The sequence below is a fragment of the Mugil cephalus genome, chromosome 7, assembly GCF_022458985.1.
Source record: "Mugil cephalus isolate CIBA_MC_2020 chromosome 7, CIBA_Mcephalus_1.1, whole genome shotgun sequence".
In the NCBI taxonomy this organism is placed as follows: domain Eukaryota; kingdom Metazoa; phylum Chordata; class Actinopteri; order Mugiliformes; family Mugilidae; genus Mugil; species Mugil cephalus.
Genome location: NC_061776.1, coordinates 2,994,987 through 3,135,939, shown reverse-complemented (window position 1 = coordinate 3,135,939; position 140,953 = coordinate 2,994,987). Strand labels below are relative to the sequence as shown.

Here is a 140,953-nt window from a genome sequence, read left to right as displayed (position 1 = left end):
AACAAATCTGCACTTAATCAAATTATGAACAACCAATTGACACTCAGTGAACCTGGGGCTTTAGGGGCCTCTCTGGGTCTGGGGCCCCACGGCAGCTGACCGCTCGGCCCGGATGCTAATCCCACGTTAGCGGCGCTCGGCTCGTACGGGGTTGATTTGGTTTGTGTTTGTACCAGAACCGGACCGATACATGGATCCTTGACCAGACACGGACGCTTTTAAGAAGTCAGAGATTTGGTTTCTGTTCATTTTTAAGTTAAATGAATCAGAATTAAATGGTTTAGTTTGGAAGTTGTTTTTCTCTTGTTGTGAACTTCCTGCTTCTTTGGAAACACAAGTGAAACCAAAACAAAATACAAAAATTGTTAAATAAGTTGAGTTTGTGTTCAATGAGCTTTGAAATGTGAATTAATTCAATCAAAACCCTGAGGAAGAAGATTTAAAAGAGATTTAACACAATAAGTTAAATTCATTGAGGCATTTGTTGGGTTTTCTGTCCAGTTTTCTTCATCTCAGTTTTAAATTTGAGTACATATCTACATATTTATAGATACATACAGATGTAAAAATATTCCCTATTTCTACTTTTATATTAAAACTCAAGAAAACACATGTAAAAAGACAAAAGACCAGATGAGTCACCAGCAGCTACAGAAACACAGAAAGGTTTGACTTTTTGTTTGAAAAGTTTGTTAGAAATACTTGTTCTTGATTGACTAATCATCAGCCTTTAGCTTTTTAATTCAGATAATCTGATAAAATACACCATTTGTTTGCTGACTGATGAAATTTCTAACATTTAAACATCTACTTGTACCTCTTTCATCATTTTTTGTGGTCTTTTCCGTCTTCCTTGGCCTCCGTAGCTTCAAGTTTATCTTCTGATACAAAGTCTTGAACTTATTTGTGTTTCTTCAGGGAACCCTGAAACTGGTGAACCTGCAGGAACAAAGTTTCATGACTTTAGTTGACCTAGTTTTCCCAGCATTTAGCTTTTTCATTCAAATAATCTGCTAAAATGCACAATTCATTTGCCATTTGACGTCATTTAAACATCTCCATTTACTGGTTTCCTCCTTCTTTGAGGAGCTTTGAGCTCTTGTGTCGTGTTTCTTTATGTGTCTGTGCAGGTTGTGTTGTATTTGTGATGTAGACGTGTCTTTAATTTTTGTGCCTCGTGTGCTTTGTGGACTTATTTGTGTTTCTACAGGGGACCCTAAAAACTGATGAACCTGCAGGAACGAGGTGTTTCTTCAAAGGTTCATGACTTGACCTAGTTTGACATCTTGTTGTTGTTCTCATGATTAATCATCAGCTTTTAGCCTTTTTATTCAAATAATGCGATAAAATGCACATTTAAATATCTATTTGGACGTGATTCATAATTTCTTCGGGGTCATCTGGAAACGTTTCTGTGTGTTTCTGTGCAGGTTTGTCTTGTAATTGCAACTGACTAAGACTTTGTCAGTTTGTCAATGCTTGAATGTTGTGTATTGTATGTTTCTTGTATTTGGATGTTTGAATGCTGTTTTTTTTTATCCATTGTTGTATTAATCTGTTCCTGTCTGTAAAGAGTCCTTGGGTGACTTGAAAGACGCTTCTTAAATGTATTATTATTAAGATGCGTTTCTTCCTTGGCCTCCTTAGCTTCAGATTTACCAGAACTTATTTATGCTTTTACAGGGACCCTGAACCTGCAGGTGCATCACTTTAGTGACTTTAGTGACTTTATTTGACCTAGTGTGATGTCTAGTTGTTCTTCTTACAACGAATCATCAGTCTTTATCTTTTAAATCCAGATCATCTGATAAATACACAATTTATTTGATGACTGACAACATAACATTCAACATCTGGAAACATGTCCGTTGTCGTTTGTGTTTCTTTATGTCTCTGTGGTAAATTCAGACTCTTTCCTGTTAAATATGGTGCTTCTGTATTTTCTTGTGTTGATCTGTTTTGTGTTCCAGTGTGAACCGCATTAATCACGTTTAACTGTTCAGACCAGTTCGGTTTATCAGTTTTCCAGTGTGAATGGAACTCGGAGTGAAAACAAGGGGTTAGTTGTAGTAGTGACGCAGGGGGGACACTGGGCTCGGTTCTGGCCGGAGGATCGGCCTCCGGTACCGGGAGGAACACTTTATGACGCCGCCATGCAGAGACCGAGGCTTCCCGTTAAACCAGCCTCAGATCATGGCGGTAAAAGTGACGGTAGAAAGGGAACATGTCCGACCGACCGGAGAGAAACCCGACACCGCGGCTCCGCGTCCAGGCTCCGGAGCCACCGCTTAGCACCAGCCAACGGAGCCCTCCGTGGTTTGAACTGACGGACGTCCGCGTCAGCCAATCAGCGGCCGCCGTGCGCCAAAGCCGTGTTGATTCCAGCCCGGCAGCCAATCAGAGGCGCCCTCGTTGCAGCCCCCGGCAGCCAATCAGAGGCGCCTTCTTTCAGGCCGGCAGCCAATCAGAGTGAGCGGAATAGAATGTGAGAGTGGGCCGCCCGTTAGCGGAGCTCAGTCTGCTCCCATCCCCCATCCCGACCGAGCAATGGCGGCCGCTCTTTGGCTGCTTTGTCCTTCTCATGTTCCGCGTGTAAAAAGCGCTTAAAGTGTACAAAATTCGGTAAGGAAAGAATACGTGTTCCCTTGTGTTTCATAAGAATGCGCTCACGGGCACACGATGATTATGTTCGCACTTGTCTCATCGCATGTCGTCTTGTTATGTCGCACTGCTTTTTTTCCCTTCCCTCCACCTCCACCTCCTCCTCCACGGTTCTAACAATGGAGCCGGAGGAAACGAGGCCACCGTACCCCACTCTACCCCACTGTCCCCGGGTTCTCTGTGGTGGGGGAGAGGGGGGTGTTCCACGACGGAGATTGTTTTTATTTGTGTCTCGACCTTGGCGCACGAATTTATGGGTTGTTATGTAAAAAAAAAAAAAAAAAAAATCGAGTGTCAAGTGCGCACATAGATGAGAGGGAGTTTCAAACATGGCCGCCTGGAGGGGGCGGGGCGAGCCGTTGCCGATGATGAAGAGCCGTGATAAGACATGGCGGCGGGGCTCCACATTCACACCGGCTCCGTCCTGCTTCAAATGAGCGCACAAAGCGGACGAAGATGAGTCAGTGACGCTTTAAAAAAACTCTAACCCACTAAAACACGTCCGTATCGAGGACATATTGCCGCTTCCCCCTCCCCCTCCCCCGCTCATATAGTCCCTCGTCGCGGTGGTGTTGGTGGGCGGGAGAAGCGGACCGTAGTCGCCGCTTGACTCGACCAGACGAACATCAATCAATCAAAGTGTGACACTACGTCAATCGATCACTACCGACTAATCGATGTATTTGATGCGTAGCTCGGTGTGAACTCGGTGTTTCCGCCCGGTCGGGCCCGTTTCGGGCTCTTTAAACGTTGTTTTAACGGGAGAAACGGACGGTTGCGGCGGCGGGACGGGAGAAGACAGGAGGAGGGGGCGTGGCCTCCGTAGCCATTGTTCCAGAGGAGAACACCTCTATGGAGGGCTCAGCCAATCAGCGCGCACCCCGACCTCCTCCGAGCCCCGCCCACTCCACTCTAATCTATTTAAAGGCTCGGCCGTGAGCAGCGTTGGCCACTGGCACAACATAACACTGATTGATCCGCCAACAGAAAGCTGAGAGGGATTTATTACTTTATTCAGCTTTCTTTCATTTGAGCCGTCCTTTATTTTATTCCACTAAAACAATGGCAGACACACAAGTTGACTCCGGCTCGGATATCTCTGCCAAGGTAAGACGCGTCCTCACCTCCAGCCTCCCTGAGCCCCTCAGCACCTCCAGCCGCTCAGCCTCTAACCTACATATGCACTTATTTATTTATTTTTTAATTTTTCCTCCTCGTCGTTTCGCGCTCATTCGGACCCGGAGCCCGTGCGGGAGGTAGCGGGGCGGTAAAAAGCCGGTTTTTCGGTGTGAGCCGCGGAGAGGATGCGTGGAGCGGAGGTGCGCGGCATCACGGAGCTCTGCTGCGTCTCCTCCGCGGCTCATTGTCCGGAGAGGAACCGTCTGCGCGCCTTCTTTGTTTATAGGAAGCGGCTCGGTTCCTCCCGGAGAAACGAGCATCCCGGACCCGGGGCCACCCTCCGCGCTCTCCCTCCGGTGTGCGCGGTGGGTTCGGGTCTCCGGGTCTGGACCGGGCTGAATTTACGCGCACATTTACGCACAATTTATTTTGCGTCTCGGGGAGAATGAACTCGAGGAGGTTGTAGAGACGAATAAAACCCGCGCTCAGATAAAAAAGAGAGAAAAGGAGCAGGAGAAAGGAGCCTCGGTGCCCGGTTGGAGCGGTACCGGGGCTGGATGTGCGCGGCCGGAGTGAGAAGTTGTTCCGTTTGAATGGACGGAGAGGCAGGCGGTGCGTGGGCTGATCCACTCCGATGGTAACTTTCGCTTCTCCATCTTTTTTTTTTTTGGTCTTATCTTTTGTTTCTCCGTTATTTGCTCGGGGCTTCGTGTTCGTGCTGGTTTTATTCTGTAAAGGGCACCCGCGGGCCTGCTCCGTCCGACCCGGTTTGTTTACCGACTCCGGAAGGTCGGCTGCCGCTGCCGCCGCGTGAACGGCGCCTCCAGCCTCCGTTTACCGGAGAGAGCCCCGCCGCCTCTTCCGCCTTCACCTCCAGGTTGATTTTACGGATCTAGGGCGCGCTTTTTTTTTTTTTTTTTTCTTTTTTTTTTGAGTCGGTGGGGGGAAACTTTTCTCCTCCGTGGAGGTGTGATGTGACCGGGGGGGCGGGGGTGGACTTTGGATCAGATCGGGTAAAACTTTAATAGCCCCACGGGGGGAGCGTGGTCTGGTGAATGAGATGGGCTGTGATGGAACATATGGAGGAGATGGGTAGATGGAGGGAAGGGGGGGAAAAGTTGGGGCCTGGTATTAGCGGTGATAATCCGGGGGTGTCCGCTCAGACTCTATTTATAGTCGCGGAGCATTTTTACGCACAAGCGCCTTTTTACGCACAAGCGTAACGCGGAGCCTCGTCCGTGTCCTGCTCCACCGCTCCGTGGGTTTGAACCGATCACATTATGTAAAGCAATGAATCAATAGCAGGTTATGTGTCGGGGGGGAGAGGGGGGAGGGAGGGAGGGGGGTCTAAAAAGCTCCGGTGTTTGTGTCGCTTCGTCTCCGCCGCCATGTGTCGTCTTCTATTGTCCTCCTCCGTTACACCGAGCGGCCAGCAGCGTGCGCCGCGTTCACCGCCTCCTCCTCCTCCTCCTCCATCACCAACCCCTCCTCCCTCCCTTCCTCCATCCTCCTCCCTCCCTCCTGCGCCCTCCTTGTGTTATTCTAAAGCGGAGCGGTGCATCCTGGGTATTGCAGTGCCTCTCCCGGGCGTGTCTTGTGACATATGGCAGCAGCGGCAGCCGCAGAAGACTACAATACCCAGAGTGCCCCTGGGGCTACATCAAAGTATCAGATTACAACACATTAGAGTGGATGGAGGGGGGAGGAAAGAGGGAGGAGGGAGGGAGGAGGGGGAGGATCTGCAGAGAGGAGCTTGTTGTGACTAAGTAGGGCAGCAGGTAAAACTTTCATCTGTTCCAGGACCTGAAGGAGAAGAAGCTGGTGGAGGAGAAGGAGAACGGAAAAGATGCCGCCACCAACGGAAAGGTAAAGCCGGAGCACCTGGAGCACGTGCACCAATCAGATCAGTCCTTTAAATAACCAAACTGTGTCCTCCTCCAGGAGAACGAGGAGAACGGAGAACCGGAGGTAGACGACGAGGAGGACGAGGAGGTGGACGAAGAGGACGAGGAGGACGACGGAGAAGGTAACGGTTTGGTTTCTGGTTTCACACACACACACACACACACACACACACACGCGGCCTCGGTTTGACTCCTCCTCTTCTTCAGGTGATGAGGAGGACGAGGAGGAGGACGACGACGAGATCGAGGGAGGCACAAAACGGGCAGCTGAGGACGACGAGGACGACGACGAGGTGAGAGGACGGAGACGACCTGGAGTCTGAGCGGCGTCTTAACGAGCAGCAGCACTAACGACCTCCTCCTCCTCCTTCTTCTTCTTCTTCTTTCAGGACGACGTCGAAACCAAGAAGCAGAAAACCGACGACGATGATTGATGCGTTTCCCCCCCCGCCCCGAGCCATCCTGCTGAACCACTTCCTGAATCTCCACCTCTGACGGGTGGAGGAGCTGGAGGACTGATTTCAAAGGAGAAAAAATAATAATAATTAAACAAAAAAATAAATAAAAAAAATAAAAATCCAACATGGTCATTAGCAAGTAGAGTTCAACAACCCACCACCACCACCACCACCACCTCCACCTCCACGCCGCCCGCCCCCTCCCCTCCCTCCTCCTTCTCTAAAAGCTGCAAAACAAATTTTCTAGAGGACCCCACCAGCCACCACGTCCACGCAGAATCCGGCTCCAACGACGACCACCAACTACACAAATGGAGAATTTGTTTGTATTTTTATTTACATTTTATATTTTTGTACATATTGTTAGGAGGGGGAGGAGGAGGAGGAGGAAGGGGGGCTTCTTTCTGTCCACAGATCTCTCTTCAGACCAAATCGGTGCTTCTTCTCCAACGACAGATTTTACTTGGTTGACCATGTTAATCTCAACAGATAAAGAAAAAAAAACAACCTCTTAAAGCCGTTGAACTCAGAGCATTCCAGTAAATTTAATGTATGTACTTTAGCTGTACCATAACTAGTTTGTTTGTATGGGAGGGTAAAGGCCAAAGAAAAGAGCCTCTTTTCTTTTTCCTTTTTTTGGTTCTGTTCTTTTTTTTTTGTCAGCGACTTTTTCTTTTATGACGGCCTGTTTTGATGTATGTGCGAAGTTTGTTGTTTGACAATAAACCGGACTTTTATTTTGTGAGTTGTACCTCGTTTCTGTGCAGCTTCTTATTTATTTCACGGTTGGTTCTGGACGGGGAGCAGGGAGGCGCCGCCGGCCAGGTGAGTTCAGACGGGGTCAGAGGTCACACAGGTGCGTCCATTTACCTGTCGGCAGAAGAAAAAGCAGCGTTTACGAGAGAAAAGCTGCAGGAATCGTGGGTGGATCATATAAACAGCTGCTCAGGTCTGAACCAGTTACATCAGCGAGAACGTTTCACTTCCTGGTTCATATCTGGTTTAGATTTAGCCTCTTAAACACAGCTAAAGATAATTAACTGAATTAATGAAATACTTGATTCTGTCTTAAACACCAGGAAAATAAACGCTAAATGTTTCCTGGGGACCATAAACCGTGACGGACCTGTGCGTCCTCTTCAAATAAACCCGGCGAACTTTGAGGTGAAGCTGTAGTTTGACCTGGAGGCTCCTGGGTCAGAGCAGATAAATATGGAGGGAACGGCTCAAAGTGCAGACTAAGCTAGTAGAGCTCCCCCTGGTGGCTGGCTGCAATACATGTCATAAGCCCCGCCCTCTCCGTGTTAGTGGGCGGGGCTTCATGTAGTTAATGTTTCAGTGTTAATATCTTTTAAAGGTTTAGTTTTAGTTCGTTATCTGACGCTGTAGAAACAGGATGTGACACAATGACGACCACCAGTTGCCACGGCAACCGCTGTGTTAAAGCGCGTTAAAGAGTAAAAATATAATAATATAATAATATAAGTTCAGTGTCTGTCTCTGAAATCTGCTCCAGTTCCTTCAATATTTCACATGAAAATAAAGATAAATAAAGATTTGATTCATCGTCTCAGGTAGAAACGGACGAAGTTTCTTGTATGTTTCATTTTTTGCTTGTTTAACCAGGTGAGTTGATTATTTAATATTCATTTTATACGTGTTATTGTGTTATTGTGTTACATCATTTTTATTTGAGTATTTTCTGGACTGTGATGTACTTTAAAAGTATTTGTATTTTTAAAATTAATATTAACAATATTTTTCTATTTTCTAAATAATATTTATGACAAGAAAAGATTTTTTGAAGTGGAAGTTTTGTTGTTTTCATTCTGCTGATTGTCTAATGTTATTGTGTCATTTTCATATTAGATTTTGTGTTTTTTTATTTTGAATTTTTTACGTACTATGATATATTTTTTTAATTAATAAAATATAACAATATTTTTCTATTTCATAAATAATAAGTTTATTAATTCTTATTGTTTTAATTAAATTTCAGAAATATCTGCATTTTTCCTCTTATACACAATCCTGTGTTTTTCTGACAGTCATGTTTATTCAGAAGTGTTTGTGTTGTGTTGCATTGTGTTGCATTGTGTTGTGTTGCGTTGCTTTGTGTTGTGTTGTGTTGTGTTGTGTCGCATTGTGTTGTGTTGCGTTGCTTTGTGTTGTGTTGTGTTGCATTGTGTTGTGTTGTGTTGTGTTGTGTTGCATTGTGTTGTGTTGTGTTGCATTGTGTTGTGTTGTGTTGCGTTGTGTTGCATTGTGTTGTGTTGCATTGCATTGTGTTGTGTTGCATTGTGTTGTGTTGCGTTGCATTGTGTTGTGTTGTGTTGTGTTGTGTTGTGTTGTGTTGTGTTGTGTTGTGTTGCTGCTGACTGTCTAACGTTGTGTAGCTGTGAACCAGTTCCCTGACGTTAATGAGTCTTAAACCAGATCAGTCTCTGAGCTCAACACCTGAAATCCGTCTTAGCTCAGCAGGTGGTTTGACCCAGACGTCCCCCCCCCGCAGCCCCCACATGGTTCGGCCCAAACACAGGAGGAGACCAGAGGGACGGTCCACTTCAACGGGGGGGGGGGGGGTCCAGACAGAACCTGAGATCTGAAGGAAGGAAGGAAGGAAGGACAAGAGGAAAGGAAGGAAGAACAAGAGGAAAGGAAGGAAGGAAGGACAAGAGGAAAGGAAAGACAAGAGGGAAGGAAGGAAGGAAGGAAGGAAGGAAGGAAGGAAGGAAGGAAGGAAGGACAAGAGGGAAGGAAGGAAGGAAGGAAGGAAGGAAGGAAGGAAGGAAGGAAGGAAGGACAAGAGGAAAGGAAGGAAGGAAGGAAGGAAGGAAGGAAGGAAGGAAGGAAGGAAGGTGTTACAGGTCTGGGGGTAAAAGTTAAACATCGTTAATGTTTAATATTTAATTAATATTTAACATGAATCATTGATGATTCTTGTTGTTTCTCTGTGTTTTGTTTCAATAAAGAAACATTTTCACGTGTTTTCGGATTCTAAGGATTTAACTCGGACTAATTCTCTTATTGTCGTATTTGATGCGTTACGGGTGGTTTTCCTTCTTTTTCATCCTGTTAGTGAATCAGAGTGAATATAAAGGGTTTAAGGTCAGAAACTAATCAAACTCTTGGTTTTTATGATCACAACTGATTCAAAGATTAATGTAAAGAAATCATTTGTAACATGTGCTGTTGTTCGGATGTTGACACTTTTGTCCTTTAACAGTAAGAACACAACAATTTAAGTTACACGGTGTAAGAATGGAATATTAATATTAAAATGACTTAAAATAAAAAATACACATCTTCAACCAATATGAAAACAAAAAGCAGAACCACTGCTGCTAAGTTTAAAAAAGAAAGAAAAAGAATTAAAAAATGTAACAGGAGATTTTCGTCCCTATCAGGTCATTTTTTTTTCCACATAATTTAAATGTCTTTAAATCTTTAAATATTTTACGTTATTTTAATTATTTACAAAATCACACATTTTTCATTTTCTGAGATTTTAGTTTTTTCTTTCTATTTTTTTTTTAAAATTAAATTTGTATTTTAAATATTAAAATGTTTGTCTTCTGCTCTTTTACAGGTCTCTGTCTCCCCCTGGTGGCTCCAGGCTGAGTCACACCTTCAATCCTCTCATCTCACCCCACCAGAGTCTGTACACTGTAGACCACTGTAGACCACTGTAGACCACTGTAGACCAGTGTAGACCACTGTAGACCACTGTAGACCAGTGTAGACCACTGTAGACCACTGTAGACCACTGTAGACCACTGTAGACCACAGTGTAGACCAGTAAAGTCCAGTGTAGACCAGTACGTTTTTGTGTGTTTGTTTGTTTTTGTCATTTGTTGTTTTATTGATAACAGATTTATTTTGTCTGGATCCAGAATCACAGGATTCAAACTGAAAATGATCTGACACCAGGAGAGAAACCTGGAGTTAAACCAGGACCTTCATCACAAATACTGGGGCAGCAGAGACAAGATATTAATATTAGAACCAATAGAACCAATGGAACCAATAGAACCAGGACAACCTCCATCTTCTCTAATGCTGAACATGAATGAATGAATGAATGTTTCCTGTTACCAGGTCTAAACTGATCCATGACTGAATCATCATTCAGAGCTGTTCTTCACATCACACCGCACCGCACCACATCACATCACATCACATCACATCACATCACATCACATCACATCACATCACATCACATCACATCACATCACATCACATCCGTGTAAACTCTGGATTAAATGTTATTTTTGTCCCATCAGATCTCTGGTCTCTGAATCGTTTTCATCTATTAAAAAGTAAATTAAACTGAACGTGATCCTAAAACATTTACTTTGATCCACGGGTTCATGAATATTTGACCCACAACACCACAGATGTGACTTTATTTATTTAGAGACTTTAATTTAATTGTATAGTTCATTTTATATGGTGACAAACTCTTTAGTTGTGTCATAATATTTGTTGTTGAGGACGTCATGAAATACAACCAAGGAAATTTATTTATTTTATTTTTTAACTTGGAAACATTAAATAAATCAGAGATCTTTTATTGTTGTTGTCACTATTGTATATTTTTATAATTCTATTTTTCTATTTTTTTAATCTTTATTCTGTTTTACTGTTTGTTTCATTTTAATTGTTTTTTTATTGTTTGATATTTGTGACTCAAACACTTCATTTATTCTTCTCTCTTACATAATTAAAGTTATTTTTCTCTATTTATCTTATTTTATTTATTTCATTTTATTTTAACTGTTAACTGTTTTTATTAAAAACAATAAACAGAGTTCGGGACTCTGCTGCCCTCTGGTGGTCAACACACAAACAGCAGCTCGTCATTATCATCAGCCGCGGTTTATTTCACATTTTATTAATTTATTACCTTAAATAAACTCATTTACTCCTAATAATTTATAGAATAATAAATAAAGTATGAATAATAAATCTGATCTGTCCTCCACTAAAATAAAACTAAAATGAAAACGTTATTTTAACTCAAATCATCAAACTAATGATGTTTTTATTTCAGATGAAACGTTCATGAAATTAATATTTAAATCCACATATTATTTTTCTTTATTTCTTTTATTTTATTTTATTTTTTCAGTTATTCTCCATTTAGTTTGGATCATTTTTCATTTTGTCCTTTTTTCCTCTAAAGATTAAAATGTTAAATATTAAATTAAACGTGAGAAAAATTAACTCATTTAAAACGTTTGGTTCAGATTCAGATATTTATGTTTTTCACCTTCAGCGGAAAAACTGATGCAGAGACACAGAGACATGGAGACACGGAGACATGAAGACACAGAGACATGGAGACACAGAGACATGGAGACACGGAGACATGGAGACACAGAGACATGGAGACACGGAGACACGAAGACATGAAGACACAGAGACATGGAGACACAGAGACATGGAGACACGGAGACATGAAGACACAGAGACATGGAGACACAGAGACACGAAGACATGAAGACACAGAGACATGGAGACACGGAGACACAGAGACATGGAGACACAGAGACATGAAGACACAGAGACACGGAGACACGGAGACACGAAGACATGGAGACACAGAGACATGGAGACATGGAGACAGAGACATGAAGACACAGAGACATGAAGACACGGAGACAGAGACACAGAGACATAGAGACACAAAGACATGAAGACACGGAGACACGGAGACATGGAGACACAGAGACATAGAGACAGAGACACGGAGACATGGAAACATGGAGACATGGAGACATAGACAGAGACAGAGACAGAGACACGGAGACATGGAGACATGGAGACATGGAGACAAGGAGACATGGAGACAAGGAGACACGGAGACAGAGACAGAGACACAGAGACACGGAGACATGGAGACATAGAGACACGGAGACACAGAGACACAGAGACATAGAGACATGGAGACACGGAGACATGGAGACACAGAGACACGAAGACACAGAGACACGGAGACACAGAGACACAGAGACACGGAGACACAGAGACATAGAGACATAGAGACATGGAGACACAGAGACATAGAGACATAGAGACATGGAGACACAGAGACATAGAGACATGGAGACACAGAGACATGGAGACACGGAGACACGAAGACACGGAGACACGGAGACATAGAGACAGAGACACGGAGACACGGAAACATAGAGACAGAGACACGGAGACACGGAGACATAGAAACATAGAGACATGGAGACATGGAGACACGGAGACAAGGAGACACGGAGACAGAGACGGAGACATGGAGACATGGAGACAGAGACACAGAGACATAGAGACACAGAGACATAGAGACATGGAGACATGGAGACACAGAGACGTAGAGACACAGAGACACGGAGACACGGAGACACGGAGACAGAGACATGGAGACATGGAGACATGAAGACACGGAGACACGGAGACATGGAGACATAGAGACATGAAGACACGGAGACAAGGAGACATGGAGACAGAGAGACATGGAGACATGGAGACACAGAGACACGGAGACATGAAGACATGGAGACATGAAGACACGGAGACACAGAGACACAGAGACTTGGAGACACAGAGACGGAGACACGGAGACATAGAGACATGGAGACACAGAGACATAGAGACATAGAGACATGGAGACATGGAGACACAGAGACACGAAGACACGGAGACACAGAGACATGGAGACACAGAGACACGTCACATCTGATGCTACTGACTCTGAAAGAAACCAAACTAGTTTGATTTTGCTCCAGAAGTTCCATCCTGAGAACCTGTGAGAACCTGTGAGAACCTGTGAGAACCTGTGAGAACCTGTGAGAACCTGTGACTCTCTCTGGGGATTAGTTTCCATGAACCCGTCTAGTCCAGACCTGCCTCTTCCCTTTAAACATCCCAAACATTCCAGCAGCTGTTTCAGCTTCAGACACACGAGTGAAGATGCTTCAGGTTCTAATGACGTTATTAAGTCGATATTATTCAGAGGAACAACAGCTGTTTGTCAAATATAAACAGAACTGATTCAATTAAAGGACGAGGTCATTTCTTCTCTCAGTAAAATCAGTCGGTTTAAACCTGGAGGGAATTTAAGAAGCAGCAGCATCAGGAACAACTAACAGGAACCAGAACAACACAGACACAAACCGGGTTCTAAAGGTTCTGAGCTTCCAAACTGTCTGGAGGAACCGAGACAAGACCCAGCAAACAGGGACTAAATATGAGATTATATTATATATTAGACATTTATATGGGACGGCACAGTAACGTATCTGTAGCATGGTCATAAATAAAAACACATAAAAATAAAAACACAAATAAAATCATTAAAATAAAAATAAATAAAGTAAAAATAAAACTAGGTAGAAATAAAAAAAAAATAAGAAAAATAAAATCACCAAAACAACTAAAAACAAAAATAACAACACAAATAAAATGATTAAAATAAAATAAAGCTACAGATGAAGAAAATAAAAATGTAAATTAATAAAAATAGTGATACTAAATAAGTAAAAATAGGAATAAAAAACTACATAAAATAAAATAAAGAGTGTTGTTCCTTCCTAAAAATATCTAAAAATAAAAATAAATTAAAATGAAAACAAACAAAAAATAAAAATAAAACACATGAAAATAAAACTAAAAGAACGAAATACAAAATAAAAATAAAGGAACTAATTAAAAAAAAATAACTTAAACAAAACTAAAAAACTAAATAACAGTAAAAAAAATAAACGTAAACAAAAAATAAAAACAAAAGAATTAAATAAAATATAACTAATTAAAATAAAATAAAGAAATAAAAATAAAATAAAATGAATAAAGCTGCAGTTCCTCGTCTCGTCCTGCAGGTGTCGCCAACGCGTCTCCTGAGTTTGTTGTTGACTGTTTCTAAACGTGAGTTAAAGTAATGTTTCCATTCACTGATATGAGGCTCAGTGGGACTGTGCTTCATGCTGTTTACCATGCCCCCCCCCCCCCATCTGCTGCCTGCCCCCCCCCCTCCCCAACCCACCCCAAACCCCAAACCCCCAAACCCCCCCACCACCACCAACCCGGCCCACACAGACCGACTTCAAACGCTCCTTTGATTTGAGAGGCCTTTATGCATGGGGTGGTGGTGGGGGGGGGGGGGGCTAGGGGGGGGGGACTGGGGGCGTTTCCATATCATAAACCTTTTGTTTTCTCTTCCTGGTGTAAAATCTGAGCTGGATTCAAGTTAAAAACCAAACGAAGTAAAAGTCTGAAGCTTTAAAGACGTGAACCTGAGGCCTGGTTTTAATCTGAGGGCAAATATCTGCAGGATTCATGACTCCTCTGACTGACACAAAGGTCAGAGCGGGGGGGGGGGCCGCCATGAGTCCAGGGTTCTACTGAGTCCAGGGTTCTACTGAGGCCACGGTTCTACTGAGTCCAGGGTTCTACTGAGGCCGAAGCTGAAGCTGAAGCTGCAGATAGAGACAAAGACAGAGCAGCTTTTGTTCTTCCATGACAGAAAGGCCTCTGCACAACCTAAAATGGCGGCCGGGAGGAAGAAGAAGAAGAAGAAGAGGAGGGAGGGGAAACCTGGAGCGGAGCCGGGCTCAGAGCGGATCTGGATTCAGGTCTGGTTTCAGGTTTTACCCCCCCCCCCCCCAGCTCTCTGTGTCCCTGAGGTTAATGGTTCTAATATTAAAAGTAGAGACATGACCCTGCTCCATGAGTCCGTCTGTCTCTCTCTCTGTCTCTCTGTCTGTCTGTCTCTCTGTCTGTCTCTCTGTCTGTCTGTCTGTCTCTCTGTCTCTCTGTCTGTCTGTTGACTACGGAAGCCTTCAGAGGTCATTCACTCATTCACACACTTTATTTCCTCTGTTTTCCACAGATAACGACTTCATTTATTTAATTTCATAGAGTTCTGTCATGTGACTGATGGAGGCTCCAACACCAGCATTAAAGTAATAATAATAATAATAATAATAATAATATTAATAATAATAATAATAATAATAACAACAATAATAATAATAGTAATAATAATAATAACAATAATAACAATAATAATAATAATAACAACAATAATAATAACAATAATAATATAGATTATATATGATATAAGAGGTCTAGTGTTGACAGATAACGATCTGGAGGAAACAAAAGTTGTTTTTCTGAGATAACGAGACAAATAAATGAATCATTATCTCTGGAGAACGGAGGGAATAATATAAATGAATATGACCTCTGAGAGCTTCCGTAGTTGCCGACCTATATATATACCTGTTTAAAAACATAAACCACACATCATCCAGATACCAGATACCTGCTACAGCTCCACAGAGAAATATACTATAAATACATGTTTATTCTAGTTCTTCAGAACATTTAGTATAAAAAAACTATTTTTTAGAACAATAACATATGAAACAATATGAAGCATATGTGTGTGTGTGTGTGTGTGTGTGTGTGTGTGTGTGTGTGTGTGTGTGTGTGTGTGTAAGATATTTAGAGATGTTAAACATTAAATGAGATAAATAACAGGAGGTTAAGATTCAAGATGTCAAATACAGAAACATTTAGAAACTGTCCGTCACATAAGATTAAAAATATAAATGAACAAAATGCAAAGATTAAAAAAAAACAACAAACAAACAAGACGTTAAATAAAAGATAAAACTATGAATAAATAAAATCAGTTTCTGAGAGAGTGAAGCTGAGATTAAAATAGTTCTGTTTCTTTTTCCTGGTAGAAGAATTACAGCTGATTCACATCTGAACCACAAATAAACTCTATTAGTGTAGATGTTGTATTTTATTGTGTCTTTTTTTCTACTTTTCTTATTTAATGCTGAACCAAAGAAATGAACAGTGAAAATATAAAGTTGTTCTTGATGTGAAGTTTCCATCTGTTTATAAATAAAATAAAATATAAACTGAAGTTGAGACGTAAACTTCATAAATAAATAAATAAAACCTCTTCATGGAGGTCAAGGGTCTGTATGCTAAGCTAAGGTCTGTATGCTAAGCTATGGTCTGTTTGCTAAGCTATGGTCTGTTTGCTAAGCTAAGGTCTGTATGCTAAGCTAAAGTCTGTATGCTAAGCTAAGGTCTGTATGCTAAGCTAAGTTCATTATAATAAGCTAAGGCCATTATACTAAGCTAAGGTCTTTATGCTAAGCTAAGGTCTTTATGCTAAGCTAAGGCCATTATACTAAGCTAAGGTCTTTATGCTAAGCTAAGGTCTTCATGGTAAGCTATAGCTTTTATGCTAAGCTAAGGTATTTATGCTAAGCTAAGGTCTTCATGCTAAGCTAAAGCATTTATGCTAAGCTATGGTCTTTATGGTAAACTATGACCATTATGCTAAGCTAAAGTATTTATGCTAAGCTAAAGCATTTATGCTAAGCTAAAGCCTCTCTGTGGTGATCTTAACAACTGGGTGTTAGAGTAATTGAGTCACAAAAGAGTGAATAAGGAACTCAGCATCATTACAACCAAATTCAAAGGTCTGATCAATAACACCAGGATCATTCACTCACTCATTCATTCACTCACTCATTCATTCACTCACTCATTCCTTCACTCACTCATTCATTCACTCACTCATTCATTCACTCACTCATTCCTTCACTCACTCATTCATTCACTCACTCATTCATTCATTCATTCACTCAGTCATCAGAGACAAACCATCATCAGATCATCAAGGTTTTAGGGTCTAAAAACCATCATCTGGGTCTAGTGAGTCACCAGCAGCCACTATACTACTACTACTACTACTACTACTACTATATAACTATACTACTACACTACTACTACTACTACTATATAACTATACTACTACACTACTACTACTACTACTATATAACTATACTACTACACTACTACTACTACTACTATATAACTATACTACTACTACTACTACTACTACTACTACTATATAACTATACTACTACACTACTACTACTACTACTATATAACTATACTACTACTACTACTACTACTACTATATAACTATACTACTACACTACTACACTACTATATATAACTACACTACTACACTACTACTACTACACTACTATATATAACAATACTACTACAATACTACTTCTATCACTACTACTACTACTACTACTACTATATATAACTATACTACTACACTACTACTACACTACTACTACTACTACTATATATAACTATACTACTACACTACTACTACACTACTACTACTACTACTATATATAACTATACTACTACACTACTACTACTACTATATATATAATTACACTACTACTACTACTACACTACTACTACACTACTACTACTACTATATATAACTATACTACACTACTACTACTACTACTACACTACTACTACTATATATAACTATACTACTACACTACTACTACTACTACTATATATAACTATAGTACTATACTACTACTAGCATATAAAACTATATTACTACTATATATAACTATATTTCTATACTACTGCTAGCATATTTAACTATACTTCTACTTCTACTACTACTACTACTACTACTACTATATAGCTATACTACTATTACTATGCCACTATAGAGGACCCAGGACAGAACCCTGTGGAACCCCAGGTCTTATTAAAGGAAAAGCTGTGAGGTCTGTGAACTGGACCTGAGCCCCGTCCTGAGACCTGGTCTAGTCCATCTGTAGACTAGCTGTAGACTAGCTGTAGTCCAGCTGTAGACTAGCTGTAGACTAGCTGTAGACTAGCTGTAGACTAGCTGTAGACTAGCTGTAGTCCAGCTGTAGACTAGCTGTAGACTAGCTGTAGACTAGCTGTAGACTAGCTGTAGTGTAGCTGTAGTGTAGCTGTAGTCCAGCTGTAGACTAGCTGTAGACTAGCTGTAGACTAGCTGTAGTGTAGCTGTAGACTAGCTGTAGTGTAGCTGTAGACTAGCTGTAGACTAGCTGTAGAATAGTTGTAGACTAGCTGTAGTGTAGCTGTAGACTAGCTGTAGACTAGCTGTAGTGTAGCTGTAGTGTAGCTGTAGACTAGCTGTAGTCTAGCTGTAGTCTAGATGTAGACTAGCTGTAGTCTAGCTGTAGATTAGCTGTAGTCTAGCTGTAGACTAGCTGTAGACTAGCTGTAGAATAGCTGTAGACTAGCTGTAGTGTAGCTGTAGTGTAGCTGTAGACTAGCTGTAGACTAGCTGTAGACTAGCTGTAGTGTAGCTGTAGACTAGCTGTAGTGTAGCTGTAGACTAGCTGTAGTGTAGCTGTAGTGTAGCTGTAGACTAGCTGTAGTGTAGCTGTAGACTAGCTGTAGACTAGCGCAGGGTTCAGGCGGAGGCTCTGAGACCAGGTCACACAGCTCAGACAGGGAGGAAAGACCTGCTGCTGGTTTGGGCTGAGATCAGATCTCAGGAGACGGTTCAAGTCTAACGGTCTGAACTGGTTCCTCTGGTTTAGATCTGGATCCAGATCTGTTTAACTTTCACTTCAGTGTTCAGAGTAAATTCTTCATCATGATAACTGAACCTCCTCTCGGCCGCCGATCTAAATGCAGGTCATGGGGTTTTTTTTGGGGGGGGGGGGGGATTTTTTGAGGGAATTTCCCCGTGAACGAAACAAAAGACGAAGCAAAAGAAAGAAAATCTGAAACGAGAAAGAAAAACAGTGATTCCTCATAGACACGTTTACTCATTTACTGTTTAACAGTTTAACATCCACTTCCTGTCTGCTTTTATCGTCTATATGTTGTTGTGTGATTGTGTGTAGCTGCTACTGTCTACCTGTCATAATAGCCTCAGCATTAATATTATATTACCAATGTTTAGCTACTTGACTCCATATATTTAGTGCTGCTATTCTTTTGTATGTTCTCTTGTGCATTCCCCATATTCTTATCTAATTCTGTGCTACGGTGTCGAGGGCGTTTCCAGTACGTGGGATAAATAAACGGCAACATGGACTTTATTCTTTGTGTTGTTTCAGAGCCATGAACTCTCTGGTGGACTCGTGTAAAGAGGAGCAGCTCCGGAGCGAATGTTTAGTCCCAGACATGAAGAGACATGATGATCCATCCATTAGCGTCAGGACGTCGTCCTCCTCCTCCCGGAGAGAAAAGCCCCGACACGCCCTCGCTGATGGAAGCCAGTCAGTCTGCCTTTCTAAAAATACAGGACTCGCCCTCCCGGGCTCTGGGGAAGCTCTCTGGTGGCTGGAGGTTTGAAAAGTTTCCCCTCAGACCATACATGGAGCCCTGGCGGCAGGAGGAGGAGGAGGAGGAGGAGGAGGAGGAGGAGGAGGAGGAGGTGATGAAGGCCGAGGGAAGGGGCTGGGGAGCTGCTCGCGTCTCAGTTGGTTTTTCAGGTTTTCTGTGTAATTAAAGAGCAACAACACGCCTCTAGTGTGTAACACAGCTAAACAAACATCACCCCACCGCCCTGGACGTCCCTGGAGCTGAACGTGGATTAATGCGCCGCTGAAAATAGTCCCTCCACTAACTATTTATAGACGTATTTTTAAAGGTTGGAGAGTCTCAGGTACCTGTGGACAGGGATCATCCGGGTCTTTGTTCTGTCTCCATCGTCAGAGACGTCAGAGACGTTTGGTTCTTCTCAGGGAGGAAACTTCTGATCCGAGTTCGTCCCTAAAACAACCAGATGTTCCTGGTTCTGAAACGACAGCAGCGCCACTTAACATGCGCTCTTCTTTCTAGAGGAGACGCTCAAGGAACGTAAACCGGATATAAACAAGGTTAAAAGGATTTACGACATTTTTACAAGGCACAGAAACACATCACTGGGTGTTTACTGTTGTTTTACATTGTAAAGATTATTATTATTATTACTATTAACGGACAGGATGTGCTGAACACTTCACTAATATTACTGAACTATGGATAAACCTCCTTCCACTCGTCTGCAGGTGTTTAGAACATAGAACATTCCTGGTTATTTTTTATTTTGTTATTCGTGTCCATTGTGTCCATGAGGTTATAATGTTAGAACTAAACTAACTTCAGTTTAGAATGAGTTTAGAATAAGTAAATATGCTCATTCCCTCCCGTTCATGAGAACCAGTCCCTCCGGTCTCTGACCTCCCGCGCGGTTCTTAACTTCACATCGAGGTTCAGCTTGTTGACTTTAGGAGATGATGCTGAAAGTCTCTCACACGTTAAGTTCTCCTTCAGTTTCCGTGGTCAGAGTAACGTCACGTCTAGAAACCAGAGCAGCTACGAGGAAACTCGACTCGACACTTCCTGGGTCCCTTTAAGCCCCGCCCCCTCACCTGACATGATCTCAGTGAATCAGTGTAAACACGAACCTGTTTAAAAGCTCATCTGCATCTGTCCTCTGGACTACAGGGAGAGCGAAGTCTAAACAGGAAGTGAAAAGCTTTAAGTTGATTATTCGTTCATTTCAGACTCAAAACACATGTTTAGTGCGAGAGGACCTGTCTAGTTTCTGGCCAGAGCCGCTTCCTGCTTGGAGGGAAAAACAAATTGGAGGCGTTCAGCGGCTTCGGGAGGAAATGTGAAGAATGAGGAAGCGGCGGCGTGTTTGTGTGAAAGCTCTGAAACATGTCGGCTCAGACCACACTTCCTGTTTTTCTCTGCAGCTCCGCGTTAAAACCTGAGGACACAACAGAGGGAAAGTGACTGATGAAATAAAAACGTTAGATCACATTTGGAAGGTTAACATTTCTCAACGTGTCCGTGCAGATTAGGTTTTTACCGTGTAGCTTTTCATCAGCTTCTGATACAGAAGCTTCTTCTTCTGCAGCTCCAGGACGATTTTAAATCATTTCTGCTCAGATTAAATCAGCACATTTACGCTGGATGTTTACAAGGTTTGCTCCTAACTTACTTACATCTATATATATATCTGTACAGCTGTTTTTTTTTTTTAATAGTGCTCATTCTGTTCTTTATATATATATATGTATATATATATATATATTTGCAGATGGCCCAAAATCTCCTTATCTTCTCACATGAAGACAATAAATCTCTTGATAAACATCTGCTCGAGTGAGTTTAACGCGATTTAAAGGGAATAAAACAACAGAGTGAAGTGTAGTTGTTCGTGTCCATGTTGTTGGTTTGTGTGTTGCAGGTGATCTCCATCTGTATTTAAATGAGGGTTTCACCACTTTCCCCCAGAGACATTATTGGGGGGGGGCCAAATAAAGAAACACAACCAGGAGGAACATGTGGGAGTTGGTGTCGTTGGACGTTTGCCTCAAAGTAAAAATGTTTTTTTGTCCGTGTTTCCACTGAAACGTGTTCATCGAATGAGCTGTAACTCTGGCGAAGTCTCATCATCTCTTAAACTCTCGTCTCTATGAGGAAGATGATTTTCAGATGAACTGGTCACATGACCCCCGGCGACGGGGAAATTCCAAAAAAAAAAAGTGTTTCCATTGAACTTTAGAAATAAACTTTCACACTGATGCATCTGAAAAACCACCTCCTGAGAGAGTGAAGATGTTTGAGGTTCAGATATTTGAGAATCTGAACATGAACATGTCTCATGTCCTACAAAGAACGGGTGAAGGTAACCGAGGAGACGACTCATGTTCAGGCTCCGCTGATGAAAGTGAAGCAGGAAATAGAAACAAAAATGAACCCGACTGGTAAAACAAACACAGCGCCACCTGGTGTCTGGGTGGAGTTTTTACAGAGTGACTCTCGGACTATAAATAATTTATGACATTAGATTAAAGTTTGTTGTTGATGTTTAGAGCGAGTAGCATGAAGAGAGTCCTGGTATATGAGACGTACGGGACAAGTTGGTCCATGGATTCTGAACATATTCTCCACGTGGATTAAATGTAAGTAGATTATAAACAGGAACTAGAACACGATTTGCTCTAGAGGAAATGGGCAGATGATAAATTAGGAGAAATAAATACGATTAAACTTAAAACCCAGTTTGTCTTAGAAGCTGCTGGAAGAGGACGAACAGGGACGTTAATGTGGACGGATGTTGGTTAGAAAAAGACAAAAGGTTGTCGAGCTCTTTCAAGTTGTTTTACTGAAACTGTTGAAAATGAAATGAAAATAGAGATTAAAAGTGAACGATATTTAATCGCGATTAATCTGCAGGAACCCTGAGATTAATCCGATGGAACGTTCAAACCTTTCGATGGATCCAGTTTAAATCAACAAATTAAATCTTCGTCGTCCTGTTGATGCTAAATGAAACGTCCGAGTTCATCCTTCTCCTCCTCCCCTCCTCTTTCTCTTCCTCCATCCATCCTCACCTCCATGCAGGTTGCCATGGAGACCAGCCCAGATAACCGGCCACCACCACCACCACCACCACCGTGTGAGGTCAGTGTCTCCATGGCGACGGAGCAGATGAACGGTAAATCCGTCCTTGTTTATGTGAAACCGGACGAAGGGGGGGGAGGGGAGGGGGTGGAGCCATGTTAGCATGTGATAGCTGCAGCCGCCCCCCCCCCCCCCCACCTCCCTCCCTCCCTCCCTCCATCTGTAATAGAGAATTTGCAGCAGTCATGCAGATCAGGCAGCAAGAAGAAAAAAGGGTCAAAGAAAGAAAGAAGAGGAAACAAAGATCAACGAAGAAGGAGGAGAAGAAGGAGGAGGAGAAGAGGAGGAGAAGGAGGAGGAGAAGGAGGAGGAGAAAAACTACTAGAGCTCGTTTTTATTTTATTTTACTGTAAGAAGAGGAGCTGCAGTTCCACTCGGTCACCACTAGGTGTTAATAAAGAGTCGCTGCTGCTTTATTAATCAGATCTAATGACCTTCAGAGGAGAAGAAGAGGAGGAGGAGGAGGAGGAAGAGGAGGAAGAGGAGGAGGAGGAAGAGGAGGAGGAGGAGGAGGAAGAGGAGGAGGAGGAAGAGGAGGAAGAGGAGGAGGAGGAAGAGGAGGAGGAGGAAGAGGAAGAGGAAGAAGAGGAAGAGGAGGAGGAGGACGAGGAGGAAGAGGAGGAAGAGGAGGAGGAGGACGAGGAGGAGGAGGACGAGGAGGACGAGGAGGAGGAGGAGGAGGAGGAGGACGAGGACGAGGACGAGGACGAGGAGGAGCAGCGTTGCAGTTTTTCCTCTCTGCTTTTAAACTGCAGCCGCTGCACATCCACTCCTGCACAAACATTCATCATCCTCCCCCCTCCCTCCCTCCTCCTCGTCCTCCTTTCCTCACCTCTTCCTCCCCCTTTTTCCTCTCTGGCATCTTTCAAACTGAGCTGAGGCTCCTGATTGGTCGTTAGCTGAGGGGGGGCGTGGGCCTGCAGCAGCCAATCCCGTCCTCCCTCCCTCCCTCCTCCTCCCCATGAATATTCACCCTCCTCTACCATAACCTCCCCCCTTCAGTCCTCCTCCCTTTTCCTCCCTCCCCCCTCAGAGCCTTAAACCCTCCTCCTCCTCCTCCTCCTCCTCTTTCTTATGTAGACGAACAGCAGCCTCTCACAACATGGAGGGACGGCGGCCGCTCGCTTTGTGTCACCCACACAATGGACTCCATCACGGCCCTCCCCCCTCCTCCTCCCTCCTCCCCCCTCCTCCTCCTCCCTCCTCCCCCCTCCCTCCTGCAGAGCTCTGGTTGCAGTGCAGCAGCCTCCATGCTATAAATAACTCGGCAGCCATCTTATCTCTCTCCTTTTTGTGGTGGCAGAGGAAACGTTCAGAATAAATAAACGTGGATAAATCATGAACTCAGACGTTTTCGCTCCTGAATCCTAGAATCTGATCTATGAGACTGAAGAGAAATAAATAGCAGATCTACTTTAGAACCATTGTTGCTCTTCATCCATGTGGTATTAACCAGGTAAAATGATTCCTGGTCCAGGAGAATATCTCTCCTCCTCTTCTTTCCACCATGTTCTCCTCTCTAAGCCTCTTAAAGTTCTCCTCCCTGCTCTCAGCACATCTCACTGCAGAACCTTCTTTAGGAACCTTTCCTCTCTACCTCCATCCAGGAACAACTCTTAGAGAACGTCAGGGTTCTAGTTTCATTTTATTAGGATTCGTCCTGCAGGAGCCCCCCCCCCCACAGCCCCAATCATCATTACAATGAGCAGCAGCAGCCGTCCCCCTCCTCCCTCCTCCCTCCCCCCTCGTCCCCCTCGTCCTCATGTCCCGGTAAAGGCCTCAGGGTTGAACCAGAGGTTTAATTTGCTCTGTGGCCACTTTATTAGGTACAGCAGTGACTGAATAAAGAGTTTCTGTTTTTAAGTCTCGACCAGGGACGACTGGGCCAAAACATTAGGAACACGTGTCGGTTCATGAGTTCTACAGAATAAAAATGAAGGAACATCATCGTGTTTCTGGGGCCTCAGAGAAACTAAACGCTGCTTCTCCTTCCTCATTCACTCTGAACGTGTCCGTGTCCACGTCGTCTTTTTAACCTCGATCGGATTCATTCTGATTCGTCCGTTATTAGAGCCTCGCTGCCGTACCTAATAAAGTGGCCGGGCTCAGGCGGAACTAAAAGGAGGACGTGGATTATTCAGTTTGTTTCTCTTCCCTAAAACATTCACGAGAAACTGGATTCACGGTTGAACCAAAGTGGAACTGGTTCACGTCACAGAGGATGAAACGTTCAGTTAATTAACAAACTAATTAATAATCTGATTAATCTGGTTCGTTAACTCTGGTCGTTCATGGGACGGCAGCAGCTTTTCCTTCTGGTTTCATTCATAAAAGTCTTTAAAACATTCAACCAACACAAACAAAACCAGATGAACCCAACAACAACTTCGATTCCTCCAGAACAATAAAACCACTTCGAGAGATTCTAGAAACTTCAGAGTCTTGTCTTTTAAAAAAGACCATGAATGACTCCAACATGTTCATCAATACGATTCAATTTACTTTGTGTCTGTCAATAAAAAAAAAGGCTGGAACGATGAGGTTAATCTAATTAACCCGATTAATCTAATTAACCCGATTAATCTAATTAACCCGATTAATCTAATTAATCTAATGTCTTCCTGGTTGTGAACTTTCACTAATGTGTAATTTAAATTAAATAATATGTAACTTTTCTTTTGATTTCTCTTTTGTCGGGTTTTTGAAACATACGAAACACGTCTGGTATGTTTCACTCAACCTGGTAAAAGAGAATTAAAAAGAAAATTTATTGGGATTAAATAATTATTCCTCAGGTTGTTGTTGTAGGAGACAGAGTCAAAGTCTGGTTGCTGTGATGTAGACGCAGCTTTAATAGTTCAGGTGAAAGGACATAAATATGACGAGAGTTTATCTCTGACCTGGACCGGACCAGAACAGACCAGACCAGAACAGACCAGACCGGACTGGATCAGACCGGACCGGACTGGATCAGACCGGACCGGACTGGATCAGACCGGACCGGACCAGACCGGATCAGACTTATTATTATTCCTCTTATTTAGTCGTTTATTATTTGGTCCTGATTATTTAAACTGAACTTGATGCTGGATCTGAACACGAGAAGCTAATGAACGTTTGAGCTTTGAAAGCGTCGCTGCTTCATCTAATCGTCCGTTTGTCTTTGAATGTGACGTCAACGTTTAACTTCAACACAGGAGGAGGAGCTTCTTCTTCTTCTTCTTCTTCTTCTTCGTCATCAGCGCTGCTCTGATCCATGACACGAGCTTCTTACTTCAACGCCGACAAACTGGAACGAAGAGAGAAACAACGTTAGCTTAGCTTAGCTTAGCATAGAGACTGGAAGCCGAGGGATCAGTCCAGGTCCAGGTCCAGGTCCAGGTCCAGGTCCAGGTCCAGGTCCAGTTTGTGCTCTGAGGTTAAACTCTGTCCTCAGTCAATGAATAAATGAATTAATCCACATTCATTTTAACTGAATCGTCTTTTTGCTGTTTTTTGTTTATTGTGGTTCAGATATTAGCTCCTGATACGTTTCATTCGTCCACTTCGCTCAGACACAGTTTTAATCATAGTTGATAGTAAAAACATATTTGATGCTTTTTATCCAGAGGAAGAAACGACCAAAGACGCGTCGGTATTTAAATCAGCTCATGATTCAGCAGACGTTCAGTTTTTAAACCGACGCAAAAAAGACACAAATCAAACAGAAGTGTTGAAAAAGTAAATACTCAGAGATGTTGACTGACGCTGGATCAGTTTTAGCAGAGGAGGTTATTTTACTTTAAACTACGATTAAGATCAGAGACGTTTCTGTCTCGTCCAGATGTGACGTCTTCGGTACCATGAACATATTAATATATTCAACTTTACGCTTCTATAGTTTCTATAGTTTCCATTATTTCTATTATTTCTCCTGAACCAGACAGATGTCTGTCCCCTGATGTCTGTCCCCCGTCCCCTGATGTCTGTCCCCTGATGTCTGTCCCCTGATGTCCCCCGTCCCCACTCACTTGAAGCTCTGACTGTCCTGTAGGTTGAGGACCAGGTTGTCTGCACTCAGGTAAACTTTGTTCTGGGACTGCGCCACCTGCAGGATGAAGGGACACGTCATTAATACATAAATATAGAGGAGGAGGAGGGAGGTGTGTGGAGGGGAGGGGGGAGGGGGGTGGAGGTGGAGGGGGGGGGGGTGGGGGTGGGGGGACCAGGTCTGGAGCTGGACACAAAGGGGACATTATCCCACGTCCACACTGAGCTGATTCACATGGTCGAGGAAACACCGTCCCACTGCCCCGATGACGACAGGGTGTGTGTGTGTGTGTGTGTGTGTGTGTGTGTGTGTGTGTGTGTGGGGGGGGAAGAATTACAAGAGAAACTCGTTAACGCATGAATGTAGCTGGTGACAAACAGAGGCTTTCACTCAGACCCTCATCAGCTCAACACTCACCCCCTCATTCATTCATTCATTCATTCATTCATTCATTCATTCATTCATTCATTCATTCATCGGTGTGTGTGTGTGTGTGTGTGTGTGTGTGTGTGTGTGAGGCCGGTACCTGGACCAGACTCTGTCCTCACACATTCACACTAATAACATTAATCCTCTGTCACACGTTTTATCCCTGAGCTCAGTTTAAAGAAAAATGTTACAAATCAAACACGTTCTTCATGTTTGTTTATGACATGAATATGACCCACACACACACACACACACACACACACACACACACACACACACACACACACACACAGAATACCTGTTACACAACAAATACACACACCACCACCAACTCCCTGACTGACCTCAAACTAGACAGAGACCAGTTTAATGAATGAATGAATGAATGAATGAATGAATGAATGATGGACCTCGGTCAGATTTAACAGAATTAACCATCATGAATAAATCAGATGTTGAGAAACTCTGAATGAGATAAACCAGCTTCTTATCCTGCTTCATTCAGACCCAGTGTCCTCGTCAGTGGACGCTTCAGTCTGACCCCTAGTGGCAGCAAAGGGTCAACGCACAGCTCAGGACAAACAGTCTCTATATGTGAATTCCTCCCGATTCATTGGTTCATTCTACAGCTGATCATGAGGCGAAGTCACATTTTAAGGTTTAAACTTGTTTATTAACTTTTCTAGTTTGATAAAATTGAACTGATTCTATCACCAGTAACGAGCTCCAACGTGTCCAATCAGCCGATTAACATAAACCCTTTCATTTGTCTGTGGAGACGGAGAAAAGTCAAAGTCGTGGAAAATGGTTGGTTGTTGTGCAGGAAGTTAAAATAAAAATAAGAAAACAGAAAAATGTGGAGAAAACATTCAGCACGAATTCATAATATCTAATATTAAACGTGTTGATTTAAGAAGCTACTGATGTTCTAGAGACGCAGGTTCTCTGGATTAAAGGTGGACGAATGTTTCGTTGTTATTATTATTTTATGCAGGTAAATGAAACGAGTTCCTGTTTAAAGCCGACGCTCGGTTTTAATTCCAGAGAAAGAGTCGAGCCTCAGGTTATCGATCCCAGCGGGTTTATCTACAGCGCTTCAGGTTCAACAGGTTCAGCAAACACCAGCGTTTACACAGGGAACGGGACGCCAGCGCATAGAACCATAGAACCATAGAACCATGGAACCATAGAACCATGGAACCATGGAACCATGGAACCATGAACCCCCTTAATAAAACCCTTAACTCTGTTATAAGACTCAGAACACGCTCCTAAAGCTTCTGTATGAAACATGTAAACTTTGACTTTAAAGGTCAGTTAAAGAACCGTCTGTGAGATCCGTGTTCTCTTGGCGCCGCCTGGTGGACGACAGCGTTAATAACACGACAGGAGGATGTTTCACTCGTTCCTCTGTGTTTCCTCCAGTTTTTCACCTGGAACACGACATTTCTGAATAAAAACTACTCAAAGCATCATGAAAGCCAACAACCAACTGAGCCTGGGTCCGGGTCCGGGTCCAGGTCCGGGTCCAGGTCCGGGTCCGGGTCCAGGTCCAGGTCCAGGTCCGGGTCCGGGTCCGGGTCCGGGTCCGGTTTCTGCTGTGACTCCTTTAGACTGAATGTTTGTAGTAACATCTGATCAGTTCTGGATGTTTCCTGTTTGATGAAGGTCAGAACTTTGACTTGTTCCTAAACCTTCACCTGGTTCTTCTGGAGAACCACTGGGGTTCTTCCCTCGTTTCCTCTGTCCTTGCTTGATTCATTCTGTCCTTGATTGCTTGATTCCTTCATTGTTTCCTTCCTTGTTTAGTTCCCTCCTTGATTCTTTCCTTCCTTCCGTCCTTCTTGTTTAGTTCCCTTGGTTGATTCCTTCCTTCCTTCCTTGTTTCCTTCCTTGTTTAGCTCCCTCCTTGATTCCTTCCTTGTGTAGTACCCTCCTTGATTCCTTCCTTGTTTAGTACCCTCCTTGATTATTTCCTTCCTTCCTTGTTTAGTCCCCTCCTTGGTTCTTTCCTTCCTAGTTTCCTTCCTTCCTTCCTTCCTTCCTTCTTGTTTAGTTTCCTCGGGTGATTCCTTCCTTCCTTCCTTGTTTCCTTCCTTGTTTAGTCCCCTCCTTGGTTCTTTCCTTCCTAGTTTCCTTCCTTCCTTCCTTCCTTCCTTCCTTCTTGTTTAGTTTCCTCAATGATTCCTTCCTCCCTTCCTCAGTGTTGGTTCATCTCCAAACATTTAAACCAAACTATTCTACTCTGGTCTCATCTGTCCACTAAACATTGTCCCACATGTCCTTTGTGGACAGAGAGCAGTGTCTTTGGTTGTTGAGTGGATTCATCAACATGAACATCAGCCAATGTGAGAGAGGCCTTTAGCTGCTTAGAAGTTCCCCTGGGTTCCTCTGGTTCCTCTCCCACTATGATGGAGTGATGTTTGTTGGTGGACCACTCCTGTGGAGGGGAACAGTCGTCTTCAATCTGTCTGACTCTCTGTGGATTATTTGTGGCTTCCAGACTCTTTACAGATGGTTGTGGAACCTTTTCCAGCCTGATGAGCAACAACAACTCTTTTTCTGAGCTCCTCACAAAGCTCGTTTGATCTGTTGTCATCACACACTTCAACACAAACATGAGACAAATCCCTGATTCATAGAAACTAAACCAGGAACTGAGTCTCATCATGTTTAATGTAGAGGAGCTGATCTCTGATGTGTAATATCGGCTCATTTTCAGGCTCTTTGTCGTCTTTCAGGACGTTTGAGTCGTTTTTTATTCAGAAATGTAGAAAATTCTGAGGGAGGCAGAAACTGAAGCAGATCATTGTTTATTATGTGCTGCTGTGGGATAATGTAATATATGGGGGGGGGGGCAAACAGACGCTGTGTTCATCTTTATAATCTCATATATATGAGGAGTTATTCATGGTTTATTATATATATATATATATTATATTATAAACATTAAAACTCTTAGTTTTTTAGTTTTACAGCAAAGAAGAACAAATAAATTAGGAGAAAATCCTTCAGAATAAAGGATTTTTCTTGGAGCCTCAGTGTAATTATGTGTGAATATTATGTGTGAATATCATAGATTAGAGGACGAGGTTCTGCTACATCAGCTCCATTGTTTCCTGTTTTATTGTGATTGATAATGTTTCTCTCTGATGTTGAGTCTCCTACCGTCTTGGCGATGTTCTGTGCCGCCCGGATCTTCCTCAGCTTCAGGTATCCAGGGTTCTTGGTCACGGCCTGACCCAGCTATCACACACACAGACACACACAGACACACACAGAGTTACACTTCATCAGCAGCACGACGACAACCACACACACTAACATGCAGCTACACAACAGGCATCAAGGCAAAGGACTGAACCCATCAGGGAGGCAGAGTGTTGTTGGTTCTAAGCTGGAGGACATGGAGGACGTGGAGGACGTGGAGGACGTGGAGGACGTGGAGGACGTGGAGGACGTGGAGGAGGACACGATGCTGGCAAAGCTGGACATCGTCCGTCCCAACCACAACACAACTTTTCAACTCGTCCACCTCAGAGCCGCCGTCACAGATCAGCACTAATCTCACACCTTTACACTGTTTATAATGTCTCCACTGCACATATGACACTTTTCTGTGTGTATATCATTATTATTTATACCGTATTAGTCCTATATCCTGTTATTGCTATGAACCCGTTGGGGACGAATAAAGTGACCTATTCATCCACCAGTAGAACATTTACCAGAGAACAGGAACCAGCCTGTGGTTGATCGGAAGGAAAGAGCTGATCTCATCTGACACTTTATTTCTGTCAGTTTATTTTTAAATATGCAAATGAGGAGTTATCTACTTTAATATGAGCTCATTTGCATTTATCCCCAGAACAGAAATCTGAATAATGTATAACGTGAGGTTCAAAGTTCTCCTTTCGTTTTGTTGCTGTGTTAAATGTCCCGGTGTTTTCATGTCTCTCCATTAATCACTAAATAACTGACCAGTGGATGAATGAACTGTTTCTGCTGCCGTGTCTTAATCCTCGTTCCTTTATTTATGTACTTTAATTAACTCTAACAGAAGCTTCTGATAATTAGTGAACCTGGTTCAGTTCTCACCATCTTTGCAGCTTCAGCTTCTCCTTCAGCCTGGATGATCTTCTGCCTCTGGTCCTGTTTGGCCTTTTCCACGTAGAACTGAGCCCTTTGCGCCTCCTGCTGGGCTGGAGGTGCAACGACAACACACGGTTAATACAGACAGAAACCACGAAAACAACTTCTAAACCACATTATTATTATTATATATACACACAATACAACAGCATTTATGGTTTATAAACCACAGTAATATTATATAGAGGAAGGAGAGAAGAAGAGTCACTCTTCTTCTTCTTCTACTCACCGACTTGCTTGGCCTCCACAGCTGCCGTGTACTCTCGGCTGAAGCTGAGCTCGGTGATGGCAACGTCGTCCAGGATGATGTTAAAGTCTTTGGCTCGTTCAAAAAGCTCCCTGCGGATCAACAGGGAGACCTGCAGAGACCACACATGGGACCAGGATCAGGATCAGGACCAGGATCAGGACCGGGACCAGGACCAGGACCGGGACCAGGACCAGGACCGGGACCGGGACCGGGACCGGGACCGGGATCAGGACAAGGACCAGGACCAGGACCAGGACCAGGACCATCAGAGCAAGGTCATGACCAGGCTTCTTACAGTAAAAACAACTCTTTTCTTTATAGTTTCTTGTTCTTATCCTCAAACATGTCCAGGTCCAGGTCCAGGTCCAGGTCCAGGTTCAGGTCCAGGTCCAGACCTTCCTGGTGCATCAGAACATATTCTGCACCAGCTGCACTAGAAACCGTTTTAACTCTATGCTGATTAATATTAGAGCACAGAGAATAAGGTTCCTCTGATTTACGCTCCGTGGTTTAAAAGCAGCTTCTTTGCTTCTTTTTCTAGAAACTAAACTCACTGAGCTCTGTGTTATTTTTAAGCCCATGAATGTTTCCTCTATAGGTCCAGACATGATCCCAGTCTCCTTCAGTGCGTTTACATGCAGAGCTTAATCAAACCTTGTCCCAGTTCACATGCAGCGGAGAAAATCCAGTAACTGACGGGGACATGTCGTCCTCCTCCCCACTAGGGGGCGATATGTGTCTTTTCAGTGAGTTAACACCACGTTAATACGTCTCCTTTCTGGTTGATCTATTATATCACATAATAAACCAGAGTCGTTCATGCAGCAGACGGGTGTTTAAACAACAACCAGACAGAATAGTTCAGTCCTTTTAATCTCGTATGTAATGGGTCTAGTTCTGGTGCAGGTAGGTGGCGCTGTCCCTCAGACGGTTCCTCTACCGGGTCCGTTTAACTTCTTCTTCTGCGATCGTCTTTCTCTGATGTTTCTGTTCACACACCAGTGTGATCAGATAACACACGTGTCATCTGATCGTAGTCCGAGTACATGGAAGGGGAAACCGAATCCCAGTCGCATTATCTGGGCGTCTTAGATAACGAGCTCTGGTTTTAATCAGAGCAACGTGTTTACGTGAACTTAACTTCTCCTGTTAGAGTCCGATTAAGGCAATAATTCGTTTTTAGTGTCACATCACGGCCGCACGTCTCCAGAACGTTTCCACCGAGTTCACGTCACAACAACCAACACCTGCTACTGAACGGACGAACTAGACGATCCAACTATTCACATCAACACCTGCACAACATCACAAACACACAGAGACTTGGTGACTGGATCGAGACTTCGTGACTCGGAACGCGACTTCGTGACTTCGTGACTCGGAACGCGACTTCGTGACTCGGAACGCGACTTCGTGACTCGGAACGCGACTTTGTGACTTGGTGACTTCGTGACTCGGAACGCGACTTCGTGACTTGGAACGCGACTTCGTGACTTGGTGACTTCGTGACTCGGAACGCGACTTCGTGACTCGGAACGCGACTTCGTGACTCGGAACGCGACTTTGTGACTTGGTGACTTCGTGACTCGGAACGCGACTTCGTGACTCGGAACGCGACTTCGTGACTTCGTGACTCGGAACGCGACTTCGTGACTTGGAACGCGACTTTGTGACTTGGTGACTTCGTGACTTGGAACGCGACTTCGTGACTTGGTGACTTCGTGACTCGGAACGCGACTTCGTGACTTGGTGACTTCGTGACTCGGAACGCGACTTTGTGACTGAACGAGACTTGGAACAGGACTTGGGGACCTGAACACGATTTAGAGACAGAACTGGATTTTTTTGACTTTGAACGAGACCAAGAACATGACTTGATGACTTACAACAAGACTAGAAACGTGATTTGGTGACTTCAAACGTGACTTAGAACATCGTCTGACTTTCAATGTATTTAGTGACTCTGAAGGAGACTCGGTGACTCGGTGGGTCTGAAGGAGACTCGGTGACTCGGTGGGTCTGAAGGAGACTAGGCGAGTCTGAAGGAGACTAGGAGACTCGGTGGGTCTGAAGGAGACTCGGTGGGTCTGAAGGAGACTAGGAGACTCGGTGGGTCTGAAGGAGACTAGGTGACTAGGTGGGTCTGGAGACTAGGTGACTCGGTGGGTCTGAAGGAGACTAGGAGACTAGGTGACTCTGGAGGAGACTCGGTGGGTCTGAAGGAGACTAGGAGACTCGGCGGGTCTGAAGGAGACTAGGAGACTCGGTGGGTCTGAAGGAGACTAGGAGACTCGGTGGGTCTGAAGGAGACTAGGAGACTCGGTGGGTCTGAAGGAGACTAGGAGACTAGGTGACTCTGGAGGAGACTCGGTGGGTCTGAAGGATAGGACTCGGTGGAGGACTATGGTTGAAGACTTGAGGAGACTCGGTCTACCTGGACTCTTCTGGGAGATAGGAGACTGCGGGGGACGTGGTTAAGGGAAATTTGGCAAAGAACTAGGCTCGTTCAGGACCTGGTTGAGGACTAGGGACCGGTGGAGGACTAGTTCGTCGTGTCTTGAAGGGACTAGGCTAGGGTCTGAGGAACCGGTGGGTTGGAAGGGGCCGGTGGGTCCCGGACAGAGACATCTCTAGGAGTCACGTTCTAAGAACTTAGGAGATCTGGAGACTAGAGAACTACAAACGTTAAAACAGGCCTAGACCTGCAGAACTCATTCGGTGAGATCACCAACTTGCCACACCCTTCAACCTCTGCGAACCAGTTCTAGATCCCCACTGGTAAGAACGCATAACCCTACAGAACCAAGGTCCCTCTAGATCAAACCACCACGTTAACACCTCAGCCCTCCAGAACCAGGTCCAGAACCACCACGTTAACACCTCAGCCCTCCAGAACCAGGTCCACTACTTTATTTAGGACCATGTCCAAGCAGGTCTTTATTATTATTATTCAGTAATAATGTCTAAATGTCCCAAATAGATCAAATCCCATAGAGGACACAGACATAGAGGACATGGACACAGACATAAAGGACATGGAGGAGGACATGGACACAGACATAGAGGACATGGAGGAGGACATGGACACAGACATAGAGGACATGATGGAGGACATGGACATAGACACAGAGGACATGGACACAGACATAGAGGACATGGAGGAGGACATGGACACAGAAGACATGGACATAGACACAGAGGACATGGACACAGACACAGAGGACATGGAGGAGGACATGGACACAGACACAGAGGACATGGAGGAGGACATGGAGGAGGACATGGACACAGACAAAGAAGACATGGACACAGACACAGAGGACATGGACATAGACACAGAGGACATGGAGGAGGACATGGAGGAGGACATGGACATAGACACAGAGGACATGGAGGAGGACACGGACACAGAGGACATGGACACAGACACAGAGGACATGGACACAGACACAGAGGACATGGAGGAGGACATGGACACAGACACAGAGGACACAGACACAGAGGACACAGACACAGAGGACACGGACACAGAGGACACGGACACAGAGGACATGGACATAGACACAGACACAGAGGACATGGAGGAGGACATGGACACAGACACAGAGGACATGGAGGAGGACATGGAGGACATGGACACAGAGGACATGGAGGAGGACATGGAGGAGGACATGGACATGGTCTCCTCGTCCTCTGTAAACATGTCTCCAGATCCTCTGATTGATCCGGATGCCGACATTAAACCAAAGAACCAGAGCGCGTCTCCTTCAGGTGGACCTAGAGGTTCTGGTTCTGGTTCTGGTCCTGGTTCTGGTTCTGGTTCTGGTTCTGGTTCTGACCTTTGCTTCCAGTGAGGGAGGAGATCTTCCTGGGTCTGGCTCTGATGTCGTAGATGATGGGGTACTGGAACCAGGGTATCCTGAACACAAGGGACAGTCGCATGTTTATGACATCATCACCATGAATAAACAAACGGGTCTAATGAGATCAGTCGGGTTCTGGTTCTGGTTCTGGTTCAAAGCTTCTATTTATTGTCATTAACCTGAGAACACGGACGTTATAATTAGTAGAAACATCACTAACGTAATAATAACGTTGTAATTAGTAAAACTAACGTCAGATAAAAATATAGTTTGTTTTATGTTTATTTATATAAAATATTATATAAATATTATATAAAATCAGCAGAATCAGAATCTTTAACAAATAAAGAAAGAAACAAACTTGAAACTGGGTCCATCTGTTCTGTTAATATATATAATATAACGTAATATAATATAATATAATATAATATAATATAATATAATATAATAAAATATAATATAACATAACATAACATAACATAACATAACATGACATAATGATTTATTGTTCGTTAATATATTAAAAGTATTACATCACCATATTTCATTCCAGACATAAATATGATACAAATATTCAAGCTCTGCTTTGCCGGTTTATTGGTTACAGCAGTAAAACAAACGTAATAAATTTACTCTAATTAAAAAAAACGTATTCTCCATCTGTAACATATATAGAAACAGATCCGTGTGTATCTATGTAGTAAATAAGGAGAAAACCCTTAAGATTTATTTATTTTATTTGCTGATCGTTGTGGTCGTGTTGTTTTGTCACTTTCTGCAGGAACTTTTATTTTTAGTCAAACTTGTGTTTTACTCTCGTGTCATTTCTGCTTCAGTGAAACATTCTGAAAAACAAACTATGTACAACCTTGAAACTTTCTTTTTTTCCTTAAATCCCTTAAACAAGCTGAGAGTCGACACTTAGACCCTGAGCTGAGTTAAGACCACGTGATGTTTTATTAACACGTCAGATTAATCAAACCTGGGACAGGAAATGAAACTGGTTTAATAAAGTAACGTGGAGACGTGTCTGTACCTGAAGTGGAGTCCTTCAGAGAGGACGGTGTCCATCTGCATCCCCCCGATCCGGTTAAAGATGATCGCCCTCTGTCCTCCCTCCACTGGAGACGCATGTTACACAAACACCAACACAAACACAAACACCAACACCAACACAAACACATGGATGTTAATGCGTTAATAATTTAATTTAGACAAACACGGACGTAGGTCTCACTCTAAACTTACATCCTAACATCTAATATTACTGTTTGCAGTTCACACACATCCTCATATTTACAGTGACTCCGATGAAAAACATGATGCCTTCAGGAAAACTCAAATTTCAGACTTTCCGGTATCACAGCGTTGATGTGACAGGTTAAGTCAGAGGAGAGGAAACAAGTTTGGTTATTGACACAGCAGATATTTATGATTATTACTATTAAGCTGTGATTTAATCAGGTTTCTGACTCGTGTTAAGGCCTTTGTTGTTGATGTTGTTGATGTTGTTGTTTGTTACTGATTTCATTTCTTAGGAGGCGCAGGTTCCTTGAATAAGCCCAGTTATGTTGTTGTGCATGTTTATTTTATTTGTTTCTTCTTCTTTGTTATTGTCTCTGAATCACGGTGCAAATAAATAAAATAAAATGTGACAACTCAGAGCTCATTTTTCCCAGGTTGTCTTGAACGCAGCTTCTAGTGATGTTACTGTAGTTTGGAGGGAAAGTTGAGTTTCTCTTATTTCATTTTTCTAAATGTTGTAATTGTGTCTGACACCAGAGACCTGACGCGGAGCCTTTATGCTTTAAGCCGTTCGCTCTCAGAGCCGATGTTTCTGAGCAGGTGGACTCTAACATTAATACTTGGCGTTAACATTACCTGTGTAGGTGGCCTCCTTCACGCCGTAGGCCAGAGCTGCCGCCCCGACCAGGAGCTTGAGTCCGGTCCCTGCGCCCCGCGGCCCCGTCGACATCCTGGCCGCGATCTGTCGCAGCTGCTGCAGAAAGTTCTGAAACAGAGACGAGAACGTTTGAGCCGAGCTCAGAAATAAGTCGGGACTGAATTTGACCACGAAAACACAGCATCAGAACCAGCCAGACTCCATTCAAAAACACCTGCGATGGAAATAAACTCCGCCTCCACACAAATTCATTCACACTGGAACACAAGTTATTGGCACTTTTGATTTTATGGACTTTAAGCTTAAATTCAGCTTACGAAAAAAAAAATAATCCAATCCAGTCTTTTTTATACAATATTTAAATACAAGTATTTGCTTTTTGCATCCTACGTCAATGAACTACTTCAGTCTCGTCTTCCTGCAGATCTCAGGTCCAGACTGAGCTTCACATGCACAGAGTTTAAGACGTGGCTCAAGGAATTTCTGGCAAGTTCACATGAATTATTTTCAACTCATTTTTAATTGTAAAAATTAAAAAAAATATGCTAATGTGTGAGGAAGGAATGTGCTGGTTTAACAGCTACTGAGACGTTAGCAAAGCTTCATTAATTGGCTTTAGGTTGGTCTCTGCTCATTAACCGTCCACTTTAATCCTGTTCATTTTAATTATCAGTTTAATTTCAGCCTGAGAGCGAGATGAACCACCAGACTCCACCTGAAACTCCTCTAATAATTATAAACCACCCGTCCACATAACAGAGACACAGCTGATAACAAATGTTCATCTGGTTTCCATCCACGGACTTTAATCTGAAGTTCGGCTGAAGCAAAAGCCACAAATATGATTAATATAACATGAAAATCGAGTATATATCAGCGTTTATTGTTACATGTCACTTTGTGTAACGCGGGCTGCTTCAGTCTTATCTCAGGGTTTTATTGGCCCCGACCAAGCTTCACATGTGGAAAATTAAATGAATATTTCAGAAAACTTCAGTCAAGTTCAAACGGGTTAATTCAAACCTGTGTTTAATTGTAAGAGAGAAAAAAAAAATGCAAAGATGCGTTAATTTGCGACATTTTTAAACGGAACATGGCAGGTCTGCGCAATTTCAACACGCTAACTTAGCTGTTAGCCTGATACTGCTACTCATTAAACTGCTCTTAGAGTCATCTCTGCTCATTAACTCTCATGTTAATCAGGTTAAAGGTAACTTTAGCTCGTGAAGGAGCAGCACGAGAGCTACCTTACATCAGAGACAGACTCACGTGTCAAACTAAAACGCCGCTAAAACGTCACGTTGCGTGGCGCAGAGGGCGGGAAACGAACCGAGACAAAGTTAGAAAAGTGACAACGATTAAACTAAAGCCGCGTTTAGAGCAGAAACACTTACTCCAGGGTCTTTATTCGCCATGCTCGTCCTCTTTGCCTGCTACAAAACCAAGTGAAGAAGAGGACCAAGGTCACGGGTGATGACGTAGTTCCGCATCCGCGGCGAGATGCATCATGGGAAATGTAGGACTCGGGACGTGCTCGGTGTTTACATACAAAAACGAATTTTCCGGATGTTTTATGGTAAATACTGAAATAAAATATGAATAAACAATTATTAAAGTAAATAAACTCTAATTCTGGAATAAAATTAAGTGTTAAACTATTATATAGTTCCTACTTTTAGATAAGTTTTATTTGTCTCATGTAGCTGCAATGAAATGTGCCAGTAGTAAAAACAGTAATAACTGCACATAACACACAAAGGTAAAAAACTAGACCTAGAAGAGACGTAGAACTATGAAGAAGTTGTTGTTCTTTACAGCAGCGGGTTGTTGGTTGCTGAGGCCGTTGTTCCTGAGAGGTTAAAGGCGTCATGTTTCTGTCTCACTCTACACTTCTGTTCTTCTCTTCACACATAGTAGAAGCTCTAAATATGTAACGCTCTTTATATATTTGTACTTCTCCTTTCAGCGCCCTGCGTCTGTTTTTATACTTCCTTTCAAAAGTGAAACAGGCTGAATTACGAGATGAGTCAAAACTACGACTTCTTTAATCGAATCAGGGACAAAGGAGAAAAGTAAAGTTGTGTCTTTACGAGACGTTAAGGTCAGTTATTAGTTCAAACTATGAGACGTGAGAAGAAAGAGACAGAAAGAAGTTACAGATGAAATCTGTGTCTTTACAGTCAGATGACTGGATTAGAAAGAGGTTTCTAGTTTATTATAAACCATAAAACAGGCGCCTCTCATAGTTCACAACCTTTAAACGTCACGACTTTAACTTCTGTTAAAGTTTAGCTTTGAAATAAAGTTAAACTATGAACCATCATCTCATCCAACTTTCAGATCTGAGCTTTAGTTTCTACGCATCTTTAATTTGTTTTTATTTAAGCTCAGTAGAACCTGAGAACTATAAACACTGAGCGTCGTCTGTGAACTAGAAAAAACGTCCTCATATGTGGACACCGAGATCATTTTTAATAATATTATTAATACAAATACTATATGAGTATAATTATAAAGTCAACAATATGTAAATAAAACTTCACACTGTTAATTCTCAGTCTGAATGTCGCTCAGCAAAAGCAGAATGAAGTCCCAACGTCCTCAAACAAGGATCATTACTGTTTTTATGGGTTACAAACAAACACGTTTTAACTGTAAAACTCAGGTTTTGTGCCTTTGTCCACCCTGGTTACGTTTCTGCTCCAACTAGCATCGAGTTATGAGGATAAAAGTTTAAATGAAGCAGAATAATCTGTCACAGTAAAAAGTAACGTCCCCGTATGAGGACGCAGGCTCTGAGGAAGTTAAAACTAAACCGTTAATTTCACATTTAACGTCTTTAAAGTCGTATTCTTTAACTTTTCGTCACATTAAAGTTAAAACTTCCTGTGTTTAAAAGTATGTTTTTCTAGTAATGTGACTCTAAAAGACTTTTTACTGATTATCTTTGAATCTTTTAAAACAAAGTCCCAATTTTCACTTAATATTTGTTCAACTTTAGTTTTAAATCAAGATTAATACACGACAAGTTTTATTTATAACTTTTAATTCAAACTAGTGAGACATTAAGTTAAATTATTTGACTTTTAAAGCCACACACGTGATTTTAACTTTAATATTTTAACTTTTCACAATTCGTCTTTTTAAGAACTAGACGTGTTGGATTCAAACAAACGTGTTTTTTTAGTTAAACAGAAACAGTCACGACTTTAAACTGAGACTCATCTCACTGTTTGGCTCATAGAATAGAATAGAATAGAATAGAATAGAATAGAATAGAATAGAATAATATGTACTTAAAATAGAAATAAAAGATAATTTAAACAGCAGGTCAACATTTTAAATAGAAAAATTTTTATTCTGCCAAATATAAACAGCTTGTTAAAGTGAAAATGAGATAAATATAAAAGTACACCATAGGTTACTGTTATTTATGTGTTCTCATGTTCTCATAACAACATTAAAGACTAATTATTGCCTTAATCCGACTTTAACTGGACAACTTAAGTTCATGTAACCACATTATTACGACTGTGTCTGAAGGTTCTCAGTCATCCAGGTCATGGCCTAACATCGCGGTTCTTCTTATCTGATTAAAATACTCAGATAATGAGACTGGAAATAGATTTTCTCCGTCATGTATTTGCCTAAATTAAACTTTAACTAGATAATGTGTGCGCTGGCATGTGGACGCTGTAGGGATGTTGACGTTGTGTCTTATAATTGGTTGGACGACAGGAAGAAGCAGGAGAGAAGTTAGCAGTTTTAGCAGTTAGCAGTTAGCAGTTAGCAGTTAGCGGTTGTTATTGAGCCAGAACAAGTTATCGATTTGTTTTATCCTTTTATTCTTCGGATTAATTAATAAAAGCTGTATTTTTTAACTTCTAATATCCAAATAAATGGATTAACTTGAATTATTTTGACATTTTATTACTTTGAATAATGTGCTGCCATTAAACAGGTTGAACATATAGTTGATGTCAACCTGGAAGCTCCAGATACTCGGGGAAAGTAGATCTGGTACCGACACCAGTAGAAGAACCTGAGGGATAGCGCCCCCTATCTGCAACAGAAGTGTGTGATTAAAAAGCTGAACTATTTTCCATCTGACACATGAACGACTCCAGTTGTTTACTATTAGACGTAATAGATCAACCAACCAGAAAGGAGCCGTATTAACCCGCTGACAAGACACATATCGCCCCCTAGTGTGGAGGAGGAGATGTTCCAGTTTACATGTTATTACATTCAGAAAGTTTCATTTCTAGCATAGCTCCATTAAACTGTGGATGTAAATGAGTATTTTTCTTAATCTGATGAGGAGAACTCTGACATTAGTCGCAGTAACGTGTTTCTATGACCTTAAATTGTCCAGTTAAAGTCGGATTAAGGCCGTTTCTTCTGACATCTCACGTAAAGACCAGGAACTCCTTAAATTAGGCTGAAAAGTCTCAGCTCATTATGTCCAGTTGGTTTAAAAGATAGAAACCAGACCGGATTATTCTGTTCATCATGAAGTATTCACATTTTATCCGAACATTCTTTATTCTTTAGGGTTTTTATTCATATTTAAATGATTTAAAATAGATGAAATGAATAAATAACTTCTCTATTTTACATTCAGTGCTCCTTTAAACGTCATTAAGGGCCAGATCCTGAGCTGGACCGGATTCAGGGCCGCTCCTGTGGCGATAAACGCGCCCGTGTTTCCTCGGCGTGGCTCAGGCCGTGGCCCGGGGCTCCTGCAGGGGTCGTTGTGGAGCCCAGGGGCAGCGGGGCCGCTGATTGGTCCGGGCCTCAGTTCCTCCTGAGGAAATCACTCCTTTTATAGTTAACGCGGCGCCGCGCGCCTGTTTCCGGGTTCGCACTCACCCAGCATGTAGAGGAGGCAGAGCGCGCAGGGAGGGAGACACCTGGACCGCCGAGGACGCACCGGAGCCAGGACGCACCGACCCGAGCCGAGCCGAGCCGGACCCTATCGATCCGCTATCACAGGAGGTGAGGAGGAGGGGGACGAGGAGGGGAGGGAGGAGGGAGGAAGCGGGGGGAGGCTGTGATCAGGGCCGACAGAGGACGAGGAGGAGGGTTTGGGTCCTCTGGGTGGGTCCTGGTCTCTGATCAGACATGTCAGGTCCTGCAGGAGAAAAGTTCCTGGAGCTTCATCCAGACACGGAGGAGGAGGAGGAGGAGGAGGAGGAGCAGGAGGAGCAGGAGGAGGCTGGTCAACCTAGACCAGGTACAGGCTCAGGTCCTACAGAGAGGACAAACCACAGAACTGAACCAGAACCAGAACCAGAGACACATCTGGACTCATCTGGAGCTGGAAACACAACATTTAGATTAACATGAAGAAAACATTTATTTGTGGAAACTGTTTCAGAAACATGTAGGTTATAAAAGATAGAAAATAAAATGAAATAGACACTAGTGAATATAAACTGACTGTGAAGCTTTCACACAGTAAATAGTTGAAGAGGTGGATTAATATTAAACATATTAAAGTTTAAACAGAGGCTGGAGGATTTAATGCAGAACCTGAGGAATCATTCATCAATAATAAGAATAAAACAATAATAAAAACACATTTTTACAGCTAGACTCTGACTTTTAACGTCACAAATGTGTCTTGTTTTTAAGACTTTCAGGTCATAATTACGTTGAAAAACTTTTTTTTAATAATTTACCTTTTTAAGAACCAGACGTGTTGAATTTGACCATAAAGGTCATTTTACAGACACTGAACAGGATTAAGAGAAGCTGAAGGGCTAATGAATTCATTCATTCATTCATTAATAACAGGATGAATCCATGTGTCACATTAAAGGTTCAGTGCTTCTACTTCCTCAGCTTCACTCTCAGTCACTATGTGACGTCCAGAACCAATGAAAACTGGATTCACACTGAGGTCAAACATCTGGGCCGAGTTCATTTTATTCACTCCTTTTATTTTAGTCTCATGTTACAAACTGACCTTTTAACTTGGTCTCAAACAGCTTCATGAGAACGAGCCCAGTCAGAGTTTAGTGAAAAGGGAAACGGTTTAAAACGTGTTAAAGTGAGAAAGTCTGCAGATCTGAGGCGGCTGTGACTTCTGTTACACTTCGAACCCAACGGCTCCGGTCTCAGCCAGATAAAACACGAAGCAGCAGCAGCTCAGAAACGTCTCATTAGTTTGAATTAAAAGTCGTATTTTCAGCGTTTTGTGTTTTAGTTTTGAGCTGAAAGGTTAAAGCTGTGATTTCTGCTCTAATAATGTGACTGTAAGGCCTCAGATTCGACTCTTGAGTCTAAACGTCACATTTCAACACGATGACATGTTCCCACTGGTTGTGGTTGAGTCTCTGGTCTAGTCTCCTGGTGTGGGGGGGCAGTGGGGGGGGCAGTGGGGGGGCTGGATCATGGGGAGAGGCTCTGGTTCCAGCCTTTTGCTGAATGAACGCTTGTTTTCGCGTCTCTCTTTTGCGTCTTACCTGAACCAGGCTCAGTCTGCTTCACTTCCTCTGGTTTAAATTTAGGCCAAACTTTCAGAGACTTCATCACTTCCTCTTTTCTCTGTCTCTGACTCGACGGCGCTGCAGCAAACACTCGACTCCGGGACGCCGACGAGGAGCCGCTGGATGAGTTTTTACCAGAACTGCTGCAGAAACGTGATCCAGATTTGTTTAGTTTGAACCGGGTTCACACTTGGAAGCAAGAGAATCCAGATTAGAAACCAGATTAGAAAGAGCACCGAGGAAAGAAGAGCAGGATTCTCTGTGGAAGCCAGGTTTGTCTGTTTGGGTTAACTGGGGCCGGCCACTTTATTAGGTACGCCAGGGAGATCAGTGAATAAATAACGGTTCTGTTTTCTGGTGAATGCTGCGCTAGCTAAGCTAAGCTAACTAACGCTAATGGCACAGAAAGAGCACAGGAGGTAATGTGATGCTAACTCGTAGCCGCGTCTGGGTTCAGTTCGTCTCTTCCTGTGATCCAGATTAACTCTGTGACGTTCAGACCAGGACTCTGGGTTTAGTTCTGGTTCAACACTCTTTATAAACTGGCTTCAGACCCGGTTTCCTCCGTGAGGACAGGGCTCTGGCAGCAGACTTCCTTTAGCTCTGGTTTAGAAACAGTTTCATACTCACTGGACTCGGTTTTGGTGGTTTAAACCAGGACCTGAACCTGGTTTTGGAGTCACTCCTGGTTAGACTGGTTGTTGTAGAACTTTCCACGGTTCTTCAGTGGATTCAGTTTCAAACTAGGGTGATCAGATCAGGACTCTGGATTTATTCTGGGTTTGAGGCTGGTTTGCGACTCTTTATAAACTGGTTTTAGACGCAGTCGACTCCAGGATCAGGTAGAGATCCGGCCTCTGGTTGTAGAAGCTTCCTCTGGGTTCAGGTCGTCTCTTGGTTTGATCCAGACTGTTTTAGAAAACGCTGATGAAGTCGACTCGATGGACGTTTGCTTCTGATTCTCTGAGACATAATTAACTGGAGCTTCATCTGAACCTTCTAAACATCTGGAAGGAAAATACAAGATAAATAAAACATCTCTGAGCTGAACCCGAACACAAAGACTCACATTTATCAAACAAATCTAAATACGTCTCACACTGAACCTTTGTTTGAACTTGAAAAGATAAATATAACCTGTGGGCGTATATGGGTGGATAGAACCTGATGCTGATCCTTGAATCTGTTCTTGGTGTTTGTGTTCACAGCATGGGGAACCTGATCAAGGTGTTGACCAGAGACATCGACAACAACGGTGGAAACTTCTTTCTGGACTTTGAGAGTAAGACACACACACGTCTGGCTAATGAAGTATATAATAAGTAAATGTACAATGATGTGTAGCATGTAGCCTTTTTAGCTCAGCATTGCTATGTAGCATGTAGCCTTGGTGGCTGGTAGCTTAGCATTGCTATGTAGCATGTAGCCTTGGTGGCTGGTAGCTTAGCATTGCTATGTAGCATGTAGCCTTGGTGGCTGGTAGCTTAGCATTGCTATGTAGCATGTAGCCTTGGTGGCTGGGGTCCTGGGGAGTTCCATGTGTAAATCTCCATCTTCTTCTGGATCGTATAATGAGCTCAATGGTAGAATGTGATGATGTCCAGGAGAAATAAAATGTCCAAAGGTTGAATTGTGTGAACGTTGCCTCCTGTAGTGAATCAGTAGCATTTTGGAGCCAGATTCACTTTAAGAGGTAAAAACCCAACGTGGGTTGGGTTCTTTGGTTTGACCCTAATGTCCAGATGGAGAGTGGACCTGGTTCTGTTTCACTAGAACCTCTGGAGAACATGTGAGCTCTGTGGTGTTTCTAGAAGCTCTGGGTCCAGGTCTGGTCCAGGTCTAGTCCAGGTCTAGTCCAGGTCTGGTCCAGGTCTGGTCCAGGTCTAGTTCAGGGGTTGATGGATGAGATCAGAATGATGTTATCACTTTCTTGGTGGTTTCTAATCTCTGATCTATAAGATATTTTAGTTCATCACTAACTAAGACACAGTGTTACTGAAGTCTGAGCCATAGAGACCAGGGTCCACAAAGACCAGAGTCCACAAAGACCAGGGTCCACAAAGACCAGGGTCCATAGAGACCAGGGTCCACAAAGACCAGGGTCCATAGAGACCAGGGTCCACAAAGACCAGAGTCCACAAAGACCAGAGTCCATAGAGACCAGAGTCCACAAAGACCAGAGTCCACAAAGACCAGAGTCCACAAAGACCAGAGTCCACAAAGATCAGGGTCATAGAGACCAGGGTCATAGAGACCAGGGCCGTAGAGACCAGGGGATTTAATCAAAGTGCTTCCTTTTCTTTTTTATATGATTTTAAAGGTTCCTAAACATGTTCTCGTCTTGTTTCCAGATGCTCAACCTTCACAGTCGGAGACGGACATCTGGGATAAGGTGAACCAGGTTCTGGAGGAGGCCCGGGTCATCCTGGAAGACCTCCAGTCCTACAGAGGAGCAGGGGAGGAGATCCGACAGGTAACTCAGGAGACCGACGGGTCCGTGTAGAGGAGAGCGTATTAGCTTCACTTAAACCGGTGGGTTCAAGTTCAGTCTAGTTCAGGGGCCAGAACTGGACCAGTAACGAAACACAACAATAACCCATCAATTAGTAACGACTCCAGATTTATTCCATTTGTTTCAGAGCAAAGAAGAAAAAGGAAATTAGGAGATGTTTATATTTAGTAAATTATCCTTTAAAAAAATCACATTTCTTAATATAAATAAATGTCATCTGGGTTCATGTCTGCCTGCTGACTAGTCCTGGGTCTATCTAGTCCTGGTTCTGTCTAGTCCTGGTTCTGTTTAGTGTCTGACTAGTGTAGTCCTGGGTCTGTCTAGTCTAATCCTGAGTCTGTCTAGTCCTGGGTCCATGTAGTCTAGTCCTGGTTCTCTCTAGTCCTGGGTCTGTCTAGTCCTGGTTCTGTCTAGTCTAGTCCTGGGTCTGTCTAGTCCTGGGTCTGTCTAGTCCTGGTTCTGTCTAGTCCTGGTTCTGTTTAGTCTAGTCCTGGGTCTCTCTAGTCCTGGGTCTGTTTAGTCCTGAGTCTGTCTAGTCTAATCCTGGTCCTTGTCTGGTCTCTATCTAGTCCTGGTCTGTCTAGTCCTGGTTCTGTCTAGTCCTGGTTCTGTCTAGTCTAGTCCTGGGTCCATTTAGTCCTGGTTCTGTCTAGTCTAGTCCTGGTTCTGTCTAGTCCTGGGTCTCTCTGGTCCTGGTCTCTCTAGTCCTGGTCTGTCTAGTCCTGGTTCTGTTAAGTCTAGTCCTGGTTCTGTCTAGTCCTGGGTCTCTCTAGTCCTGGTTCTGTCTAGTCCTGGTTCTCTCTAGTCCTGGTTCTGTCTAGCCCTGGGTCTGTCTAGTCCTGGTTTTGTCCAGTCCTGGTCTCAGTGTTGTGTTCTGGCCACGTCTCTGAATGAAGCAGTGGGTAAATTAGCGCTAGGCCTTATTAGCGTTATTAGCTGTGAGTTATTTTCATTGGTGAACTTCTATGTAATCTGCAGACCTGGACCAGACTAGACCCTGTGGTGGACCACTTTTAGCCTGTGGGCCTCACGTTTGACACCTGTGATCTAAGCGTTTACATCCGTTCACACATGAGACCTTCAAAGCAGTGACGCTCTGCTCATCAGTTAAACTGCAGAGGGAGGATTAAAGCCTTTCTGTTGCGTTCAGACACCAACATGTGTTTAAAGCAACGAGGATGGAGCCAGAGAAGAGGGGTTTTAATCTGAAACGCGGATAAGAAGACGGCGTCTCCGAGCTCTGGGAGCTTATTTCTAACGTCCAACGTGGTCCCACCTGTTTGCAGAGTGGAAGTTACAGAGTGGAGGGAACAAAAACCACCCTCAGGAAACGGTTTAGTAATTTCAGGGAAGGATTGTGACCAACGTTCCTCCAGATAAATGCCAGCTTCACTAGAGTCCAGGTCAGGAGGCACAGAAATGTCAAAGGGAGACGGATGGAAGCGTCCACCAGAGGGCGAACACAGATCAGACCAGAAGGGACTGAATAGATACCGGAGAAGAAGAAACGTGACAGGAAATGAAGAGTTTCTAGAAGAAGACCGGAAACGTTCCTTCTGGTTCTTCCTGTTGTGTTCCTTCTTCAGGCTTTTATTGTGAAAGGGCATGACATCCTGTGTGTGTGTGTGTGTGTGTGTGTGTGTGTGTTCAGGCCATCCAGAGTCCCAGTGTGGAGGGGGTCCAGGAGAAGGCCTGGTCTGCTGTGGTTCCTCTGGTCAATAAACTCAAGACCTTCTACGAGTTCTCCCAGAAACTAGGTAAACAACCAGCCACCGATAAATCAATCAGTCAATCAGTCAATCAATCAACGATGGTTTATTACATTTATGTCTCTGTCTCTGTCTCTGTCTCTGTCCTCCAGAGTCCAGTCTCCAGTGTCTCCTGGACGTTCTGACCAGTTCTGGTTCAACCCCGACTCAACATCTGGAGCAGAAACAAGCTTTGGCTCGACAGTTCGCTCACATCATGCACTTCACACTGCGCTTCGATGAGCTCAAGGTCTTCATCCTCCTCCTCTTCCTCTTCATCCTTCTCTTCATCTTCTTCTTCATCCTCCTCTTCCTCCTCCTCATCCTCCTCCTCTTCATCCTCCTCTTCATCATCATCCTCTTCATCCTCCTCTTCATCATCATCCTCCTCTTCATCCTCTTCATCTTCATCCTCTTCATCCTCCTCCTCCTCTTCATCCTCTTCCTCCTCTTCCTCCTCCTCCTCCTCCTCCTCCTTCTCCTCATGCTCCTCCTCTTCTCTTCCAGATGACCAACCCAGCCATCCAGAATGATTTCAGTTATTACCGTCGCACCATCAGTCGCATGCGAATCAACAACGTGTCTGTAAGATGTCACACAATCTATAATGATAACGACAACAACAATAATCACCATCACAGCCGTAGTGGACGATGTGTTTCCATGGTAACCGGTCTTCTCGTCCTTCAGTCCGACACAGGAAATGAGGTCAACAACGAGCTGGCCAATCGGATGTCTCTGTTTTACGCCAGTGCCACGCCCATGCTGAAGACGCTGAGCGACGCCACGTCGAAGTTCGTCTCAGATGTGAGTCACAGCGTTTAATTCTTCTGTCCAGCAAAATGAAACAGGAAATCTATCAACCACAACAGTGTAAGCAAAGAAATACACAGAATTAGCATAAGAACAAAGCTACAAGAAATAGAGATGCAAGAATACAGTTTATACATTATTATTATTTTTATTATTATTATTATTATTATTAGGAGAAGGGGCGTGGCCCTGTATTATTACTGTATTATTACTGTATGTCATTTATGTGATGAGTTTTCTTTTATCTTCCTTGAATAATCCAAACTTCAGGATGGTTAATATTGGTTTAAGCTGTTTTTATTTAAATCAAACACCTTCATGCCCGTGGTGTTTTTCTCCTGAACCACCAGCAGAGGTCGCTGTGGCCCCATCTCCAGTTAAACTAGTTCCACTAGTGACGATGTTTCTTCTCTGTCCTGATGTTCAGAATCCAGATGTGCCCATAGAAAACACGACAGACTGTCTGAGCACCATGGCCTGCGTCTGTAAAGTGATGCTGGAAACACCGTGAGTCCCGACATGTCCCTGAATGCATCGCTACCGTGTTTACAGCCTGAACAACATCCACTCTGTTTGTGTTGACATTTGTTGTTTATGTTTGTTTATATTTGATGTTGTTGATGTTGTTTCTACTAATGTTTATGCTTCTTTGTTGTTTAGTCTCATTGTTTATGTTTATTATTTATGTTGTTTTTGTTGTTTATGTTTGTATTGTTTGTTTGTTGTTGTCCATGGTTTGTGTTTATACTTTGGTCCGTTATTTATCATTTACTATTCATGTTTGTTGTTTATTGTTTGTTTGTTGTTGCTTGTCCATGTTTATTATTTGTACCAGTTGGTTCTGAGAACATGTAGTTGGTTGTTGGTTGTTCATAGCTGTGTGTTGCTTGTTGTTGTCGCTGCAGTGAGTATCGCAGTCGTTTTGCCAGTGAGGAGACGATTCTGTTCTGCCTCCGTGTGATGGTCGGCGTCATCATCCTCTACGACCACGTCCACCCGGCGGGAGCCTTCGTCAAGACGTCCAACATAGACGTAGGTCGACCGCCATGCAACAGCAGTCACTTAGCATCACTTAGCATCAGTTAGCATCGGTTAGCATCAGTTAGCGAAGCTGGTGGGCCTCTGCCCTCATTGTTGTGGTGTCTCTTGTTTCCAGATGAAAGGCAGCATCAGAGTGTTAAAGGAGCAGCCGCCGAGCAGCGTGGAGGGTTTGCTCAACGCTCTCAGGTCTGTCACAAGCCCCTCCCCCAAACCCAAGCCCCTCCCCCAAACCCCTCCCCCCCAACCCCAAGCCCCTAACCCTCTCCTCTCCTCTGCAGGTACACGACCAAACATCTGAACGACGAGTCCACCCCCAAGCAGATTAAAACCATGCTGCAGTCGAATTAACTCCGAGTGGAACTACTGAACGACCTCCAGCTCAGATATCGTGTTTTTGTTTGTTTCTTAAATGAGAAAAGAGGAAGAAATGAGACAGAAAGCTGCGTTCAAGTCACCTCAGATTTACAGGAATCTAAACCTGCTCCAGCTCACCTTCATTATTAAATGTGATACAGTAGCGCCACCTGGAGGCTGCACTGATCTCTACAGCTACAACCTGGAGGCCGCTGTCAGAAAATCAGAAAACGATCAACCCTTCACCTACGTACGAGCACCTTTACAAACCTCCCTCTTTAAGGTGGAGCTGGAGCTCTGACGTGACCTGAACGCAGCTTTGACTGATTCTCTGGTTCCACTTCTCCTCCACCAAGAACCAGAACCAGAACCAGAACCAGGAACTCCAGCTCCTCGGCTTCAGTTCCTACCTCAGAGAAAAAAAGCCTCCGACGTCTGGAGTTCATTGACAGGACGAACGGCTGAAACCAGATCAGCTGGAGCCTGAAAGACACAGACAAACCATGTCAGGGAACAAATACATAAAGACAGGAAAACAATTCAAATTTAAAAAATAGATAAAATAGATACTAATCGTTTTCTTCTCGGTCGTTCAGACTTTAATCCTCAGCTCAGAGTTTCCTGTTTGTTTCTGGTTCTTTGGTGGAGAAGGTTTGTTGGGACCAGCTGGTTAAACTTCTGACCATGAACCAGACGTAGAGACATTTAATCCTCTTTTCGTGTATGTTGTGTGTTTTTTGAAACCCTGCTGAATCTGTGACGATCGGTACTGAATCGAGGGGAAACCCGATCCCTGGGACGCCCGACTGGAAAATCCTCCTGAGCTTTTATCTGTGCTTTGTATGTTATCGCTGCATTATCAGGGATTTTATTGCATTAACTGTTTTGACGTGACGTCTGTGTGGCCAAAAATAAAGTTTTTACGTTTTTAAGAAAAGTCTTTGGTCTTTGATGAACCAGAATCAGCAGAAAACCATAAAAACCAGCGCTGGTTTAACTGAACGTCGCAGGTTATTTTAGCTCGTCTCCAAACTTCAGTCTGGGCCCGTTTTATTCCAAACGTTCCTGAAACAAAGTGTGTTCCCTCCCTGCACATGAGCGTTCTGACAGGAAACTCATGCCTTATTTAGACTTTAACTGGACCAGTCCTCAGGGCGCCACCTACAGGCTGAGACCACATGACACCGGTACTGGCCTCTTTACGCTGGCGTCCAGCGCATTTTAGGGTCCATTTTAAAATGTATTACTACTTGTTAAGAGTCTCAGTGTCAGAATGACTTCAGCCAGAACTCTGAGATCAACAGACCAGATGTTACTGGGCCTCCTACAGGTCCAGGATCAGAACCGGGGCCGATGGAGACTCCAAACTCTGGACCAGTCGACTATTTTACATCAAAGCTGATTTTAAATCATTGTTCTTATCTTGGATTTTATTATCCAAGCATTGACAGTTTTACTTGGTTTTATTTCCTGTTTTAGCTCATATTTATTTGTTTTATTTGATTCTTCTCTGCTGGTCTAAACTTTATCAACTTCCATTTTAATATCTTCCCATTAATCTTGTTACATGATTCCCAGTTGTCTGTGGTGCTTCTTCTTTCAGCATTGGAGCTTTTATCCGATCCATATTTCAGACGTCCTGTGTTTTTGGAATCAGAGAATCTTCCTGGACCTGAAACTCATCATGAGTCTGGTCCTTTAACCGGTTCTAGCTGGTGTTCTGAGGTTTTCTCTGTGGCCAACGTGGACGGAGACATTTTCACGTCATACTTTGAAGGAAAAGACGGATATTGTGAGGATCGGCGGGTTCTGTTGAATAAAATGAATTATATTCACATCTTTTATTATATTTTTGTAATTTCCTTGGTCAACGTTGAAGCTTCTGCTGGATTTGACGTATGTGGTGAGTGAGAGGAGACGTCCTGAAAGTGATTATTTCGTTTAATCACTGACATTAATCTGACTTATGAGGTAAAACCTGTTGTATCATGTATCCAAATGATGTTACAGTTGTATTAAGAGGTGTTTTTAATGATGTTGGAGGTCAGTGAAGGCCTCTTCCACCTGTGAGCTATTTAATAATGATAATAATTAGTATTACTCTGGTGAAGGTCTCAGGTGGAAGGATCTTCAGTTCAGGACCAGTTTGACCTCAAGGAGGCCGGTCTACGACTACTACTACTACTACTACTACTACTTTACTTTTTACTGTGAAATGTTTTCTTTGTTTTAGAGCAAAGAAAGAAAGTTGGATGAAGTCTTTCCCCAGATAAACGGATCCTCGTGTTTCCTCCTTCTCTGATTTTCCCGTTGACTGAGTCGTCGTCTTCTTCCTCTTCTCCGGGTATTTTTAAATCTTCTCTGGGACTCATCGCTCTACTTCTGTTTTCATGACGCTACAGACAGAGAAGTCTGACACAGGATCTAGTTCTTGTCTGTTTTATTTATTTATATTTTGTGTTTGGTGTTTTTTGCTGACGGTGCGTCTCCAGCTTTAAACCACAGCGCTGCTAAACGCTCAGTCTACAGAGACGATGGCTCCTGCTCCTGAATCTTTAAAGTCGCTCAGTTTGACAATAAGAGAGAGGAGGATGGGAAAAGACGTGAGGATTATTAGAAACTAGAGGAATAAAAGTGACCTCGCTGGTTGACTTCAGATTAACTCATGTTCCTGATCCTCCTGGTCTCTGGGGACGTGGCTCAGCTCGGAGGAATGTTTGAACGGATCCATGTGGACGGACCAGACTCATGTAGTCCACCCTCCCTCCGACCCTGGACCAGATCTAAACCCTCAGACCCTGGACCAGGTCTAAACCCTCTCCCTGGACCAGATCTAAACCCTCTCCCTGGACCAGATCTAAACCCTGTCCCTGGACCAGGTCTGAGCCCTCTTGGAGTGGTCCTCTTGGTCCGTCTCAGGGTGGAACAGCTGACTGGAAGCAGCACATTCCCACCACACCAGGTTTCCGTGGAACCGCTGATACTATCTACTACTATTAATAGTACTACTACTCCCACTACACAGCCCGAAAACGTTACTTCACCGTCTGTGTCTCTTTCCTCTGAGGTGGAGATAAAACCCGACTCCATTCAGGTCAAATCTACCTCTGGGCTTAAAAATAAACCTTTTTATTATCAGAACCAGGACACAGGTGGATCCACCAGTATCAGGGCCACTATGACAAGAACAACACTTTGAGAAAAGATAATACGAAGAAAAAAGAGAATAAAGTCGACTTTCTGAGAATGAGACTGTTTCTACAACATCTTGAAACCAGACTCAGGACTATGGAGGAGCCCTATTCATTCATTCATTTCCTTATCTATTTATCTATTTATTTCTATTAGCCTCTAACAGTCACATGCTCTGGTTGTTAGAGTCTCAGAACGTCGACGTTTTTCTCAACATTGTATTTTAACGTTTCAGGATAAAAAAAATCGACCTCCTCTCATTTGTTCCTCGTTTGTGGCCTAAAACTCTTCTGTAAATCTGAGTTTTGTCTCTAAAATAAAGCAGACCTCAACTCAGTCTTGTTCCTAAATCTGCATCATGTCTCTGAGTTTGTTTCTGAACAGATAATGAAGAAACAATAAGTTAACGATGAGAACAAGAGACTTTCCAGCTTCTTCTAAAACCTGGATCATCTCCTAAAGTCAAGACTCCTTCACCATAAACAACTTTAATGAAGCTACTCATTTTAGCCGGTTAGCTTAGCATAAAGACTGAGGTAAACAGCTAGCGTAGCACCTTTGATGCCCAGGAAGTGATTATAGAATAAAGAAACAGAATATGAAGATTCATCTCTGTAGTTATTAGGAACCAAACCTGAACACCAGATCCTGCTGCTAGCGTAGCTGCTAGCGTAGCTACTAGCGTACCTAATGAAGTGGCCAGTTAGTGTAGAACTATAAACACGGGTGTTTCCTCACGAGTCATGGTTTTATTCGTTTATAAAAATCATATCTGTATGGTTTTATGAACTAAAAGAAGCTGATTTATTTATTCAGATGTTTTTATTTTTTATAGTTTATTATTATTTTTTTTATTTTTGCCGTGTACAACAGTAAAACACAGGATAGATTTGCAATATGAGACATATTTATCATGTGATATGAGTCCTAAATAGTTCCCAGTTCGACACCTCTGCCTTATTTCTGTTATTTAGTCCATTAATCATAAGCTCATGTGAGTTTTTTTCTGAACTTGTTTAAGTATTATCCTAGTGGCTTTTTACCGTTTATTAACTATTTATCTAAATCTAAACGTTAATGATTATTGTGACACGCCAGCAGGTGGTGCCCATATAAGGAGCTTCCTTCCTTGACGTTTGGCTGATAACCGAACACTGTTATCAGAGCAGGTGCTGAGTTCTAGTCCTGGATTGTGTTGATGAGCCACAGAGCAGCTGTGAGACGAGATTAGAACAAACACCTGAGTTTTATTTTTATTTTTCACTGGAAACTGTTTAAAACGTGAACTCAGACTGGAGCTTCATTCAGATCATATATCTCACAAATACAACACAGAGCTCATTCATATTCTACGAACTAACGCGGTGGTTTGACGTCCACTGACTGGAGGACATTAAACCTCATCACGCGTCAGGAGGCTGAACAGGTCAGAACTGACCCAATGACCTCATTTCTAACTCGTTTCTCATTCACATCCATGTAAACTCTGGATTAAATGTGATTTTCTGACCCATCAGACCTTTAAGCTTTGAATCCACCACTGGTTTTCACCTATAAAAGAGTAAACTGAGATTTTCTATGATCCACGGGTTCATGCTACGACCAGTTTGCTTAGCAGGTTAATATTTGACTCCTAACACCATGGATGTCACTTTCTTTATTTAGAGACTGTGAAAGATTTGTTTGTGTTATAATCTGTTGTTGAGGACGTCATGACGCCTCTTCTCCACAAAGACAAGGAACATGGACTTTTTACACATTTTAACTTGGAAATTTGACACAATCTCAGGATTAAAGACCGATGAACAAGGTTCTGAAGCTCAGCGCGGCGTCTCCATCTTGGCTAACTCCACTTAGCTCGTAGCTAATTCACCAGCGGCCAAAGCATAGACTGGATATAAATATGATAATATGATAATAATATAAATATGAATAGAACAGCTCCTTTAAAGTGAAGTTAAATCTAGTAGAGCTCCCCCTGGTGGCTGCAGTATAGGTCATAAGCTCCACCCCCTCCACATTGGTGGGCGGGACTTGGGCCTAAAACTAAAACACACATAAAATATTTCTTTTTCATGGTTTCAGTCGTTTTAGGTGGTTGATATAATGTTGTTTTAGTTGTTTGGTGCTATGGAAATCTTTCTTTCTTTCTTTCTTTCTTAGTTCCAGGTTGTAAACACATTTATTTGCGCTGTAAAGTTTTAGACGGACGGACAGATCAGGATTCACGTCTCAACACATCAGCACGTGAAAGGAACGTGAACCAGTGGAAAGTGTCGACTCTTTGTCTTCCATATTTGGGCATCAGTCAAATAAACAGTTTCATTTTAAACTTGGTTTCTTCTGCTGCCGTCAGTGTAGTTGTAGGGAAAGCATCTAGATCAGGGTCTCTGCTGAGTATCTGCAGGTCGTCCTTCATTCCACTAAATAAACTACAGGCTGCAGTTTAAGGACAAATATCTAGAGTATTTTCACCTGAGAATGAAGGAGCTGAGCTGCCCTGAGCTGAGCTCACAAACCGCAGCAGAAACAAAACGTTCTCAGAAAAACACTCAGGAAGCGCTGCAGTATTTTTAGGTTATCATCTTCCTGACAAGTCTCAGCAGAGGCCTCGATGCACTTTGTCAAAAAACAAGCTTTCGATTTCTCCCCGTGCACATGTCTGATGTTTATCACCGTCTGTAAAAGCTGAAGCAAACACAGGATTAATCAATCCTCTCATCATCTCTGTGGGCGACTCTATGCAGAAAGCATCATGTCGTGGTTTCATTAGGTTTTCATGTTGAAAACATTCATGTTGTGGTGGATAGTTGTGACCCCCCCCCTTCAGGTTTCTGTCAGAGGACCAGAGAGACGCCGATGAGCTGAACTCTGACTCTGGGAACTTCCAGGAGGACGACGGTGAAGACCTGAAAACCACTGGTCTGTCTGTTATTTTGCAGAAGGTCGTGGAGGTGACGGCTCGGTGGACCGGGGAGCCGGGGGAGGCCGAGGAGCCGGGGGAGGCCGAGGGGAGACACCAATGACTCACACATTTACTCACATGCTGTTTTGTTTTTTTCCAGATTTAGCAGCACGTTTGGTTCTCGTTTCTCTTTTTGATTTGAGGGGAAATTCCTCCTCAGACCTTCAGAGATGCTCCAGTTTTCTCTTTGTTTGTTGAGCTCTGAAGGAAACTTGATGCTGCCGCTCAGACCTGACGTCTGTTTTCATCTGCTGCTTCCTCCGGTCCTTTCACATTAAAAGCTTCAGGAGCATCGACCTCTTTACCAATACAAAACAATAAAAAACAGTTACACTTCACCATCTGATCTCCTCAGACTGACTTTACTACCGGTGACGACACCAGAGAAGAAGAAATTATTCTTGCTATGGAGACGTTCTGCAGAAGTTTAATGTCTCTAGGAAGGTGTTGAGGAATTTAGGTCCGAACACAGGACAATAAACAAAGTAGAGTCTGTAAAGAAATCATAACAGAACTTATGTAAAAAATGTAAAAATAAATTAAGTTAAATCAAAGAAGAAGATTCTAACTTTGTGTTTTGCCACCTCCATTTTTTTCTGCCTTTTTCTTAAAACGTGTTACGTTGATGTTTAGCCCATATGAGGCAGTTAAGTGCAGTAAGAATTAATTTATCCCAACCAGGAAAAACCATCAGTTTATGTGGTTATTAGGTGGAAACATTTTCCCTTTATTCTGCTTCACTTTCAACAAGGAACCACAGGAGTGGTCCAAACCTGTTTCAGTGTCTCCAGACCTCCTCAGTTAACCCGACCCAGTCTTTACTGATCCACAACCATCAGTTAGAACCTGGAGGAAACACGTTACCAGACCAGACTCAGCTGTAATGATGCGTAGCTACATGTCTGGGGAGGTGGACGGTAGCTACAATACTAGCATCTACGTCAACATCGTAACTTCTACATTAACTTAATGCAGAACCATAAACTGTAGGTTCTTCTTATCACCTTCATATCATCTCATCTCTAACTGTGAAGGAGATCTGGTTCTTCTCTGGTCCAGATCGCTCCTCTGGTTTAAGCCTCTATCGTTCCTCCGGTGGTTTATGGGACGGCAGCAGCTTTTTGAACCAATCATATCTCTGTCTGTGAAGGTTCTCAGTCGTCCAGGTCGTGGTTTACATCCAAACAGCATTTTAAAATGTCATCTATACCTTTAGAGTTTAGAGAAGATGTTTCATCTGAGTAGCTCAACAAGACACTGGTGGGAAGTTCTTACAGAAACAAGAGTGGGTTTTTACCCACAGAGTTTCAGTTTAAACCTCAACTTCACTTCAGTCCATCAGCTGTGAAGAAGCTAGATGAAACGACAAGTCCAGATGATTCCTCCAGAACTAAACCACGTAGAGTGATTCTCACTGTTGTGATAGAAACTTCATAGTCTTGTCTTTCAAAAGAGACTAAGAACATGTTACTTTGTCCTAAAGAGGCTGGAATGATGAGAGGTTGATGTCTTTACATTTCCAAGAGGAGAAAGTGATTTCCTCATTATTACTTCAGGAGCTTAGAACGCTCCCCAACGCCCCCCCCCACAAACCCAACCACCACTACGTCAGAAAACCAGCGAGTCGACAGTGCGTCGCTGGAAACAGAACTCTGTGGTCGGCAGCTTTTTTAAAAACCCACCATTGGTCTCCAGACTGAGATAGTTTCACTTTCCACTCAGTGCGTTCAGGGGGGAATCGATCGACGCTCTGGAAAACCCTGCTGCAGACTGGGTGTAAAGGGGGGGGGTTTGGGTGCCCCGCGGGAGTTATTGTTACAGGTGTGAACTTTATTTAAGTCTATTTCTAGAAGCAAACTCTGCGAAACAAATAGAAAAAAAAAAATGAAAAACCACAAGAAGTAAAACCGAGAGCTGCTGGTGGTTAAAGAGAAATAAAAGAAATATCAGCCCTGACAGAGAAGGTCATAAAAACCTGGAGAATTTAAAGCTCAACCTTTAGACTTTAGAGGCATTTATTAATATGCAGGATGAGAGAATAGAACCCAGTCCATTTGTTGAATTCTTGAATTTTACATTTATTCACAAAATGTTTCCCTTTGATACTATCACTAGTGTCTCACCTTTAACTTTTTTTAATGTATTTTGGTTTGTTATACACTTCACTCACCATTTCTGAGTTTCACTATAGTCCTGGAGTCAGTGAGACACTGGTAAATGGTGTAAATAAATGTCTTTTAATAATTTATTCTATTATTATGGCTTCTATATGTGAGGGCATATGACATATATGTTTTCTTTGATTCAGTTTTTTCACCACTTGGAAGCATAAAAGTGCAACAGTCCAACTGAAAACCAGCCTACCAGCCTACCAGCCTAGTAGCTTAGCAGTCTACCAGCATAGCAGCCTAGCAGTCTAGCAGCCTAGCAGCCTAGTAGCCTAGCAGCTCAGCAGTCTACCAGCCTAGCAGCCTAGTAGCCTAGCAGCCTAGCAGCCTAGCAGCTTAGCAGCCTAGCAGCCTAGCAGCCTAGCAGCCTACCAGCCTACCAGCCTAGCAGCTTAGCAGCCTAGCATACAGCTACCAACCAACCAGAAGACACCACATACCTGGTCTGGTCCAAGGCATCGTGCAGTAGGTCATTGGTCAAAAACGTCACCTCCGTCCACATCACCACCGTATTAGCCCGTTCTGTGGGAGCTGTGGAGTAGTGGTTAGAGGTCAGTAAGGAAATCATGTATTTATTTATTTATTTTCACACCATTCAGTGTCTTTCACCAACCCAGAAGAGATTAACCCAGGACATTTTATGCAACAATAGGAGCAAATAATCAAACTTTATTACACTGTTAACAGTGACGACCCAAATTCTGAAACCAGCCATCCAGCCTCACCTGAACATGTTTCCTCCTCAGCCACAGCTCAGCTCGCTGGATGGGGCATATTTAGCTCTACAGGTGTTTATTTAATGTCTATTTCTAGAAACAAACTCTGAGAAACAACCATGAGACCAAAAACAGAAAAACCACAAGATGTGAAGAGAAATAAAAGAATAAAGCTGATGAGTGAAAGTGATGAACACCTGTCAGACTTCAGAGGAGGAGAAAGTGGGTCAGGAATCCTCTCATCTCAGTTTTCAGATCTGGTCTGATGGCGTCTCTACAGGACGACCTGAAAAGAGACAAGAGACGGGATCAGGATCGAGTCTTTAAAGGAGTCATTCAGGTCATGATATAAATGAAAGAACAAGAAGAAACATCTGGACCGGTTGTCTCTCCAGAAGACGTGTCCTAGGAGTTTAGTTCTAGTATCTGGACAGAGAAAGACATGTCCTCTGTCCTCATGTCCTAATAAATACAGTTAATATATGAATGAAGGAGGACACGCAGGTCAAACTGGACTGAATGTGGCCCCTGAACTGAACTGATCTGGACCCCCCTGGTCTAGAGGGACTCGACTCCATGAACGTCTGAGTCCTCTTCACTTTACTCTGGAAGTCTAATCAACGAGAAGATTATAAAACTGTTCTAACATGGTTCCAGATCAAAAGAAAAACAGGAAATTCTTCAAATGTTCCTGGACCGAGTCTCGTCATGACTCAGCACGGACTCACGGCTTCTCATGGATTTTGGGAAAAGAGGAAGTTAGTCCGGTCCAGTCATTCCTTCCTCCACTCAGAGCTCCAGTCCAACTCGTTTTTCACATAAATTTAGGAACTTTTTAAAGAAGACGAATGTTTCAGATTCTCTTAGAGATGAACACATTCTTTATTTCCTCAACGCTCTGATTACACGGTGGGACGTGAACTGGCCGAACTTTAACCTCAGAAAATAGATCCAGTCGACTGAAAATCTGAAAAAACTTGAGGTTCGGTCGAGAAGTCGTACGGAAAGAATCTGAAAAACAAATCGTGCACTTCACAACGTTGCCGTGCTTTTATTTTGAAAAGACACATATAAAAACAGAAATGTGATTCAACATTTTAAATAATAATAAAAAAAAACAAATAAATAGAGGTGTGCTGCGTTCAGGGTCAGTCCGTTGATGTTAGTGGTGTGTGATACCGATACGGGACCAGTATCGCCGATACCAACAGTTTTTAATAAATAACGTGGAGGCATCATCAGGCTCATTATTAATCAGTTAAAATCCAGTTTATAAAATTACCTTGAGAACAAATGAAAACAAACTCTTCTTCATTAGAGTTCAGACACAATGCGATAAAATTATGAAACTAAATCTCTCCCTTTAGTGAGTTTGGTTCTGTTCTTAAATAGACACAACAAATATTATTAAAAAAAAAGAAAACAACTTCAGTTTTCTAGTAGCATTTAATGTAGCATGTTTGTTCACGAGTCCTCGCCACAAACGAGCTAATTATCCTAAGTGCTGTAGTTATTATTGCTGTGATGTAATAGTCTTTGTTTCCTCTGTGTCTCCTGTGCAGCGTCTTCATCCACCGCCGTCCTCTTTATGAATAAAGTCCTCGTTAGCGTAAAGTCCTGAGCTGCTCCAGTCGCCCCTTCAGCTCCCTGCTCCTCTTCCTCAGCTCGTCCTTCGTCCTCAGCAGCCTCCTCTCGTCCTCCCTGATCTCCGCCACCAGCTCCGTCGCCTTCCTGAGGATCGCCACCTTGGCCGCCTTCTCGTTGAGGGCCAGGACGGGGACCTGGTCCCTCAGGGCGGCGAAGCTCCTCTTCAGCTCGTTGCGTCTCTGCCGCTCCAGGACGTTGTGAGTCCTGCGCTTGTCCTCGTCCTCGCCGCCTGACCTGGAAGACGGGCTCGCCGCCGCCGGACTCGCCGCCTTCGCCCGTTTAACGGCGGGCGGCCGGGACGCGTAGTTGTGTTGGTGGATGTTGATGTGGGAGCGTTTGAGGACCAGAGGGGAGGGACCCGAGCGAGGGGACGGCGTCCTTCGGTCCACCGTCACCACGTCCACCTCTTCTTCTTCTTCTTCTTCTTCACCCTCCTCTTCTTCTTCTTCTATGGAAAATAATAAAACATTCTGGTGTAAATTTTCACAGAAAATACCACGATAACGATACATGAAACAAATCGTTACATCGTTAGGGAGGGGGCGGAGCTTTGACGTCCAACCAGATACTAGAACGCCACCCACCTGATTCACTCTCACTGCTGCTGCTGCTGCTGAGGGGCGGCGTCTCCAGACATGGCTCCGCCTCCACCGCTGCGCCGTAGGGGAACACCACCGAGGGGTTGATGCAGTCGGAGGCTGCAGCCTGGAGGTCCTGCAGGTAACCTGGGGTCACCTGAGATCTGGAGGTGGAGGAGGAGGAGGAGGAGGAGGTGGAGGAGGAGGAGGAGGTGGAGGAGGTGGAGTCCCGCTGGGCCCGTAACGAGGCCAGCCGCTCAGACACCACCTTCTCCAGCTTGGTGGCGGCGGCGAAGCTGCTGCTCCACATGCAGTCCTGGATGATGAAGGACTGGAGGAAGGCGGCGGAGGGGCTGCAGTCGTCGTCCAGCAGCTCGGACATCGCCCCCAGGTGGCCGGAGGAGGTGGTGGAGGTTGGCGGGTGGCGGCTGGGGGACAACGGGGGCGTCGGCAGCAGCTCGAACTTCTTCCAGATGTCCTCCCCGGGTCCAGGGAGGAGGTGGCTGCGTGGGGGGAGGTAGAAGTCCTCGTCCTCCTCGCCGTCCAGGAAGTAGGGCTGAACCGAGTCGTAGTCGTAGTCGTAGTTGGTGCTGGTTAAAACCGGCGGCATGATGGCGAACTGAGGAGCAGCAACACATGACGTTAGCATCACCTGTTCACATGGTCTCACCTGTACACAGGTATATACGCCCCATGTTCTTACTGCTGACTCACTTCTGCATTTCACTGCTCTGTAGCTGCACATGTGGAATAACGGTAAAATCTAATCTAACATTAGTCGAGACATTTACACCAAACATCATTCAAAAAACAGGTCATTTAACACCAGACAATATAAAACGCATGACACCATTTAACTCTGCTACAGTGATTCAATAACAAAATACAGATGAATTTAAAAGTAATAATAGAGAAACATTTGCATAATCCATACTGAGCATTTACTTGTGTGTCACTGATTCAAAATTAGTTTTTGATTTTTTAAAAAAGGGTAAATTAAGGTGAAACTGATATTAAAATAATCCAAACTCCAGAGTCTCTGCTTTAAATTAACAGCCTCATGAACTGGGTGTGTGAGACCAGCTGAACAAAACTTCACCCGTGAAACGGATCATTAAGGTTCCACTTTGGTTTTGGTCTCAGATTAAAGCTTTAAAATGTGGTTCAAACACAGATTCATGATCAGAAGAGGACGAGCAACACTTCGGCTCTGAATAATTATTCATTCAGGCTGATTTTGTAAATAATTTAAACACGATTTCTGCAGTTTAACCAAACTCCATTATGAAAAGTTGAGATTCTAGTTTAACATTACAAAATCAAACTTTAAAGAGCAAACTGTCAGTATTAAGTTAATACAGTGACATATTCTGACTTCAGGGCAAATTCGTCGCACTTCATTTAAATTAAATTAAGTTTAACAAGTTTAAGTTTGAAAACGAGCGTGTTCTGAACAGTTCGTTTAAATGAAAAAGCATCAGGTTTAACTCACCTTTATCTAAACTGCTGCAGATAATGAAGTTGAAGCGCCGCTGTCTCAGAAACATTCAACCTCCTCCAGCTGCTCTGCGGCCTTATAAGACCACGCACTGTATCCGTCCGCGCATGCGCCGCAGCTTCATAGTAAACAAAGCATTTATGTGAAGTGACGTGGATGGAAAGAAAAAAGTCAGATGAAAAAGGTTCAGTTAGAAAAAAAACAAAACCGGAAAGAGGCGTTAGACCGTGGGGACTACTTTACTGGGCGGAGGGGTCCACTGTGCGGGACGAGGCGCTGGGCAGAGACGTGGTGGTCCGGTCCGAGCTGCCTGTAAATGACGCTGAGGAAAGAAGTTCCGGGAAATCACTGCTCATCTGCGATGAGGTCACGGAAACAACAAATAAACAAAACAAAACAAAACAAAACAAAACAAAACAAAATAAAAACAAAAACAACAATAAAAAATAAAACACACACACACACAAAAAATAACAATAGAATAAACAAACAACAAAACCGAACAAAACAAATGAAATAACCAACCGCAGGCAAATAAAAACAACAAAACTAATTAAAATGAAAAAACAAAACCAACAACAAAAAACAAACAAAAATAAAATGAAAAGGAAAACAAATAAAGACAAAGATATACACTTATTAAAAATTAAAAAATAAATAACGCATAAAAAGACTAAATTAAATTTAAATACATTTTAATAATTAATTTCATCTAATTAAAATGATAAGAAATCAAACAGAACAGTTTTACAGGAAGAAAATCTGATAATAAATAACAATAATGGAAATATAATTCTTCTGTCTTTTTCTTGTACATTTGTTCATATGTTAATTTTTTTGCTCATACTATTTAATTTAATAGACTTTCACTTACATTTGGTTTTAATATTATTTTATATTAATTTTAGTTTATCTTTCTTTTGACTTATGCTTCTCCACACTGTTTTTTATGTGCTACTATATTCTGATCAGGCAGTTTTCCTTGTGGATGAATAAAATCTATTTATAAATAAATAAATAAATGAAATATGTAGAAAAACAATCCTGTTCCTCCTCCTCCTCAGTCTTTCTCTCAAACAGTCCCTCTGCTGGTTCAAACAGGGAACTGCTGCACTCAGCCACGCTGCTTCCTAGAAGCTAAGCTAACTAATGCTAAGCTCAGAGAAACACGAGTGGAAGCTATTTTCTGTTAAAATACCTGTAGAGCAGAAGCATTCAGCTACTTATTCTCTACAGCCAGTTACAATCATAAAATAATAAAATAAAGTAGAACAGTGAAATAAAACCACGGCATCGTTTAAAGTCAAGATTAAATATTTATTGATCCCGATGGAAGTTCAGTATCCAGAGGAAGTCACAGGTCAGCATGCACCCAATACAAACGGTATAGGATAAATACTTACGCTATAAAATGAATGGAATATACGATAAATACAACCATAAGATACACAAATGTATACGCACATAATATATAAAAACACAGAGTGAACATGAGACGTAGTGTGTGTTTACATGGAAGAGGCTCATAGAGGTGAACACGGTAATAAAAACTAATACTGTTAAAAGTCAAGATGCTGCTGGAGAATCAGTATCTAGTCACTAGTCAGGATGCTTTAAACACCACGACAAGAAATTAATCAAACACGTAGAAATGTAGCTGAAACCTTTTAGTGTTTTGTTTTTCTACATTTCTGAAACACAAGTCCTGAAAGACGATAAAGAGCCTGAAAATGAGCCAATATTACATATCAGAGAGCAGCTCCTCTACATTAAACGTGATGAGACTCAGGTCCTGGTTCAGTTTCTATAAATCAGGGATTTGTCTCATGTTTGTGTTGAAGTGTGTGATGACAACAGATGAAAGGAGCTTTGTGAGGAGCTCAGAAAAAGAGTTGTTGTTGCTCATCAGGCTGGAAAAGGTTCCACAACCATCTGTAAAGAGTCTGGAAGCCACAAATAATCCACAGAGAGTCAGACAGATTGAAGACAACTGTTCCCCTCCACAGGAGTGGTCCACCAACAAACATCACTCCATCATAGTGGGAGAGGAACCAGAGGAACCCAGGGGAACTTCTAAGCAGCTAAAGGCCTCTCTCACATTGGCTGATGTTCATGTTGATGAATCCACTCAACAACCAAAGACACTGCTCTCTGTCCACAGAGATCATGTGGGACAATGTTTAGTGGACAGATGAGACCAGAGTAGAATAGTTTGGTGTAAATGTTTGGAGATGAACCAACACTGCATTCCAGCATCAGAACCTCATCCCTCCAGGACACATGGGGGCGCTAATGTCCTGGTTTGGGCCTGTTCTGCTGCATCTGCTCATCATTGCTGGACCAATGAACTGTGAATTCTACCAGTGAACTCTGAAAGAAAATGTCAGGACATGAGTCCATGAGCTGAATGTGAAGAGAAACAGGACAAGGAGCCCAAGAACACCAGTGGTTCTCCAGAAGAACCAGATGAATGTTTAGGAACAAGTCAAAGTCCTGACCTTCATCCAGTAGAAATGTTGGAGCATCAGCTGATGAGAGGAAACCACCAACATCTCACAACCCACCTGGTTCTGATCTGAATGGGATCAGATTAGACCCTGATCAGCTGTTACCAGGAACATTTAGTCTAAAGGACTCGCTCAGATATGGAAGAATGGACCATTTTACTACAATATTTGTCTCTGATTCTGATTTCTGGGTTCTCTTTAACTACTTTCAGGTCTCGTGCTGATGTTTTGATTCATTTTTATGCTACAAGATGTAAGAATATAAAGATATGGAATAAACATGAGATATATCGTGTGGATATATAAATATTCAAAGTGCTTCTGGATGATTCACCACAAACCTACTGCACAGTTCACCTATAAGTCACATGACGGCTGAAGCACAGTCCGATCTGAAACACTGATTTTTTAAATTTCTTTTTTTTCTTCTAGACAACAGTTTAGAAAATCTCAGTTTAACAAACATTGGAACAAAGTCTTCACCAGATTGATGGTGGAGTTCCTCAGGGAATCTATGTGGGTCCTCTGTGGTTCTCCACGTCACGTATCCCCGTTGTTTCAGGACTGTGTCCTCTGAGCTGAGTGTGTCTTCATGTGGACGAGCAGACTGTGGCTCTTGCTGAAGGTTTTGCCGCATGTTTCGCACCAGTACGGCCTCTCGCCCGTGTGCGACCTCTTATGCTGCAGCAGAGTCCAACTCCGCCGGTAACTTTTACCGCAGGTTTTACAAGAGTACGGTTTCTCCCCCGTGTGCGTCCTCGTGTGCACGGTTAAGTGGATATTCCGACTGAATCGTTTCCCGCACACTTTGCAAGAGTAAGGCTTCTCGCCGGTGTGAGTCTTTATGTGTCCGACCAAACTGCCGCAGTGACTGAAACGCTTCCCGCAGGTTTTGCAGCAGTACGGCTTCTGGCCCGTGTGGATTCTCATGTGGACCTTTAAGGCGCAGTTGTACCTAAATTTCTTCCCGCACATTTCACAGGTGAACGGCTTCTCGCCCGTGTGAGTCCTCATGTGCGAGATCAAATTGCTGCTGCGGCTGAAGCATTTCCCACACGTTTTGCAGCAGTGCGGCTTCTCACTGGTGTGGATCGTCGAATGCTTCGTGAACACCGACAAGTCGAAGAACTTTTTCCCACAGATTTTGCAGGAGTAAGGCGTCTCACCCGTGTGAGTTCCCACGTGGACTTTCAGGTCGTACTTGTACCTAAAATATTGACCGCACATTTCACAGCTGTACGGCATCTCGCCGGAGTGAGTCCTCATGTGGACGGTCAAGTTAACACTTTGACTGAATCGCTTCCCGCAAGTTTCACAACTATACGGCTTCTCACCTGTGTGAGTCCTCATGTGAGCGTTCAGGTGACTACTGCGACTGAAACTTTTACCACACGTTTCACAGGAGAACGGCTTCTCGCCCGTGTGAGTCCTGTGGTGTATCTTCATTAGATACATAAACTTGAAGCCTTTCCCACAGACGTCACAGATCACAGACTTCTTGCCTGTGTCGGTGTCACACTGACTCTCTGATACTGACTCTCTGGAGCTGCATGTTGAGCACGGTGATGGTTTCTCGCCTGCCTGCGAACTCTTCCGAACGGTCTCCTGGATTCTTTCGCTGAGGGTTTTGCCACATGTCTCACAAGAGGACGACTTGTCGTCGGTGTGAATTCTCATGTGGAAGGTCAAGCCTCCGCTGTGAGTGAAGCTCTCGCCGCATATTTTGCAGGAGTACGGCTTCTCTCCGGTGTGAGCCCTCATGTGGACGTTCAGGTGATGCCTCAGGCTGAACCGCCTCTCGCATATTTCACAGCAGTACGGCTTCTCGTCTCTGTGCGCCGCCGTGTGCTGCGTGAATTCGGACAAGTCGAAAAACGTCTTCCCGCAGGTTTTGCAAAGGTACGGCTTCTCGCCGGTGTGAGCCCTCATGTGGATTTTCACGTCGTACTGATACCTAAAACTTTTACCACATGTTTCACACGAGTACGGTTTCTCACCTGTGTGACTTCTGTAGTGAATCTTCATCTTGGACTTAAACCTGAAGACTTTTCCACAGACGTCACATGTCACAGACTTTTTACCTGCGTCAGTATCACTCCGACTCTCTGGGATGTGACCGTCGTCTACATTCTTACTGCGACTCGTGTCTCTGCGACGTCTCTTCTTTGGACTCAGCTCTTCGTTTCTGGTGGATCCTGAGTCCACATGCTCGACTCCTCCCTGATCTGGGCTCTCAGCTCCAGGAGAAATGTGAGAGAGGAGCTGGTCCCGGTTTGGTTCTGGTTCGCTGGGATCACTTTCCTCATCAGTAGGCGTCTCCAGGAAGGAATCAGCCTCCTGCTTCAGTGCAAACTGCTCCAACTCTTCCTCTTTAATCTGTAGAAGTTCTGGTTCCTCTGGTTCCTCCTTAATCTGTGGAGGTTCTGGTTCCTCCTGGTCCAGACTGGAGTTCCTCTGGTCAGTAAATGCCTCCTCTTCCTCCTTACAGACATGTTGCAGTGACAGATCTGGAGGGACAAAGAGACACAACCTCTGACAGTTCTTAGTCTCATCTGAGTCCATGTTCTACCACTATCATCACACATACTGTTCATGTTTATCTTTTACGACATATAATCTGTTCTGTGCTGAGAGAGATCATCAGCTGAGCCGCGGGACATTATCCAGTTTCAACGGTTAGAAAATTATTATTTATTTACTTCAAATAATTAGTCTTGGTTCGTCTATGCCGACGACGTAAAGCGACAGGAAGAAGAATTAAATCCTCTTCCACTAGAGGGCAGAAGGTGGATGATTAACCTGTTTATCTACCAGCTGGAATTCAAACAACAGAATAAGTCCTGATGCTCTGAGAGCGACAGCGATGGATAAACGCTGGAAAAGAAACTGGTTCTGACCCGGATGAAGAAAACAAACTGGTTCTGACCCGGATGAAGAAAAGAAACTGGTTCTGACCCGGATGAAGGGCTCGGTCACTCTAGATAATAGTAAGTGCTTCAGTAGCGGTAGCTTCCCTGGGCTGGTACGGCTGGAATAAGTGTCCTCTGGTACGAACGCATGAGACGAGTCAGTAAACAGTGAGTAAAGTGACAGGAGATGATCATTGTTTCATCAGTTCTTTAGACATGATCTAACGTAAAATATGAGCCGTGACTCCAGGTTGACAATCACTGGTTTGTTCTAAAGAACATGGAACATTTAATCAGTAATCTGTAAAAACTCAACTTTAGTGCATTTAAACTGCATCAAGGACAAACTGTGTCTAAACCAGATTAAACAAAACCAGATTAATCCAGATTAACCAGAGCCAGACCAGATTAAATTAAACCAGACTAGATTAATCCAGATTAAACGAAACCAGACTAAACCAGACTAGATTAATCCAGATTAACCAGAACCAGACCAGATTAAATTAAACCAGACTAGATTCATCCAGATTAAACGAAACCAGACTAAACCAGACCAGACTAATCCAGATTAAACTAAAAAAGACTAAACCAAACCAGATCAGACTAATCCAGATTAAACTAAACCAGACCAGACTAATCCAGATTAAACTAAACCAGACCAGACTAATCCAGATTAAACTAAACTAGACTATATTAGATTAAATTAAACCACAGACTAGAAACTAAACCAGACTCGACAAGAAAGCATCAGATTTCACTAGATTCACGTAGACCACATGAGACCAGATTAAGCTAAATCATAGACTAGACTAAACCAGACCAGGTTAAACCAGATTAGGCTCAATTCGTGCAGACCAGACTATATCAGATCAAAATAAACCATAGACCAGACCAGATCTCTGTCTTCTACTACTCAGCCTGGCTACCGTGGCTAGGCTAACAGGCTAACAGGCTAACAGCAGCTAATGCTAGCTGGAGCTAATGTTACCTTTGAGGACGTCGGACCTCGACGTCTCTGTCTCAGCTGAAGACATCGTTAGTTTTTATCTGCGACACGACGACACAACGTCCTCCAGCTCAGTCCACACACACACACACACACACACACACACACACACACACACACACACACACACACACACACACACACACACACACACACACAACATAGTCAACGCTTCCGCCTGGTGTCCCGCTGCCCGGGTCCGGCCGAGAACCGAGGTCCACTTTTAGTTCCGCTCCACTTTGAAATCTTTATTCACACGAGGAATAAAATGTTGGTCGTTGAGTTTCATTTACAACTGAAATAAATAAATAAATGACACGATCAACAGCATTGAACCCAGTGAAATAAGATAGAATAAAATAAACGACACTCTAGACTAGACTTCTTCTTCTTCTTCTTCTTCTTCTTCTTCTTTTATTATCGTTTTAAACGGTGGTTGTAAACAACTTTCAGGTGCATTACCGCCACCTACTGAGCTGGAGTGTGGATCTGGATGACCTCCTATCATGTTCTATATCATATAGGGTCGCGGGGTTTGCTGGAGTCTGTCCCAGCTTTCATCGGGTGAGAGGCGGTGTCCACCCTGGACATGTCTCCAGTCTGTCCCAGGACTAACACTGAGACAAACAACCATTCACACTCACACCTGGGGTCAGTGTAGAGTCACCTATCAGCCTAACGAGCATGTCTCTGGAGGTGGGAGGAAACCGGAGAACCTGGAGAGAACCCACGCAGACACAGGGAGAACATGCAAACTCCACCCAGAAACACTCAAGCTGGACTCAAACCTGGAGGCATCAGCGCTACTGGATGATCTGAATCCTACAAAATAAACCTCTTTTTCAAAATAAATTAATTAATAAAAAACACCCTTTAATACAAATGTTTTTGGAATAGTTTAGATATTTTCAATGTAACCTCTTCTTCCTCTAATTGATAGATATGTTATTTACTGTTGATATAATGAACAATTTTCTGTAACAAGCTCTACAGTCTCTCTACTAAAACCACACTCACATAAACCATTATTATGCTTATTCTGTTTCTACTTGTAGTCCTACTCCAACCAACACTGACTTTTATGAAAGTTGTGCTCTCATTATCCCACAGGTATTTCCATCCTTCCTTAGATTATACTTTGATTTGCTTTGGATTGCAGCTTTACTAATGCTTCCTCTCATCCACCAGCTGTGTGGGCAGGAACCCACAGAAAGACAACGCTGAACTTTCTGAAGCAGATCCAGCCTCGACTGGGCCATGATATTTACAATGAGGAGTCTGAAGCAGTTAAAGCCTCACTCTTAGGGGATAGAACCGACGTCCACTTTAGGTTGTGCTCCACTTCCTCTTCCTCTGTGGGATTTATAGGATTTATAGTGCACTAATTTATATGTGCTTTACTGCCACCAACTGGGAAAAAAAAATAATAATAAAGCCTCTAGATTCTGTTGTCTGATGTAAACTAACTCAGTCAGTCAGTGTGAAGTCGTGGGGTTCAGCCTCCATCAGTGACCGAACCAGATTCTACCTCTGGACGTCGTATGTGGTGAAGAAGCACATGTTCAACTGTTGGTTACAAAGCGACAATGAAAAATAGTCAATATTCCAGACTGGCCAAGAAGAACAACCACAAAAAGTCGTTTTTTCCATCTGCCACGGCCCCAGTGAGGAATGTTTAAACTGATCCACAGACAAAGATGTTATAATAAAAATATACACGAAATAACAACACTCTAGAAACAGAGCATATTTATAAAAGACCGAAAGAAAGAAATATAAAATATAAAGATACTCTACAATGTGATTAAAATGGTCTAGTCTAGTCTAGTCTAGTCTAGTCTGGTCTGGTCTAGTCTGGTCTGGTCTAGTCTGGTCTAGTCTGGTCTAGTCTGGTCTAGTCTGGTCTAGTCTAGTCTAGTCTGGTCTGGTCTGGTCTGGTCTAGTCTGGTGTGGTCTAGTCTGGTCTAGTCTGGTCTAGTCTAGTCTAGTCTGGTCTGGTCTGGTCTGGTCTGGTCTGGTCTAGTCTAGTCTGGTGTGATCTGGTCTAGTCTAGTCTAGTCTAGTCTGGTCTAGTCTGGTCTAGTCTAGTCTGGTGTGGTCTGGTCTAGTCTGATCTGGTCTGGTCTGGTCTGGTCTGGTCTGGTCTAGTCTAGTCTGGTCTGGTCTGGTCTGGTCTAGTCTAGTCTGGTCTAGTCTGGTCTGGTCTAGTCTAGTCTAGTCTGGTCTGGTCTGGTCTGGTCTGGTCTAGTCTAGTCTGGTGTGGTCTGGTCTAGTCTAGTCTAGTCTAGTCTAGTCTGGTCTAGTCTGGTCTAGTCTAGTCTGGTGTGGTCTGGTCTAGTCCGATCTGGTCTGGTCTGGTCTGGTCTGGTCTGGTCTGGTCTAGTCTAGTCTAGTCTAGTCTGGTCTGGTCTAGTCTGGTCTGGTGTGGTCTAGTCTGGTCTAGTCTGGTCTAGTCTGGTCTTGTCTAGTCTGGTCTGGTCTGGTCTGGTCTAGTCTGGTCTAGTCTAGTCTAGTCTAGTCTAGTCTGGTCTAGTCTGGTCTGGTCTAGTCTGGTCTAGTCTGGTCTGGTCTGGTCTAGTCTGGTCTAGTCTGGTCTGGTCTAGTCTGGTCTAGTCTGGTCTGGTCTGGTCTAGTCCGATCTGGTCTGGTCTGGTCTGGTCTGGTCTGGTCTGGTCTAGTCTAGTCTAGTCTAGTCTGGTCTGGTCTAGTCTGGTCTGGTGTGGTCTAGTCTGGTCTGGTCTGGTCTAGTCTGGTCTAGTCTGGTCTGGTCTAGTCTGGTCTAGTCTGGTCTGGTCTGGTCTAGTCTAGTCTAGTCTAGTCTGGTCTAGTCTAGCTCGTTTCGCTTCCTGAGGCTGTGATGCAGTAGCAGAGAACAGACCAGTGTCTCTTTAAGAGAAACCAGCTTCCTGCCGCAGACTCTCTCTCTCTCTCTCTCTCTCTCTGCGGAGGCTGCGTTTCCTCAGACAGAACCACACAAGACCGGGACCGGAGCGAACCGGACCACGGGAGACTGGTAGAACCATGACAGAAAGCTCCAAGACCCACGTCATCCTGCTGTCCTGCGGCAGCTTCAACCCCATCACCAAGGGACACATCCACATGTTCGGTGAGAGTCTGGCCGTGGGGACCGTGGGCAGCGTGGGGGGGGGGGGAGGAGGGTGGCCGGGGAGGAGGAGGGGGTGATTTTTTTGCGAGATGGAGATCAATCGGAACCCGTCAGTGTCGGTTCTGGTGATCAGAATCTCAGCCGAACCTTAAAACTCCAGAAATATGAATGGAGTCTGGTGGGAGGCGCTAGGCCGCTGTCCACTAGCAGGGTGGTGCTGAAATGGGCGACGGCTCCGACACGTAACCAGGACAGAGGCACAGAGGGGGGACGAAACCGGACTCAGACAGGCTCCGAGGGGCCTGTGGGGCAGCCCGGAACCGAACTAGAACCAGGACCAGGACCAGGACCAGGACCACTGGTTCCTGCGTCATTAGGAGGCCAAACGGGATGATGAATAATCTCTGATGTAACAACACAAACAAACATGGAGTCTGTCCGATGACAGATGTGTTACAGATGTTCATGAGGAGGCTCCGGGTTCATCCACGTCTTTAAATGTTGTTTAATTCGAGTTTTGAGCATTTTCTGTTTCCTGTTTTGTTTTGCTCCCCACCCCCACCCCCACCCCTTTGGGCTTTTATCTGGTTTTTGTACTTTCATGGTCAGACTCCTTCACCTACCTCAGTTTATTACCTTTAACCTCTTTACTTTTATCTTCATGTGACTGGAAGTTCATTTATTTTTGTCTGGCTTTGATTGGTCGTCTTTAAATGAACATTAATATCTGATAATAATAATAATAATAATATCAACATTATTATTATAATTATAAGTGAGTATGTCAGTCACTGATCAGCTGACTACGTTTCAGACATTGGTGTCAGGGATTAATGACGACAACAATAACATGAAACCAAATCTATGATTCACAAAAACACAAACAATAATTAAAACATAGGATGAATCTAAAGATGGAAATATCAGTTTTATTCCTTAAAATGCTTCAAAGCTGGATCTATCTCAGTATTAGAAGTTGATAGAAACATTGAGAGCTCAGATGAGTTTAAAAGTAAAATCTACTTGTAGAACAAAAACAGGATGTGAACGGCAGCCATTTTGGTTTATTAATTGTTAAAAGTGAAAATAAAATAGACGACATGAGCCAGACTGAAACTACCACCGTGGAGGTGGAGGTGATGGAGGTGATGGAGGTGGAGGTTGAGTTTAAAGTGTTCCAGATGTTTCTCTGGTGTCTGACTCTCGTTTGTTTCTTGTTTTCCAGAAAGAGCCAGAGAATATCTTCATAAAACGGGTCGTTTCATCGTGATCGGAGGAATCATTTCACCGGTGCACGACTCCTACGGGAAACCAGTGAGTAGAGACGACGACGTTCACTGAACCCACTCACTCTGTTTATGTGGCCCTGAAGTCATGGTCCCTCTTCAGTCGTGTCCACACACTCGGTTTTCTTTTACTTACAGAGGTTCATTACTTTCAAATCCAGATTGTCATTTAGCAAAAACCTCTACAGCCTAGTCCTGGGTCTGTTTAGTCCTGGTTCTGTCTAGTCCTGGTTCTGTCTAGTCCTGGTTCTGTCCAGTCCTGGTTCTGTCTAGTCCTGGTTCTGTCCAGTCCTGGTCTCAGTGTTGTGTTCTGTTCACGTCGCTGAATATATCTGTTTTGCTTTGTTATTCATGCTCATGCACATTATTGTACTTTATTATTGTTCCTACGTGTACACTGTATATTCTTCTCTCTCTGTATCTTGTACATTTGCTAATTCTACAAAAAAAAGATTTTATTTTGCGAGATTTATTTCATCTTTTTTTCACTTGTGTGTTTTTCAGTGCTACTAAGTTACTGTGACCAAACACTTTCCCTCATGGATCATTAGATTCAGGTCTTAATAAACTCACCCCAACAGATAATTCTGGTTTTTCTAAACCTCTAATTTATTCTGCTGCTTTGTTGGATTTACATTTGAAAATAACTTCAGACCCAGGACTAGACAGACCAGTACCAGAACTAGACAGACCAGGACTAGACAGACCAGGACTAGACAGAACCAGAACTAAACAGCAGGCAGAAAAGAGAAACAATTACACGGATTTTTCAAGAAATTCCGTTTTTAAACTTTGTTTTTTTTGTTTTTTTTTTAACGTAAACTTGCTTGTTTGTCTTTGCACTAAAACAAATGGAAAAAGTCTGGAGTTGTTGTTGCTTAAAGGTTGTTATGCTGTTGTGTTACTGATCGTGGCCCCTGAACTAAGACAAGTTTGACGCCCCTGGTTTACTGAGAGAACTTCTGGAGAAAAAGTGTGAACTGCTTTGAAGCCTCTGAGCTAAACACGATGGAACCGCTGGAAGCTCCACTCGGGTTCTGGGCTTTTAAAGCTGATCAGTAGCATCAGAAGATCTCGGCTGCACCGCGATAAACTCTCTGAAAGTTTCAGCCGAGCTGATGAAGATGACGACTGACGTTACAGAACCAGAAGACAAACGGAGCTCCTCCTCATCGACACGTTATCGTCTGATTGGTCGATCAGGTCAATCAGACGATAACAAGGGGGCGGGGCTTAATGTGATGAGAGTAGAAGTACACGTCATGTGATGAGTTTAAATGTCTCTGATTGGTTGGAGGGGGGTCCAGGTGATGGAGAGGAACGTGGAAACAGTTTCCGGATTCGGATTCTGAGAAGAACCGAATCTGGACACAGATGATGAGTGACTGGTTCTACCTGGTTCTAGTTAGTTTTCCCTGGTCCTAGTTGGGTTTGTCTGGTTCTGCCTGGTTCTGGTTCTGCCCGGTTCTGGTTCTGCCCGGTTCTGATTCTGCCTGGTTGCTGTAGCTCACTGATCCAGATCACATGTTTGCAGCTGCAGCTCTCGGCAGCTTCCTGCTGGAATTAATGAAGGCCTTGTCCTACTTTTCTCTGCCTCCACAGAAACACATGAATAATAGATGCTCCATAAATCTACTTTCAGCTGCATCAGGAATCCTTCTTCGTTTCAGACGTGTTGCTTTTCGTTTTCCATGATGTGAACATGACTTTAACACGGGGGCAGCGATAGACTCAGTTTTCTGGTTCTCTAGCACAATTCTTAATGTTTTCAGTCCAAGAGTTTTTGTCCAGATGTTTGAGTCCAGGTGTGTTTTTCTGTCCCCAGGGTCTGGTTCCCAGCAGACATCGTCTCACCATGTGTCAGCTGGCCGTCCAGTCGTCTGATTGGATCAGGTGAGATAATGTTAATCTCTGGTATTTTAAAAGAAGGTTTGAGATTTAACTTCAATTAAAAGACAGTGAAATAATTTACATCCTCACAGACCTGATTAACACCAACTCTGTCTGCCCCCTGGTGGACCGATCCATGATCTGCAGTCAGAAGCTTCTGGCAGCCATTTCCAAAATGGCCGCCTACATGATTTTTTTTTTTTGGATTTTTTTGGAGGGAAATCTGTGAATGTTGAAAGGGTCGACGTTAAGCTGATTGGCGCGACCTATAATTACTTCACACTTCAGTAATGGAGATCCCATATGATACCACAATGTTGTATTTATACAACGGCAATGAAGATTTGATTCTATGCTACTGTATTATTTGTACAATAGAGGCAGAAGTAAATGTGATCTGTAAAATAAAACCTACATATGAACTTCAGCAGGACATTGTTGTGTGGATGTTAATGTGGTGGTGTTGGTGCAGGGTGGACCCCTGGGAGTGTTACCAGGACACCTGGCAGACCACCTGCAGCGTCCTGGAGCATCACCGCGACCTCATGAAGGTGAGTCTGAAGCCATGAAGGTTGGATTTGTTCGGACTCTCCTCTGTTTTCCTCGGCCGTTCATCAACTGTTTGGTTTCTCTGTCTGGAGCAGGTTCAGTTTCATTCTACATTATTTACTATTATAACTTTATAAGTGATGTTTATGTTGTGTTTTGTGTCCAAAAATAAAAACTTTATGAGTTTATAACAGTCACTCTATGATCACTAAACAGCATAATAAATAATGTTTAATGAATAAACTATTTTAATAATAATAGATTTTATTTAGTAGTAGATTTTATTAAATATAATCTACTTAATAGATTAATTTATTTATGTATTAATTTTATTTAAATTACTTTAATTAATTTAAATAATTGATTAAATACAATTAATGTATTTAACGCCTCCTTTCTACCTCCTTCAACATTTTAACTCAGAGTCAAAGATAAAAAGAGAATCACGTGTCCAAAAAATCTTATGAATACTTTATAAATAATGTAATAAATAATGTTTATTGAATAAATTATTTTATTAAATAATATATATCACTCAATAATAATGTTAATAGTAAAAATACTCTACCTAATAAATTACTTTTATTAGTAATATATTTTTTTGAATATAGTCTACCGAAGAGATTACTTTTATTTATAGAATTATATCATTCTACAATTTACTTTCAGTAAATAAAATAATTTATAATGTATTTAATGCTTCTTTCTGCCATTAAACATTTTAACATTTTAAGAGTCACGGATAAAAAATAAAAACCTTTAAACCTCCGTCCCTCAGAGAGTCACCGGCTGCATCCTGTCCAACGTCAACACGCCGTCTACAACTCCTGTGATTGGTCAGCCACAGAACCAGGCCCCGCCCATTTACCAGAACCACAACAACATGAATCACAACAAGCCCACAGCTGGTGAGTCAAGCTCCGCCCACTTCATGATGATGATGGTGATGATGGTGATGATGATGAAGATGATGAAGATGATGATGATGATGATGATGATGATGAAGACAATGATGATGAAGATGATGATGATGATGATGATGGTGATGATGATGATGATGATGATGTTGATGGATGAGATGATGATGATGAGATGATGATGAGATGATAATGATGATGATGATGATGATGATGAAGATGATGATGAAGATGATGATGACAATGATGATGATGATATGATGATGATGAAGACAATGATGATAAATGATGATGATGATGATGAAGATGATGATGAAGATGATGATGATGATGATGATGATGGTGATGATATGATGATGATGAAATGATGATGAGATGATGATGATGGATATCGATGGTGATGACTTAGTTCTAAAACTCTGGGGGAAGATCAGTGAGAGTTTGGGTAAAATCTGCTGCGTCCATCCACACATTGAGCGCTTCACCTTCGTCGGTAAGAAACGTGTCCTCCTCCTCCTCCTCCTCCTCCTCCTCCTCCTCCTCCTCCTCTTCCTCCTCCTCCTCTTCCTCCTCCTCTTCCTCCTCCTCCTCTTCCTCCTCCTGTTCTCCTCCAGTTTGGTCCATCCATGAGGACCTCCTCTAGCTCCTCCTCACCCTCCAGGTCTGATGTTTAAATCGTACAGTTACTGAATGTCTTGTCTCACTCTGTCTGGTCTCAGATGAAAACGCCAACCTGGGGACAGCCATGAGATACGAGGAGATCGGTGAGTGTTTTCTGGGTTCGGGTGTCGTCTGGTTTTTCTCCGTGTTACTGAGCTCGTCTCTCTCCTCCTGCCTGTTCGTTGTCTGTAGAGTTACGCATCTTGCTCCTGTGTGGCAGTGACCTCCTGGAGTCCTTCTGCATCCCTGGCCTCTGGAAGGACAGTGATGTAAGCTCACGGTGACCCCACCACTGACATGTTGACCCCGCCCACCCCAGTGTAGCCCCACCCCCTTTACCTCTCTCCCTGTCGTAAAGGTCCACCTGTTGTTGACAAAGGAAGCAGCTGCAGCCTTAATCATCTAACCACCAGCTAGCTACACTATACTGCCAACGTATCCGGTCACCTGCCTTCGTATGAACTTCAGTGACGTCTATTGTTCATCTCTAGGATTTTAATGTGACGTCTCCAGTCTCTGCAGCTCTAACAGCTTCAACTCTTCAGGTTTAGTGTGTTCAGTGTGTTGATGGGAGTTTTTGACCTTTCTTCCAGAAGCTCATTAGTGATGTTGGAGGAGAAGCCCTGGCTCACAGTCCAGATCTAATTCATCCCAAAGGGGTTCTCTGTTGGTCAGGACTCTGTGAGGCCAGTCCAGTTCTTCCTCATCCAGGTCTTTATGGACCTGGCTTTGTGCTCCGGGGGCCATGGAAACCCATTCCATGAAGCTCTCTGTCTACACTCTGTTCTGGAGCTAATCTGAAGCTAAACATCAGGACTCTCTGTGACCTCACTATAATGACCCCCCCGCTCCGTCTTTGTTCTAAAACAACTGAGAGTTGACTGTGGATTATTTAATAGACATTGTTTCACTAATGTTTGTAGAAGCAGTCGCAGCCTGGGGGTTGGATTTATACACCTGAGGACATGGAAGGGACTGGAACACCTGGATTTAATTATCTGGATTAATGACTTCTGGCAGTATAGTGTATGTTAGCAGCAGCTCGACATCATATAAAGGAGCCTGAAGATGTTCTGGTTCTGGTCGTTGATGATCAAGACTTTGTAGCAAACTTTCCTGAGTCAACAACTGGTCAGGTGATCAAACACTAACCGACCGCAGGTGTTTCTCCATCCACATGTTTTTATGTTGCGACATAAAAACTTTGAGTGGGAGTGTTGACATCCAAAAAGCGTTTAAAAAGGGCAACTCCACTGTAAAGTTTTTTTTGAGACGACATTTTGTCTGTTCTTCTTCATTTCTAAGGGACTGGAGGAAAGTTTGAGGTTGAAATGGAAAACTCCCTCTAGTCTCTTAGAACTGAAGAAGCTACTCAGATGAAACTTCTTCTCAAAACTCTACACGTCCAGTTTCCCTTTTTCAGTTGTTTTTGAATATAAACCATGACCTGGATGACTGGGAACCTTCACAGACACATGTGGGAGTGTCGACCCTTCGTTGGCCGTCTGATTGGTCGGCTGACCACCAATCAGAGGGCTTCTGACGTCCTGAGTTACTGTTGGTAGGTTAGACTGTAGTATAGTCAAACCACAGCGGTGGTGAATATTTAATAACCGTACGACTCATGAATTTTTCAATTGGTTAAAATAAGACATTTTGTTTCTTTGAGTGAAAGAAGAAAGAAAAATGAAAATGGTAATTCATGTAACGCCTGCTGATGTTAGCATGACTACTAATGTTAGCTGTCTCGCCTACACGTTGTCTCTAGACTTTCTGATTACAGGGTTTCAGAGTCCTTCTATGGCTCATCTGTCAAACGTTCGGCCACCCAGAGGATCTAATCCAAGATTCAAGATTTCAGAATTAAAGATTATTGTCAATTTCCCTCTATGTTCACGACATGCAGAGAAATTGAAAGAACAAGTGAGACCCAGGACTAAACAGCAGACAGCAGTGAACACAACTCACTCTTATTTGTCTTAAGTAATTAAATTTTTCTGAAGGACAGTTTATCAGATGTAAACATTCTCATATTTCCTTGTTCTTCTTTGGACTAAAACCAATAGAAAAAGTGTGAAGTTGTCGTCACTTACAGGTTTTTATTTTATTAACCTCCGTGACTAACAGCAGTAACACAGGCATTCAAAGACTCGGAGCCCTCTGATTGGTGGACAGCAGACCAATCAGAAGCTTAACAAAGAGTCAGTTGTTGACCTTTAATGAACCAACATTCATTTAAAAACATTTGGATGGAAACTTCCAACTGGAGTTTGATCTGAAAACACGTTTAGTCACAAAGTTAAATTGAGTCGGTAAATTGAGTCATTAGCCGTTAGCCTCACGCTCTGAAGCTGGAGTCCCGATGGTTGTTTTCTTCTTTCAGATGGAGGTGATCGTGGGGGACTTTGGGATCGTGGTGGTTCCTCGTGACGGCGTCGACACGGAGAAGATCATGAATCACTCGTCCATTCTCCGCAAGTTTAAGGTCAGCGCTGCGTTTCACTGCTCAGCTCCTGGTCGACCGCGGGAAATAATATCTGCTGATCTCCGCTCTGCTCTTGGTTTCAGGAAAACATCATCGTGGTAAAAGATGCGACGAACCATCCGATGGCCATCGTCAGCTCCACCAAGAGCAGGTGGGACTAAAGATATTAAACAGAAGATGTTTGGTCCTGTATCTGTAGTCGCTGCTGTTGGTTTTCTGTTTGGAACTTTAAGGGACGCAAGTGTCACTGTGAATGAATGAATGGATGGATGGATGGATGGATAGGTCAGACTTTAGTGTCAGTAACATAGTGTCTTATTAATGAGTGATATCCTTCTGATCTCATCCATTAACCCCTGAACCAGACCTGGACTAGACCTGGACCCAGAGTTCCTAGAAACCCCACAGAGCTCACATGTTCTCCAAAGGTTCTAGTGAAACAGAACCAGGTCCACTCTCCATCTGGACATTAGGATCAAACCAAAGAACCCAAAGTTCCTCCACGTTGGGTTTTTACCTCTTAAAGTGAATCTGGCTCCAAAATGCTACTGATTCACTACAGGAGGCAACGTTCACACAATTCAACCTTTGGACATTTTATTTCTCCTGGACGTCATCACACTCTACCATTGAGCTCATTATACGATCCAGAAGAAGATGGAGATTTACACACGGAACTCCCCAGGACCCCAGCCACCAAGGCTACATGCTACATAGCAATGCTAAGCTAACAGCCACCATGGCTACATGCTGCATACTAATGCTATGCTAACAGTCACTAAGGCATGTTTGTTTTTAAAGGGAGCGTTTATATGAAATTGAAGTACAGGGCTCAGATTCTATCAGGCGAGTCACCATGTGGTGGGAAGTTTATCAGAGTTCCCCCACAGAAACATGTCACCAAGGAAAGTTAGATGTTGTTGTAAAGCTCTCGATAAGTAGAGGATAGTGACACTGAACTAGTTGTGTGCAGAACCAGCATGAGTCCACTTGATGAAGGCGAAGGACCTGTTACCATGTGGTGCATAGCTATGTAGAATCATGTAGTAGACTCAAATGGATCATGTAGGGTCATAAAAACCATATCAGCAGAAGTCCTGACATGATCTGGTGTTTACTGATTTAAATCATCCTGAACTGAGCTGGACTCTCTCCTCCTTCAGACTGGCCTTGCAGCACGGGGACGGCCACGTCGTGGACTACCTGAGTCAACCCGTCATCGACTACATCCTGCAGAGTCAGCTGTACATCAACGCCTCGGGATAGAGCCGCACCTGGCCGCACGAAAACAGGGAGAGCTTGGGTGTTGAGGGGGGAGGGCGGGGGTTACCTACAACCATCATCTATATAAATAATATAACCTCTCCTCCTCCTAGAAACTACAACTTCCTCGTCTGTCTTCTGTGTCAAACATTTACTCTTCTTTGAGCTGGATAATTTCCTCCTTCTGTCCGTGTCATGTGACCATCAGGTGGGGGGGTAGGCAGGGTGGGATGGGGGTGGGGCAGGGTGGCGCCAGCGTTTTCTCTCTCAGTTTCTTTGTTAAAGTTCAGGATGCATGACACTCAGCCGGGCATGCTCAGTGTGAAGCTCTTCTTCTGTATCAGACCGACCAACGACAGGGTTACGGAGGAAATGATGAAACTGATGATGTGCAGTGAAAAGGTTTCTCCCGCCAGAAGAGAAATAATTTCCTGTTTGCCAAGAAATCCCCTGAACGTCACCTGTGTTTATTTAAACTCTGATTCAGATACAGATCTTGGATCGCTGTCCTTGGTAGTTCACTGATTCTGAAGTGGAAACTCTGGAGGATGAAAAGATTCTGGAATTGGACGTTCAGCCTGATTTCATCTCAACGATTTGATCTGAACCAGTAACACAACAGAATAATAACCTATAAGTAACGACAACTCCAGATTTTTTCCATTTGTTTCAGTGCAAAGAAGAACAAGTAAATTAGGAGAATGTTTACATTTAATAAACTGAAAATGAACTTTCTTAAGAAAAATAAGTGTAATTTGGACTCGTTGGTGTCTGATGTCTATTCCTGGGCCTCAGTGTTGTGTTCTGTCCACGTTTCCTTCTAAATCAGTGGATGAATTAGAGATTGAAGTTACTGTCATTGAGAAAAAATTTCAATCTTCTATATAATTTTTGCACTTTGCAAATTCACACCGTGGATCAGATTAGACCGTCTACTGGGTCACTGTTAGTGTCGACTCACAGGTAAAGTTTCTCTTAAAGAAAAAAAACTTTAAATTTTCTCCAGTTCAGCGTCGCATTGAGAAGCTGTCGTCTAACTTCATTTATTCCGTTTAGAATTTGTTCTCGATTAGCAGCTGGTTTAAGTTAACACTGATGAAGATGATGATGACGAAGAAGATGATGAGGGCGTTACCTTTTGTAAAGCAGCTGTGTTGTCGTGGAGTTTCTTTCCTGTTCGTAGACTGCATGCGTAGACCGTCGGGTTCTGGCATGAATGTTTCTCACTCAGTAGATTTGATCCGTTGTGAACGTGTTTGCAAAAAATCGATAAATAAATCAATAAACATCTATAAATATGGTTCTGTTCTTTACCTTTCTAGCGTCTGTGCTCTTCCCCTCGTTGGTCCATCTGGTCCTTCAATGACCTCCTACATATTCAAAACTCCTCTTAACAGATCATTACGACGCTGCCACTGTAGACACCAACATCAACATCATCTGGATGTTTTAACTCATATTGCAACGTGAATGTCTTAACTAGAGCAAGAAACTCAGTCAGAACAGTTCAAAAAGTCTCCTCTCACTCACCACATACGTCAAATCCAGCAGAGGCATCAATGTCGACCCAATAAAATAATGAAAATATACATAAAACATTTAAGTAGAATTCATTTTACTCACTAGAACTTAACAAACCTGTCCAACGTCAACACGCCGTCTACAACTCCTGTGATTGGTCAGCCACAGAACCAGGCCCCGCCCATTTACCAGAACCACAACAACATGAATCACAACAAGCCCACAGCTGGTGAGTCAAGCTCCGCCCACTCCATGATGATGATGGTGATGATGGTGATGATGATGAAGATGATGAAGATGATGATGATGATGATGATGATGATGATGATGATGATGATGGTGATGAGGATGATGATGATGATGATGATGATGATGATGAAGATGATGATGATGATGATGAAGACAATGATGATGATGATGATGATGATGATGAAGACAATGATGATGAAGATGATGATGATGATGATGATGATGATGAAGATGATGATGATGATGATGATGATGGTGATGATGATGATGATGATGATGATGATGATCTCCTCTCTCCTTAGTTAAACTCTGGGGGAAGATCAGTGAGAGTTTGGGTAAAATCTGCTGCGTCCATCCACACATTGAGCGCTTCACCTTCGTCGGTAAGAAACGTGTCCTCCTCCTCCTCCTCCTCCTCCTCCTCCTCCTCCTCCTCTTCCTCCTCCTCCTCTTCCTCCTCCTCTTCCTCCTCCTCCTCTTCCTCCTCCTGTTCTCCTCCAGTTTGGTCCATCCATGAGGACCTCCTCTAGCTCCTCCTCACCCTCCAGGTCTGATGTTTAAATCGTACAGTTACTGAATGTCTTGTCTCACTCTGTCTGGTCTCAGATGAAAACGCCAACCTGGGGACAGCCATGAGATACGAGGAGATCGGTGAGTGTTTTCTGGGTTCGGGTGTCGTCTGGTTTTTCTCCGTGTTACTGAGCTCGTCTCTCTCCTCCTGCCTGTTCGTTGTCTGTAGAGTTACGCATCTTGCTCCTGTGTGGCAGTGACCTCCTGGAGTCCTTCTGCATCCCTGGCCTCTGGAAGGACAGTGATGTAAGCTCACGGTGACCCCACCCACTGACATGTTGACCCCGCCCACCCCAGTGTAGCCCCACCCCCTTTACCTCTCTCCCTGTCGTAAAGGTCCACCTGTTGTTGACAAAGGAAGCAGCTGCAGCCTTAATCATCTAACCACCAGCTAGCTACACTATACTGCCAACGTATCCGGTCACCTGCCTTCGTATGAACTTCAGTGACGTCTATTGTTCATCTCTAGGATTTTAATGTGACGTCTCCAGTCTCTGCAGCTCTAACAGCTTCAACTCTTCAGGTTTAGTGTGTTCAGTGTGTTGATGGGAGTTTTTGACCTTTCTTCCAGAAGCTCATTAGTGATGTTGGAGGAGAAGCCCTGGCTCACAGTCCAGATCTAATTCATCCCAAAGGGGTTCTCTGTTGGTCAGGACTCTGTGAGGCCAGTCCAGTTCTTCCTCATCCAGGTCTTTATGGACCTGGCTTTGTGCTCCGGGGGCCATGGAAACCCATTCCATGAAGCTCTCTGTCTACACTCTGTTCTGGAGCTAATCTGAAGCTAAACATCAGGACTCTCTGTGACCTCACTATAATGACCCCCCCGCTCCGTCTTTGTTCTAAAACAACTGAGAGTTGACTGTGGATTATTTAATAGACATTGTTTCACTAATGTTTGTAGAAGCAGTCGCAGCCTGGGGGTTGGATTTATACACCTGAGGACATGGAAGGGACTGGAACACCTGGATTTAATTATCTGGATTAATGACTTCTGGCAGTATAGTGTATGTTAGCAGCAGCTCGACATCATATAAAGGAGCCTGAAGATGTTCTGGTTCTGGTCGTTGATGATCAAGACTTTGTAGCAAACTTTCCTGAGTCAACAACTGGTCAGGTGATCAAACACTAACCGACCGCAGGTGTTTCTCCATCCACATGTTTTTATGTTGCGACATAAAAACTTTGAGTGGGAGTGTTGACATCCAAAAAGCGTTTAAAAAAGGCAACTCCACTGTAAAGTTTTTTTTGAGACGACATTTTGTCTGTTCTTCTTCAGTTCTAAGGGACTGGAGGAAAGTTCGAGGTTTAAATGGAAAACTCCCTCTAGTCTCTTAGAACTGAAGAAGCTACTCAGATGAAACTTCTTCTCAAAACTCTACACGTCCAGTTTCCCTTTTTCAGTTGTTTTTGAATATAAACCATGACCTGGATGACTGGGAACCTTCACAGACACATGTGGGAGTGTCGACCCTTCGTTGGCCGTCTGATTGGTCGGCTGACCACCAATCAGAGGGCTTCTGACGTCCTGAGTTACTGTTGGTAGGTTAGACTGTAGTATAGTCAAACCACAGCGGTGGTGAATATTTAATAACCGTACAACTCATGAATTTTTCAATTGGTTAAAATAAGACATTTTGTTTCTTTGAGTGAAAGAAGAAAGAAAAATGAAAATGGTAATTCATGTAACGCCTGCTGATGTTAGCATGACTACTAATGTTAGCTGTCTCGCCTACACGTTGTCTCTAGACTTTCTGATTACAGGGTTTCAGAGTCCTTCTATGGCTCATCTGTCAAACGTTCGGCCAACCAGAGGATCTAATCCAAGATTCAAGATTTCAGAATTAAAGATTATTGTCAATTTCCCTCTATGTTCACGACATGCAGAGAAATTGAAAGAACAAGTGAGACCCAGGACTAAACAGCAGACAGCAGTGAACACAACTCACTCTTATTTGTCTTAAGTAATTAAATTTTTCTGAAGGACAGTTTATCAGATGTAAACATTCTCATATTTCCTTGTTCTTCTTTGGACTAAAACCAATAGAAAAAGTGTGGAGTTGTCATCACTTACAGGTTTTTATTTTATTAACCTCCGTGACTAACAGCAGTAACACAGGCATTCAAAGACTCGGAGCCCTCTGATTGGTGGACAGCAGACCAATCAGAAGCTTAACAAAGAGTCAGTTGTTCACCTTTAATGAACCAACATTCATTTAAAAACATTTGGATGGAAACTTCCAACTGGAGTTTGATCTGAAAACACGTTTAGTCACAAAGTTAAATTGAGTCGGTAAATTGAGTCATTAGCCGTTAGCCTCACGCTCTGAAGCTGGAGTCCCGATGGTTGTTTTCTTCTTTCAGATGGAGGTGATCGTGGGGGACTTTGGGATCGTGGTGGTTCCTCGTGACGGCGTCGACACGGAGAAGATCATGAATCACTCATCCATTCTCCGCAAGTTTAAGGTCAGCGCTGCGTTTCACCGCTCAGCTCCTGGTCGACCGCGGGAAATAATATCTGCTGATCTCCGCTCTGCTCTTGGTTTCAGGAAAACATCATCGTGGTAAAAGATGCGACGAACCATCCGATGGCCATCGTCAGCTCCACCAAGAGCAGGTGGGACTAAAGATATTAAACAGAAGATGTTTGGTCCTGTATCTGTAGTCGCTGCTGTTGGTTTTCTGTTTGGAACTTTAAGGACGCAAGTGTCACTGTGAATGAATGAATGGATGGATGGATGGATGGATAGGTCAGACTTTAGTGTCAGTAACATAGTGTCTTATTAATGAGTGATATCCTTCTGATCTCATCCATTAACCCCTGAACCAGACCTGGACTAGACCTGGACCCAGAGTTCCTAGAAACCCCACAGAGCTCACATGTTCTCCAAAGGTTCTAGTGAAACAGAACCAGGTCCACTCTCCTTCTGGACATTAGGATCAAACCAAAGAACCCAAAGTTCCTCCACGTTGGGTTTTTACCTCTTAAAGTGAATCTGGCTCCAAAATGCTACTGATTCACTACAGGAGGCAACGTTCACACAATTCAACCTTTGGACATTTTATTTCTCCTGGACGTCATCACATTCTACCATTGAGCTCATTATACGATCCAGAAGAAGATGGAGATTTACACATGGAACTCCCCAGGACCCCAGCCACCAAGGCTACATGCTACATAGCAATGCTAAGCTAACAGCCACCAAGGCTACATGCTACATAGCAATGCTAAGCTAACAGCCACCATGGCTACATGCTGCATACTAATGCTATGCTAACAGTCACTAAGGCATGTTTGTTTTTAAAGGGAGCGTTTATATGAAATTGAAGTACAGGGCTCAGATTCTATCAGGCGAGTCACCATGTGGTGGGAAGTTTATCAGAGTTCCCCCACAGAAACATGTCACCAAGGAAAGTTAGATGTTGTTGTAAAGCTCTCGATAAGTAGAGGATAGTGACACTGAACTAGTTGTGTGCAGAACCAGCATGAGTCCACTTGATGAAGGCGAAGGACCTGTTACCATGTGGTGCATAGCTATGTAGAATCATGTAGTAGACTCAAATGGACCATATAGGGTCATAAAAACCATATCAGCAGAAGTCCTGACATGATCTGGTGTTTACTGATTTAAATCATCCTGAACTGAGCTGGACTCTCTCCTCCTTCAGACTGGCCTTGCAGCACGGGGACGGCCACGTCGTGGACTACCTGAGTCAACCCGTCATCGACTACATCCTGCAGAGTCAGCTGTACATCAACGCCTCGGGATAGAGCCGCACCTGGGCCGCACGAAAACAGGGAGAGCTTGGGTGTTGAGGGGGGAGGGCGGGGGTTACCTACAACCATCATCTATATAAATAATATAACCTCTCCTCCTCCTAGAAACTACAACTTCCTTGTCTGTCTTCTGTGTCAAACATTTACTCTTCTTTGAGCTGGATAATTTCCTCCTTCTGTCCGTGTCATGTGACCATCAGGTGGGGGGGTAGGCAGGGTGGGATGGGGGTGGGGCAGGGTGGCGCCAGCGTTTTCTCTCTCAGTTTCTTTGTTAAAGTTCAGGATGCATGACACTCAGCCGGGCATGCTCAGTGTGAAGCTCTTCTTCTGTATCAGACCGACCAACGACAGGGTTACGGAGGAAATGATGAAACTCTGATGATGTGCAGTGAAAAGGTTTCTCCCGCCAGAAGAGAAATAAGTTCCTGTTTGCCAAGAAATCCCCTGAACGTCACCTGTGTTTATTTAAACTCTGATTCAGATACAGATCTTGGATCGCTGTCCTTGGTAGTTCACTGATTCTGAAGTGGAAACTCTGGAGGATGAAAAGATTCTGGAATTGGACGTTCAGCCTGATTTCATCTCAACGATTTGATCTGAACCAGTAACACAACAGAATAATAACCTATAAGTAACGACAACTCCAGATTTTTTCCATTTGTTTCAGTGCAAAGAAGAACAAGTAAATTAGGAGAATGTTTACATTTAATAAACTGAAAATGAACTTTCTTAAGAAAAATAAGTGTAATTTGGACTCGTTGGTGTCTGATGTCTATTCCTGGGCCTCAGTGTTGTGTTCTGTCCACGTTTCCTTCTAAATCAGTGGATGAATTAGAGATTGAAGTTCCTGTCATTGAGAAAAAATTTCAATCTTCTATATAATTTTTGCACTTTGCAAATTCACACTGTGGATCAGATTAGACCCTCTACTGGGTCACTGTTAGTGTCGACTCACAGGTAAAGTTTCTCTTAAAGAAAAAAAACTTTAAATTTTCTCCAGTTCAGCGTCGCATTGAGAAGCTGTCGTCTAACTTCATTTATTCCGTTTAGAATTTGTTCTCGATTAGCAGCTGGTTTAAGTTAACACTGATGAAGATGATGATGAGAAGAAGATGATGAGGGCGTTACCTTTTGTAAAGCAGCTGTGTTGTCGTGGAGTTTCTTTCCTGTTCGTAGACTGCATGCGTAGACCGTCGGGTTCTGGCATGAATGTTTCTCACTCAGTAGATTTGATCCGTTGTGAACGTGTTTGCAAAAAATCGATAAATAAATCAATAAACATCTATAAATATGGTTCTGTTCTTTACCTTTCTAGCGTCTGTGCTCTTCCCCTCGTTGGTCCACCTGGTTCTTGGTTTCATTTCCCTTTTGGTAACACTTCAGCCTTATTCAAAACTCCTCTTAACAGATCATTACGACGCTGCCACTGTAGACACCAACATCAGCATCATCTGGATGTTTTAACTCATATTGCAACGTGAATGTCTTAACTAGAGCAAGAAACTCAGTCAGAACAGTTCAAAAAGTCTCCTCTCACTCACCACATACGTCAAATCCAGCAGAGGCATCAATGTCGACCCAATAAAATAATGAAAATATACATAAAACATTTAAGTAGAATTCATTTTACTCACTAGAACTTAAGAAACCAGAACCGAGTTCTTCTCATAGTTGCTGACCTGAAAGTTTCCCCGGCTGGGTCAGAATAGCTGGAACCAGCCTTTCCTCACAAACCAGTTTTCACTGGTTCATAAGATCATTTAGAAAATATTATGTTTTTCTCTTTTTTCAAGTGGATGAAGCGCAGTTGTTCAGACCAGATTCCAATCAGTTTCTGGTCAATTTAAGGAAATCTTCTACTTTATTCACTCAACTTTAGATTTAATTAGCAAATCAGGAACAATCTGTTTCAATAAACTACTAGAATGATGATGTAATTTAAATGAGTCTTTTCCATCTTCTATTTATAAAACACGATCAGGATTTAAATGATTGATATTTTGATAAAAACACAAATACCTGAATATTTTATTTCGGAGTTATTGGTGTGTGTGGTTGAACAAAGCCTATTAGCGCGTATTAAAAAGAATAAGTGGTGCTTTTATTAAAAAAAGAAACTTACAGTAATGAACTCAAGTATCAGAACATCAGTTTCATATTATTAAATATTGTCAGAGTTGAAGAATAGAAACTTGGTGGTGAATCAGAGGAAAGTGCTGCAGTTTTTATTAGAGTCAGGATAATTAGACACAATGACAAATAAACAAATAAAAACACTAACATTTAAAATGTACGAAAAAAAAAACCCTGATCGTGTATATTCAGTTATAAATACTGTTACATTCAAACACATCACTAAATATAGATAGATATAGAAACAACACCAAACAGCAGTCCCTTAATTTATCCTTAATTGATCTGTTAATTAGGAAAAAATATCATTAAAACAGATTAAGGTTTAAATTAGAGGATGTTTTTGGTAAAAAGTGGTGATTTTACATGAGGACGTTTTCTCTGTGTTAAAAAAAAAACAAACAAACAAACAAAAAACACAAGTTCATAGTGGTGTCAATATGCAGTTAACGAGTCTTATCAGACCAACAAATCTGGTCCAGTTCGCAGGTCTCAGGACATTAACGAGTCTCATTAAGCTAAGAGGTTTCAGCAGGTTAACGAGTCCCAGGAGATTAATAAGTGCCATCAGGTTTTATTTGGTTAATAAGGCTCAGGAGGTTATCCAGTGTTGTTAAGGTAACAAGTCTAATCAGTAGTGGTGGGCAGACCCAAATATCAACAATGTCGATACCAACATTGGAATCTATACTGATCGATACCGTGGAATGAGATCGATACTTAAAATTCAGTTTCTCTCTTGTGACAATTTTTAGACTTTATTTAAACAAAAAACATAAAGAAGTGCAATGAAACAAGAGCTTTGTTCTCATGTGATAGATTTGTGTTGTTTCTGAACAAAAACTTTTGTGATAATAAATTATTTTCTATTTACTTATAAACTTTGCCCAAATTCTGTACTTGATTCTGACTGATTAATAATCCAAAAGTCAAATCACAAAAAAAAGGTCATGAAAATTCATTCAGATTAAGACTGATGATGCGTCCACCTTAATTATTAAAATGTATCGACATCAGTATCGGTATTGGCGATACTGGCTTTGTATTTACTTGGTATTGGATCAGTCCAAATCTAGCGGTATCACACACCACTACTGATCAGGTGTCAGCAGGTACAGAGTGTGTCAGGTCAAGTCTTAACAAATCTTAATTTCTTTAACCTAACAAGTCTCAGAAGGCTAATGAGCCTCTGTGTTAGCATGTTAATGAGTGTTAGCGTGTTCATGAGGCCCTCAGGCCTTCTCCACCTGCGTGTTGAAGCATTTGTTCTTGGGGACGACCTCCAGGATGTCCTCCAGGTTAGCGATGTCCGCTAAGATGGTGTCGATGTCCAGGTTGATCTGGTCCAGCTGGCGGCGGTGGGCGGCCTCCTGCTCCTCCATGTCCCGGAGCCGAGGCCTCAGCAGGCCCTCCACCTCCCCCTGAGATCTGGCCAGGGAGTCCTCCAGCCGCTTCAGCTGCGTTTCATCAATACTTGACTGGTCTGAGAGGAAAGAGACGGAGGACAGACGGGGTGAGGGAACACATTCTAGGTATTTTAACAAATAGAAAAACTAGAGATGGGCGGATGAACCCCTGTGAAGCTTTTGGGGCTTCTCCCCGATTGTACCAAATAAAGACAAACACCACCAGTGACATCTAGTGGTCGTCTGCAACTATAGCAGCCATGTACTTCCAAACATTTAACACACCAAGTTGATTCCAGTTCCAACAAATAACAAAACAAAAACAAAGTCAGTCTTAAGCAGCTGTGTCTTCATTCTGACTCATTGTCCACTTGAAAGTGTAACAACATTTTTAAATTTACTAGTAAAACATTTGAATATGTTCCCCTGTTACTACCTACTACTTGAAACATGGGTCAGGTGAGATCACATTTATCAACATCAGTGTTTTCTTATAATCAAAGGATTCGAATCAGTCGGTGTTTCATTGTGACGTTTGATGCCCCACATGTCATCGGTCATGTGATCATGAAGATTCGGTACATGTCTCAACAGAGTTGTCCCATCTCTAATAATGAAAACCAGACACTTACTCATGTTAGCCAGCATATTGTTGATTTTTCTCAGTGTTTGTCTGACAGCGTTGCCGGTGTTTCTGGCGTTGTCAAAAGCTGCTGCCGCTCCATCAGATACCTGCAGAGACAAAACATACATCACAGTCTTTAGTTGGCGTCCATCTTAATCAGCTCGTCTTATCCTGACTCGTCTCTCTATGTGGACAGTTTACCTCCTTAGCTTCAGCCGCCAGATTATTGGCGTCTTCCACCTCAGCCGCCAGGTCTTGGTTCATCGTGTCCGCCTTTGTCTTCAAGGCCAGAGATTCCCCGTTCAGCCTGTTGGCTTGTTTCACCAAACCAGAATGAGGCGGCAATGATGCAAATGTTCCCTGAAGAAAGAAGAAAAAACAAGTTACAGCAGAGATCAGGTTGCTGTAGTGTGTTGTGTAACATTCTGAAAGTTTAATGCTGATCTTGGAAGGAGTAGCTAAAAAGTCTGAATTATAACTCATATCAGACTCGTATCAGACTTAAACTGTGCAATGAATAAAGGACAATATCTGCATAAACACAAACAATAACAACACATTTCCAGAAGATCTTCAATAAAAGTAGAAACTAGAAGCATTGACCCTCAAGCTGTTTGGTGTCTGGATGTAAACATCTACAGCTTATCTTATTTAACCTCATCAAGATGCTCCTTTCCTCTGTCAAACTATTTTTGATTTAATTTGGGCTTTAGATGATGCTAAGCTAAGCTAACGGTGTCTTGCGTTTATTACCTCCAAAGTGTTGACCAGGCCCTCCAGATTGCCGATGGTTTCCAGGGCACTGTCGAAGTCTTTGGATACGTCTCCCAGGGCTGAGTTGGTCGCTTCGTTGTTGCTAACAGCCTGCTGGATGGTGGCGTTGATGCGGGGGAGACCCTCGTTGGCGGCTTTAGCCAGAGCTTCACTGTTGCTGATCCGCTGGTCGAAGTCTGCGGGTGAAGAAGAGTCACATTTAGTCTGGGGATGTGACTGGTTTCTACCCCTCCATGTTCGTGGGCCTTTAGCAAACACCCGAACCCACCAAGCTGCTCCCTGATTTGATTTGATCTGATTAATTTACCTTTCAGGGTGCTGAGAGTGTCTTCGAGCCCGTTGATGTTGCCCTTGATCCGATTAAGGGCGTCCTCAGTGTCATCCTTGGCAGCGTTGACTCTGTCCACCAGCTTGTCGTAAACCTGCAGACAGGAGGGTTATAGCACACGATAAAGACGAGTTCTATTGGATGTCTTGTGAAAATCAAACCAGTGTCTCTGCCGATGACTAGCTCATCCGCTAGCTCCGAGTTTACTGGTTGGTTTTAGACACCAGTGAACCAGAGTTTGATTAACCCTTCATAGGACATTACAAATTTCAACCCAAGGATCATTGTAGGACATAAGAAAACTAGATTAAATCCAGTTGAATGAATGTCTCATATCTGGTTCCTGGTCTCATATCTGGTTCTGGTCTCATATCTGGTTTCTGGTCCTTAAACTAATGTAAACATGTATTTGTCACATTAGAACATCATCAACATCATCACATTAGAAACATTAGGACACTTGTTCTTCTTCATGGTTCCTAATAAACCAGATCAGAGGGGGACCTTGTAGACCACATTAGACCCTGATTAGACCTGACAATGTTTCCTGGATCTTCTCTGATTGGCTCAATGAAAACCACATGACACTAAACCTCACTGAGAGGAACCAGGAACCACGTTACCACATATGGTTCCTGGAGGGTTAAAATGTCCTCCAATGCTTCTGTACCTGCTGGGCAGCTTTGCCCTTCGCCAGCTTGTCCTCTGTATCCAGTTTTTCTTGCTGCATGCCGTCCTGCAGATCCTTAAAGTCTGAGATGTCCTTGTCTGCCGCCTTCTTCACTAGAGCCAGCCTGGAAACCATGTTGTCCATCTCCTCCTGAACATCAAGGCACAACATGTGAGGTTAGACTCCCTGAACCGTTGAATCATGTTCAAGAATAATCACCTCTAACATCAGGACCGTTACCTCCAGGGATGAAGGAAGATTTCGTTCCATGGCCGCGATCTCAGTCAACAAGCTGTTGGACATTTTGCTTTCATCTCTGGCCTCATCACTCAGACGTGTCGCCTGTTTCTCCATGGTCTTCACCTCAGCTGAGGCCTGATCGTACCTGGACACAGTAAAGCGGTTTATGAGCCAACACCGCACTTTCAACCAATGAACTCACGGTAGCGCATCAGAATCATTTGAAACGCCTGCGAATGTTGGACGTGCTGAAGCTACTCACATGTTCTTCAGATCTCCGATCAGTTCCTTGACTTTGTTCTCTCGGTTCATGAGGGATCTGATGAGAGTCAAACTCTCCTTCGAGTCGGCCAGTGCCTCATTGGCGGTTTGCTGCACAGCATCTGAATCCGTCTTGTGTCTGAAAGGCGGAAGAAAAGAAATGAATACCGGGGACGATGGTGAAGACGCATCAGTCTGCAGAAGAAGAGGACGGAGGTGTCTGAAATCAGGTCGATGGACTTACTCGTCAGCCAGACTTGTAGCCGTTTTCACCAGAGAAGAAAAGTCGTCTGAACCCTGAGGAGCATCTCCAACTGGAACCTCCTGAAAACACGGGTCAGAAAAACTCTGATTTAGACACTTTTCAGTCGAAAAAGTCAAAAATTAATTCCAGATGTTTACATATCCATCAGTGTGAAGTCTTACAGCTGATTGTAGTTTGGTTTTGGCATCCTGCAGTTTGAATTTCATCTCCTCCATCAGCCCCTGGACCTCTGCCACCTTTGTCTTGTACATCTGCTGTTGTTGTTTGATGTTGGTGGTGGTGTCTGCAATGATCTGGATGTCCTGGTCGTGCTCTAGCTGGCTACTGCTGATGGACGACAGGCGTCGCTGCAGTTCCACTTCCAACTCTATTGGACACACAGTGCAACATTGTCAACATAAAACTTTATTTTTTTAGTTTCATTGAAGGGATAGTTTCTCCACTGTAAATGATTTCAACTATTTCTGTCTTTGTATGAGTTTATTAACTGCAGTTCTACATATTTCCATTAAATGCTGCTATGTAATGCAAATCAGAGGTATTTTCTTTAAAGAATAAGCAAAAACAAGAATCATTTTATCTCGTTGTTCTCAAGTGTCATTGTGCTGATCCGGCCTTGGTTGCCACCTACTGGTGATTTTTTTGGTACTGGTTACTTCTTTAAGTTTCGCTTAAGTTTCTTTGTCCCTTCTCCTTGTACTGCAGTTCAAACCTGGCAGCCTGCAGTGTGCAGTTCTTTTTATTTTTCAGCCTCATAGATTTGTCTGTGCGTATTGTTTGAAAAATGGAATAAGTGTTTCTACATATGTTTAAGATATCATTATTTTATGTACGTTTATGTATTGTACGTAAGAAAATGTATTTGATCTGTATTGTTCAGTTTTACAGAAGTAAAAACCATGTAACAGGAGGATGGTTTGTCTTGACAGAATAGTCGTCATTTTCAGGTTTTTATTCAACAGAAATTGAGAATTGATTGCGAATACGTTAAGGTCTCCAGTCCTAATGACTAAATGTAAACGTGGAGGTGTGGATGAAGTATCATCTCACCTGTGAGCTGCTTGGTGTTGTCCTGCAGGTTGTCCACCAGGTCCTCCATGGCTCTCAGGGCAACCTCCATCTCAGCGCCGTTGGCTGGTGTCAAACCTCCGTCCATGTCTGAGAAAAGCGACTCCAGCTCCTTCAGCTTGGCGGAGAATAAATCCATCTGAAACAACATGTTTAGACTAGTTTACACCAGGAAGTCATGACAAGACAGGAAGACAGGAGCGCTTCATGTGTAACAGCAGTGGCTGATGACCAGGACTAATAATAACTAGCTCTGCTGAACCAAGTCTAGGTAGTTTGGATGCCTTAGCCGCGAGGCTGAGAGTGAATCAGCTACTTCTTAAAGTATTAAACCTCAATAATCAGTCAACTCAGGAGGCATGACTGAAATACACACGGACATCTCCAGGGTTTCACAGTTTTAGTTGTAGAAATAAAAAAATAAATAAAAAAAATGTTGTATTTGTTCCAACATTTTGACTGTTGAATTGTTGGTTGTGTTGTTGCTGTCTTTGGCAACTTAGAGATCTCAGCAACTCAGGGTTGTAACAACAAGGACACCAGAGGAGACAAAAAGATCATATGGACTTTTACTGTGACCTAAAGACCTCAACAAACTCTAGAATCTGGACACAGAGTTGAGTTTAGCTTCATGACCAACATACTATAGAGAAGAACGTGGATGCCTACGTCTACACAGCAGGGGGCGCTGCACAAACTCAACTCTGCTGTGCTGGATAACTTTCAGTCTTCGTGGTCGTACCTTGGCTTTGATGGGGCTGAAACAGGCGGGACAGTTGGACCGTTGACACCTCAGACCCTCGAAGCCCGGCCTGCACCGACACTGACCGGCGTCATCACACTGTTCGGACTCAGATCCCTGGAGGTCACAGCTACAAGCTGCTCGGAGAAAAGACGTCTTTTTAACACTTTATTCTCCATGGAAAAGCAGAGTGTGGGACAGGTTTGGTTGATTCTTACATTTGCATGCGTCAGTGGCTCTGCTGTGGTAGAAACCTCTCACACAGTCCTCACAGCTCCAACCCTTTGTGTTGTTCAGACATTTCAGACATTTTCCGCTGGTGGCGTCGCAGCTTCCGGCCACGCTGACGTCGATGTGGCCGTTACACTGGCAGGGCCGGCAGCCTCCGGACGGGTCGGAATAAAAACCTTCCTGACAGACGTCACAGAGAAGACCTGAGCACAGAGCACATGTTTTAGTTCATTAATTATCAACCTGTCGAACTACAGAAGGTTTTCAACTCACAAACAAAACACAATGAAATTAGAACGTCCTTAAAGACTTAAAAAACAAATCCTTCAAAGATGTGGAATTTGAAAAATCCAATGGTTAGTAGGGTCATCCAGGAACAGACGCAGAATCAATCAACATCAAAAACGCAAATGAATGATTAAAAGAGACATTAAACACCAATAATGTCCCAGAAACAGCAGAGACAGGACAGACAGAGGCAGTCCCCAAAGAGATGAAAACTGAGCAGGAACTAATAAAATGAACGGAATGAAACATCAGAATGAATTAATTCTTTGCTGGTCGCTCTTTGGCTTCATGTCTAGTTAGAACAGTGATCAGCTGGTCATCAAGCTCTGCTGTGGCCTGATGAGGAGCCATTCATTTGGATCAGGTGTGTTGGAGGAGGGAAACATCACAAACATGCAGGGCAGTGAGTCCCGAGGACCAGAACTGAGAAACACTGAGTTAGAAGGAGACGTCTAAACTCTCCGTGTCATGGTTTTAGTTGGTTTTAGTGTCTGTATTTAACATCACTCTGTGTCTTTTATCTCTAAACTCTCTGACTCCTGCTGTCTTTTCTCGTCTCTGTTTGGACCCTGGCTACCTCTTATATTCCTTCCTTCATGCTCCTCTGGAGGTTTCAGGCCGTATTTTGTAAAGCGTCTTGAGACACTTCGTATTGTTATTAACGCTATGAAAATAAAAATTTAATTGATCTGGTTTGTTTGTGTCACATTGATGCAGCTTCTAAATTAAAAACTGAAGTTGTCTTGTCTCTGGAGCTCGTCCTGGACTCACCGCTGCTTCCTGGAGGACATCGTTCACACCGAGGCTCAAGCGACCCAGCGTCCAGAGAGCAGGACACTCCCTGTGGACATGGACACCTGACACAGGTGTCCGGCCTCCGGGGGTCGGAGTAGAACCCCTCCGTGCAGGTCCTCTGTCCCTGTGTGTCGTCGGACGAGTAGCAGTCTCCGGTCTGAGGGTCGCAGCTTCCTCCTCTGCAGCTGCATGGGACGCAGGAGGCGAAGGCCCCGTCCGCCGGGACGCTGCGTCTGAACCCGGCCGAGCAGCGTTCACAGAACTGGCCCTCGTGTCCCCGAGGACAGACGCACGTCTGGACCCAACAGGCCGGGACACCGTCGCCACGCCTCGCTGAGGTCAGCACCACGTTGTCAAGGTAACCGCGTCCTGAAGAGGCAGGACAAACAAAACAGGTCAACTTACTGGTTTATTTCCCTACATCCAGGTTAAATAAACTCCATAAAGAGTTAAATAAGACGAAGGAGCTAAAGAAGATTAAGGACAAACAGAAAATGTCAGAACTACTAAAGAGAATGTCTCTAAACTTAAAACATCGACAGAGAGGAGAAAGACGGAAGGAAAAAACATGAAAAAGAGAAAGAGAAGGGATGGAGAAATGTCTCACATGGACTGAATAAAATGATGCAAATCAACTTTCGGTCCTGATGTTAGAGATTATGAGACATGAAGCAAACAGACAAACAGAAAATGTCACAAATACTAAAGAGACTTTAGACATTAACACGGAGGTGAAAGATGGTTTAAGAGAAGGAAACAGAGAGAAAAGAAAGAAAAGAGAAAGAAAACACGAAACATCCACATTACAAGTAACGTAACAAATACTTTGTATTTGTATTTAAGAACAAAAAGAGAATCATCATCATGTCTCCAAAGAGGAAAACATTTAATCAAAAGAGACTAAGAGGAAAAGAGAGGAGACAACATGTCACTGAATCCACTCCCAGTGTTTCATCTTGTTCCTGAAGAATCAGCTGAAGGAGTAAACACATAAAACTCACCACTTTCACCAAATGTTGCTCGGATTTTGATGGCGCTGAGGTTCTGGAGGAGAGTCTGGAACTGGAAGGAGGAGAGATGAGGCCTCCAGACACCAGGACGCTCGTCCAGTCTGGTCAATAAGACAAAGGAGACAGGATTAGTTTGGTTCATCACGTCTCGATCTTAGATCTGATCTCAGTTTGAAACCGGACTCACCTGAAGCTGTATCTGATCTTCTGTCCACACGGGACGATGGACCTCAGGTCGCCTAGAGACGACGAGACGGACAAACCTCCTCCTTCCAGGACGACGTCACTGGTGGACGGATGACGGACGCCTCGGTCCAGACGCAATGAGAAGGAAAAGATCCGACCATAGCTCAACAGCTGGTTCCCTAGGAAGGAGTCTGGGAGGAGAGAGGGAGGAGTTAGGAGGATTGAGAAATAACGATAAAGGGAAGAGAATGAAGGAAGGAGGAGCCATGAGGCGTGAGGGGGGGTGGGGTTTGTCTCACCTGGGGCGTACAGGTAAACAGGAAGACTGTTTCTGGAGATGACCTCCAGGTCCTGGTGTTTGGGGGACCACCGGAAGTTAACGTGGTCTGGAGCCACACCCCTCGCCGTCGCCACCTTCCAGCCGTCGTTACCTGGAACACAGCACGCTCTTATTATGAAAGACAGCGCTCTTATTGTGAAACACAGTCCACTGGAGAGAGGCTTTTATTGTGAATTTGCTTGGGACTGGTTTAATGTGGACCTCTGGTAATCTGTAATAATGTCGGGAGTCGTCTGTGATCTCAGTCCTGTGACAATGGTACATGTCTGTAAGAACCCTACTAATGCTAACCCTACTGACCCTACTAACTCTACTAACCCTACTAACACAGACCCTGCTAACCCTACTAACCCTACTAACCCTACTGACCCTACTAACACAGACCCTGCTAACCCTACTAACCCTACTGACCCTACTGACCCTACTAACACTGACCCTACTAACCCGACTAACTCTACTGACCCTACTGACCCTAGTAACCCTAACCCTAACCCTTACTAGGGTTACACGTAGGGGGTAACATCTGAATCACAGGAGGTCCCAGGTAAAACTAATCCCATGTCAACAGGACTTTATTGTGAAACACAGCCCACTCTGGGGCTTTTATTGTGAAGAAAGAGATGAGAGGTTACCGTGGGTGAAGGTGGAGGTGATGTTGTGGATGGAGAAACCGGACTGAGCTGAACACTGGCTGCTGTGGCCATAACAGAAACATGGGGTACTCAAACTCCCAGAATCCTCTCTGGTCTGACGACTGAAAACACGAGAAGTTAGTCCATCTGTTCATCCGTCCATCTCACATTATTCTACTTCCTGGATGTAACGTGGGATTATTTCTCACCTGGAGGGGCAGCCGTTGGGACCGATGGGTCCTTCAGGACATCGGTCACATTTGTCTCCGGAGACACCGTCTTTACAGGTGCAGCGCCCCCTGCTGTCACAGGACGGCCTGACAGAACCTGGAGGTAAAACATCGACAGTCACTCACATGTAACAGAGCTTCTTCTTTAGACTCTATTCTCACACGGACTAGTTTTAATCTGTAATAATGTCAGAGGTCGTCTGTGATCTCACACAAATTACATAAATGACCTGAACCCTATTTCTGGTAATGTCACTTTTTGTTTTGTCGCTTTTTTTTCTTGATTTCTTTTTTAATTCAGTTGCTTATTGTTACTGTACTTCCATTATTATTGCTGTTGTGCTTTATTATGTGCGAAATAAATGAAATGAAGAATGAACCTGATCCACAATCATGACGGATGCTCAATAAATCAAATGTAAATCATTCCTCTCATGTCCATAGTTGTGTCTCTGCTGCAGGTCAGAGTATGATTTACACTTTCTGTTCTGACAGCTTTAGTTAGTTTACAAATTATAATGGTTTAATAAAATGTTTTTTTACTTTACTAATCACAGACGATTCACATCGGATCACAGACGACGTCCGACTTTACTACAGGTTACCAGAGGTCCCAGAGAAACTAATCCATGTGAGAATAGAGTGTTGGTGTCCTCAGGTAAGGCAGGCAGGTAAGGTCTCACCTGTGGGGTTGCAGCGACATGGTGTGCAGCTGGGCCCCGCCCCCTCCAGGAAGAAGCCGTCCTTGCAGCGTTCGCAGTGGCGCCCCTCAGTGTTTCCCTGGCAGTCCAGGCAGTGCAGACCCAGGGAGTCCCGCAGGCAGTACCGAGACCTGCCGTTACAGTCGCAGCGCAGGGTCGCTGCAGGAGGAAACAGGAGGTCAGTTAGTGGCTAGCGCCCCCAAGAGGCTGGGGGGAGGAATCTACTCCTAGAGGTCTACAGGGAATCTGATGTTTAATTAAACGAAATAAACAGTAATAACAACATTAATATATATAAAATATACAAATACAGAAATACAAAAAAAATTACAATTTGTGCACTTGCTACACAATGTGTGTGGTTGAGTATGAATGTATTATTGAGTAAATAAAGTCATTTTATGGTAGTTCTACTGGTTTGTGTTGGTTGCAAGAGACATTTAATGTCAGATTCTGAGGGCTGTAAAAGCTACGACACAGAAAATATGTGGACATATGTATACGGTTCATCCTCTGGGCCGTTGGGATGCAGTTATTTCCATTAAAATGTTATTATTTCTTATAAATGTGGATCAACCTCAAAGTTGACGTCAGAGGAAACATCCTCAGGACTTTCAGATGTTGAAGGTTCATCCTCTGGGGAACATGAATCTGATCTTTAAAACATTTAGCTGATCTTATACATTAGTTTTTAACACATTAACCCCAAACTTACACTTTTTATTTATTTATTTTTAAATAGAAACTTTGAGGACAACTCTTATTTTGATAGTTTCAGTTGGAAACCAATATATAATAGCATATTATTACTATAACAACAGCTTCACCTGGAGAGATGATTCCCTTTTCTTCAAAATGATAAAAAGAGATTTAGAAATGTTTGGATTAGTGCTCGGCTCTGACTCATGGGAGGAGGGTGAGGTTCTGATTCCGCGTGAACCAGCAGCTGATAAAAACGTGACTCAGTTAATGTTCACCTGGAGCCATGAGTTCAGGTGTCGTGTCTCTAATCAGACAGAGTTTCATAACTTTTCTTTTGCCCCGAGGGAACGAATAACAACAGACACACCCAGAGACAGTTTCCCTTCCATCACAGCCGCTGAAACGCCTCGCGTGAAATGTTGATCCCCGACTTAAAAAGGTTTTAAAACGGCTTAACTGAAGTCAAACCTGTTTCATATGTATATTTGGGAAAGTAAATGAAGTTTAATGCATATGTCAAATAAAAACAGACCTTTCTACAACAGCAAAGAAAAAGAAGAAAACTACAAAACGACTGCTTGGAAACGAGAAAATGCACATTTTTATATTAATCACATGTTACTGGTTAAATGCTGAGCAGACAGGAGGAGCTGCTTTAATTAAAATACTAGTAACTTGTTTGGATGTGAACATTTTTCCTCAATTAAACATTTAATTAACATAAAAACATAAAAAGTGGTGTTTCACTCCCATCAACATTAAAAACACCAGTGTAGCCTAAGCTATAGCATAAGTAATGAAAAATACTTTAGCATTAAAACTAGCGCAAAATATAATAGTATCATTAGCATTACAAAGTATTTTATTATATAAACAGAATGAAGATCCTAATATAAGCTTTAATTAAAAACTCAAGATAAAAAAAAAGAAAGAGACATTTGTAGCGTGTTAAGAAATGTTAACATAAGAACATTATATTATATTATATTATATTATATTATATTATATTATATTATATTATATTATATTATATATTTGTCCTGTTATTGTTTTGTATACTGTTTCAAATTCATTACTGTTTCTTTATTCTTGTCTCTTGTCTAATTCCGTGCTACTGGGACAAGGACACGTCCTCTACGTGGAATAAATAAAGTATGTCTCATGTCTTAAAGACCAGGTGAGTTCATGGAGATGATGCATGAACGTCTGAACCACACAGCAGGTTTTCCTTAGTGTTCTTCAGGCTGTGCGCCGTCAGCGTGTAAAACCAAATATCATTAAAACCAACGGGTAATAACTTCTCTCCCTGAGGGGGGAGACGCCTCACTCCTCCCACCTCAGAGGTGAGGCAGCCTCACCCGTCTCTGCCTCTTCTTGTTTATTCTGCTCATTCATTTATATCTTTCCTTCATTTACATGAACTCTGGTCAAAGAAACAGTTAAAGAAATAGAACATTAATAGGTAATGAAATCCACATCGACGCTGTTAATGAGACACGTTAATGTAAAACAGATTCAAGAACTGCTGCACGTCAGTGAGAATAAAATGAATAAAATGATTCCTCCTTATGTCCTGCTTGTTTATCTCAGTAAAGACGAGATACGATCGGACTTTGTTACAGAGGCAGGAGATCAAACAGAAAGCTGCAGATATCAGAGCTCAGAGTGTTATATTATCAGTTATAACACAGCAGCTTCTTAGAAATAATTAAATCAAATTAAAATTTAAACCTACAAGATTTACTTTAATTTAAAGATAAAACAAGCGGCTGTTTAGTTCTTCAGATAGTTGAAAGCTTCTCAGAGGTTCAGGTCAAGATAAAAATGAAGGGACAAGCTGAAACAAAGACATCTGGACTCTTTAAAACATTTCATTGAAGGTTCAGGTCATGATCTAGTCATGTGACCAAACCCCCCACCAGTCACTTAGAGCTGAACCCTCGGAGGAAACGTCTTCTAGAAACACAACAACTCCAGGTGAGTTTGTCTCAGATTTTCTGTGACGGAGCTGAAAGATGCTCCGGGTGAAAACAACCAAAGAAGAAGAGACTCACAGTAGTAGGTGTAGTAGGTGGCCTGGACGCCACAGAGCGCCGTCAAAAGTCCACACAGTGAAATCCAGCAGAAGCTCCTCATGTTTGAATCCTGAGCTGAAGCTCTGAGCTGCTGCACAGGAAAATAATGTGGTCCAGGTCGTCGGCGTGAAGCCTTTTAAAAGGCTCCTCTGCTTCTGCAGGTCTGGACTCGCTGCAACATATTGGCCACGCTGGCTCAGGGGTGATTCACTGAGCGCGCTCAGTCAGAGGATATGACTGAGACAGAGCAGGGCGTTGTTCTGGACTTACACATTAACATTTTCAGCTCACAAACACGGGACCGAGGGGCTGAAAATCCCTCGTCTGAGGACAGGAAGTCAGTGAATCTGCATTTAAAGCATCAAAATAAAGACATTCCTCATGTTCATGTCGCCCTGCATGCTTGTGGACGAATTAAGAAAGAAGCTGATGAATGAAATCAGCTGCACTGTTTGTGCTGTCACTTTAGTTTCACTTTGTCTTTAATATTTTCAGGTTTTTCAGCTGAAGACAAAACAGAAAACACTTTTATTTATTCGCCTAATAAATCTGTTTTTGATCCAACCACATTCCTCCAGTCAAACCTAAACTCTCCACCACAGGTTAGAGCTGCAGACCAGGTCCCAGAGTCCTGAACACTGTGAGGATCCTCTCATTTAGCTCCTGACTCAGGACTGAAGGAGTCCTAGAATCTGAAGTCTATGAGACTGAAGAGAAATAAATAGTAGGTCTACTTTAAAACCATTGTTGCTCTTCATCCATGTGCTATTAACCAGGTAAAATGATTCCTGCTCCATCCAATCATTCAGTGTTTGGAGAATATCTCTCCTCCTCTTCTTTCCACCATGTTCTCCTCTCTAAGCCTCTTAAAGTTCTCCTCCCTGCTCTCAGCACATCTCACTGCAGAAAACATCACCATTATAATTTCATTTTCTTTGCTTTAAGAATCTTTAGTCTTCTCGTCCAGATTATAGTATGTGTTGTTTTATTATTTGTTTTGTCTCCGACTCCTTCTTTTCTTTTCCGTGGCCTCAGGCTGCAGATATGATGGCAGCCGACACACCCTGAACCTCAGACACACACTCACACACACTCACACACACCTTCCCTTTACCTATTAACACACACACACACACACACACTGAGCCACGCCCGGCCGGTTGCCGTGCCTACGCCACACCTGAACACACACTCACTGATCAGACTCAGTTTAAAAAACACATTCCTTCACTTCTCTCTCTGCAGATGAACAGAGAGTTACGTAAACACAGCAAAAAAAAAAAAAAAAAAAATCAAAAAAAAGACCTGAGAACAACCCAGAGGAAAATTTCAAAGCTCTCAAAGATGTTTCATTTATTTTTCATAGACAATTCTGAAATCAAACTTATGTCCCCTGATTGTCTTTTCGCCTTTTCTCCTGGGCAACATGCACATAAAATCTCACATTATATTACTTCTATTTCTAAGTTGTGAAGAAATCACAAAGTCAATAGACAAAAAAAAAAAAAAAAAAAAAAAACAGTACGCAGTAGGGGTATTCATAATAAATAAACCATGATATATTAGAGAAATTAGAGCGCTATGGCATCAGGGGAATATCACTGGACTGGATAAGGAGTTATTTCTCAAACAGGAAGCAGTTTGTGACACTGGGTGGATGTTTGTTCATCATGTTTGGACATTTCTTGTGGCGTCCCCCAGGGGTCAGTGCTGGGCCCTAAACTTTTTATAGTATATATTAATGGCAAATGCAGGGTTTCAAAAGTATTGAAGATGATTTTATTTCTTGTTCTTGCAGTGACTTACAACTTTTAACCCAAATCATCAATACTGAATAAAACAAAATAAAATCATGGTTGGACAGAAATAATTTAACATTGTTAAATCTGAACAAAACAAGAATAATACTTTTTGGCAATTACCGAGCGAACACACAACTACAAATTCACCTACATGTATGTAAATATACATATACACTATAAAGATTATCATCATACTGACAGGAAGTGAATAATACATAAATCACTGATCTATTAACAAGCGTTGGGATAAAATAAGTTTATACTTCCTCCCACTCCTTCTTGTAGAAGACGAAATATTTTCTTTGTTCCCTTATTGTTCATTTATTTATTTTCTCTTTTACTGTTATTTATGTTTCTTGTATACATTCCTACGTGATTATTTTGTTTTGTTTTTTATATGTTTGAAATAAACTAAACTAAAAGGAGATCCCATCAAGCTCTAAAATGATTCTCAAATTTTTCTCAGTGTCTTTGCATCACAAGAACACACTATGACTAAAATACCTCACAGGGTCATTTCTATAAAGCCTGTACGCTAGTCAGCATTACTAAACTTAATTGGACAAGAGCGCTGTCTGTCACACATGCTTTATTCTGATTGGTCGAACTGATTCAACAGACGGAATGCCAAGAGGGCAGTGAAGTGAACACTGAGGATCATCATGAGCAAGAAACAAATTAAAAGAGATGAGTCAAATCTCTACTGAACCTCATTTCATAACACTTGCATGAAAATATTTGCGCCTGAAACTTCGTAGGTGCATCATGTAGCCTCCTTGCTACTACTAGCGGCTACTCGCTAGCCTAGCTAACATAGTCGAAACCGTGGAGCAGGATTGGCCAGAAATGTGAATTAGCCTGTTAGCTACTGCTAGACCAGTTAGAGGGAAATTTCAGTTCAACCCACAGAGGGGCAGGGGGGGTCCGCCAATTTTTACTCTCTCCCGTGGGGGTATTTGCTTCTGTGTTTAAGCTGAAGGCAGGCGAACATACCTCTGAATCTATGACCATTCCATATAGTTCCAAATGTAGTTAATACTGAAATGTCTAAACATGTTATTTTGAGTGTGACCAACTTCAGAAAGCAAAGACCTTTCTGGATAAAGTAGCAGATACAAGTTCAAGTTGGTGGCTACAAACCAATCTGCAGTTGTACCAGACAGTGGCCTCTTCCTGTCTTCTAGCGCTTGGCTGCTATCCATGCTGAAGCAAAGAGGGACTGTCTTCATTTAGAAGATTCTTTTCGTGATCCACATGCAGAAAATGTTGTACTGTTGTACTGTTGTACGTGATACTGTAGCTGTATTGAGAAGAACCGTTAGCCGCTAGCTTAATTTAAATTTTGGACTGAACATTTCAGTTTTTAATTGATAAAACTACAGAAATACAATCCGGATACAGAGTACACAGATACTTTGTGTTGTAAGTTGGCCATTCAGATAAAGAGTTGGAGAAAAGAACGAGCCATTAATGAGACTAAGGAATGTATCTCCTTTACTCTCATTAATGTCTCCAGCAATTACTTGTGTCTCACACTATTTCTCATAGTGAACTTTAGGAGCAACAAATGAGCAACGGATCAGGAAACATTATGAGGCTGAAATGAGAATCATGCTGTGAAAAAGCAACGTTGAGCATTAAAATGTTCCTCTGGGAACTTGAACTCTGACCACTGGGTTTGAAATATTCTTTGGTTTATTCTGATTTTCTGTGGTTCTGGATCAGATTAAAAGTCAATGACCAGGAGTATTTTCTGGTTTAATGGCCAGACATAACTTCATCTACTACTTTTTCTACTTTGTGCTCTATTTCTATACATTTATGACCATTTTCTGCTTACTGCATGTGAAATCATCTGCAGCCACAGACTTAGTGTTTTGGCTTCCACGTCTTCACAGCATCAGGGAACAGTGATGAATGGTAATGAATAATTTAATACATATCTGGAGTTAAATAAACAGTATTTTTTCTGCTGGAGGCCAAGGGGAAGCCATTCCTCTCTTTTATCATCTCAGGGGTTAAATTCTTACTAGAGTTACTAGAATTAACAACATACAAGCTGCAACATAGTCTTTTCTGTTCTTCACTTCCTCAGACACATAAATTATTTTAGATTATGTTTTGTGTCTCACTCTTCCTCAAAAAAATCCCCACATCACTTGGAATCAAAGAAGTAAATAACTTCACACAAAGCTGCTTTTACTCATCTGATTTCACTCTAACATCATGTATCATGTAACCATGTAACCTCATGGACCTCTACTTTAGCATTAAAGTTGATGTATAAATCCTAATATTAGCTTAAAGCATTTTAAAACACTGTTGGCATAAAAAATAAATAAAATAATAATATTAGCATAAATTGTCAAGTGGTAACTGTTAACTACTCAGTGAATGTACTCTGACATTGACAAAAATGGAAGAGCATTGCTCTGAATGACCTTTGCCCCGTGGCTCTGACCTCCCTTGTGATGAAAACCAGAAAACCATCAGAGCGATGGACCCCCTGATGGACCTATTCCAGTTTCCATATCATACAAACAGAGACTAATTAATCCTGTGGATTCTGGAATTTCTCATCAACAGGCCCAGAAGGTTCAGATTAAACTGGAGAAGTGATTTTATCTCATCATCATCCGGCTGGTCTTCAGCAGATGGTTCCTCCATATGAGCTGGTTCTGCTCAAGGTTTCTTCCTGTTAAAAGGGAGTTTTTCCCTCAGGCTGCTCTGGAGTTTTCAGGCTGGTTTTTATGAAGCGTCTTGAGACGATTTGTATTGTTATTGGCGCTATATAAATAAAATTGAACTGAAACTGAATCTCTAATCTCTCTCTGAGCATCGCCGCCTCCATGTGGACAATCTCTAAGTTACAACCTGCAGTCACTGAATCTACAAGTCTGAGAAAACTTGAACCAGACAAAGACAGAAGATGAACGGGGGGCTTTATTTCATGAACGGCACACATATTTGTTTACAAAATCATCACATTTAGTAATAAATTATGTAAATTATAATGGGATAACCTACATAGGGAGTAGGGGTTAGGGAATGAGTGAACGATTTCAGACACAGGGACAGGGATACCATTTAATTAGCTTAGCATAGCTTAGCTGGACTGAATTTCACTGAGTTTACCAAATCTTCACCCTTACCCTCACCCTCACCATTTTTGTAATTTTTTTTCTTTTTTAATACTTTTTTTTTTCCATTTGGTGATCATTTAGTCTGTGTTACGGCCCCGCCAGATGCCACTGCAGTGGAAGATTATATGCTTTTATACGTTTTCGGTGCAAGTTAAAAATAAATTCAACTGCCCTGAATTAATTGTAGCAGTTGATGAGTAGTTAATTTTCCCTGATGCTACGTCTCTGTTCCTGCTTGGTGGGGCACATCCCAGGTGTCCCTGGCCTGTAGTGTTGAGGACTGGTGAACTGCTGTGCATGAATGTGCATGTACAGCGCACGGTTCAGTTTGGGTAGTGGGGTCTAAAGTTCAAGGCCCCAGAGGATTCTCACTGGCTGATTTGAAGCAAGGGCCGGGACTGCACAGGTCTCGTCTAACGTAATTGACTGTATATACCTGTGGCTAATGGGAGCTAATTCACGTTTCATTCATTAATTGCATGAGGAATGAGTTGTCTACCTGGATAGTGTGAGATTCAGGACTTTATCACCTGAGCAGAAGCTGGAGATAAAAGGTTTTGGAGCACACTGACCGGAGGATTTAATCATTTCTCAGGAGTGAAAAGACAAAACTAGGTCATTCAACCAGGAGTGGTTTCAGCAAAAAACTTAAACAAGTTGACGGGAGCTGTCAAAAAGGGCTTGGTGAGTCTAATTTATTTTAAGTTTAAATGGAATTGATAATCTAGTTTAGATATTGTTTGAATTATAATGGGATTTGTGTAATGCATAACTGGTGAAGCATGTGAGTGTGTGTGTGGGGCACAACCTCATGGAGCTGTTTACCTGTCTGTGGAGCTTTTCTGATATCTTTTCTGAAATTGTTTCGATCTGCAGTATTTGATGTAGTGAGATTGTGAACACTGCTGTTTGGAGGTTCTATTGATGTGATGATTTGTTTTCTGCTGTGTTTTTGCTGTGGGGGCACTGTTTATGGTATTTCTGGACTGCATCATAACAATTTCCTGGCATGGCCCCACAAGAATTTCCAGGCCAAAATCACCACTGCTCTCATGATGCATTTTTTTGGGGAAACAAATATTGATATTTTTGGAATCATTAGACTGACATTTAAAAGGTTAGAATCCTGAAAACTGTTGTAAATTTGGTAGTTTTGCGCAGGTTTCAAGTTGTTTAAGTGATTTATGAACAAAAGTATAAAGAAATATTGAGGTATTAAGATTTTATGGCTGTTTTTTGCACATGTACATTTTTGCCATGAAGGTGTCCAGAGGGTAGTAAATTTTAGCAGGGCTGTGTTGAATGATCTTACAGTATTTCAACTTCTGGATTATCTTTGCTTGTCTTCAACGCTTTTCCCGCCAGGGATGAGCGGATACACAGTAGTTGGCTGTAGAACGGATGGCCATTTGTTTGTAGAACGGATGGCCATTTGTTTGCACTGGTTAACCCCCTCCCCCATCCCCGTACATGCACCCCTTCCCCCTCACCCCCCTGCCCAATGCAAGTCCCGAGTTTCATGTTGTAAAGTGTACTTATTATGTGCTTGTGTTGCTGAGGTGTTTTTTTATGTTCCCACACTGTACTCCCCACAGGAGTATAGTGTGGGGTTGCTTTTTCTCCTCCTGTCTCCTCATGTCACTCTGCATCTTTTCCTGTAATTTCACAAATTTGTGGGACAAATAAAGGTTGACTGGTTCTGATTCTGATACTAGGTCAAATTCCACCTGAGACGCAATATTTTTGTGTCGTTGACCTGGCAAACGCTTTTTACTCTGTCTCTGTTCATCCACACTCTCAGTTTTGGTTTGCTTTCCAGTTCGAAGGGAAGAAACACACTTGGACTCGACTCTGTCAGGGACTAACATACAGTCATCTGCAAGGCTCTAGCTCAGAGTCTCTCCTCTCTAACACTTACTCCAGGGACGGTGCCATTACAATATGTGGATGACTTGTTGATACAAACAACAGTGTGATCTGCTTTCAGGGATCCTGATACTGGCTGCAGACATGCCGGCTATGCTGCTGTTGATGATCATGGGATTGTTGAATTTTTCCCTCTCCCTTGTCATTACTCAGCCCAGGCACCAGAGCTGGTGGCACTAACTAGAGCATGTACACTGGCCGAAACACATTCAGTCACGATTTACACCGACTCCAGATATGCATTTGGCATAGTTCATGATTTTGGAGCACTTTGGAAACACAGAAAGTTCTTGAAATCAGATGGCAAGTCTATTCTTAACCATGCCCTCGTTGCAGAATTGTTGGAGGCTATCAACCTACCATCACAAGTTACGGTATGCAAATGTGTGGCCCACACATTTGGCAAAGAAACAGTTTCTAGCGGAAACACACGAGCAGACACTGCCACAAAAGCAGCTGCATTACAACCCACTTCCAGTCTTCTTGTTTTCTTGCATCGCTGAACGATTGGTATGACCATGATCACAAACCCTGCCTGCCCAAAGCTCTCTTTCCTGCTTTTGCTAAGTTGGCGCATGGGTTAGACCATGTGTCAAAAGGAGGAACGCGTGCATCAGTACAAAAATATTGGTTTACAAAAGACTTCTACAGATTATTGCTCAAAATGCATGATCTGTGCACAAAACAATCCAGGTAAAACCAAATCCCTTACACACCTGGCAGCACACCCTCTGTCGAACATGTTATGATGGATTTCACTGAATTTACGCCAAGTGAGGATAAAAAGTACTGCCTTGTGATGGTTGACATGTTTTTAAAACAGGTGGAAGCTTTCCCAGCAAAATACGCAACAGCCGCAGTAGTGGCCAACGCCTTGCTGACAGAAATTATGCCTCAATAGGGTATACCAGAAAAACTTTCCTCAGACAATGGAACCCATTTTGTGAACACGGTTCTAACACAGCTGTCTGGACAACTGTGATTTTGTGCTGATAAAGAACTTCAAAAGGAAGACGTGGAAACATCACCGGTGGCAAGAACCATTCCAAGTGCTGTTGACAACATACACCGCTGTAAAGGTTGCCGAAAGAGCCACCTGGATACACGCCAGCCATTGCAAAAGAGCTCCCAACCTAAGTGACGATGTGACGGCGACATCAATCCAATAACCACTCACTGGGTGAGAAAATACCAGTGGTCACACTAGTCGACCTGCGCCTGTGGCTTCTCTTGTTTGGTTTGTTGCACCGTACAACATACACCTCACCACATTGACCACGCAACCCCACACTGCTGACATGACTGACACCTTACTTTCCTACATACCTCATTCATTTGTAAATAAGTTAATTTAGTTATGTTAAATAACAACTACTTTTGAGCTCAATCTGTCTGTATGCCACCCTCCTTGTTGCCATTTTTGAGCCTGGTGGTAACACCTGGCACGTACCAAGTGCACAGATCCATTAGGGGTAAGCCACCACATCTGACGGGACTCAACTCCAGACCCAGCTGAAGAAGTGTCCCTGACTTGCAGTTCCAGAAGATGTAAGGAAGCGGGGCAGACATCAGGATTAAAGATGGTTAGAAGCCAGGCGAGTTACACTGCCACAAAAGCAGCTGCATTACAACCCACTTCCAGTCTTCTTGTCTGTTTGCATCGCTGAACGATTAGTATGGCCCTGATCACAAACCCTGCCTGCCCAAAGCTCTCTTTCCTGCTTTTGCTAAGTTGGCGCGTGGGTTAGACCATGTGTCAAAAGGAGGAACGTGTGCATCAGTACAAAAATATTGGTTTTACAAAAGACTTCAACAGATTATTGCTCAAAATGCATGGTCTGTGCACAAAACAATCCAGGTAAAACCAAATCCCTTACACACCTGGCAGCACACCCTCTGTCGAACAGATCATTCCAACATGTTATGATGGATTTCACTGAATTTACGCCAAGTGAGGATAAAAAATACTGCCTTGTGATGGTTGCCATGTTTTTAAAACAGATGGAAGCCAGGCGAGTTACCCCGCCTACAGCTTGAGTAGTGCTATCATTGAATTCAGTTGGGGTAATACTGTGTTGACGTGAAGCCGTAAACCTTTATAAACACAGAACCTGCCTTACCTGTACCTGTGGGATCTAACAATATGCACAGACAACACGCACACTTCCCAAGAGCCATTTGTAATTGCATGGAGGCAATCCTCTCATTCATCAGGGAGAAACCCAGCATGGGGGCAACCAGCTGAGTACTTATGAGGATCCCTACACCTGCCCGGCACCTCTCATCCTGGGCAACTCCAGAAAAGGAGAGGGTGTGCGAAGATGAGCCCAACTATATCCAGTTAGTATCACTTCACCTCCCACACACTTGGCCACGACCCAATCGCAGTGCCATTTCCTGCAGGTGGTGGGCCCACAGGAAGGCAGATCCATGACGACTCCTCAGCCTAACCCCAGCCCAGCCCCATCAAAAAAAAACCCACCCAGAATTAACTCCAGGTGGGTGCCTCGCTCAATTTGTGCGGTCTCATCGAAATCTTTGAATTGCGCTTTGTCTGTCCCGGACAATATAGCTCCGAAGATCACAGGGACGCACAAACCTCTGCACCATGTTAAGGCGGTAATTCTTCTGAGGAGCCAAAGTAGAAATATTAGACAAAATGAACTCATATTCCATATGAGTGAATCCTTGTCTCCAGTTGGTGCAGTGAGCTTCACTTTCACAAACATATTGTGAAGATCAGACTGAGACAAGTACCTGAATTATAGAAACTAATCCTGGAACAGAGTCTCATGACATTGATGGAAACACTTCTGAATAGATCGACTCGAAGTAGACCTGCAAATTAACTCTCTGGTCTGTAACATTGGCTCATTTTTAATTCTCTTTGTCTACTTTCAGGACTTGTGTTAAAATCTGTTGATGTTTTGAGTCAAACCTTTGAACTCGTTCATTATATATCAGAACCAATGTTCATTCACTGCACAGTTAAAGTTCTACATCCTCAAAGTGTTTCAGTGTTTCCAGTAGAACATGCATTTAAAAAATTTTCAGTGTTTTTCATAGAAGTAATTCTTGGATGTTGTTGTTTGTAGGGGTGGTCACTAGAGGGCAGTAGCTCAGCACAAGTAGGAACCTTAACACACGAATTCAGCTCATTTATTAATATGTTTATTGATCAAGTACAGTACATAATGTATGTATTTTACATCTTTAAAATGTCTCCTATTGATTAGTTCGATATTCCGTATAATATTTAAATGTTTCACATCTAATTTCAATCCCATTCCACTTTGTTCTGAAGTACTGATGCAGCAGCTCAACAGAGACAGAAATAAAAACAAGTTTATTATCTGAAAGAAGCTAAAACAAGGAAATTAAAACAAGGATTCACAATGAAAACAATGCATTTAAATTTAAAGTACAGTCTGACTCGTGGTCCAACTGTAATGGATATTTATTTACAATGAAAGACAATTTGTCTTTTCAGATTTATTATCAGAAATCATGCATACAGACATAAAACTTTTTCCAAGCTATAATAAGGAATTTTGATGATTAAACAAGTAATGACAACAAATTTCATATAAAAGACACATCTGTAGTCTTTTTGTGTGTTACTCTCTGGAAGAGAGGGGACATATAGGGGATGACGGAAATAAAAATCCCTTTCTACATTTAGTAGGGTGTGTAGTATGTCTGACAGACCAGAAAAGCTGTTAAAAAGCCATTAAGTCAGTTTATCATAAGTGGTCTGAGAGTAAAAATGTGTCTTTCAGCAAACTGTTTCAAATCTGACTCATCTGTGACATAACTAGCTTCGCCCTGTCAGTAATTGTTGCCTACATGGCTTCAGACAACCTCCTCCTTCCTTGTTCACAGGTAGCAATGATGATGATGATGATGGCAACATTTGATTTCACATAAAAATCTGATACATATCAACAATGGAGCTGTTCTGTGCTCGGCTGTAAAAGCTCACAAGATAAAACTGTTCCACACACGTTTCAATGGCCTGTTTTACCAACTGAGTCCAATATGATGCTTTTTTTCATAACACATTCAATTAACCGCTTAAAGTATGGTTTCCCTCTGTATGAATACAGGGGGGGAAACATGGTGATTATTTAGGCGGGAGAACAGAGCTAATCATGGGTGTAAGTTAGCATGCTAATGCCGTGTTAAAATGCTATTGTTGTTGTATTTCTTTCTGTTTTCAATCAGATCACAATCCTACCTGTCCATTGACTCCACTCCCTCTATCCATCCTGCACAAGCAGGGAACAGGTCAGACACAGACACTTGGAACTATCAACGCAACCACCAAAGTCTAAACTAGATCAGCTTATCATAGTTTAGCTTAGCTTAGCATAGCTTGACTGAGTTTACTTTACATTTTCTTAAACCCTATTTTTGAAATATATTTTGAAATATTTTGAAATACAAATACATTTACTCACATGTAATTTATGTTCTTGCGATGCATTTTGCACTTTCTGGACACCTTTGTGGCAAAAATGTAAGCATACAAAGTCACAACACTCCACAATATGAATAGAAAATTAACAAGAATTTCATGCATCGACCTACAACGGGAAAATGGTTACATCTGATCAAATACAGTAAAAATGTCAAACATCACTACTTTTCTTATAAAAGAAATAATCACATTACAGACTTATACAAGTCCAGTTGCCTTTTTCCAACGCCTTTTGGATTTCACATTACAGTATAAAACCATGCATTCTGTAGTGACAGATTTAAAAAAGAAAATGTGGTTTGGATGGATGTCTATGGGGCATTTTTGGCCACGAAGGTGACCAGAGTGACTGAAGGTGCTGCCGGCAGCAGAAAAATTCCAAAATCAAATAAAAACACAAGAATCACAGAGACAGGATCATGAGGACAAAATACACAGAGACCAGATCATGAGAACAAAAATGCCGCGACAGGGAACAAAGGGAAATGCAGGGCTATATATACATAAGAGGATATGAGTGGAGAGAAGATGAGCAATCAAGGAAAACACAAGGAGGTACAACAGACAGGAAACCAAGAAATTAACGAAATAAAACAGGAAATTCAAAACATTCACAAATAAAAGACAAGAACACAGAACCATGACAGAACCATGACATCCAGACTCTAATCACCAACAAAGCCCCATCCAACTATTGTTTATTTTATGGAAAATAATTCATTTTTGTGTTTTGTTTTGTAAAAGAAATGGTGAAATATTTTGAATCACCAGACTGACATTTAAATGGTTAAAATCCTGAAAACTATTGGAAAAGTTGAACAAATCTGAAGTTGTTAAAGTGATTTATAAAGGATCGAGGATTTTATGACTCTTTCTTTATGCGTGCACACATTTTTGCCACAAAGGTGTCCGAGAGTGGAAAATTGGAGGAGGGTTTAAGGGTTAATGTACTTTTACATGGATATTTTAGCAACTTTTAACATCTCTAAGTTAAAAGATTGCCAAACTAGTCTCTTCAGTCTAATCTGGATTATTTGAACTTCACTTCATGTAGCCTAATTTAGTTTACTTAACGTTACTGTAGTTCATGTTCAGTTTAATCTGGATTGTTTTACTTTATCTTGTGTTCAGTTAATCTTAATCTGTGTAAATCAGAAAAAAAAATGAATTATTGCCTTAATCGGACTATAACAGGAGAACTTAAGTGCATGTAAACACGTGTAAACACGGTGTTCCCATTATCTGATTAAGACACCCAGATAATACGATTGGAATCGGAGTTTTCATTGGATCATGCATGTGTGCACACTCCACAACCACTGCGCTGAAGTGTGACCCCGGAACAAAAATGTCCAAGAAAGCCGATCACAGAAGAAGAAGAGGAACAGAGCCGCTAGAAGAACCGTCTGAGGGACAGCGCGGATCTTACCTGCACAAGAAGTAGCGCGAACATTACATACAAGATTAAAAAATGTACTATTATCCGTCTGGTTGTTCATTTTAAATGCCAGTCTGCCGCATGAACAACTCTCACTCTCACGCCGTATTAACGTGGTATTAACCTGCTGAAAAGACACGTATCTCCACCTAGTGTGGAAGAGGAGAACCGTTATTCAATTTTATTGCGCTGCATTTAAACTGGGACAAGGACTGTAGTCAGAAAGTCGAATTTTGAGCATAACTCGATTAAGCTCTGCATGTAAACGCGCTGAGTGTAACCAGAGCTATAAAGCAGTGTCAATCTGAAATACAACTAGATACAAGTATAAACTTGGTTATATATAGACTTACACGTAGTCCTGTAACCTGAAACCTGAGACAACAACAAATCAATGTAGACAGAATTTTTATGATCACATTACAGCCCAATACACAGTAATAATTTGTCTGTTTATTTCAAACTGCTCTGATTTACTGGTAATATCTTCACTGGGACTTTATCTCCAGTGTTAATGTATGGAAATATTCTATCAGTGAAAGTGTGTCTGAAGGTGTGTATGTGTTTGTTAGTATCAATATCAGAGAACGACAGTTTTCCTTTGTTCCAGTCCAGATTCACTCTGATCCTCTGGAGCTTCTTCTTTACTGGAAGGTAAGTCGGATGATTTGGTCGTGAGAATGCTGAGTATTTACCTTCATAGAACCATATTCCCCACCATCCAGGCTTTATGCGTCCCTTCCTCTGGACAGACTCTGCTAACACACCCAGTTCCCACACTGTGTTATCTCCAACCTCAACATCCCAGCTGTGAGTCCCTGAGTTAAATCCCTCAGAGCCCAGGACAGAACCAGAATAATCCAACCTCTCTGGATTATCAGGAACCTGTTGTTCATCTCCTCGTCTCACACTGGTCAGATCTTCAGACAGGATCATTTCTGTTCCAGTAGTGTTTGGATCCAGAATGACAGGAGTGTAGGAGACCAGGTCCTTCATGTTGTTCCAGGTGTGGAAGGCCAGGTTGCCCAGATGTTTGGCCTGGTCTATCAGAGCTCCTGAGGGCAGCTGTGGATCATCCAGCAGGGGGCAGCGCTGGACTCTTTCCACTGCAGCCTTGTAGTTGTTGAGGAATGAGACGTCTTCAGCTCTCAGCTCCTCCTCTGTGGCTCTGACTGTGTCTGAAAGAGCTGCTATCTCTCTGCTCAGAGCCTCCATCTTCTCCTTCATCATCTGACTCTTCTGCTCCTCTTCCTCCCTCAGTGCAGCCATCCTGGCCTCCTCTTCCTCTGCTAGAAACTGGTGAAGCTTCTTGAACTGCTCCTTAATCTGCTTCTCTGTATATTGGGCCTGGACCTTGATGTGTTTTTCTGTTTGATCAAACGCCACTTTAACTTCTTCACAAACCTTTAACTTCTTCTTTAAGGGCTCCAGAGTTTCCTGAAGGTTCTTCTTGTGCTGTTGTGCAGCTTCTTCGATGGGACTGAATCTGTGTTTGGAGTGATCTTTTGAGTCTCTGCAGACGACACACACTGGCTGCTGATGGTCCAGACAGAAGAGTCTGAGTTTCTCAGAGTGCAGACTGCAGAGAGCCTCTGGAGATCTCTGATCTCTCTCCTGTAAGAAGGACTCACACAGGTTCCTCAGCACCAAGTTTAAAGGTGGATCATCTCTTGAAGATCTTCTCTTACAAACTGGACACTCGTGTAATGGATTCTTTGTCCACCAGTTCTTCAGACAGACTTTACAGAAGCTGTGGCTACATGTTAGAAGAACAGGATCTCTGAAGACCTCCTGACAGACCGGACAGCAGAGATCCTCCTCTGATCTGGAAGCCATTTAGTCTCTGAGTGAAGCTGGAACACAGCAGACACAAAGTCCAGTCAGTCATGGCTCTCCTCCATCTTCTACTAACTTCCTTATTTTTTGGTCAAACTCACCTTCAGTGTGTGGAGAGTCAGCAGCTTGAAGCAGCAGTGTTGTAGTTTCCACTTTTCTCTCCTGTAGCTGGACTCACTCAGAGGAAGGTGTTAGTTTGATTTTAATCTGAATCTGATCATGTGTCTCTCTTTAGTCACACACAATAATGAACTGTTTCCTGGTTTGTCTTAGGTGAATCAGGTGAGGGGGGTGGAGCTTTATCTGAACTCCTCTGATGAATGTAGTTGGACCAGTTGATCAGGGGAGTGTAGTAAGTGAAGCATTTTATGTATTTCCGTTATGGAGTGAGTTACACCAGTGTTCTGTGTTTATTTATATAAATAGAGCAGCTTAAATGTTTTTTGTGTCCTTCCGAATTTTCCACATTTCTTTGCAAAAAAATGTCTTAAACATCCTGAAAGTAGACATAGAGAACATAGACATATGAAGTAATTTTCCATCCTCTTATCCAAGGTCAGGTCGCAGTCACAACAGGCTCATTAAGGAAGTCCAGACATCTCTCTCTCTTCCCTTCAACACTTTCCAGTTCTTCCTGGATGAATCCTGATGCATTCCCAAGTCATATGAGATATGTAATCCCTAGAGCGAGTTCTGGGTCTACCCTGCGGGTCTCCTCCTGGCTGACTGTGCCCAGTAAACCTCCAAAGGGAGAACAAGAGGGAGGCATCTAGGAGATATCGTAACAACTTGACCAAACCATATCTATGTGAAGGAGCAGTGGTTCTACTCCAAGCTCCTCATCTCTAAGGGTGAGCCCAGTCACCCTTCAGAGGAACCTCATTTCAGCCACTTATAACCTCGATGCCATTCTTTCAGTCACTACCCACAGAACACATCGTAGGCCTACTCCAAGTCCACAAACCACATATAACATTTGACCACTCCCTGTCCATCCTCATCCACTCCACTTTACCATGTTCTCTGTTTTGTATTTGTCTTGTTCTGTCAGACTTGTTCTGTGCTTGTCCCTTTATGTTTATAATTATGTAAATGTCACATTCTGCCACTCACCATTCAGTACTTTTCCCTCACTGCCCAGTTCCAATAGCTGACCTACACTCATTATCCCCCAGGGTTCCCAGTATCCACTCCTGAACCTCCTTGTCCAACTTTGCCCGGGATGATCTCAGAGCTGAGTGAGGACCCTGCAGTGTTATAATGGAGATTCTGAACTTTGCCATCCCTTTCTGACATCCTGATATTTTCCACTGATGACGCAGATATTGTGGCCTGTATCAGGAATGGGCAGGAGGAGGAATACATGAACCTGATGAGGGCCTTCAGTGACTGGAGCACTAAGAACTATCTGCTGCTGAACACCTCCAAGACCAAGGAAATGGTCATAGACTTTAGGAGATCTAAGCAACAGCTGAAAATGAATCAAAGGAACTCTAAGAGACTGGACAGAGTGGTTAAGAAGGCCGGGACTTTGATTGGCAGGATGTTGGACTAACTGGGGGATATTGTTGAGAGGCACACAAGCAACACGGTGCAGTCCATCCTGAACAACATCAGGCACCCCATTCATGACATCCTGGAGGAGCAGAGAAGCAGTAACAGTGGGAGGCTTCTCTCACTATGCTGCAGGACTGAAAGGTTCAGGAGGTCCATTGTCCCCACAGCCATCAGACTGTACAACAACACTGTTTAAATGCTTTAATACTAATTTGTAAATTGTTCAACTGTACATAGTTTTCACACAGTAATTCATATTAACATGCTAGTACAGCCCATGGATATATATATACTTCCACATATTTCTACATACTTACACATACTTCTACATATTTTCTTGCACTGTAGATTCTGGTGATTTTGTTGGTGTGTTATGTTGATGTCTGTGTATATTTGTGGACAAGCTACAGGACACTTGAATTTCCCCCAGGGGATGAATAAAGTATTTTTCTATTCTATTCTATTCCGAGAAAACTAAGGTGGCGTATGTCATTAGCAACTTGATTGGCAGAGCCCTCTGGGGAACAACAGAATGGGAGAGGCAAACTCCCACCTGTGTATCCTTCCAGACATTCTCTGATGAGCTGTGCAAGGTCTTCGGGCTGGGAGATGCTGGTCTAGATGCTGGCTGTGATCTACTTTGCTGGCTGTGATCTACTTTCCATACATTAGGGGAACCAGACAGTGGCTGACTACTCCATTGTCTTCTGGACCGTCAGAGTGACTGGAACACTGCTGCACTCCACAACACTTTTCTTCATGGTCTTGCAGATTATACTGACGACGACTTGGTTTCCTTCCCTGTACCCTCCACACTTGACAGACTCATTGAGATCAGCACCTGGTTGAACCTCCACATCCAGGCCAGGAGAAGAGAGAAGAGACAGGATGTAGCACATCTGAATTCATCACCAAAGTCACACCTGGGGTGGGAGGAAACTGGAGCACCCAGAGAAAACCCTGAGCTGGACTCGAACCCAGACTTTCTCACTTGGAGGCATCAGTGCTAAGCACTGACCCACTGTGCTGCCTGTGGTTTAAAGTGCCTGTGGTAAATTACTGTGATTAATAAAGTCATCAGATGGAACCTATGCTCAAAACCACGGCCTCTGCAAACACTGCTGCTACCATCCCCAGAACCATCCAGGTGGAAGGCTGCAGCCCCACATCCCTCCCCATCTCTTTCTACACCAGATTCAAGACAGACACCGCCTTCCAACTGGAGGAGAGAAGATCTACACCACACCCTCTCTACTTTTAAGGTCAGGCTTTAGACTTTCCTTTTTCATGAAGCAAAGAGTTAGAGCTGCTGGGGGATGATGCACTGAGCTTCGGTCCTCTACTTGTTTTTTTCTGGCACTCTCATATCCTCTACTCTCGGGGTCCTCAACCCTTGCAGCAAAGGTAAGAAAAAAGCACTTAATGATGTGGCTCTCACCTCCCTTGTGATGAAAACCATGGAGAGGATCAACACCACCAGAGCAACGGACCCCATGATGGACCCATTCCAGTTTCCATATCGTACACACAGAGACCAGTTAATCCTGTGGATTCTGGACTTTCTTACCAACGGGTTCCAGAGGGTTCAGTTTAAACCGGAGAAGTGATTTCATGTCTAAACTCTCTGAGAGCATCGCCGCCTCTATGTGGACAAATTCATACTACAAGTTACAACCTGCAGCAGCTGAATCTACAAGTCTGAGAAAAGATGAAGCAGACAAAGACAGAACATGAACCAGGAGGAGGAGCTTTGGTTTTTATCATTTATTCAAGATCAAAACATTTACATCTAAATTCAGCATCACAACATTTACAGCCTGAACAGAGGCTGAAATACAAGAAAACTTTATTCTAATAATTCATTAGGAATATAAAAAGCCATTGGAGTCATTACACCTGAAGAAGAAGAAGAAGAAGACATTCAATCTTTATATTTATTGACCCATATATTGATTGGGCTTTGTTCATGTCAGTGTTCATGTCAGTGTTCATGTCTGGTAGAGACTGGTTTTTGAGTCTCTGATATGATTGTTGTATTGATTTATGTTTTCAATCAGACCTCAGTCCTACCTGTCCACTGACTCCACCCCCTCCACCCATCCTGCGCAAACAGGAAACAGGTGAGACTCAGACATTGAAAACTATCACTGCAACCATCAGAGATTAAATGATTTTATCTTAGTTGTCGTACTTTATCTTAGCTTAGTTTAGTTTGGCTTAATGTGACTTAGTTTTACTTTACAACACTTAAGCTCTTTAGATTGGGTTATCAGATTTAAGCTTATTTTAGCCTATCTTAACTTATCTTACTTTATTTAGTGTTTTGTTTAATATTGGCTGTGTTGGGTTTAGTTTAGTTGACTTTAGATCCGCTTTTGTCTATATCTTCAGCTATGTGCTATATTACTAGATCCTACGTGTTTCCTTCAGTTTGATGTTTGTATCTATGACAGAAGTTAGTTTATCTTGTTTCTCCTGCTCTTTTTTTCTCTCTATCTTCTCTGTTTCTACCCGGCTGGTCTTCAGCAGATGGTCCCTCCATATGAGCTGGGTTCTGCTCAAGGTTTCTTCCTGTTAAAAGGGCCAGTTTTTCCTGCCACTGTCCTCCTCAGGCTGCTCTGGAGGTTGCAGGCTGTTTTTTGTGAAGCGTCTTGAGACGATTTGTATTGTTATTGGCATTATATAAATAAAACTGAATTGAACTGAATTAAAACAGGGCTTGGCAACCCACAGTAGTGAATTGTGCGTAGTAGGGATGCTGCTCAAAGTCCTTCACTTTTTCCACGCTAACTGCCTCAGAAAATCACCAACTATTCACTCAGCAGTGAACAACAGAGCTACTACTACTCTTCTAAATTTGAATTTATGGTGGCCCAGCTCACTATTTATTGAAATTTTTGACCCCAGGAAAGCAAACCATGGATAAATCTAATAAAAGAAGAGTTATATATAACTGCAAAACACTATAGTGTTTTAGACATACGCCTAGCATAGAGGTAAAAAACTATAGATGCAGTGTTATCTTCATTTTAGATGTCGAAGGGTTTTTGTGGCTCCCAGTGTTTTCTTTTCTGTGGGAAACGGGTCCAAATGGCTCTTTGAGTGTTAAAGGTTGCCGACCCCTGGTCTATAGTTTAGTGTTTAGTCTCTTTAATTTAGTCTGGAGTATCTTAATTTAATTTATTATTTTATGAAATAAAACCATATACAAGTACATAAAAATAATCATGTAGGTGCAGACACATAGTTGTAGAATTTCCTGTAACCTGAACACTGAGACAACAACACATCAATCTAGACGGAATTGCTATGATCACAATACAACCCAATTTATTATATTAAACATTTATAATCATCCTGTTTATCTCTAACTGCTCTTATTCACTGGTATTATCTTCAGTGGGAGTTTATCCACACTGTTAATGAATGGAAACATCCTCTCAGTGAAAGTGTGTTTGAAGGTGTGTATGTGTTTGTTAGTATCAATATCAGAGAATGACAGTTGTCCTCTGTTCCAGTCCAGATTCACTCTGATCCTCTGGAGCTCATTCTTTACTGGGAGATCATTGGAATTATCTGGTGGTGACCATGCTGAGTATTTACCTTCATAGAACAATATTCTCCACAATCCAGATCGTGCGTTTCCCTTCCTCTGGACAGACTCTGCTAACACACCGAGTTCCCACCATTTGTTATCTCCAACCTCAACATCCCAGCTGCGAGTCCCTGAGTTAAAGCCCTCAGAGCCCAGGACAGACCAGTTATAATAAAACCTCTCTGGATTATCAGGAAGTTGTTGTTTATCTCCTAATCTCACACTGGTCAGATCTTCAGACAGAATCAGTCTTGGATGAGCAGTGTTTGGATCCAGAATGACAGCAGTGTAGGAGACCAGGTCCTTCATATTGTTCCAAATTTTGAAGACCAGGTTGCCCAGATGTTTGGCCTGGTCTATCAGAGCTCCTGAGGGCAGCTGTGGATCATCCAGCAGGGGGCAGCGCTGGACTCTTTCCACTGCAGCCTTGTAGTTGTTGAGGAATGAGACGTCTTCAGCTCTCAGCTCCTCCTCTGTGGCTCTGACTGTGTGTGAAAGAGCTGCTATCTCTCTGCTCAGAGCCTCCATCTTCTCCTTCATCATCTGACTCTTCTGCTCCTCTTCCTCCCTCAGTGCAGCCATCCTGGCCTCCTCTTCCTCTGCTAGAAACTGGTGAAGCTTCTTGAACTGCTCCTTAATCTGCCTCTCTGTGTGTCGGGCCTGGACCTTGATGTGTTTTTCTGTTTCATCAAACTTGACTTTAACTTCTTCATAAACCTTTAACTTCTTCTTTAAGGGCTCCAGAGTTTCCTGAAGGATCTTCTTTAGATCTGTTGCAGCTTCATCGATGGGACTGAATCTGTGGTTGGAGTGTTTTCTTGAATCTCTGCAGACGAGACACACTGGCTGCTGATGGTCCAGACAGAAGAGTCTGAGTTTCTCAGAGTGCAGACTGCAGAGAGCCTCTGGAGATCTCTGATCTCTCTCCTGTAAGAAGGACTCACACAGATTCTTCAACACCAAGTTTGAAGGTGGATCATCTCTTGAAGATCTTCTCTTACAAAATGGACACTCGTGTGTTGGTTTCTCTCTCCACCAGTTCTTCACACAGACTTTACAGAAGCTGTGGCTACATGTCAGAACAATAGGATCCTTGAAGATCTCCTTACAGACCGGACAGCAGAGATCCTCCTCTGATCTGGAAGCCATTTAGTCTCTGAGTGAAGCTGAAACACAGCAGACACAAAGTCCAGTCAGTTATGGCTCTCTTCCATCTTCTACTAACTTGCTATTTTTGGTCAAACTCACCTTCAGTGTGTGGAGAGTCAGCAGCTTGAAGCAGCACTGTTGTAGTTTCCACTTTTCTCTCCTGTAGCTGGACTCACTCAGAGGAAGGTGTCAGTTTGGTCTGAAGATGGCTCTGATCATCTATGTCTCTCTTTAGTCGCACACAACAATGAACTGTTTCCTGGTTTGTCTCAGGTAAATCAGGTGAGGGGGTGGAGCTTTACCAGAACTACTCTCATAAATGTTGAACTTTGACGTGTTATTCAGGTGTTCAGAGTGTTTCAGTCCAAAGGGTTTAATCTCAGCATCAGCTGATGGTGTTTAATTGTGGACTGAGTTGCTCCAGTGTGCGTCATGATTTTATTGATATAAACTTTTTGCCCTTAACTGTTTTCTACATTTCTTTTTCTTTTCCACACTTCATCATAATCATCTTGAGGTAACTTAACGAAACATCGGTGAAGGGAATGTGTGCCGCATTTTTAAATTACCATCTGTCCATCTGTTTTCATGGATAAATATAAGTATATGCCTTGTTTCCTGTAATATTCCTATAGGGATATACAATGTGAATATTATTGACCCTTGCACAAAACCCAGAGGAACTTCATTACTTACTTTTGCATTAATAGAAGATTCAAAGAGAGACAAGTCCATCCTCTGAAGCCGTGAAGAGAGCATTGGTAACTTTAACCAGAGCTGTTTCTGTACTATGATAAACTCCAAAACCTGAAACTCTTCAAACCATTCCTGTTTAAATGGTTTAAATGTAAAATGACATTTAAAATAAAAGCAACACTGGAAACACTGGTGTACTTGGTCATTTTATGCAAGTCTTTGAGATCTTCTCAGGTCAGAAGGTGTGGCAGATTTTCCGGAGGCCTCTATTGTGGAAGGCATCAATCAATTTGCATGTCGTTTGCAGTCACTCACCAGCATTCTTCTGCGACTCGTGTATCTAGAGCAGCATGAATGCGCATCACTTGTGTTTTTGGAAGGGCTGATGTTCAGTCCTGTTTGCTTTGCATCCTGGTTGAGTTTGTCAGTTTTCTCCTGCGTGTGGGTATATTTAGAGACGAGAACAGCAAGGTCATCAGAAAAATCTTGGTCTTTGCGCTGGGAAAACAAAGTCCACTGGATGCCCCCTTTATTGGCCTTTGTCTTCCTCATCACCCACCCAATGGCCATCAGGAAGAGAACTGGAGACGTGGTACAGCCCTGCCACACACCAGACTCTATGACAGGATATTACACTTAACTGAAAGTGGTGATAGAACAGCTCCATCAGTGAGAACATTTTTGGAGGTTCTCCAAAAATGGTCTTCTCTCTTGTGACCTTCCATAGGGTGCCATGGTGTGGGCTGTCAGACTTACTTTACTTACTCCCTGTTATGCCTCCTGGCATATAGGGCAGCAGGTGCTGTTTTTCTAACATGCTTGTTTTTACAAGACAGAGGGGTTAGCCCTGTGCTTAACCCCCAACCTGAACGACCAGTGGACCCTACCCTTTGACCTGTCCAGAGTGGGTGGCCCTGCCAGGAGTTAAAATCTCCCACTGGCATACCTCTAGAGGTCATTGAGACACACAAGCTCCCCAGCCACTACAAGTTTGCAATCCAACGGGGAGGTAGGATGTCAAAGGCTTTTCGAAATTCTATGAAATTAATGTGTAGTGTGACAGTCCTTTCTGCACACTGCTCAATAATGTTCTTCAGGGCTCTTCAAGATCTGATCTGTACATCCCCTCTCTCTCCTAAATCCTGCCTGTTCCTCTCTCAGGTTTTGATTGACGGCGGACATAATTCTGCCAAGTACAATTCTACAAAATACTTTTGATGGTATGGACAACAATGTGATCCCCGGCCAATTGTCGCAGTTTTGGAGGTTGTCTGTCTTGGGCAGTTTGGCAATCAGTCCCTTGTCCCAGTCTGCAGACATTGTCTCCTTTTTGCAGATGCTTCTGAACAGTTCTGTGAGAACCTTGGTAGACATGATAAGATCTGTTGTCAGCATCTCAGCATGGATGACATCTATGCTGCCAGCTTTCCCACCCTTCATGTCATAATTTGCACGCTTTACCTCTTCATGGTACAACAACATGGCGGCGCATGTAGTTGCAGCGGCTCATTGCACTCTCGGTCGGTGCTATGTTTGGGTGTTAGTGTACGTGTTGATTTGTGTTCCGTACTCTTCATGTTGGACAAACAACATATACAGTCGGGACTATCTCCTGACGATCGGAGCCCGCTACGAACAAGATGTTACAGCTGATTTTCAACGCTTGTTCAACATACCGGGGGACATAGCGAGGACCCCCGGCGCACCGTGGATTACCATCCCAGCAGGGAGGAGGCGTCGGCGGCGTAGAGAGAGAAGGCAGAAGCGGGGCTGCAGGGCCGCCGCGCTAGCTAGGCTACGGAGACAACCACACAAACCAACGCTCCCCAGCCTGTTTGTCTCCAACGCCAGATCCCTTGCAAACAAGATGGATGAACTGAGACTACGGGCTGTATCTCACAGCGCAGTGAAGGACAGCTGTATTCTTCTGATCACGGAGACCTGGCTGCATCCAGACGTACCGGACTCTGCCATCGAGCTAGCAGGCTACACAGTACAGCGCCACGACAGAACGGAAGACTCCGGTAAGAGCAGAGGAGGGGGGCTCTGTGTGTACGTGAACAACACCTGGTGTACCAACACAGCGACTGCCATCAGCCACTGCTCCCCAGACCTGGAGTATGTGACTGTTAGATGCAGACCAACATACCTCCCCAGAGAGTTCACCGTAGTCATGGTAACCGCTGTTTACATACCACCGGATGCTAATGCTAAAACAGCTGTTGGACTTTTGCATGGCAGCATTAGCCATCTGCAGAGCATCTATCCAGATGCTGTGCACATCATAGCGGGGGACTTCAACCATGCAGACTTGAAGACAGCGCTCCCCAAATTCCACCAGCATGTAAAGTGTGCTACAAGAGAGGCTAACGCCCTGGACAAAGTCTACTCCAACATCAAGCTAGGCTACAGGGCTAGACCACTCCCACACCTGGGTCAGTCCGATCACTTGTCCCTGCATTTAATTCCTGCTTATGCCCCCTTCAGGAAAACTGCTCCAACCATCACCAAAACCATCAAATCCTGGCCCGAGGATGCGGCACAGCAGCTGCAGGACTGTTTCGACAGGACAAACTGGGATGTTTTTGAACATCAGGACTTGGAGGTTTTTTACAGACAGTGTACTGTGCTACATCAAGAACTGTATAGACACTGTAGCTGTGGATAAACGCATCTGGGTCTTCCCAAACCAGAAGCCCTGGATGACTCGGGAGGTCCAACAACTGCTAAAGACCAGGAACACCGCCTTCAGGTCTGGGGACTGGACCGTCTACAGCACAGCCCGAGCTAACCTGAAGAGAGGCATCAGAATGGCTAAGTCTGACTACAGGAGGAGGATAGAGGGCTATCTTGACAGCAACAACAGCAGGCAGGTGTGGCAGGGAATCCAGCATCTCACCAACTACAGGACCAACCTCGCAGCTGCGGAAGACAACGCCACGCTGGCAGAGGAGCTGAACCTCTTCTTTGCCCGCTTTGAGGTGAAACCAACACAGGCAGCCACACTACATCAAGCGACCCACAACACCATACTCCTCGTTGTAGAGGAACACGAGGTGAGGCGCACACTGCGGGCCGTCAACCCAAGGAAGGCTGCTGGACCTGATGGCGTCCCTGGACGTGTCCTGAAAGACTGCGCCGATCAGCTGGCTGGGGTCTTTACCAGGATCTTCAACCAGTCCCTAGCCCTGTCTACAGTCCCATCCTGCCTGAAATCTTCCACCATAGTCCCCATACCCAAGAAACCACACATTTCTTGCCTCAACGATTAGCGGCCAATGGCACTAACCCCTGTGGTGACGAAGTGTTTTGAAAAACTGGTCCGGGGTCACATCACAGCACTTCTCCCTCCTGGCTCTGACCCCCATCAGTTTGCCTACAGAGCTAACAGATCCACAGAAGACGCCGTGACCACAGCCCTCCATGCTGCTCTGTCACATCTGGAGCAGCAGGGGAGCTATGTGCGGATGCTCTTTGTGGACTACAGCTCTGCTTTTAATACTATTCTCCCTCACAGACTGGTGGACAAATTGGGGGACCTGGGTCTCCCTCACTCCACCTGCATGTGGATTCTGAGCTTCCTGACCAACCGACAGCAGAGAGTTAGGGTGGGAAAACATACATCCACTGCCCTCAGCCTTAGTACTGGCTCTCCACAGGGCTGTGTGCTGAGTCCCCTGCTCTATTGTCTGTACACATACGACTGCACCTCTGCCCACCACAGCAACACCATCATCAAGTTTGCTGATGACACCACAGTGGTGGGGCTCATCTCAGGAGGCGACGAGTCCGCCTACAGAGATGAGGTGGAGTGGCTGTCAGTGTGGTGCAGGGAGAACAATCTGCTCCTCAACAACTCAAAGACAAAAGAACTCATAATAGACTACAGGAGGAAAAAAACGGACATTGCATCACTAAACATCGGGGGAAAATGTGTGGAGAGGGTAGCTGACTTCCGTTTCCTGGGGGTCCACATTGAACAGGGCCTCACATGGAACGCAAACACCTTTGAGCTGATAAAAAAGGCCCAGCAAAGACTGTACTTCCTGAGGGTTCTCAGGAAGAACAATATCAAGGAGAAACTGCTGGTGTCCTTTTACAAGTGCTCCATAGAGAGCATACTGACTTACTGCATCTGTGTATGGTACAACAGCAGCACTGTGGCTCAAAGGAAAGCTCTCCAAAGGGTCGTGAATACAGCCCAAAAAATCATTGGCTGCCCTCTCCCCTCACTGGAGGACTTGCACAGCGACCGCTGTCTCAAAAAAGCACAACACATCACAAAGGACACTTCTCACCCCGGACACTCTCTGTTTGCACTGCTGCCTTCAGGCAGACGATACAGAGCAATAAGAACAAGAACTAACCGTCTCAGAGACAGTTTTTACCCAACAGCTATAACAAAACTCAATGCAATCAAAACAACCCTCAATCAATATGAATGATGTGATGTGTGAGAATGTGGCTATTCTTATTTATTAGTTTTGTTTGTTTATTTATTTTTTTTTTTTTATTTGTCTTTTTATTTTTATTATTATGCATATGCACTGGCTGATGGCACTTTTAATTTCGTTGTACTCGTGACAATGACAATAAAGATCTATCTATCTATCTATGGGTAGGGGGACTGGTATCAATGTTGGCGACATCTTCTCTTGGTGGAGGTTTGGCAGAGCCATCTGCTCTGGACAATGTTGTACCCATCTCGCGGGCTATTTTTTTTAAAAAAATTTCCCCACATATTCTTTCTTTTTTTAAATTTTGCAACTTTGGCATTGATATCTCGCATGATCACTAGTATGCCGTGCTGAGGAACTTTGGAGACTGTCTGTTGTAACTGGTCCTACCTGTCATCTTCTTCCCTGTTCTCCACTTCATTAGTCACTGCACGAAGCAGACTCTGATCAGCCTATCACTGAGGTGGTTCCCACTCCGATAGCATTAAGAGCTTTCTACATTTCTTCATAGTTAAAAACATTGTCATTCAGGTCCAGAAAGTATGCAAATGGATAACATGCTATACAGTCGTAGCACATTATAGGTAGGTATAGGTAGCATTAAAGGATAAGATTGTGAATACATCTGGGGATGCTTCATTCACCTTAGGTGAATGTAGCGTTGGCCAGGAGGGGTTGATGTCAGCAGGCAGTACTGTTCATTGGGTGTTTCGACTCTTGCAGCAACACTCTCTGAATGCTGAGTCAGCAGTGGTGGCCATGTCACTGCCCATATGCTCCTCCTGGCTTCCATCTTAACTTCACTCTCCTGCTCCATAAACAGTACTTTCTGCTGCCCACCATCCTGTGAGCTGCGGTATTCCTTTCCTTCCCTGCCATTCCAATGGCAGTGAGCATTCTCCATACTGACTGGGCAGGGAATCCTCTACAGCTGACCTGAACGGGGCATAACTAAGCCTGCCTAATGTTTTCTGTGTGTTTGTGTTTTGTTTGTTTGTTTTACCTCTTTAGACCATAATACCACAGCTGGCCTCAGAGTTTCTGGACAATCTGTAGCCTTACTCCCAGGTTGACCTTCATTTCCCATGTTTGGAGCAGATTTGTTCTTCTTTTCCCTTTATCTTACTAACTGGACTGATGTGGTTTTCCGTGGTGGTTAATGTTTTCTTGGAAGATCATGGTTCATGGTTCATGGTTGTGATCATGGTTTTGAGTTTCCTGTTTTATTTTTTATTAGTTTCATAAATTCCTGTCTGTGTGCCTCGTGTTTCTGTCTTGATGTCTGTCTGTGTCTTGTTTTGTGTTTCCTGCTTAATATTGTTTAGTCTCTGGATTTCCTGTCTCTTGTGCCTCCTTGTATGTTGATTGCTTATTGGTTTCTTCTGGTTTGATTGCCCTCATTAGTTGCACCTGTGCCTTGTCATCTCTGTGCCCTCTTGTGCCACAAAAACTCTACCTGGACAAACGGCCCTGGCACAAAGAGATATATATTAACTTTTCCAGTGCGTTTTAGGCACTTCCTACGCCATGCACTTAGATCATCCATTCATCTAAAGCTTTTCGTTCATCACTCGCTTGGATCCTAAAATTTTATACCATTCCAGTCTGGATTGCTAACGTTAGCCGGCGCTAGCTCAACCGGCTCCTGTTTTTAGCACTGGAAGCTAACCCCACAGCAAAAACCACAGAACCCGGCCAAACACAAAGAAGATCCGTGTACACGTGCCGTCCACATTGTCGGTAAGTTTTGCTGCTTACCGTCACTTGATACCACCTGATGCCACCATATCAAGCTCTAGGCTCCGGGTTTGGAGCCCCTGTATGTGACTCATTCGTTAACTGCAATTGCTCTCTTTAAATAAAGGAGACCAGCGCCGCTTTATACGCCTTTTAGCCCTGTACTTAAACCCCGCTTTCTGTGTTTCTATTTTCAAGTCAACCCATTTCTACAATATGGCTCCACTTACCTCGCCATCCGGTTGTGTCAGCTGCGCTCGTCTGGCCAACAAGGTCCAGGAACTTGAAGGGAAAATCTCTACGCTACAGGATCCAGGAAGAAGAGAAGCTCCTCGAGTCCAACATCTTAGCCTTCCGTCACCTCCACCTGATGGACCTGGGCCGTGTGCCCATACCGTGCGTCACACCGGCGCCACGGAAGTCTTCTGCCCACCCGGCTTCATCCACCCAGTCCTTACCAATAAAGTCCTGCTCACCGCCCACTCACCCGGCTGCTGCAACTTCTGTCCCCCAGCACGGCACTCTAGTCAACCTCGGTTGTTTTTAAATGTGCTTTATAAATAGATTGTTTGATATATAGCCCTGGCTTTTCCTTTGTTATCTGTCGCATCATTGATGGTTTTTCCTGGTGTGATGATGTTTCCCTGTGTGTTGCTTGCGAGACTAGTGATTTCAGTGATTTAGTGATTTCATCTCTAATCTCTCTCTCGGAGCATCACTGCCTCCATGTGGACAAACTCTTTATAATTTATTCAAGGTCACAACTTTGAATTTAAGGATCATAATATTTACATTTAAATTCAACTTCACAACTTTTACAGCCTGAACAGAGGTTTAAACACAACAAAATTATGTCCCAATAATTCACAACAATATAAGAAGCAGTTGTAGACAGTTCACCTGAAGAAGAACAACGAACAAGAAGCAACCCTGCTATATATATATATATATATATAAAACAGGTACAAACTCTATACTACAGTAAAACAAGACATGACATAATTAAAAATCCAGCGTATTTGTCTGTTTTTGATATTTGTCTTGAATTCCCCCAGAGTACCAAGATGTGTCAATTCCAAGTCTTTATGCATATTCATTCTTCATGCACATCATTCCAGGTAGGCAGGGCGGAAGATTTAACAGGTTGTTTTGCCCAGTTTAGTTCAGGCTTTCGGGACCTGCATCTGTATAGTGTTCTGAGAGTGCAGGCCATATCGACTGAGGTTTCTACACATGCATAAACACATATGTATGCTGAAGTCCAAAAATAGATTTGTAAATAAAAGTCAGTATATGAAAGTGTCTATGGACATACAAAGAGTCACACAGTCTTCCACGCAAGGAGTTTGAGAAGAATCTGCCAGATGTTTTGGCCCAGCAAGATAGAACTGTTCTATTTCACTGGTAATATCTTCACTGGCACTTTATCCAGAGTGTCAATGTAAGGAAACATGCTCTCAGTGAAAGTGTGTCTGAAGGTGTGTATGTGTGTGTTAGTATCAAGATCAGACAATGAAAGATTTCCTCTGTTCCAGTCCAGATTCACTCTGATCTTGTGAAGCTTCGTCTTTACTCTGAGAACGGTGGAAAGAGCGTGTGGTGACCATGCTGAGTATTCACCTTCATAGAACCTTATTCCCCACCATCCAGACTCTATATCTCCCTTCCTTTGGACAGACTCTGCTAACACACCCAGTTCCCACACTGTGTTATCTCCAACCTCAGCATCCCAGCTGTGAGTCCCTGAGTTAAATCCCTCAGAGCCCAGGACAGAACAGTGATAATTAAACCTCTCTGGATTATCAGGAACCTGTTGTTGTTCATCTCTTCGTCTCACACTGGTCAGATCTTCAGACAGGATCAGATCTGGATGAGCAGTGTTTGGATCCAGAATGACAGGAGTGTAGGAGACCAGGTCCTTCATGTTGTTCCAGATGTTGAAGGCCAGGTTGCCCAGATGTTTGGCCTGGTCTATCAGAGCTCCTGAGAGCAGCTGTGGATCATCCAGCAGGGGGGAGCGCTGGACTCTTTCCACTGCAGCCTTGTAGTTGTTGAGGAATGAGACGTCTTCAGCTCTCAGCTCCTCCTCTGTGGCTCTGACTGTGTCTGAAAGAGCTGCTATCTCTCTGCTCAGAGCCTCCATCTTCTCCTTCATCATCTGACTCTTCTGCTCCTCTTCCTCCCTCAGTGCAGCCATCCTGGCCTCCTCTTCCTCTGCTAGAAACTGGTGAAGCTTCTTGAACTGCTCCTTAATCTGCCTCTCTGTGTGTCGGGCCTGGACCTCGATGTGTTTTTCTGTTTCATCAAATTTCACTTTAACTCGTTTACAAACATTTATCTTTTTTTTTAAGAGCTTCAGAGTTTCCTGAAGGATCTTCTTTAGATCTGTTACAGCTTCATCGATGGTACTGAATCTGTGGTTGGAGTGTATTTTTGAATCTCTGCAGACGAGACACACTGGCTGCTGATGGTCCAGACAGAAGAGTCTGAGTTTCTCAGAGTGCAGACTGCAGAGAGCCTCTGGAGATCTTTGATCGCTCTCCTGTAAGAAGGACTCACACAGGTTCCTCAACACCAAGTTTAACGGTGGATCATCTCTTGAAGATCTTCTCTTACAAACTGGACACTGGTGTAATGGATTCTGTCTCCACCAGTTCTTCAGACAGACTTTACAGAAGCTGTGGCTACATGTCAGAACAACAGGATCTTTGTAGACCTCCTGACAGACCGAACAGCACAGATTGTCCTCTAATCTGGAAGCCATTTAGTCTCTGAGTGAAGCTGGAACACAGCAGACACAAAGTCCAGTCAGTTATGGCTCTCCTCCATCTTCTACTAACTTCCTGTTTTTGGTCAAACTCACCTTCAGTGTGTGGAGAGTCAGCAGCTTGAAGCAGCAGTCTTGTAGTTTGCACTTTTCTCTCCTGTAGCTGGACTCACTCAGAGGAAGGTGTTAGTTTGGTCTGATGCTGAATCCGATCGTCTGTGTCTCTCTTTAGTCACACACAATAATAAACTGTTTCCTGGTTTGTCTGAGGTGAATCAGGTGAGGGGTTGGAGCCTTATCAGGAACTCCTCTTATAAATGTTGAACTTTGACCTGTGATTCAGAGAGTGTTTCAGTCCAAAGGGTTTAATCTTGGAGGGAGCGCAGGTAGTTGAACTCAAAACAATGTCGCAAAAATGACATATTCTTCAGATAATAAAGAGGAAAAAGGGGAGAAAACGCCTAGATAAAGGTTTGTTTGCAGGTCTTGGTAATTGAATGTTTATCAAAGAGATTTGTGTGGCTTTTAATATGTTTCCGCTTTTTTGGCTTGAAAACACTGTTTTTGCTAACGTTTCATCACGAACGTTACACCCCTAAGTTTGCTGCTGGTAATTTATGTTGGTAAAATAAACATAGGCTACTTTCTTATATCAACTCATAAGTTATGTGAAACCTGCCCAGGAGCACTGTTAAAGTACTTTAGAGGCACAGTATCAGTCTAGTACCAGTCCATCCTCAGGCTTAGCTGTAGGTAATGCACCAGATAAGGGACAGACTGTCACCATATAGTATACATTTAATTTCTCTGTATAAAAAGAATTACACACAAAGGGAAATTGATTTAGTCAAAGTACCTCATTAATATGTGTGTATGTTTTTCATCTGAGGTCCATCTCCATCCTCTACAGAGCTCACTTGCTCCCACTGTCCCTTATACTTTACACTGTGCCCACTGATGGGTTGCTCCACAGATTTCCTTAACTTTTCCTGTGACTGTTGCATTAGCAGAGCAGAGCTTTTTAAAGCTGAAATTAATAAAGGATTATTTGATATCTTCCATGGCACAAGAAGGACTGATTGGACTGTCAGGACAAAGTTAGCCGTCAGATGTCATAAATGACTTTGCCTCCCCTGTTTATGAGTGGGTGGAATGTTAAGCAAGAACAGAGTAACACTGAAAAAAAGCAAATGTGTGGATTAAGGTAGTTTATTTTGATTATTTATTTTGTTTTACTAAAGCTTTTACTCATAGTTACATACATTTATATAGTTTTAAGACCTGATTACTCAACTAATTGTTCATTTATGTCATTATTTAAGTATTTGCTTGATATTTTAATTAATTTTATTCTGTCTGTTTTATACATTTGGGTTTGTTATTATTTTTACGTATCTAAGTGATTTTATTTGGTGTTGCACCTTATTAGGGCCATGAGGCAATGCACTATTGTTATTCTGCATTTTTCTTCTTCTTATTATTTTTCCTCTTCCTCCCAAATTACATATCAAAACATGCGGTTTGATTGGCATTAGTGTGCTGTTACTTGTCTCCAGAAAATACCAATTTTGCAAAAAAATTTCCATTGAAATCAAAGGGATGGTGGAAAAAGAGTAAAAAAAATCTGTGGATCATCTACTGCTCAGGCATATCTTACCTAGGGACTTAATTTAAACTTTAAACTGTAGACACAAACCTTGTGTATTGGTGCATTAATCCATGTTTTGATAGGTCTTATAGTTTTTGATCAATCACTGTTCAATGACCATAATCATTTTTGTAGAAATTTTGTAAAGATTATAATGGGTGTGTATTGCAAGGAATGTTGGTGCTAGAGTGGATGACATCATCAGCTAGAGTGGAGGAAGGTGTCTGAAATTGTCTGAAACTTTTTTCTTTCCATGCCTGTCCCGGCCACAATTTACACTCTAGATACAAGATTTTTTCCACAGTTGTAGAAAAACTTGTTATGTCTTTCACAATGAGCTCGGCAAAGCAGTGAGACGTACAGAATTTAGCCTGCGAGCCTCTGTTCGCGGTCACATCTCTCTCCTCTCCATTGACTGTAATGCAAAGATTTTCTGAGAGAAGCAGAACAAACCTCTGTTTTTAACTTCCACGTGTCTCTAAAGTATTTACTCCAGAAAGACTAAAGGTCTTACGACGCCCACGGTCTGCGTGTTTTTCTGGTAGGAGTTACCGTTTTGTCACAGTGAGCCCAAATGTCAGATCATTTCAGAGGGAGAAAATCCACATCTTCTCTGTGTCCCCGCTCAGCGCGGTTCTGTCGTCATTCACGACCATCTTGAGTTCCCACGGCCACAGCTGAGACCAATTCATTAATCAGGGACTCCTCTGATGTCTCTGCTGTTAATTCTGCTGATCCCGGTCTCCCATACATTTCGACACTCCTCTCCCACACACACAAACACATACATAACTTCATGTTATTACAGTTACAGACACACACACACACACACACACACACACACACACACCAAGACACACACACAGGTAACTTTATATGATTACAGCTATGGATACACACACGTCCCAGAAGGTTTAGTTTAAACTGGAGAAGTGATTTCATCTCTAATCTCTCTCTCAGAGCATCACCGCCTCCATGTGGACAAACTATGAGTTACAACCTGCAGCCACTGAATCTACAAGTCTGAGAAAACTTGAACCAGACAAAGACAGAAAATGTACCAGGAAGAGGAGTTGTTTTTTTTTTTATCATTTATTCGGGATCACAACATTTACATTTAAATTAAAAATCACAACATTTACAGCCTGAACAGAAGTTTAAACACAAGAAAACTTTGTGGTAATAATTCACAAGAATATATGAAGCAGTTGCACCCTGTTCATCTGAAGAAGTAGACATTCAATCTTTATATTTATTGATCCGTTTATTGATTTATTCTGTTTAATTAAACAGTTAATCTCATCAGCGTTCTTGTCTGGTAGAGACTGGTTTTCTGAGTCTTTGATATTTTTGTTGTATTTATTTCTGTTTTCAGTCAGACCACAGTCCTACCTGTCCACTGACTCGGGCCGGAGTCACCCATCCTGCACAAACAGGAAACAGGTGAGAAACAGACACTCGGAATTATCTCTGCAACCATTGGAGCTTGTTTTAATGTGAAACAGTTTAGCTCAGCTTAATTTATAGTATGGAGCTTCGCTTATCTTAGGTTGTCTTAGCTTAGTTTAGCTGAGTTTGGGTGAATTGGGCTTAGTTTACTTAACCATACCTTAGCAGTTTACATACCTTTACTTTAACTTGGATTACCTTGTTTTATTTTATCTTAGCCTATTGTAACTGGTCTTACTTTATTTTTTGTTTTGTTTAATGTTGATTGTTTTGGGCCTAGTTTAACTTAGTTGACTTTAGTTTAGATTAGCTTAGCTTTTAGCATTTAGTTTAATCAGATACGTTTCTCTTCAGTTTGGTCTGGATTATCTTAACGTCACATCATCTAGCCTAGTTCATTTTACTTAACTTTACTGTAGTTCAGTTTAATATGAATTTTTTTAGTTTGTGCTCAGTTAATCTTAATCTTTGTTGCTGTAACCAGAGCTATGGAGCATCAATCTGAAATAAAAATAAAATTACAAGTATATAAACATAATCATGTAGGAACAGATGTAAAGTTCAAGGTTCAACGTTTCTTCATTTGTCTCCTGTAGGAGAATTACTGCAATGTAACACACACAATATATATATATATATATATATATAGTAAAGATTGTAAAGATACAATAAAGCAATAAAAACAACATGTGAGTAGTTATACAGTTTTCTGTGACCTCAACCCTGAGGCAACAACACATCAATCCAGACAGAATTTTTATGATCACGTTACAGCCCAATACACATTTATAATCATCCTGTTCATCTCTAATCGCTCTGTTTCACTGGTAATATCTTCACTTTCTTCCCAGTGTTAATATATGGAAACATCCTCTCAGTGAAAGTGTGTCTGATGGTGAGTATGTGTGTGTTAGTATCAAGATCAGAAAAGGACAGATATCCTCTGTTCCAGTCCATATTCACTCTGATCCTCTGGAGCTTCTTCTCTATTGGGAGATCAATGGAATGATCTGGTAGTTTCCATGCTCCGTATTTACCTTCAGTGAACCATATTCCCCACCATCCAGACCCTATGTCTCCCTTCCTCTGGACAGACTCTGCTAATACACCCAGTAACCACACCGTGTTATCTCCAACCTCAACATCCCAGCTGTGAGTCCCTGAGTTGAAGCCCTCAGAGCCCAGGACAGAACAGTTACAATCAAACCTCTCTGGATTATCAGGAAGTTGTTGGTAAACTCCTCGTCTCACACTGGTCAGATCTTCAGACAGGATCAGATCTGGATTAGCAGTGTTTGGATCCAGAATGACAGGAGTGTAGGAGACCAGGTCCTTCATGTTGTTCCAGATGTTGAAGGCCAGGTTGCCCAGATGTTTGGCCTGGTCTATCAGAGCTCCTGAGGGCAGCTGTGGATCATCCAGCAGGGGGCAGCGCTGGATTCTTTCCACTGCAGCCTTGTAGCTGTTGAGGAATGAGACGTCTTCAGCTCTCAGCTCCTCTGTGGCTCTGACTGTGTCTGAAAGAGCTGCTATCTCTCTGCTCAGAGCCTCCATCTCCTCCTTCATCCTCTGACTCTTCTGCTCCTCTTCCTCCCTCAGTGCAGCCATCCTGGCCTCCTCTTCCTCTGCTAGAAACTGGTGAAGCTTCTTGAACTGCTCCTTAATCTGCCTCTCTGTGTTTCGGGCCTGGACCTTGATGTGTTTTTCTGTTGCATCAAACTTCACTTTAAATTGTTCACAAACCTTTAACTTCTCCTTTAAGGGCTCCAGAGATTCCTGAAGGATCATCTTGAGTTCTGTTACTACTTCATCGATGGGACTGAATCTGTGGTTGAAGTGTTTTCTTGAATCTCTGCAGACGAGACACACTGGCTGCTGATGGTCCAGACAGAAGAGTCTGAGTTTCTCAGAGTGCAGACTGCAGAGATCGTCTGATCTCTGATCTCTCTCCTGTAAGAAAAGCTCACACAGGTTCTTCAACGCCAAGTTTGAAGGTGGATCATCTCTTGAAGATGTTCTGTTACAAACTGGACACTGGTGTAATGGTTTCTCTCTCCACCAGTTCTTCAGACAGACTTTACAGAAGCTGTGGCTACATGACAGGAGAACAGGATCTCTGAAGACCTCCTTACAGACCGGACAGCAGAAACCCTCCTCTGATCTGGAAGCCATTTAGTCTCTGAGTGAAGCTGGAACACAGCAGACACAAAGTCCAGTCAGTCATGTCTCCTCCATCTTCTACTAACTTCCTGTTTTTGGTCAAACTCACCTTCAGTGTGTGGAGAGTCAGCAGCTTGAAGCAGCAGTGTTGTAGTTTCCACTTTTCTCTCCTGTAGCTGGACTCACTCAGAGGAAGGTGTTAGTTTGGTCTGACGCTGAATCTGATCGTCTGTTTCTCTCTTTAGTCACACCCAAAATAATCTGTTTTCTAGTTTGTCTCAGGTGAATCAGGTGAGGGGTGGAGCTTTATCAAAACTACTCTCATAAATGTTGAACTTTGACGTGTTATTCAGGGAGTGTTTTAGTCCAAAGTGTTTAATTTTAGAGGGAGCATCAGCTGATGGTGTTTAATTGTTGAGTGAGTTGGTCCAGTGTTTGCTATGAGTTTATTGATATAAACAGAGCAGCTTAAAGGCTTTTGCGTCATCAAGAGTTTTCCACATTTCTTTGTAAAATGACTCAAACATTTTCACACAAGTCCTGAACTTTTGCAAATACAACAGGCACTACGCTATACAGTAGTAGCACAGAATTACATGAATAGAATAAAATGACCTTTATTGTAATTATACAGTGTATGATTACAATAGATCTTTTTACTTGAGGCAGCCTCAAGTAAAAAGAAAGATACATTAAAATAAGATAAGATTAAGATAAAATAAAATAAAAGTAAGGAGTCTTAGGCTGAGGACACATCTGATTTCTCCCTGAACCAACAGGAGGGGAGGACTTCTCCCGACAGTCCATAAGGGACAGGACTGTTTTTGTTTCCTTTGCAGATTTCTGAGACCATAAAACAAAGCCATAAAACAAGCTTTTAAGCACATTCCCGTGCCAACAAACAAAGGGTTAAGACTTTTCTCATTTACGTGTAATCCACATGCAGGCACCAAACAGATAAGAAGGCCAGACATGCTGGTGTCATACCACATGGTGATAAACGTCGTATATAAATTAGAACTTCATCACCTCTCTCTGACTAGAACCATAAACTACGAAATGTACACTTGTAACCAAAAATATAATGTTTAATCTATACCCAGCTCGTGATTAGTGTCAAAACTCTGTTTTGATCATTTGTTTAGGCCTTATAATGAAGAAGTTAGCCTATGAATTTTTTAATCATAAGTCTCTACCATGGAGCCATACTGCCATCCAGAGGCTAGTTAAAGAAATATCTTTGAAATGTAATTCTAACAAGTAATACTGTTATAGCGTTTCAATACCTTCATACTCTACAAAGCAAGACTGGTTAGCCTAGCCTTAGTATCATAATTTAATAGCACATAGTTAGAAACATTCATTCATTTCTACAACTTTCCTCAATATCCTGTGTGTTTTCAGGCTGACATGACTCACACAGGTTCTCCAACACTAAGTTTTAAGGTGGTTCTTCTGTTACAAAATGGACACTGTTGTAACGGATTCTGTAATGGATTCTATCTCCATCAGTCCCGGCAAGGGGAACGAATCAGATCTTGTGTCTGTGCAGAACCAAAACACATGGAGAACTCCAACTGGACTATGAAGTACAAAGAATATGGTTTTGGAGCATATACTCGACCTCTGCATCTAAATACTTACAGGGCCATATAGCAAGACTGTTGTTCAATCAGCTGAGCATCCCCCACGTCAATATTGTGTTCAGTCCAATGAGTCAGAGAGGGGACATCACCGAACAAACACTGATACTTAAACAAACAATTGCAACAGTTCACCACGTTGTAACACTGAAAATCGAGCCACTGATGTGTCCAAATTAAAGATACGATTCGTCTTCGCCAATATCCTCTTGTCCTCTACCACCTCCACAAACTCAAAGCTGCAGCCCAGGACCAAACCA

The 140,953-nt window shown here is 42.9% G+C and overlaps 11 protein-coding genes across 14 annotated transcripts; 4 read left to right on the top strand and 7 right to left on the bottom strand.

Moving 5' to 3' along the window:
* Positions 1-3,475: 3,475 nt before the first annotated feature.
* On the top strand, positions 3,476-6,893 carry ptmab (prothymosin alpha b). Its single transcript, XM_047590052.1, has 5 exons — positions 3,476-3,768; positions 5,581-5,646; positions 5,722-5,806; positions 5,892-5,977; positions 6,074-6,893. The coding sequence occupies exons 1-5, from the start codon at positions 3,724-3,726 to the stop codon at positions 6,116-6,118; spliced, it is 327 nt and encodes a 108-aa protein (XP_047446008.1). The 5' UTR covers positions 3,476-3,723; the 3' UTR covers positions 6,119-6,893.
* An 18,397-nt stretch (positions 6,894-25,290) lies between these two features.
* On the bottom strand, positions 25,291-38,628 carry LOC125010614 (prohibitin-2-like). Its single transcript, XM_047589381.1, has 9 exons — positions 38,484-38,628; positions 37,068-37,197; positions 36,223-36,307; positions 35,103-35,242; positions 31,303-31,446; positions 31,020-31,123; positions 30,090-30,167; positions 26,473-26,549; positions 25,291-25,751 (listed from the first exon to the last, which is right to left on the bottom strand). Exons 1-9 carry the CDS (start codon positions 38,502-38,504, stop codon positions 25,733-25,735), a joined length of 798 nt encoding a protein of 265 aa, XP_047445337.1. The 5' UTR covers positions 38,505-38,628; the 3' UTR covers positions 25,291-25,732.
* A 3,302-nt stretch (positions 38,629-41,930) lies between these two features.
* Positions 41,931-50,983, top strand: LOC125011011 (CYFIP-related Rac1 interactor B-like). Of its 2 annotated transcripts, XM_047590003.1 has the most exons (12): positions 41,949-42,087; positions 43,668-43,855; positions 44,792-44,865; positions 45,935-46,056; positions 47,747-47,852; positions 47,957-48,093; positions 48,351-48,428; positions 48,534-48,650; positions 49,084-49,163; positions 49,562-49,688; positions 49,813-49,883; positions 49,976-50,983. In XM_047590003.1, the coding sequence occupies exons 3-12, from the start codon at positions 44,793-44,795 to the stop codon at positions 50,043-50,045; spliced, it is 981 nt and encodes a 326-aa protein (XP_047445959.1). In that variant the 5' UTR covers positions 41,949-42,087; positions 43,668-43,855; position 44,792; the 3' UTR covers positions 50,046-50,983. The 2 variants fall into 2 exon arrangements, with proteins under 2 accessions (XP_047445958.1, XP_047445959.1); XM_047590002.1 differs by lacking the exon at positions 43,668-43,855 and having other exon boundaries at positions 41,931-42,087.
* Positions 50,984-60,118: 9,135 nt separating this feature from the next.
* On the bottom strand, positions 60,119-63,257 carry LOC125011002 (transcriptional regulator Myc-B-like). Of its 3 annotated transcripts, none has more exons than XM_047589990.1 (4): positions 63,042-63,257; positions 62,810-62,933; positions 61,324-61,936; positions 60,119-61,187 (listed from the first exon to the last, which is right to left on the bottom strand). In XM_047589990.1, the coding sequence occupies exons 3-4, from the start codon at positions 61,925-61,927 to the stop codon at positions 60,697-60,699; spliced, it is 1,095 nt and encodes a 364-aa protein (XP_047445946.1). In that variant the 5' UTR covers positions 61,928-61,936; positions 62,810-62,933; positions 63,042-63,257; the 3' UTR covers positions 60,119-60,696. The 3 variants fall into 3 exon arrangements, with proteins under 3 accessions (XP_047445946.1, XP_047445945.1, XP_047445944.1); XM_047589989.1 differs by having other exon boundaries at positions 63,059-63,257; XM_047589988.1 differs by having other exon boundaries at positions 62,810-63,257.
* A 2,062-nt stretch (positions 63,258-65,319) lies between these two features.
* LOC125010914 (zinc finger protein 883-like) lies at positions 65,320-69,375 on the bottom strand. Its single transcript, XM_047589861.1, has 2 exons — positions 69,220-69,375; positions 65,320-67,829 (listed from the first exon to the last, which is right to left on the bottom strand). The coding sequence occupies exons 1-2, from the start codon at positions 69,263-69,265 to the stop codon at positions 65,881-65,883; spliced, it is 1,995 nt and encodes a 664-aa protein (XP_047445817.1). The 5' UTR covers positions 69,266-69,375; the 3' UTR covers positions 65,320-65,880.
* A 2,705-nt stretch (positions 69,376-72,080) lies between these two features.
* nmnat2 (nicotinamide nucleotide adenylyltransferase 2) lies at positions 72,081-82,693 on the top strand. Its single transcript, XM_047590008.1, has 11 exons — positions 72,081-72,343; positions 73,569-73,657; positions 75,455-75,522; positions 75,992-76,070; positions 76,847-76,978; positions 77,400-77,478; positions 77,705-77,749; positions 77,838-77,914; positions 80,029-80,130; positions 80,214-80,281; positions 81,294-82,693. The coding sequence occupies exons 1-11, from the start codon at positions 72,259-72,261 to the stop codon at positions 81,394-81,396; spliced, it is 927 nt and encodes a 308-aa protein (XP_047445964.1). The 5' UTR covers positions 72,081-72,258; the 3' UTR covers positions 81,397-82,693.
* LOC125010613 (nicotinamide/nicotinic acid mononucleotide adenylyltransferase 2-like) lies at positions 81,685-88,801 on the top strand. Its single transcript, XM_047589380.1, has 8 exons — positions 81,685-81,753; positions 83,020-83,143; positions 83,466-83,546; positions 83,770-83,814; positions 83,903-83,979; positions 86,095-86,196; positions 86,280-86,347; positions 87,400-88,801. The coding sequence occupies exons 1-8, from the start codon at positions 81,685-81,687 to the stop codon at positions 87,500-87,502; spliced, it is 669 nt and encodes a 222-aa protein (XP_047445336.1). The 3' UTR covers positions 87,503-88,801.
* A 910-nt stretch (positions 88,802-89,711) lies between these two features.
* On the bottom strand, positions 89,712-103,404 carry lamc2 (laminin, gamma 2). Its single transcript, XM_047589803.1, has 21 exons — positions 103,190-103,404; positions 100,416-100,592; positions 99,712-99,829; positions 99,503-99,624; positions 98,830-98,961; positions 98,532-98,721; positions 98,336-98,445; positions 97,311-97,703; positions 96,239-96,454; positions 96,021-96,157; positions 95,261-95,417; positions 94,372-94,577; positions 94,190-94,269; positions 93,947-94,084; positions 93,685-93,829; positions 93,445-93,594; positions 92,754-92,868; positions 92,426-92,622; positions 91,874-92,032; positions 91,680-91,779; positions 89,712-91,124 (listed from the first exon to the last, which is right to left on the bottom strand). The coding sequence occupies exons 1-21, from the start codon at positions 103,269-103,271 to the stop codon at positions 90,874-90,876; spliced, it is 3,375 nt and encodes a 1,124-aa protein (XP_047445759.1). The 5' UTR covers positions 103,272-103,404; the 3' UTR covers positions 89,712-90,873.
* Positions 103,405-114,872: 11,468 nt separating this feature from the next.
* On the bottom strand, positions 114,873-124,688 carry LOC125010612. Its single transcript, XM_047589378.1, has 8 exons — positions 124,236-124,688; positions 122,765-124,153; positions 121,463-121,493; positions 120,200-120,315; positions 118,539-118,576; positions 116,477-117,835; positions 116,353-116,374; positions 114,873-114,919 (listed from the first exon to the last, which is right to left on the bottom strand). Exons 2-8 carry the CDS (start codon positions 124,134-124,136, stop codon positions 114,873-114,875), a joined length of 2,985 nt encoding a protein of 994 aa, XP_047445334.1. The 5' UTR covers positions 124,137-124,153; positions 124,236-124,688.
* Positions 124,689-131,768: 7,080 nt separating this feature from the next.
* LOC125010976 (zinc-binding protein A33-like) lies at positions 131,769-134,039 on the bottom strand. The gene is made up of 2 exons (XM_047589953.1): positions 133,890-134,039; positions 131,769-133,807 (listed from the first exon to the last, which is right to left on the bottom strand). The coding sequence occupies exon 2, from the start codon at positions 133,788-133,790 to the stop codon at positions 132,420-132,422; it is 1,371 nt and encodes a 456-aa protein (XP_047445909.1). The 5' UTR covers positions 133,791-133,807; positions 133,890-134,039; the 3' UTR covers positions 131,769-132,419.
* Positions 134,040-136,517: 2,478 nt separating this feature from the next.
* Positions 136,518-139,340, bottom strand: LOC125010978 (nuclear factor 7, brain-like). The gene is made up of 2 exons (XM_047589955.1): positions 139,160-139,340; positions 136,518-139,079 (listed from the first exon to the last, which is right to left on the bottom strand). Exon 2 carries the CDS (start codon positions 139,060-139,062, stop codon positions 137,698-137,700), a length of 1,365 nt encoding a protein of 454 aa, XP_047445911.1. The 5' UTR covers positions 139,063-139,079; positions 139,160-139,340; the 3' UTR covers positions 136,518-137,697.
* Between the last annotated feature and the right edge of the window lie 1,613 nt (positions 139,341-140,953).

What these genes read in the sequence shown, in the direction of transcription:
- ptmab (XM_047590052.1), top strand. Translation starts at nt 3,724, where the DNA reads ATGGCAGACACACAAGTTGACTCCGGCTCGGATATCTCTGCCAAG. An exon ending in GCTCGGATATCTCTGCCAAG is followed by an intron (nt 3,769 to 5,580) that starts GTAAGACGCGTC and finishes CATCTGTTCCAG; the next exon opens with GACCTGAAGGAGAAGAAGCT. An exon ending in ATGCCGCCACCAACGGAAAG is followed by an intron (nt 5,647 to 5,721) that starts GTAAAGCCGGAG and finishes GTCCTCCTCCAG; the next exon opens with GAGAACGAGGAGAACGGAGA.
- LOC125010614 (XM_047589381.1), bottom strand. Translation starts at nt 38,504, where the DNA reads ATGGCGAATAAAGACCCTGGA. An exon ending in TCTGAAGGACTCCACTTCAG is followed by an intron (nt 35,243 to 36,222) that starts GTACAGACACGT and finishes CCTTGTGTTCAG; the next exon opens with GATACCCTGGTTCCAGTACC. An exon ending in CACAGAACATCGCCAAGACG is followed by an intron (nt 26,550 to 30,089) that starts GTAGGAGACTCA and finishes TTCATCCTGCAG; the next exon opens with GTGGCGCAGTCCCAGAACAA.
- LOC125011011 (XM_047590002.1), top strand. Translation starts at nt 44,793, where the DNA reads ATGGGGAACCTGATCAAGGTGTTGACCAGAGACATCGACAACAACGGT. An exon ending in CTTCTTTCTGGACTTTGAGA is followed by an intron (nt 44,866 to 45,934) that starts GTAAGACACACA and finishes TCTTGTTTCCAG; the next exon opens with ATGCTCAACCTTCACAGTCG. An exon ending in CGAGTTCTCCCAGAAACTAG is followed by an intron (nt 47,853 to 47,956) that starts GTAAACAACCAG and finishes TCTGTCCTCCAG; the next exon opens with AGTCCAGTCTCCAGTGTCTC.
- LOC125011002 (XM_047589988.1), bottom strand. Translation starts at nt 61,927, where the DNA reads ATGCCGCCGGTTTTAACCAGCACCAACTACGACTACGACTACGACTCG. An exon ending in CAGCAGTGAGAGTGAATCAG is followed by an intron (nt 61,188 to 61,323) that starts GTGGGTGGCGTT and finishes TATTTTCCATAG; the next exon opens with AAGAAGAAGAAGAGGAGGGT.
- LOC125010914 (XM_047589861.1), bottom strand. Translation starts at nt 69,265, where the DNA reads ATGTCTTCAGCTGAGACAGAGACGTCGAGGTCCGACGTCCTCAAAG. An exon ending in GAGGTCCGACGTCCTCAAAG is followed by an intron (nt 67,830 to 69,219) that starts GTAACATTAGCT and finishes TTGTCCCTCCAG; the next exon opens with ATCTGTCACTGCAACATGTC.
- nmnat2 (XM_047590008.1), top strand. Translation starts at nt 72,259, where the DNA reads ATGACAGAAAGCTCCAAGACCCACGTCATCCTGCTGTCCTGCGGCAGC. An exon ending in CATGAGATACGAGGAGATCG is followed by an intron (nt 77,750 to 77,837) that starts GTGAGTGTTTTC and finishes CGTTGTCTGTAG; the next exon opens with AGTTACGCATCTTGCTCCTG. An exon ending in GCCTCTGGAAGGACAGTGAT is followed by an intron (nt 77,915 to 80,028) that starts GTAAGCTCACGG and finishes TTCTTCTTTCAG; the next exon opens with ATGGAGGTGATCGTGGGGGA.
- LOC125010613 (XM_047589380.1), top strand. Translation starts at nt 81,685, where the DNA reads ATGCATGACACTCAGCCGGGCATGCTCAGTGTGAAGCTCTTCTTCTGT. An exon ending in TCACAACAAGCCCACAGCTG is followed by an intron (nt 83,144 to 83,465) that starts GTGAGTCAAGCT and finishes CTCTCTCCTTAG; the next exon opens with TTAAACTCTGGGGGAAGATC. An exon ending in CATGAGATACGAGGAGATCG is followed by an intron (nt 83,815 to 83,902) that starts GTGAGTGTTTTC and finishes CGTTGTCTGTAG; the next exon opens with AGTTACGCATCTTGCTCCTG.
- lamc2 (XM_047589803.1), bottom strand. Translation starts at nt 103,271, where the DNA reads ATGAGGAGCTTCTGCTGGATTTCACTGTGTGGACTTTTGACGGCGCTC. An exon ending in TCAGCCCCATCAAAGCCAAG is followed by an intron (nt 95,418 to 96,020) that starts GTACGACCACGA and finishes ATGTTGTTTCAG; the next exon opens with ATGGATTTATTCTCCGCCAA. An exon ending in AGGGCAAAGCTGCCCAGCAG is followed by an intron (nt 92,869 to 93,444) that starts GTACAGAAGCAT and finishes TCCTGTCTGCAG; the next exon opens with GTTTACGACAAGCTGGTGGA.
- LOC125010612 (XM_047589378.1), bottom strand. Translation starts at nt 124,136, where the DNA reads ATGGCTTCCAGATCAGAGGAGGATCTCTGCTGTCCGGTCTGTAAGGAG. An exon ending in AATACCAGTGAATAAGAGCA is followed by an intron (nt 121,494 to 122,764) that starts GTTAGAGATAAA and finishes CTGTTTGCGCAG; the next exon opens with GATGGGTGGAGGGGGTGGAG. An exon ending in TCCCAGTGAAGATATTACCA is followed by an intron (nt 116,375 to 116,476) that starts GTAAATCAGAGC and finishes TTGTTGTCTCAG; the next exon opens with GTTTCAGGTTACAGGACTAC.
- LOC125010976 (XM_047589953.1), bottom strand. Translation starts at nt 133,790, where the DNA reads ATGGCTTCCAGATTAGAGGACAATCTGTGCTGTTCGGTCTGTCAGGAG.
- LOC125010978 (XM_047589955.1), bottom strand. Translation starts at nt 139,062, where the DNA reads ATGGCTTCCAGATCAGAGGAGGGTTTCTGCTGTCCGGTCTGTAAGGAG.